General features: G+C 47.2%; 1 protein-coding gene and 1 long non-coding RNA gene across 2 annotated transcripts; one reads left to right on the top strand and one right to left on the bottom strand.

Annotated features, from left to right (window-relative positions):
* Nucleotides 1-29,678: 29,678 nt before the first annotated feature.
* LOC141265935 (cingulin-like) lies at nt 29,679-37,044 on the bottom strand. The gene is made up of 7 exons (XM_073679641.1): nt 36,913-37,044; nt 36,671-36,793; nt 36,477-36,562; nt 36,305-36,397; nt 35,988-36,188; nt 35,747-35,903; nt 29,679-35,369 (listed from the first exon to the last, which is right to left on the bottom strand). Exon 7 carries the CDS (start codon nt 30,426-30,428, stop codon nt 29,703-29,705), a length of 726 nt encoding a protein of 241 aa, XP_073535742.1. The 5' UTR covers nt 30,429-35,369; nt 35,747-35,903; nt 35,988-36,188; nt 36,305-36,397; nt 36,477-36,562; nt 36,671-36,793; nt 36,913-37,044; the 3' UTR covers nt 29,679-29,702.
* Nucleotides 37,045-41,888: 4,844 nt separating this feature from the next.
* On the top strand, nt 41,889-133,512 carry LOC141265934 (uncharacterized). Its single transcript, XR_012320172.1, has 4 exons — nt 41,889-42,321; nt 42,396-42,453; nt 132,069-132,149; nt 132,961-133,512. It is a non-coding gene; the product is annotated as an uncharacterized lncRNA (long non-coding RNA).
* Nucleotides 133,513-144,179: the final 10,667 nt, after the last annotated feature.

Below are 144,179 nucleotides of genomic sequence, written 5' to 3'. Positions count from 1 at the left end.
TTCCATCTTGTGTTTTGCGGTCACGTGACCATCTGCCTATATATTCCAGCTCCGCCCTTTTGGCTGTGCTGGACTTCAGTGTTGTTTGACTGTTTTTCTAGCCAGGTGCTTCTGTGCCTATCTCTGTCAGTTTGCTTGGTCCTTCTGGGACCTCTAGTACCTTTTTGTCAGTTTATCTTTTTGTGTTCTGCAACAACCTTTTCTGTTCAGGAGGTGTCCAATTTTTCTTCCAGTCCTTAGTTCTTTTAGGGACCCCTTCCTTTATGCTATAGGTCTTCGTTCAGACTAGCCGAGGACTAAGGCAGGTCTGTTCGCAAGGAACAGGCAGCCCACTACATCATAGGGATTCAGCTTAGTCTAGCTGTAGGGATAGCTTTCCCCTTTCTTTCCTTAGTGCTTGTTGCAGATCATAACATGCAGATTCCAAAATGTTTTTTATTAATACCAACGCATTTCTGCGCCAGACTGGCGCCTTACTCAAGGTATAAAAGCCAAGAAAAGGCGCTTTGAGAAATGTGTCAACCTCCATATTTGTCACCATGCAACCTAGTTGAGCATAAAGATATGCAGGACTCTGGTCCAGCAGTCACGTCAGTAGTCCGTAGCTGTCAGACCAGAGCCCTGTGAACCTCCTACTACCTGATGGCATCCCCAACACTTCTTCTGATTCATAGATCCTGTGACATCTTTATGTTGTGGTATGACAAACGCTTGACATCACACAGGGCCAAGTAATCAGAAGAGCCAGCAATGCCCTCAAGTAGCCAGAGGTTCACAGGTCTGACGTCCAGTGGCTATAGACTACCAATGTGGCTCCTTGACCAGCGTACTTTGAATCTTTTTGCTCAACACTTCTAAAAAATAATGATCTTACAGCTGCCCACCTGCTTTGGCACCTACCCATTTGTTCTGTATGATTATAAAACATTCAGTCTTCACCTATGATATCTGGGTCTATTGGTATAACCAGAGGTGGACACTGACAGCTTGGGGCCCTTGTGCTAGAAATGTTCTAGGCCCCCCCTTTTGTGATGACCAAGCTACAGATATAAATATATTGTATAGTGCCCTCTCTTGTTATATCCAATACTGTCTCTTACACATCGAATTCTCTCGCTATTTTTGTTATTTATAGCACCCTATCTTGACTTCATAGTGTCTTCACTTGATATAAAATTAAATGACTACTGATGAGACAAGAAAGGACTATGTAATCAAGAGAGGGTGCTGTGAATAACAAAAATAACTAGAACACGCTATGTAAGGGACGGTGCTGTACATAACAAGAGATAATATCATGTAATAATGGGACAGGGCTGTACATAACAACATAGGACACTATATAATAAGGGTAGATGTCATTCATAACTAGAGAGGATGCTACATAATAAGGAATACACAATAAAAGAGGAAACTATGTAATTAAGGATGGCGCTATATATAACAAGAAAGTACACTATATACTAAGGGACAGCGCTATACATAATAAGGTTACACTACTGTATCCTTGTGAAATGTCGGTGTTCTGCCCGATTTTATTTCTTAGATAGCACACAGACCCATTAAGTATATCCTTAAAATCGGATCACAATAGGACTTGCTCTGAGTCTTGAAGATCTCAATCTCAGATCCGTGATTTTCACAGATATGTGAATGGATCTATAAAACGCGTGACATCTGATAAAACAGTCAGGCAACACATAGACATTTCACATGAATGTGAGAATGTAGCCTAATGGATTTTACAAGTAAATCCAAGTCATACAGTACAGATACTGAATATTTATATCCAGTGACCGTTGACGTCTCGTCTGATCAGTGTCATTTTCTTGTCACACTGATCACTGCAGCCCTGAAAATAACAAAGTCAAATATATTGTATAGATACATTTGTCTCCTGAATAAAAAAATCCCCCACACTGCACCCCTGAATACAATTATGTACCATATCATTAATATATGTTAGCCACGCACCATTCAAAATATAAATTTATAAGCCAGAGCTGTGCCCCCAATTGGCTATAATTTTCGCTGCCCTATAAATATAAATTAATCAGTCTTTATGACTCACCCTCAATTAACTGTAAGGCTATGTGCACACGTTGCGTTTTTGTTGCAGATAATATGCAGCATTTTACAGTACCAGCAAAGTGAATGACATTTCTGAATTCTCACTCACACGTCGCTTATTTTTCTTTGCAGATTCAATTCTTGCCGCTTTTTTTTAACTCACCCATACTAATAAGTGGGGAAAAATAAGCAACAAAACTACATGTCAAAAATATAGCAAAAACGCGTATTTTACTCAATGTTCTTCCTGCAAACATATCAGGATTTGCAGCAGCATTTTGATTGTGTGCAAATAGCCTTAGTCCCTGTCCTTGGTCCTTCCCCCACAATTCATTATAAGTTTCTGATAGTGTCATAATGAATTTGGGAGTGGAAGAAAATGCTATCAGGGTCTTGTAATGAATTAGGGGATGGGAGAAAATGCTATCAGGGCCTTATAATGGATTGGGGGTGGGAGAGGATACTATCAGGCACTTGCATCCTCCTTCATCTCCCAATTCATTAAAAGTGTCCTCCCCCTTTCCCACTCCTCTCCCACTCCCTGATAGCATCATTATGAATTGTGGGGGGGCTTATAATAAATTGTGGAGTGGAGGGGGACGCTATCAGGGTCTTATAATGAATTGGGGGGTGGGTGAAAATGCTATCAGAGCCTTATAATGAATTGTGATGTAGGGGAGCATGCTATCAGGGATTTACATCCTTCCCCTCCACCCAATTAATTTTAAATCCATATCTAACATTTTCCTCCCCACCCCCTGTTCATTATAAGTCCCCAAAGTCTCTCTTCCACCTCTTACTTCCATCCCAATTCCCCACCCCCAATCCCCATCATTGTCTCTCCCCAAACACTCACCTCTCCATGCGTTCCCCACGACATCGCCTCTTTCTTCTTCGCTGGGAACTTTATAAATGACACAAGTGCGCGGTGTGCCAATGTCATCAAGCTGCATGCGTCTGTGTCACAGAGAAAGCACCGGCCAGAAAGCTAAGGATGGATTCCTGCGGCTCCCCCGCCATTTTCTACTATAGGCAGAGGAGCTGCAGGATCGCCCACTGCCCGGCACGCCGCTTATGAAGAGGACAATCTAGCCATGGGCCCCGTTGAGCCTCAGGTTCCAAGCAACAGGCCAGATTGCCTTCATTATTAACCGCCCTGCAGGGGGCAACCCTCCACCTCTGGGCGCCAGTGCAGATGCACCCGCTGCACCAGCGATATGTCCACCTTTAGGTATAATAACAGTACCATAGATCTGGGTATAATTTGGGTACATCAAGCTCTACCTGAATACCTAATGTCTCTCTGTAGTTATCTATAGTTTTTATTCATACTGTACATAGCAAAAAGTTATATGTTATAAATATTTAGGACTTGATCTCAATATTTTTACTGATTTCTGTAAATTCCAACAGACCTCACAGAAGAAACAAGTGATTAATGCATGTACATCTCTTCTGCTGTATGTAACTTGTCCAATGCCTATGAAAGCCAGCCAAATCTCTGTGTACCCTGATGTGTAGCATAAGTACGATAACATGAATAGTTCTAATGTTGTTGGTTCTTATTTTCTGTTCTCCAGATGTAGCCCGTGATTCACACGGCTTCGGATCGCAACTACAAGTGTTGTTACTGGAGGTGTTAATAATTCCAGAAATAGTACATTGGAAGACATCTGATTAGAGACACTGTGAACCCTATGGCAAAACACAGAGATACTGGTGATGTTGAGTTGTTCCAGATTCATGGAAGAAAACATAATGATGAGACATGTTTCTCATCTTCCATGACAAGTGATCATGCCTAGAACACTCCCAGAAATCTCAAACACTGGCTGCAGGCATGGACTCCAACAATGCCACATACTATATGTTCTAGATGCTCAGCTGCAGAACATTTTCATTTTCAAGAAAAAGGAGGAAATTCCATCATTAATTACTTGATATGAAACTTTTTTTGTAAAGAAGTTCTGCAGTAGACGGGGCTCAGCATTATAGAATATTCAATGAAGCTGCTGAAGAACCTCTTTTGAAAGAGATAGCAAGAAATCAGTTCCAACAAAGTTGAAGGGACTTCCTATAAAAGCGATTTGTGGCAGAGCCTTCCTGCAGGAAGAGATGAGCAGTGCTAGGTAGCACCACTCATTTCTGCATGATCATCAGTTTAATAATACGTGCAGTCCGACATGTGGACTGCTCAGTATAGAGAAGCTGAGCAGAATGATATATTGGTTTGTTGGTAAAGATTCAGTATTACTTGTATTTTATTCATTGAAATCCTTGGTGTTTGAATGCCATTGCGTCTAGTGGGCGGTCCTACTAGTGATTGACAGCTATTCCTCTGCATGCACAGTCATGTAGGGAAGACTGTCAGTCACAGAATAGTATCAATCACTGGACTCATTATGCTTTGAAACATCAGGGATTTAAATGAATAAAATGCAAGTTTTACTGAACACTTTCCAACGTCAATCTGGTCAGCTCCTCCCGCTCTGTAACATCCTGCATGCAGACCAGGTACCATGATCAACATGACAGAAGATTTCTCTAAAATAAGACACAGTGGGTAAAATAAGTATTGGATAGGTTGTTACCCACATCTGGTGAGAATGTTATGTGAATATCACCTTTAGAAATATATTTACTTTGAAAGTTTGTGACGTGTTCAATATTTATTTCACACGCTGTATATCACAAAGTTGCTTATTTTCACGTGAACTATTGATTTATAAAATGAAAAAGTAAAATGGCAGTTACGCTTTTATTATTAAAATGAATTATGAGATAGCCTCTGATATTAAGGCTATGTTCATGCATGTTGAGTTTTTTCAGCGTCACAAATCTGCAGCAAAACCCAACTCTGGCAGGAAATCAGCTGCGTCAAAAATGCAAGTTTTGCTGCATTTTTGTTTATACGTTAATGTAGCACCCTGAGGATTCGGCTGCTACAGGGGTATTGCACCTCAACCCAGAGGTGTGATATTCCACTCCCGGGTAAGGATGGAGTGTGGACCTGAGCTCGGTAGGCTGCATGCACTACACACATCCCATTTCCGAGGGGCAGGCCGACGGTACTCCCACTTAGAAATGTGCAGGTACGACCGAGTCTGTTCCTGGCTGGAGTGGGAGGGGGGTGGTACATCCCAAGTAGTGTAGGGGCAGATAGGGGGAGCAGCCTGGGTAAAGATAGGAGCTCATTGGGTGCTGGTCACCTGAGCTCACACATAGAGGGAGTATTTAAGGTGGGCACCATCTAAGATCAGGGTCAGTCTGTCAGAGTCAGTAAGAAGCAGAGGTCCAGATGAGCCTGCAGAGAGAGAGTGGAGCAGAGAAGGAAAGACCCAGAGGGGGAAAAAGGAAAGGACTCTGAGAACCCAAATTCAATCCCCGGGTGAAGAGTCGGCAATAGGGTACCGGATCCCAAACTGGTGGGGGCAAAAGCACACCCTAGCCAGAGACCGGAGGCCGTGGGCAGGATCTGCCACGGCCACCCACCATATCCACCCTGAAGGCAAACCACGTGTAGGGTCAGGGAACCCAAGGCCAAGGGTTTCCCAACAGAAGGCCCGAGGGAGCTGGACCTAGGTGGATCCCTGGTGGGGACGGCCAGAAGACAGGACAGGAAAGAGGGCTCAGGGTCACGCTCCGGACTTGCTTGGGGGTTGGCTGAATCCAGGACCTGGTGGACGCAGCACGGCTCGGGTGGTCACTTGAAGCTGGAGTGACCGGAACATCAGCAGTAAGTAAATACCCTAAACTGCACAACCCGACTCTGTCTTTAATTACCATCTATGCTGCACCACCACAACCCCCATCCTCTGCACCTGACCCCCTGAGGCTATACCCCACCCGTTGGGGGTTATACTATCAAAAGCTGCACCAACACCATCAGCCTCAGCGGACCCTGCTGCAGCGGCGGCCGTAGTGACCGCAATACAACGGGTGGCGTAGTCGACATAAAGAACTTTATAACATCTGTAGGACTGCCACATACTCTGAGCTTGACACCCTGGGCACGGACCGGGTCACAGCCACTCGGAAGACTACAACCCCCATCTGATCCGGCTCCAGGTATTCCCCTAAAGAATATGGCCCAGGGGGCGCGTCAACTTTGGCGTAGTCGGCAGGATTACGTGCCCGCAACACCCGGGTACTGCGTGCCTGAAGAAAAGAACAAGTTTACCTCAAAAAGAAGTCTCCTGCCGGTTCCGGAGGGTCCCCGCCATCGGACTCCATCACAGGTCGATTCCCGCCGGTTGTCCGCCATTAACAGCTTTTTCCCGCCATCTGCAGAGTTTCCCGCCACTGGGAGACGATTCCCGCCATTTCCGAAGATTTCCCGCCTTGGGGGAGCGGACGCCATTATGGGCGTGCCAGAGGGTGGCAAGAGGCCACCTCCCATCGTGGGCCAGGACCAAAAATGGCGCCAAAAGTGGAAACCGCCCCCACCAACAGAGACTGTGATGCTAGAGGTGTCTGTCAGCGTGAAAGAACTGCCCCTGGAGCTGACAATCACCAAGTGGCCCCGGGACCGCCCTCGAAGTGGGAGGACTGAGAGGAAGAGAACAAAGATGGGTGCCGCCTGGAGCAGTCTGGAGAGAGCGCACCCGGAGGCAAGAAGCCTGGAGAAGAGTATCGGAGGAGCTTACCCGGAGATGGCGAGAAAGCAGAGCAGCACCGGCCCGTTGGCCAGGAGCCTGCTAGAAACAGAGGAGGGAGAGCAGAGCAGCACCGGCCCGCTGGCCAGGAGCCTGCTGGAGACAACAGAAGGAGAGCAGAGCAGCACCGACCCGTTGGTCAGGAGCCTGCTAGAAGCAACGACCCCACTAGGCCTAGTGGAGGTCCTAGCACAGCTCCCCCGAGACCGGGAGTGTGCACAGACCGCTCTGGAGGGCCTCGCAAGGAGGATGGCCCGGGTGCAGCGAGAGACGTTGGCGGCGTGGAGCCGTGAGATGGCCCAGCAGACCGAGACCTGTCAGCGGAGCACGCCACCCGAGACGAGGAGACAGACCGCCTCTGAGGATGGCGCAGGAGGACTGAAGGCCGGAGACGGCGCCGAGAAGGGAGCCGAACGAAAGGAGGCAGGTAAAGGGGACATCTCTACCCCAAACCGGGAAACCGCGTACCTGCCCCAGCTCCCCGTCGCAGAGCCCGAAGTACCCCCTGCCGTGCCCGTAGCCGCAACGTCACCGCCGCAGACTAGGCCTCAAACGGGAGCCGCGACCCCTGTGACGTCACACGCCTCGACCCCGAGCGTGACCAAGCAGGAAGTACCACCAGCCTGGTCGCAAGGCCTAGTACCCCCGGGCGCCGCAATACCAACAGCGCCCCCTACCTCCGCGGAGCCCCCGGCCTGGTCGCAGGGCCAAGTAGCCCAGGGCGCCGCTGTCCTTACGGTGCCCTTCACCTTCCAGATACCCCAGGCCTGGCCGCAAGGCCCGGGCAACCCGGGCGCTAACACCACCGCGCCCATAAGACCAAGAGTGCCGCACCTGGGAGAGGACCTGTTTACCCAACACACGTGCCCGGATGGGCAGCCTTTCATCTGGCCCCAGGAATATCATGAACTGGAACGGCAGAGGAAGGCTGGGGCCATGTGTGCACCCCTGATCCCGGCTCCACAGCCCGTAAAGAGGATCTCGCCCCCGCTAGAAGAGGCCCAATTTGAGTGGGACCCCACCGGAGAAGATCTCATGGGGTTCACTCAGGAGACTCGGGCAGCCGCAGCGGAGCGTGCTGAGTGCTGCCGCCAACAACTCGAGGTCTTTGAGAGGGAGCGGAGAGAGAGGCGGGTCCGGGAACAGCAAGCTCAAATAAGGAGCGCGGAGCAGAAGAGCCGGGCCAGGAGAGACCCCCGTGCAGCGCATAGTCCCCGCACCACCGGGACTGTGATCAAGTTTAACATGCAGCATGGGTGGGGCTTCATCCGAGACCACCGCACCCCAGGCGACGTCTTCGTAACCAGGAGAGACATTGAATCCCACCTACCGGAGGGACACAGAGGTCGTGACCTTTACATCGGGGACGAGGTCACCTTCACCCGGCACAAGTGTGCCAAAGGACCCTACGCCCTCCATGTGCATCGCCTGATGGAGGAAGAGCTGCGGTGTGAGGAGGAAGAACAAGAGGACCCGGACGGGTCTGAAGCTAAAGGTAACCACAAAGAAAGAGCAGGAGGACGTCGTCGTTGAGTACGGCAGAGTAGAAGCTGTATATAGTTACCCGTAGGGGTACCAAAGAAACTGTTGCTGCTATTATAGTCCCCGTTGGGACCAGCAAGTGTGAACTGTTTACCCGTTTATCCCTTAAATCCCACTGACCGAGGACTGAGAGCGGTCATTCCTCCCTTATACCTGGCCGAGGACTGAGAGCGGCCATATCCCTTGTATATAGTTGCGCTTCCTAAAGCGCCCCCTACCGGTTTTATAGGAAAACCATTTTTTCTAAAGACTGTTGCACTTTTCCCGGGCACACGTTGCACAGTGTCCGGAGGAGGAACCAGAGACAAGAGAAGTCTACGAGAATGTTAATATGAAAAGTTTATTGCTGCTAATATATGTTGTTTTATATGTTTTATATGTTTATATGAAAAAAAAAAAATTGTATGTTTGTGGATGTTTTATATCTTACAGCCCGAGGACGTGCTGTGATTTACCAGGGGGGAATGTAGCACCCTGAGGATTCGGCTGCTACAGGGGTATTGCACCTCAACCCAGAGGTGTGATATTCCACTCCCGGGTAAGGATGGAGTGTGGACCTGAGCTCGGTAGGCTGCATGCACTACACACATCCCATTTCCGAGGGGCAGGCCGACGGTACTCCCACTTAGAAATGTGCAGGTACGACCGAGTCTGTTCCTGGCTGGAGTGGGAGGGGGGTGGTACATCCCAAGTAGTGTAGGGGCAGATAGGGGGAGCAGCCTGGGTAAAGATAGGAGCTCATTGGGTGCTGGTCACCTGAGCTCACACATAGAGGGAGTATTTAAGGTGGGCACCATCTAAGATCAGGGTCAGTCTGTCAGAGTCAGTAAGAAGCAGAGGTCCAGATGAGCCTGCAGAGAGAGAGTGGAGCAGAGAAGGAAAGACCCAGAGGGGGAAAAAGGAAAGGACTCTGAGAACCCAAATTCAATCCCCGGGTGAAGAGTCGGCAATAGGGTACCGGATCCCAAACTGGTGGGGGCAAAAGCACACCCTAGCCAGAGACCGGAGGCCGTGGGCAGGATCTGCCACGGCCACCCACCATATCCACCCTGAAGGCAAACCACGTGTAGGGTCAGGGAACCCAAGGCCAAGGGTTTCCCAACAGAAGGCCCGAGGGAGCTGGACCTAGGTGGATCCCTGGTGGGGACGGCCAGAAGACAGGACAGGAAAGAGGGCTCAGGGTCACGCTCCGGACTTGCTTGGGGGTTGGCTGAATCCAGGACCTGGTGGACGCAGCACGGCTCGGGTGGTCACTTGAAGCTGGAGTGACCGGAACATCAGCAGTAAGTAAATACCCTAAACTGCACAACCCGACTCTGTCTTTAATTACCATCTATGCTGCACCACCACAACCCCCATCCTCTGCACCTGACCCCCTGAGGCTATACCCCACCCGTTGGGGGTTATACTATCAAAAGCTGCACCAACACCATCAGCCTCAGCGGACCCTGCTGCAGCGGCGGCCGTAGTGACCGCAATACAACGGGTGGCGTAGTCGACATAAAGAACTTTATAACATCTGTAGGACTGCCACATACTCTGAGCTTGACACCCTGGGCACGGACCGGGTCACAGCCACTCGGAAGACTACAACCCCCATCTGATCCGGCTCCGGGTATTCCCCTAAAGAATATGGCCCAGGGGGCGCGTCATTATTTGTGCTTTTTTTCAGCATTTTTTTTACTGTCCTTCTGTCTCTATTTATGTATGTACATAAAGTTCTGTGAAAAAAAAAATGTTGGTTTTGGCATAGTGGGGAGGTGAATTGCTCAGTAATAGTTTAGACACTGGCAGTGTATAGAGTTTGTATGACACTATTTATGTATGAAACTATGGGGTCTGCCATTGAGTTGCTCAGGGCATTGTTCAATTTCAAACCTGCCTGTGCCACAGGTATTGTTCAATCTCCCACTTAGCTCAGCCAATGTTTATACTATACACATAATTAATTTAATTATACTGTACTAATACAAACAACTATCTCAGTGACCAAAACAAGATGATAAAATAGCAAAAATAAAGGACTTTCACATACTGCTGTACTTGCTTATTTTCACTAAAAACGCAGCAAAACCTGATAGCCATGTTTACACATCATGGTTTTTTTTTAACATTTTTTCACTACCTATTACTTCCAATGGGTGAAAAACGCTGAAAAAAACGCTGAAAGAAGTGACATGCTCTATTTTCCAAAAACCCAACCAAGGCACAAAATACGTAACAACAAAAAAAACAAGATGTGTGAACAGAGAATTCTGGTTTCTCATAGACTTTGCTAGTATTGCAAAACACAGCTGAAAATTTGCATAAAAATCTGCAGCAAAAAACGCTGAAAAACCCAACATGTGTGAACATAGCCTAAAAAGGAGCAACTGATCCTAAAATGGATATTGGATTCTTGGGGAAAAAAGACGAGTTGCAATAGTTGTACAATTAAAAAAATAAAAATAAATAACACTACACAATGCTTCAATCCTAATTGATTGCCATTGTTGTTTACAAGCTGCCAGCGACCCAGCAAGTAACTGTTGCAACCAATAGCTAATCTAAGTGGTTGCGTAACATCACCGTCAGCGGTCAGGTGATGGTCGCGTGACCATCAGCTGACTAAATGACGTCACCGTAGGTCCTGCAAGTACACCGTGGGACGCCGAGAAGAGAGGATCGAGGCCGGGAGGAGACTGGAGAGGTGAGTATACAGGTTTTATTTATTTTTAACTTTTTAATTCTTTCTTTTTTTTTACTATTGATGCTGCATTTAAAGCATCTAAGTTGGTCACACAATATAAATCCATGCCGGTTGCATGGATTCATATTGTGTGACCAACTTGTCAAAGCACTTTTCCAAGTGATGCTAAAAATCGCTTGGAAAAGTGCTTGAAAAAACGCATGCGAAAACGCATGTAAAAATGCTGAAAAAACGCTTCTCTCTGGCAGAAAAAATGCATGTAAATCTGCATCCGTTTTTTTCTGCTAGAGAGAGGCGAAAACGCTCTGCATCAAATCTGCTACGTGGGCACATAGCCTTAATCATTCTTCTAGCAGCATTTTTTTATTCCCCTTTGCATGTTTTTTTTTCTTTTTGCCTTGCTTTTCAGGCATAAGTATGAATTGTTTGCACCAGAACTTAACTTTTCCCCTCCTGATCCATCTTTTTTTTCTTGCGTGAAAAAGATGCATTTTTTAAAAAAAATTTTAAAAAAGTATCAATTTTCAATCCTGTAGGTGTAGTAGGGGGTGTAGAAGCTGGAAAAACATCTGGTGTGTTATATCTAAAGATGTGTCAAATACGTCAAAAATCATTTGACACGTTGATAAATTTAGTGAAAATAAAGGCAACAAGCAATCCAATAAAGCCAACTTAAATTCCTTGGATGATAAATCACCTCTAAAGTGTAAGAAGATACAAACACAATAGGATCCTGACAAGGGCTATTGTTTTAAAGGGATGCCTGGAATTTTCAAAAAGTTGCACTACAAGAAATATTATAAAATAATAATGTCGAATTGAATGCCCTTCAATCGGTCTGGCAATTCCTGCAGATCCAACAGAAACATAAACATTGCAGTCACAGCCTTACATGCAAGATGAGGCCAGTGATTGGCTGCAAAAGTCACATGAACAATGGATGAGATATCATTGCTGGAGTGGAAGAATACTGAACAGATAAGTAGAGATTGTTTGATAATTACTGCAGTTGGCCAATTTTTTTTAAAAAATCCCCTTTTAACAAGGATGGATTTACTGCATTCATACTTAGACCCCCGATAATTGAATGGTTATGATTCAGTTTGATAAATATAGTGAAATCTTTCCAAAAGAACAGCTATGATCTAGACCAAATTATTCTATTGTATGCGTTCAATAGCTATACATCTAATTTTTGAAAGCCACTGCTCTAAGAAGATCAGTTTCCGCTGTAATTTTAGGTGAAGATCATCTCAAAGTGATTCATCTATTTTTATATTGTGACAAAGTCATTGGAAAAGTACTGGAGGGGAGATACAGTGCATTGTGAAAGTATTTGGCCCCCTTGAACTTTTCTACCTTTTGCCACATTTCTGGCTTCAAACATAAAGATATAAAATTCTAATTTTTTGGGGAAGAATCAACAACAAGTGGGACACAATCGTGAAGTGGAACAAAATTTAATGGATATTTTAAACTTTTTTAACAAATTAAAAACTGAAAAGTGGGGCGTGCAATATTATTCGGCCCCTTTACTTTCAGTGCAGCAAACTCACTCCAGAAGTTCAGTGAGGATCTCTGAATGATCCAATGTTGTCCTAAATGACTGGTAATGATAAATAGGATCCACCTGTGTGTAATCAAGTCTCCGTATAAATGCACCTGCTGTGTGATAGTCTCAGGGTTCTGTTTCAAGTGCAGAGAGCATCATGAAGACCAAGGAACACACCAGGCAGGTCCGAGATACTGTTGTGGCGAAGTTTAAAACTGGATTTGGATACAAAAAGATTTCCCAAGTTTTAAACATCTCAAGGAGCACTGTGCAAGCGATCATATTGAAATGGAAGGAGTATCAGACCACTGAAAATCTACCAAGACTCGACCATCCCTCTAAACTTTCATCTCGAACAAGGAGAAGATTGATCAGAGATCCAGCCAAAAGGCCCATGATCACTCTGGATGAACTGCAGAGATCTACAGCTGAGGTGGGAGAGTCTGTCCATAGGACATCAATCAGTCGTACACTGCACAAATCTGGCCTTTATGGAAGAGTGGCAAGAAGAAAGCCATTTCTCAATGATATCCATAAAAAGTTCGTTTTAAGTTTGCCACAAGCCACCTGGGAGACCCACCAAACATGTGGAATAAGGTGCTCTGGTCAGATGAAACCAAAATCGAACTTTTTGGCCACAATGCAAAGCGATATGTTTGGCGTAAAAGCAACACAGCTCATCACCCTCAAAACACCATCCCCACTGTCAAACATGGTGGTGGCAGCATCATGGTCAGTGCCTGCTTTTCGTCAGCAGGGACAGGGAAGATGGTTAAAATTGATGGGAAGATGGATGGAGCCAAATACAGGACCATTCTGGAAGAAATCCTGTTGGAATCTGCAAAAGACCTGAGACTGGGACGGAGATTTATCTTCCAACAAGACAATGATCCCAAACATAAAGCCAAGTCAAAGCCCAGACCTGAATCCAATCGAGAATCTGTGGAAAGAGCTGAAAACTGCTGTTCACACGCCCTCCATCCAACCTCAATGAGCTCAAGCTGTTTTGCAAGGAAGAATGGGCAAGAATTTCAGCCTCTCGATGAGCAAAACTGATAGAGACATACCCCAAGTGACTTGCAGCTGTAATCGCAGCAAAAGGTGGCACTACAAAGTATTAACTCAAGGGGGCCGAATAATATTGCACGCCCCACTTTTCAGTTTTTAATTTGTTAAAAAAGTTTAAAATATCCAATAAATTTCGTTCCACTTCATGATTGTATCCCACTTGTTGTTGATTCTTCTCAAAATAATTAGAATTTTATATCTTTATGTTTGAAGCCAGAAATGTGGCAAAAGGAAGAAAAGTTCAAGGGGGCCAAATACTTTCACAATGCACTATATGTTTCCCTGGGGCTATTAGCTTCAGTGAGTTGAAACCTAGAAGTTTGCTCCAGCACACTATGTGTCTAGGGGTTAATTGGCCATTTTTAATGGGTTAGGATTTTATGTGAACAGCTTTAGAGCGGGTGGGAGGCTGTTCACCATATTCCAACCCCAGGGTGTGCCTAGGTTATAACTAGCCAGCGTTTTGAATCATTCAGTGTTCAGTAGAGCTGGAGAGAAGAACTCTAGAGCTTTTATGTCCTGACAAGGAAAAGCTGAACCGTTGTTTGCTAACCTCTGTGGGGGCGGATCCCCGCTACCACAAGAACTGTGCTTTGTGCTACCACTTTCCTTTGTTTTTCTGGTTTTGCCCAAAGGGCTGTGCTTATATGTACTTCATCATGGTTTATGCTGCCTGTATAATAAATCTGGGAAGAATTTAAAGAGACAGTTTTCCTGTGTCTACCTCTGTGTGCTGTCGAGTGAGCCGGTCTACCACAGGTGGTGGAGAAGTGCAGGCAATTTCCCCAGGGAGCACGTCTGATGGCTACGGATAACCTGAATGTCATGGGTGAAGTCAGCAGTGAGCCAGAAAGCGAAGTCAGACAGCATGGAGGACCTGATTAAGCACCTGGTGAAAGCTCAACAGCAGCAACAGCTGGCCCAACTGCAGAAACAGCTGGCACAATAAGAGACAAGTAAGCTGCTAATGCAACAGATCCAACAACAGCAGTGACAGCAGCAGCAGCAACAAGACCAGTAATTACAACAGCAGCAGCAACAAGACCAGTACCGACAACAGCAGCAGCAGCAACAAGACCAGTACCGACAACAGCAGCAGCAGATTGAGTTGCTCACAGAGGCAGTTCGTGGGAGGCCGGCGGCCACTACCCCAAGTCCAGGTGATGACTCATACGTCCGGAAAGCGGTAAGACGAGACATGCAAAAGATGACCCCAGGGGATGATGTGGAGGCATTTTGACTGTTTTTGAACAGATAGCAGAATGAGAAAAGTGGGTGGAGGTGTTGGCCCCCTATCTAACTGGCAAGCCCCAAAAGGCTTATTATAACCTGATATTACAGGATGCACAGGAATATGCCAAATTGAAAACTGAAATTTTGGCACTAGCTGGAGTGACTATGTCGGTCAGAGCCCAAAGAGTTCACCACTGGGCGTATTGCGGTGACAAACCCCCTCGTTCCCAGATGTTTGACTTACTGCATCTGGTACAAAAGTGGTTGCAGCCGGTGTCCTCCACTCTACACCAGATGGTCGAGTGAGTTGTTGTAGACAGATCCATCCATTCCCTTACAAGGCCGATGCAGACCTAGGCTGCCCAGGGGGACCCTCGAAATGCAGACAACCTAGTTGGCCTAGTAGAAAGGTACCGGGTGGTCGAGAGGTCCCTAAGGAAGCACGCCGTTGTTGCATCCCCATACTGGGGTACCAAGAAGTAGCCCAAATCTCAAAAAAGGGATAGTAGAGCCACAACTGGGGAGAGTTTGAGGTCCCAAGGGGTCACTGCGGGGTTGCCAAAAGCCGCTTGTAAAGATTTACATAGTAACATAGTTTTTAAGGTTGAAGGAAGACTAAGTCCATCTAGTTCAACCCATAGCCTAACATGTTGATCCATAGCAAGGCAAAAAAAAAAACATGTGGCAAACACCAAGCTCCACATTGGGGAAAAAAATTCCTTCCTGACTCCATACGACAATCAGACTAGTTCCTTGGATCAATGCCCTATCAATGAATCTAGTATACATAACCTGTAATATTATACTTTTCAAGAAAGGCATCCATGCCCTTCTTACATTTTATTAGTGAATCAATCACTACAACATCATGCAGCAGATAGTTCCATAGTCTCACTGCTCTTACAGTAAAGAATCCGCATCTGTGATTATGATTAAACCTTCTTTCCTCCGGATGTAGAAGATGCCCCCTTGTCCCTGTCTCAGGCCTCAGAGTAAAAAGATCAGTAGAAAGGTCTTTGTACTGTCCCCTCATATACTTGTACATAGTAATAAGATCACCCCTAAGCCTTTGTTTTTCCAAAGTAAATAACCCCAAGTGTAATAACCTGTCTTGGTATTGCAGACCCCCCAGTCCTCTAATAACCTTGGTCGCTCTTCTCTGCACCCGCTCTAGTTCAGCTATGTCTTTCTTATACACCGGAGACCAGAACTGTACACAGTATTCTAAGTGTGGTCGCACTAGTGACTTGTATAGAGGTAAAATTATGTTCTCCTCATGAGCATCTATGCCTCTTTTTTTAATGCATCCCATTATTTTATTTGCCTTTGCAGCAGCTGCCTGACACTGACCACCAAACGTGAGCTTGTCGTCCACCAATACGCCCAGGTCTTTTTCAGTGACCGTTTTGCCCAGTGTTTTACAATTAAGCATATAATTATACATTTTATTTCCTCTGCCCAAGTGCATTACCTTACATTTATCCCCATTAAAGCTCATTTGCCATTTATCAGCCCAAGCTTCTAGTTTACATAGATCCTCCTGTAATATAAAATTGTCCTCCTCTGTATTGATTACCCTGCAGAGTTTAGTGTCATCTGCAAATATTGAAATACTACTCTGTATGCCCCCTACAAGGTCATTAATAAATATGATAAAAAGAAGCGGGCCCAATACTGACCCCTGTGGTACCCCACTGTTAACTGACACCCAGTCTGAGTGTTTTCCATTAATAACCACCCTTTGTTTCCTATCACTGAGCCAGTTCTTAACCCACATACATACATTTTCCCCTATCCCCATTGTTCTCATTTTATGTATCAACCTTTTGTGTGGAACCGTATCAAAAGCTTTTGAAAAAGTCCATGTACACAACATTCACTGCATTTCCTTGGTCCAGTCCGGAACTTGCCTCCTCATAAAAGCTGATCAGATTAGTTTGACAAGAACAGTGACTCGTAAACCCATGTTGATATTGGGTCATGAGGTTATTCTTCTTCAGATACTCTAGTATAGCATCTCTTAGGAACCCCTCCAGGATTTTACCCACAGTAGAGGTTAAGCTTACTAGCCTGTAGTTTTCAAGATCGGTTTTTGTCCCCTTTTTGAATATTGGCACCACATTTGCTATACGCCAGTCCTGTGGTACAGATCCTGTTATTATGGAATCTTTAAAGATTAAAAATAATGGTCTATCTATGACGTTACTTAATTCCTGCAGTACTCGCGGGTGTATCCCATCCGGGCCAGGGGATTTGTCAACCTTAGTGATTTTTAGACGCCGCCGTACTTCCTGCTGGGTTAAGCAAGTGACATTTAATGGAGAATTTTTGTCATCACTAATCATGTTTTCTGTCATGCGATTTTCTTGTGTAAATAATGTTGAAAAAAATCATTTAGCATATTGGCTTTTTCCTCATCCTCATCCACCATTTCACCCAGACTATTTTTAAGGGGGCGAACACTATCATTTTTTGGTTTTTTACTATTTATGTAGTTAAAGAATATTTTGGGATTATTTTTACTTTCTCTGGCAATGATTCTCTCTGCCTCAATCTTTGCTGCCTTGATTTGGTTTTTACAGAATTTATTTAATTTTCTGTATTTATTTAATGCCTCATCACTACCTACTGGCTTTAGTTCTCTAAATGCTTTCTTTTGTCACTTATTGCACCCCTTACAGCTCTATTTAGCCATAGTGGTTTCCTCCTATTTCTAGCATGTTTATTCCCATAGGTTATATATTGTGCACAAGTCCTATTCAGGATGCTAATAAATGTCTCCCATTTGCTTTGTGTAGTTTTATGTCTCAGGATATCGTCCCAGTTTATTGCACTAAGTTCATCTCTCAACCGTTGGAAATTTGCCTTCCTGAAGTTTAGTGTCCTTGTAACCCCTCTACTACACATCTTATTAAAGGATAAATGAAAACTTATTATTTTGTGATCACTATTACCCAAGTGACCCCCAACTCGTAAATTTGATATGCGGTCTGGCCTGTTGGTTAATATTAGCTCTAGCAGTGCTCCCCTTCTTGTTGGGTCCTGAACCAGTTGTGAAAGGTAATTGTCTCTCAAAGTTGTCAAAAACCTATTACCTTTGCTTGAACTACATGTTTCTGTCCCCCAATGTATTTCAGGGTAGTTGAAGTCTCCCATAATAATGACTTCTCCTTGAGTCGCTGCTTCATCTATTTGCTTTATGAGGATATTCTCCGCTGCTTCCATTATTTTTGGAGACTTATAACAAACGCCTTTCAGTAATTTATTATTTTTTCCCTCTTCCCTTATCTCCACCCACAGGGACTCTACATTTTCATTTGATTCACATATATTCTCACGCAAGATGGGTTTTAAGGATGATTTTACATTTAAACACACCCCCCCCCCCCTTCGCTTGTTTGTATGGTCATTTCTGAACAAACCATAGCCCTGTAAATTAACCGCCCAGTCATGGCTGTCGTCCTGCCATGTCTCAGATATCCCCTCCATGTCATAATTATTTTACAACAAAATTAATTCTAATTCCTCCATTTTGTTGGTGAGGCTTCTGGCATTAGTGTACATGCATTTTATGTATCTCTCTGTACCTCTATTCCTTCTTACTATATTGACTCTTCTAACCCCACGCCCAATTTCTTTATTTGTGCCCAGGTCACTATCTGCACTATCTTCCCCACCTATAAAATGAATACCCTCCCCCCCAATCCCTAGTTTAAACACTTCTCCAACCTTCTAGCCATTTTCTCCCCCAGCACAGCTGCACCCTCCCCATTGAGGTGCAGCCCGTCCCTAGTGTAGAATCTGTAGCCAACTGAGAAGTTGGCCCAGTTCTCCAGAAACCCAAACCCCTCCTTCCTACACCAGTTCCTGAGCCACTTATTTATCTCCCTAATCTCCCGTTGCCTTTCTGGCGTGGCACGTGGTACAGGTAGTATTTCAGAGAATACCACATTGGAGGTCCTTGCTTTAAGCTTGCAGCCTAATTCCCTGAAATCATCTTTAAGGAGCTTCCACCTACCTCTAACTTTGTCATTTGTGCCAATGTGCACCATGACCACTGGGTCCTCACCAGCCCCTCCCAGTAATCTGTCAACCCGATCAGCGATGTGCCAAACTCGAGCACCAGGTAGGCAGCACACTGTTCGACGATCCCTGTCTTTGTGACAGATTGCACTATCTGTTCCCCTAATAATTGAGTCCCCCACTACCAGCACCTGCCTGGCCTGCCCTGCTCTCCTATTTCCCCCCTTACTGGAGCTGACACTCCTCCGGCTTTCAGAGGACATGCCTTGCTGCAGCAGTGCTACCCCTGTACCGATACCCCCCTCATCTGCCAACTTTGCAAACTTATTGGGGTGTGCCAGATCAGGACTAGCTTCCCTGGCACTCTTCCCTCTACCCCCCCCCCTTCTAACTGTCACCCAGCTAGCTGCCTCACTGTCCTGCAGCTCCTTACTACCACCCTCCCCCACATCTACCCCAGTGAGCAGCAGACTCCTTTCCATATTGTCAATGGATCTCAGTGTTGCCAGCTGCTCATTTAGATCCAGTACCTGGGCTTCCAAATGCACAACGTGCACACATCTCGCACAGCAGTATGCATCTATGACTGGCTGTTCAAGGATTGCATACATGTGGCAAGATGTACACTGGATAGCATTATCAATAATGGAGCTCATTTCCTAATGGGGATTGCCCGAGACAGAAATGTTAAGTAAAAAGAAATGTAAAGAATTAATAAAATACAGACAGCAATTCAGTCCAAACTCCTCCCTTCCAAACTCCCTGAATCCAAAGTCACTGAAAAACAAGTCACACACTTACTTCCGTTTGCACTTACACTCCGGTCACACTCAGCTCGTTCACACTCGCTAAGGAAGAAGATTTAAAGAGGTTTTTTGTTTTTGTTTTATTTTTCCCTTTTAACAGCAATCCACCCTACAGCTCAATGCACTACCAAAGGACTTGACCAGTTGGAGATGTCATTGTCCTGAATACATAGCCGCCCGTTGTCATATGTCCTGCGAACAGATGGATTGTAGAATGGGGGGGCGCTGTTCGTATTATGCCTATCCAGCCTGCAGTGTGGACTGTCAGCCCAGTGAGGGACCACAGTCATGTCCTGTAACAATAAATGGGATACTGGTGATGGGACTCTTGGACTCAGGAAGTTTGGTGACTCTGATAAGGGCCACACTTCCCCACCAGTTGATCCCCGGGAAAAACGTGGGTGTACGCTGTATTGACGGGGACGCCAAAGACAATCTTGTTGCCAGAGTGACTGTAAAAACTAACTGCTACACCCAGTGATAATAGGGTGGGACTTTAGCTTGTTCTGGGACTTGTGGCGGAAGGGAGGGTGCCAAGTAACTCAGACAGGAGCCGGGTCAACCATGATCAATCCCCATCAAAGTCAGAGGCAGATGAGTTCACCCTGTGTGTCCTTGCTGGTGACGAGGATAAGACGGTGACCGATCAGGTCAAGATTCCTGAATTGGGTGTTTCTGGGGGGAATTTTTGGGACTGCTCAAATGTGGGATCTTACTTTAAAAGGGACATTTGACCATGTGTCTGTGATAAATGGGGTCACTCAAGAGCTGGGGGCTGACACCAGGTTTCCACATTTTGCTTTAAATGAGGAGTTGTTATATCAGGTCACTAAACTAAGAGAAAAAGTGACAGGGCAATTATTGCTGCTGGGTTCCTATAGGCGTAGGGTATTAGATTTGGCCCATTCTCATGTCTTGGGTGGGCATCTGGGAGTATAAAAAAAAACAAGAGCAGGTCCTGTAGAGATTCTACTGGCTTGAATGTCACCGAGACATTGTTAATTTCTTCTGATCCTGCCCTACCTGTCAGTTAACTGCTCCAGTATCCCACTTCAGCAGTCCGCTAGTGCCGTTGCCCATTATAGAGGTCCCATTCGACCGGATTGCCATGGACCTTGTCGGACCCCTGGTTAAGCCTGCCAGAGGGCACCAGTACATTCTAGTGGTGATGGACTATGCAACACAGTACCCGGAGGTGGTACCTCTGAGAAAGTCCTCTGCCAGGAATATAGCCCGAGAGCTAGTGCATATTTTCTCCCGGATGGGCCTGCCAAACGAAATGCTGACAGACCAAGGAACTCCTTTCATGTCCAAAGTGATGAGGGAGTTGTTTAAGGCTCTCCAAATTACACAATTCAGGACATCCATGTACCATCTGCAGACAGACGGCCTGGTGGAGAGGTTCAACAAGACCCAAAAATACATGCTGAAGAAGGTCATGGAGAAGGATGGCCGAGACTGGGATTGCCTACTCCCCTACCTGCTATTCTTGATTAGGGAAGTTTCAAAGGCCTCTATGGGATTCTCCCCCTTCAAGCTGTTTTACAGACGGCACCCTCGGGGACTTCTGGACATTGTGAAGAAGACCTGGGAAGCTGAGGTAACACCCTACCAGAGCGTCATTGAACATGTGGTCCAGTTGCAGGACAGGATCGCGAAGGTGATGCAGATTGTGAGGGAGAGCCTCCTCCGATCCCAAGAGGCCCAAGCAAGGGTCTACAACCGGTCGGTGAGACTGAGACAGTTCAGCCCTGGAGATGAGGTGTTGGTCCCCACGGTGGAGAGTGATGGTGGCCAAGTGGCAAGAGCCATACGAGGTGGTCAAAAAGTTGAGTGATGTCAACTACAAGGTATACCATATCAACCTGCTTAAACTGTGACGAGACAGGGAATCGGTGGAAGCTACGTGTCTGGGGGCCAATCCTGAAGCCAGGATCGCGGATGTCACAGTGGCTGAGATACTGTCACCAGACCAGTAGCAACAGTGCCGAGAACTGTTTCAGCGGAACCGGGACCTGTTTTCGGAGTTTCCAGGATGTGAGCAGGTTGTGGAGCATGAAATACTGACTTAACCGTATGTACGGGTGAACCTCAAGCCATATCGGATTACTAAGCCCCGTCGTGAGGTAATCTCAAAGGAGGTGAGGAGAATATTGAGCCTGGGCGTCATCGAGGAATCCAAGAGTGGCTGGTCCAGCCCCACTGTCCTAGTGCCGAAGCCAGTGTCGCTCTTGCACTGATTACAGGAAGCTAAATGAGTTTTTCAAGTTCGACATGTATCCGATGCCCCGCGTGGATGAGCTCATTGAGAGGCTAGATCCAGCCACATTCATCACCACCCTAGCCCTAACAAAAGGATACTGGCAAATTCTCCTATCTCCAAGTGCCAAGGAGAAGAGGGCCTTCTATACACCTGACGGGTGCTTTCAATACACCAGGATGCCGTTCGGTCTGCAGGGAGCCCCAGCTACCTTACAGAGGGCCATAGAACGGATCCTAGTCTCTCAAAAAAAGTACACCGCAGCTTAGGCTACTTTCACATTAGCGCTTCGGTATGCTGCGTACCATGCGCATGACATGCCATAACGCATGCAATCGCATGCTTGCGCAGCGTTGTTTATCCGCATCAGCGTATGCATGACGGCAAATGCAAAAGCTACTATTGTAACCTGGATTTATTGTTGAAAATGGCATTTTCCTTCACTGTGGCGTGTGAAGAAGAAAGGAGAAGAGCAAGAGGGAGAAGACTTCGTCATTTCTGGCAACACCCCATCATTGAAGTGCAAGAGAGCCGCGGAGCGTACCATTAGTTGTACAGCGAACTTCGAGAGAACCCGCAGAAGTTCTTCGACTAGACGAGGATGTCCAAAGAAAGCTTAGATGAGTTGCTGCGAAGTGTCCGAGGATCAATCAACAGGCAGGACACACAACTACAACGAGCAATTCCTGCGGAGAAACGTCTTTTGGTGACCCTGCGGTATGTTAATTTTTACAAACAAACTCATGTCAACACATGTCATTATGATTTTATTGTTGCAAAACAAATGAATTTACTTTATTTTCCTTTTCTGTTTGGCAGATTCCTGGCGACCGGAGAGACATTATCATCGCTACATTTCCAGTTCCGTATTGGAGTGTCGACACTGTTTGGGATTGTTGAAGAGATCTGCCGTGCAATCTGTGAAAATCTGCAACAAGAATTCCTCCCCCATCCCACAACTCAACTCTGGCTGGACAATGCAGCAATATTCCAGGAGATTTGTCAATTTCCGAACTGTTTGGGGGCCGTGGACGGCAAACATATTCGGATCCTAAAACCTGCTTGGAAGCGGATCCGAGTATTTCAACTATAAAAAATACTTTTTGATCCTTTTGATGGCGATTGCGGATGCTGACTGTCGATTTGTCGCTGTGGACGTTGGCTTATTTGAATGAGGAAATGACTCGCAGACTTTCAAAGACCCTGACATGGGCCAACGTTTGTATGGGAACAATTTCAACTTTCCACCGCCATGACCCCTGCCAAACACTGAAGGACCGACAATGCCGTTTGTTGTGGTTGGGGACGAGGCGTTTCAAATGTGTGGCAACCTCATCAAACCGTACTCTATTCGTGACTTGAATCACACGAAAAGGATTTACAATTACCAACTGACAAGGGCACGAAGGACTGAGGAGTGTGCCTTTGGTTTTCGGGCATCAAAATGACACATTTTAGGAACTGCCATCAATCTAAAAACTGAGACAATTGATGAGGTTGTCAAAGCGTGTGTTGTTCTGCACAATTTCATCCTGGTGAGAGAGCGACACTGCTTTGAGCTCGAGGAACCTGTTGCTACCACATTGCAGGACTACCGAGATCACACTCAGGGGACTACAGTTGAAGTTGCCCAAATGAGGGATAACTTTGCACTTATTTCGTTTTGGACATTGGACGTGTTGCATGGCAGGACCAAATGGTTTAAGCCGCTTTTGCCACCTACATCATTCAAGACTTGAGTAAATGTACTGTAAGGCAGTGCTAGTCAACATGCTGGGGGACACTCACTGCACCGGGTCAATTAAAGCACACCAGCCATGTTTTCCAGTATTTCACAATCCAGCAGTTTATTATACTTCACTACTGCTTATCACCAAGTCCAACTCAGTGGCTTGCTGACATACCCATATAATGTCCAAGAGCCTTTCAAGTGGCAGACAGGTCCACTTGGCTCCAGTTACAGCCTCCAGCAAAGTCACTTATAGCAACATCCATATAATACAGTGTTTTACCTTTGCTGGGTTTTTAGCTGCTTCAGTCAGTTTTGTTCTGCCACCACTGTGGCTTTACAGCTTCCAAGATGGGGGTCTCCAGCCCTCGTTCCTTCAAAGGCTACTGGTATGTTGTGTTAGGCATCGGCCTGGTTCTGGATTTGAAATGGGTCCAGGACCTTCTGTGGTCTCCCATTTCAGTCCAGCTGGGGCAGATGCTGCTCAGCATCATCGTCAGCCCCAACACCTAGCTGGTCCACGAGACATACAGAATGTGTCCCATGTATTGGCACCTAGCAAAGTTAAGCATAGGTTGCAGAGGGAGACAGGGTGCTTGGAGTTTAAGTTCAGGATTTGCCGTACTGAGCATGTCCGTGACCTGGCGGATCGTGATTGGTGGTTTGGCACCCACCTGACCCAGTGACCTGGCACCGCCTGATTGGTCCACGGGTAACGTCACCAATGGCGCGTCAGTGGGCAGGGCTTAGTCTTTAAAAGGCCCGCCCACAAACATGGCGGCGCGCTTGGATCATTTGAGCAAGTGATGCTGTTGTGTGGACAACTCTGTTCCACGTGCTCCCTAGCTGTTCACTCCGTGACCTGCCGATGCCAGAGTTCGCTCGGCTAATTAGCACAGGTCGCTTAGGCAGGTTAGCTCCATAGAGCCAGGTTAGCTCCATAGAGGCAGGTAGCTTCGTCTAACAGCCTGGCTCAGCCAAAGGGGTCGCCTATCACCCAGAGCAGCCTGCAGACGTCCTGTGCACGGCTAACGCCTGTCCGCCACGTGGAGTTGAACCCTTCAGTCTGGTAGCACGCCGGCTGGGGGCACGTGTACCCGTTGGCGTAGTCACACACGCATCCTAGCGCCGCCGCTGTAGTCCCTGTGCTGTAACAGGACTACAGATAGTTTTTCTCTGCCTATCTCTCGTGCAGCTAACGGAGATAGTGCGAATTGCTATACCCGTTCTAGTGTGCAGAAACACGGAAGGGTTTTACATTTAAGTTGCTTGCTTCCCTTTCCACCCGGAAAGTGTTCGGCAGCAGTCCACCAGGCTGCATTGCGGACCCCGGGGTCAGTTGCGTTCCATTATATTAAAGTTGTCTGCAACCGCCCTCCTAACAGTATCCGAGCGCCAGGGTCTTGCCGAACATGGCCGACAATCAACAACTGCAGCGTTATATACAGCAACTGGAGACCAGACTTAGAACTCTGGAACAAACAGCTCCAGTCGCTGATATCACTGCAGTAGCTTCCCAGGCGGCTACTCTAGCAGCCAATATTATTAACTCGGCTGCGGTGAATACTGCAACCACTGCAAGTACCCCATTACCCCGATTTGCTCTCCCGGAGAAATTTTCTGGGGATAGTAAACTCTGCAGGGGTTTTATTAATGTATGCTCCATTCATTTGGAGATGATGGAGGCATGGTTCCCCTCCGAAAGAGCCAAAGTGGGATATATCATCTCATTGCTTTCTCACAGGGCTCTGGAGTGGTCTACTCCTCTATGGGAGCGGAACGACCCGGTTGTAGTAAATGCGGGTCTTTTCCTTAAGACCCTAAAAAGTGTTTTCCTGGGTCCTCAGGTCACGCATGATACAGCTCTTAAGCTCCTTGCGTTGGTCCAGGGTTCGGCCACCGCCAGTCACTATGCCGTCCAGTTCAGAACCTTAGCGGCTGAACTGGATTGGTCTGAGCGGTCGCTTATCCCGGTGTTCTGGAAGGGTCTGGCTGGGCATATTAAAGATGCTTTATCTACCAGAGAGATTCCAACCTCTCTGGAGGAGTTAATTTCTCTCGCTGACCGTATAGACTTGCGTCATGCAGAACACAAGTTAGAGCTAGAGGTTGGCAGTCCTCAGTATCTGTTGGCACCAGGCGTCTTTAGATCCAAATCCAAGACTCTCGACCCGGAGCCTGAGGCTATGGATATATCTCGGACTGAGTCTAGTCCCTCTCGTTTCCGACCTGCACATCTCTTGGAGCATCCCGTAAATAAGGGTTCCAAGCAGTCGGTAAAACGGGTAGGTCTTACCACCGTTGGTGGAGGTATATTAAATTCCGGGACTTCTTCCTCCAAGTTATCATATAATGTGACATTGTCCTTTGGTAAATCTGCAGTTTCTGCCAAGGCATGGGTGGACTCTGGTGCTGAGGGCAATATTTTATCATCTACGTTTGCCCAGAGGCATGCCATCCCTATTGAGCTACTCTCTAGTCCAATGAACATTAGTGTTGCCAATGGTTCACTCCTGGATGTGCAGATCACCCATCAGTCGATCCCTCTCACCATGTCATTTCCTCAGGGCCACCGGGAGGTTATCTCTTTTCTTATTATTCCTGGTGGATTAGACGAGGTGTTATTGGGTCTCCCCTGGATACGTTGTCATACTCCACACATTGACTGGAATACAGGGAGAATTTCTTCCTGGAGTGAGAATTGTGCATCTCCGTGTTGGGTCAAAGTCACCCAGAGTGTAGTCTCTGATCCTCTTATCATTGCGACATCCGGTACAGATTCCTTGTCTGTTTCCAGGACCCGGGTCTTGTCAGATTATGTCGCAAAGAACTCTCAGGAAGAGAGGGTGGCTGCAGTGTCCTCCAACCCGGTTCCGTCGGGGAGGACATTTGTTTCCCCTAATCTACGGAGTATGGTGCTCTCCTGGACTCATGCCCCTAAAGCCAGAGCTCACCTGGGGGTCAAACGTACCACTAAGTCCCTTCAACGGTCCTACTGGTGGCCCCGGTGGTGCCAGGACATCAAGGACTTTGCTCTCGCGTGTTCCGTCTGTGCAAGAGATAAATATTTCTGCCAGAGACCGGCGGGTCCTTTCCCTCTGTCACCCGTGAAGGATCCCACACATAGAGAACCAGTTGTCACCTCTTGCCATCCTGCTTCTCGCCCTAAAAAAGGGTATCCTGTACACCGGAGGGGTCACAGTTTCGTGAATCCTCTCTGTAACCCGATGGACCACATCCTTGCCCCCCGGCTCATGGAGGAAAATGAGCGTCAAGTGGAGGGAGATGTTAGAGGGGGGGATAATGTTAGGCGTCGGCCTGGTTCTGGATTCAAAATGGGTCCAGGACCTTTTGTGGTCTCCCATTTCAGTCCAGCCAGGGGAGATGCTGCTCAGCATCATCATCAGCCCCAACACCTAGCTGGTCCACGAGACATACAGATTGTCTCCCATGTATTGGCACCTAGCAAAGTTAAGCATAGGTTGCAGAGGGAGACAGGGTGCTTGGAGTTTAAGTTCAGGATTTGCCGTACTGAGCATGTCCGTGACCTGGCGGATCGTGATTGGTGGTTTGGCACCCACCTGACCCGGTGACCTGGCACCGCCTGATTGGTCCACGGGTAACATCACCAATGGCGCCTCGGTGGGCAGGGCTTAGTCTTTAAAAGGCCCGCCCACAAACATGGCGGCGCGCTCGGATCATTTGAGCAAGTGATGCTGTTGTGTGGACAGCTTTGTTCCACGTGCTCCCTAGCTGTTCACTCCATGACCTGCCGATGCCAGAGTTCACTCGGCTAATCAGCACAGGTCGCTTAGGCAGGTTAGCTCCATAGACGCAGGTTAGCTCCATAGAGGCAGGTAGCTTCGTCTAGCAGCCTGACTCAGCCAAAGGGGTCGCCTATCACCCCGAGCAGTCTGCAGACGTCCTGTGCACGGCTAACGCCTGTCCGCCACATGGAGTTGAACCCTTCAGTCCGGTAGCACGCCGGCTGGGGCACGTGTACCTGTTGGCATAGTCACACACGCATCCTAGTGCCGCCACTGTAGTCCCTGTGCTGTAACAGGACTACAGATAGTTTTTCTCTGCCTATCTGTCGTGCAGCTAACGGAGATAGTGCGAATTGCTATACCCGTTCTAGTGAGCAGAAACACGGAAGGGTTTTACATTTAAGTTGGTTGCTTCCCTTTCCACCCGGAAAGTGTTCGGCAGCAGTCCACCAGGCTGCATTGCGGACCCCGGGGTCGGTTGCGTTCCATTATATTAAAGTTGTCTGCAACCGCCCTCCTAACATGTTGTCTCACCTAACATCCAGCCTCTGCCTCCCAGGACTCTTGCCTTCCAAGCCTCTGGCCCTCCAAGGTTACTGGTATCGCTTACACCTAAGGATCCAGCCTCTGTCTTTCAGGCTTCACCAGGCTTCACTAGGCCTTACTAAGCCTCTCCAGGCTAACGGTGTCCCACACGGGAACAGGCCTCACGCCTTACACTCTGTCTCAAATCTACCAGGGTTTATATATCCTCAGTGCACAGACAGGACCTGTGCTGATGTCACAGTCATGTGACCAGTCACCTGGGGGAGGTACATAGTCAGCCAAAACACATCCTGGACCATTACAGTAATGTCGCAAGCCGCTGCATTACATATCCCCCCCCTCTGTTCAAACTTGTGGGGTTGAACACATAATATACACAATCACCTTATAACCCACAGTTCACACAGAGACCATGTACTTGACAATTGCGCTGCTCAGCCCCTGGAACATTAGTCATCGACATTAACCTATTCCTTAGGGACCTACCATCTGTCATTGTCACTGACTTCGTTAAGTCACCTTTCCAGGTCGTAACCTTGTAAGACCTCCCCCTCTCCCAGCGGTCAGTCATAACCTTGTCAGACCTCCCCCGCTCCCAGCGGTTCATACAGCAGTGTGACTCACACGCCCTGGTATCTAACGTCCGGTTAGACTCCGTACTGTCCCGTACTCTATTGGGTCGTTTGTATGGGCCTCTCAAACCTGAGTTACTGGAGGTCTCACTGCCTCTAAACCCAAGCCCACTACTCTCAGGACATCTTGAAAGGACCCTAACTTCAGCTGTAGCTGTTCTGTTATTTAGGGGGCCCTTTCTCTGTCTGGTCTCACAATTTCTAGACGGCTGCCATCTTCTGCTGCTCAGGCGATTCTGTCTTTCCACTCGCAGTCTAGCGAGATTCAACTGTTCTAACTCTCGCAGGTAGGTCACTCGGTACTCCATCAGCATGCGTATATATGCAAGACTTTCTTCCGTTCCTACAGCGGAGAATGACACCATGCCGTCTTCATCTGGTATCCAGTCCTGTCGATCACGTGGACTGCTTACTCTCACACGAGACTTCTTTACCATCATCTGCATGGCTTGGCCATTTCTCCCAATGAGCTTTCTCACCAGAGCATGAGGCACCCGGATGACCTCTTCACGCAGACTTTGAGCTTTTCTCATACGCTCCAGTGTTCTAATGGCTTGTTCCGTCTTCAACCGAACAAACCGCTTTGTGCGAATACATCGCCAGCGCATGTCACTTAGGATAGCCACCCTCTTCACTGTGACTTCGGTTGTGGACAGGACCATCAGCTGTTTAGCTTCTGAGGTCGAGTACTCCTTACAGGCTCCCACGGCCTTCTTAAACTCTTCATGCACGGACTCACTGGTGCATTCTTCTCTCAAATCCTCGGGTACATCTATGAGGCACTTGTACCGAGAGGTTTCTGTCTCACCAGTGGACTCCAAATGATCATCTGGCTCAAGTTTCAGGGGCAACTGACTTTCAGCTTCTTCACCCTGTATACTTCCCCTGAGCTCACTCACAGCTACAAATTCACGAATTTTCGTCTTGACCACTTCCATTTCATATTTATTTTCTGTTAACACACTCTTAGCTCTCCTCAGGTCCCCCTTCTCATGGTATAAAGGAGTAAGTGCAACTTTCTTTCCCTTTTCCTTCTCCAAGGAGGCCTCGTTCACTGAGTGATACTTTGCCAGGCGACCTTTGAGCTCAAAAACTTCTTCCTCTATCTCAGCTACTCGCCTCTCAGCAGCCTATCTCTGAAGCTCTTCCTGCTTCAACTGCTCCTTTAACAGTAGAGTTCTCTCAGACCTCTCTGTCTCCAGTGCGCCCACTCGGCTCTCAACAGCCAGTCTCTCAAGCTTCTCTTGCTTCAAATGGGCTTGTAGCAACTCCTTGAGCTCCTTGATCTCAGCTCCTACATCCACCGAATCATCCGAGCTCTCAATATTCAAGTAGGTATTTGTTTCATACCTCCCATCTCCAGTGACCAACTCCTGGCCCTGGTCTGTGGCTTCTCCGATAGACTCCTGCATCTTTTTCCGCTCAGCTTCCATCTTGCTGATTCTTTCCTTAAGGCACGTCTCTGCCCTCTGGAGATTGTCACAGAACGTCTGCAGCTCCTTCACCTGAGCTTCCAGACCTAGGGTCTTTCTGCGGAGATCACCGTTTTCATCACGGGTGTCCTGCAGAGTGGTCTCAACCACTTGGCGCATGTGCTCTGCATCCGCCTTATCATCCTCTAGTTTTTCTTTAACCCTGAGGAGATCCTCATAGACTTTCTTAATTTGTTGCAGTTCCCAACTGCGTTCACCATATTCCTTCTTGGATTCACACAGCTCCCGGTTGAACTGTTCGCGCAGTCGTTCTAGGTTTTGTTCACGCCCAGAAACTTCATCCTGCAGCGCCTCCTTCTCAAGCTTCAACTGCAAAACCTCCTCCTTGATTTTGCGGCGGTCCTCCTTAATTTCCTGGAACATTTCCTTCCATTGGTTAATTTCCTCGTTGCTTCCCTCCAGGTCTCGCTGTAAGTTCCTCACAACCTGGTATATTTTCTGCCGTTCAGACTCCAGGCTCCGCTGGTCTGAGGACACGTTCTCCAGGTTTTCCCATAGTTGCTGCACATCACTCTGACACTGCTGCCTGATAGGCTCCAGCTCTTGGTCATGACTGGCCACCTCCTCTTTCAGGGCTGTCAGATCCTGATCCTTCTGTCTCAGTACTGTACCGGAGGTTGCTACTGGCAACGTCACCTCCTCTTCTGCCTCTAAAGGAGGATCCACACTTGAAACAAAGGCACACAGTACTACATTTTCTTTATTTTTACTTGCAGCAAAGACTACAGGAGCAACCTTTTTGTGGCCCTTGCGCCGTCGACGACGACAGGGGGACTTTCTCTCCTCATCTGCTCCTCCTGACTGAACTCTCCTTCTACTTTCGTAGTGTCACTGTCAGCTACGGGGTCTGTGTCACTCCCCATGGTTTTGTGGACTAACAGGTCACCTCCCACTTTGACATCAACCTCTTCTACTGGAGCTACCCCGTTATCAACGGTCAAATTGTCATTTTTAGGCGGTACCAACCCACAACCAGTAACAAATTTTGGTATTCTAGACTCCACGCTCTTGTGAAAATCTGCCCCTTTTTTAGACTCCGCCCCCTTTTGAACAACCACACCAGTAAGGGAATTTTTACAAAAAAAATCAGCAATAGTCTTAGGACCCAGTTCACAACATCTTTTACCACCTCCCCGGGCACTCTGGGACAATACTGGCGCCCCCGGAGAGTTCACAGAATGGTTCACTGCTGCCATTCTATACGGTGCCCACAGCTCCTGCCATTCCTGCACCATGTCCTGTAGACATTTCTCAAATACCTGCTGTGGTTTTAACCGGCACTTTAATCGCTCAATAGCTTCATTTTCTTTTGCTGCTCCGTTCACAGCCATCGCGGTACACTATTCACACTAGACACTTCACACCGCTCTCGCCGGAAAATTTTCGTGGCCCCGCCGAGCCACAGCAAACCAGGTTTGAGTGCGAAGAAATTTTTCATGACCCCACCGAGCCACAGCAAGATGCTTGTATCCACACTCGTCGTCCTGTGCCGTTGCCCCTAGCAACCGGGCTGCAGTTGCCCCTATTGCCCCTAGCAACCGGGCTGCAGTTGCCCCTAGCAACCGGGCTGCCGTTGCCCGCATTCTCCAACCACATGTCTAGTCATCATGCTGGGGGACACTCGCTGCACCGGGTCAATTAAAGCACACCAGCCATGTTTTCCAGTATTTCACAATCCAGCAGTTTATTATACTTCACTACTGCTTATCACCGAGTCCAACTCAGTGGCTCGCCGACATACACATATAATGTCCAGGAGCCTTTCAAGTGGCAGACAGGCCCACTTGGCTCCAGTTACAGCCTCCAGCAAAGTCACTCATAGCAATGTCCATATAATGCAGTGTTTTACCTTTGCCGGGTTTTTAGCTGCTTCAGTCAGTTTTGTTCTGCCACCACTGTGGCTTTACGGCTTCCCAGATGGGGGTCTCCAGCCCTCGTTCCTTCAAAAGCTACTGGTATGTTGTCTCACCTAACATCCAGCCTCTGCCTCCCAGGACTCTTGCCTTCCAAGCCTCTGGCCCTCCAAGGTTACTGGTATCGCTTACAGCTAAGGATCCAGCCTCTGCATTTCAGGCTTCACCAGGCTTCACTAGGCCTCACTAAGCCTCTCCAGGCTAACGGTGTCCCACACAGGAACAGGCCTCACGCCTTACACTCTGTCTCAAATCTACCAGGGTTTATATATCCTCTAGTGCACAGACAGGACCTGTGCTGATGTCACAGTCATGTGACCAGTCACCTGGGGAAGGTACATGATCGGCCAAAACACACCCTGGACCATTACAGTAATGCCACAAGCCGCTGCACTACAGTACCTTAAATATTGCTGACAATGTTTGCTGATTGTTAACCCACTCTCCACCTCCCCTTCCCTTTGATTATTCTGATTGTGAATAAGTAAAGCTTATTGACAGATAATCCACTTACCCAACTATCCCCAATGTTATATTACTGTTTTTGAAAATAGTTAATTTGTTGAAGGTGTCAAACCATATTCTCTATTGTGTTTGTGGAATAATTAAGCTTCGGGCATGTGATTCCACTTCCTCATCCCCAATTTTGTTACATTAATGTTTTTGTAGAATAGCACAATATTATATAATAATATAATATTATAATAAGGGGGAAAGAAAATGAGAATAAAATTATAGATGGGTATAGGTGGTGGGTGTGCCAGATGGGGTAACATTTTGGACCTGGGGGGTGTGGATATTGGAGGATTGGGTATGAGTAGGGGAGGAAGCGGTTACAGATGAAAGTCCAATATAATTTAAAATAGAGTCCTGGATGGTAGGGTCCATTTCAGGGAGGGGACTAAAAACATTGGCTGACACATTGGAAGTAGACGAAAACGCAGTAGACATAACATTGGGGGAAGAAGAGATGCTACGACTAGAAAAAAAAGATGGAAGGGAGAGACACATTGGAAGGAAGAGACACATTAGGAGGTGAGGGTGTAGGTGGTTGGGGCACTTTCTTTGGGCGACCTATTATTTTAGCGGGCTGTCCTATGGGCTACAGAGCTAGTGTCTCTGTCCTGGGCACTTCATTTTTCTTGCTGAAAGAATATTTATCGGGCAACTTGGAGTGCTGGCCTCTGGTCCCTCAGTGTGCCTGTGTAGCGCCCCGAGGGTTCGGTTCGTACAGGGGTATTGCACCTCAACCAGAGGTGTGATATTCCACTCCCAGGTAAGGATGAAGTATGGACCAGGACTCAGTAGCTGCATACACACACTCCTCATTTCCGGGGGACAGCTCGACGGTGCTCCCATTTATATATATATATATGCAGGCACAACTGACCATGTCCCTGGCTGGAGTGGGGAGGGGGGAGAGAACCCTGTGATGTAGGAGCAGAAGGGGACGGTTTCTGGAGCATAGGAAGGAGCTCATTGGGTGCAGGTCACCTGAGCTCAGACACAGAGAAGCAGATAAAAAAGTGGGGGCCATCTTAGGAGTGAGTTGAGAGAGAGAAGGAGTTCAGCCAGAGAGGGCTGACAGGGAGCTGTGGCTCAGCCTGAGCTCAGCTCCACGAGGCTGGCCTAGGGTGAAGGCCGGAGCCAGAAGGGAGAAGAGGAGAAGGAGAAGGAAGAAAGGTGGAGAGAAACAGGAGTAGAAAGGCTCCAGAAACAAGAAGGCAGAAGGGACCCTAAGAACCCACGAGATAACGGGTGAAGGGTCGGGCAGAATAAGGGTACCGGATTCCCAAGTTGGTGGAGGTAAATTATCCCTCAGCCAAAGACCGGAGGTCGTGATCATCTATTGGTGCGACCCCCTGCTACACTCACTAGGAAGGCACCACATAGGGTCAGGGAAACCGGTGACAGGTTTCACCAAGAGAAGGCCCGAGGCAGCTGGACAGAAGTGTGGTCACTGGTGGGGCACGAGAGGCCAGAGAAAGGACAGAAGGGGGTCCTGTGCCATACTCCTGAATTGCCTGGGGGTTGACCGAGCTCCTCACCTGGTGGACGCAGCTCGGCTCGGGCAGTCATTCCCTGCAGAAGTGACTCGGATAACAACTGTGAGTAAAAGACCCTGGACTGCATCACTGACTCTGTGTGATTTATGCTGCGCCTGCACCATCACCCCCAGCATCCTATTACACTGCCCTGAGGCTACACTCTTCCCGTGGGGAGTCATCCTATCCCTGTGCTGCATATCTACATCAGCCTCAGAGGTCTGCCTTGCAGCGGCAGTCCTCCCTGACCGCAATCCACGGGTGGCGTAGTCGGACATTCAAAACACTGATAAATAGACTGCCACAGCATTTGGTCTGACCACCTGAGCCACGGGATCGGGTTGCCACTACTACCCCCAACATTGCACCGAAGCCCGGTTCCGGGTGCCCCACGGCCCAGGGGGCGAGTCACTTGCGGGCTGCTGGACTCGGCAGTGCTGAAGTACTTGACAGTGTGGTCATAGCTCCATGCTGGTGGGGTGCATTACTTGACAGCGTGGTAGTACCTCCATGCTGGTGGTGTGCAGACATTGGTTGCGTGGTAGTACTTCCATGTTGTTGGTGTGCTGACATTGTGAGTGTTGTGGTACCTTGATGCTGCAGTGCTCCCGCACTCTGTAGCGTGGTGTAGCTTGGCACTTGAACTGGCGTGATGTCCATCGGTGGTGGTGGAGACAAGTTGGTTTGTGCTGGCATGTATCCGACTCCTTGTGTTCTATGGAGTGTTGATGACGCAGTCTGCAGTCATACTGGCGTGTTATGTCACTGCTGCTGTGCTGGCCCTTGTTGACGTGTTGACAAACTCACGTGAGGCTGTTGGTAATACCCTGACTGCTGTGGATGGTAGCTTTGTGACTGCTGCAGGGCCTCGCTGTAAGCAGCCCGACAGGCCTTCATCACATGCAGTTGGAGTTCAGGCGTAAGGTTATCCGACACGCCGCGCTCTATCGACGAAAAAAAATGTCTTGCCGGTCTCTCAAGGTTGGCTTCCAGGCAGTCAAAGAGTCTGTTGACTTCCGTGAAAAGTGTGTTCACATGAGCGAACCCACTATCCACTCGTTCACCAAGAAACCTCATCCCTTCCTGGAAGACCAAGCTTAAGTGAATAAACTCGGGCATGACTGACTTCTCCCAGGCCCTCTGCCGCTTGCGAGGAGAACCAACAAAACCAGTGGCAGAGGGCTGGGATAGGGGATAACCTGATGTGCCGGCTACCTGATCCCCAGCCTGCGATGCCTGACAGGTTGCTCCTTCACTGATGGATGATTGGGACGTTCCTGACTGTTCATTAGCTGGTCGATGAGGGCCGCTCCAACTGAGGATGATGCATGTTCGGCGGTGCTACTCTAAGTTATGTGTGGAAACAAAAAAAAAAATTACAAATAAAATCAATGAACTTCCCAACATAATCTGCAAAGAAAAAATTCACAAGTTAGGTAACACAAACCAACAGAACTGTATATGTTATAGAATCAAAAACAAATAGATCTTTAAATACAATAATGGCAACCCCAAAAAAAATGTAAAAAAAATTTGGGTGCTTTAAAAAGTCAATGTATGTTGATCCAGAACAGTGGCGGGTATTTTTTCCCATAGTGAGAATTGTACAAAATTTTTTTTTCCTTTTTGGATTTTTTCAAACTTAATTTGACACCTGCAGGACTAAAAACATGAAACACGGCCATGCATACAGTGTATAGTAATACAACCCAAAGATACTCACAGTTGATGACCGACCGCGGGCCTTAGGAAACCCAGCAGGCAATGGTATTTGTATTTAGTCACTTGTGGAGCAGCACCACTGCAAACGTGAATCTCCTCTCTCATATCCCTATTGAAGCGATCCTTAATCTAACGCCAACAAACTTTTATTCTATTCACTGTTAATGGGGAAAAAAAAAATCAAACAATGGAACAACATTGACAGGTTCACTGCCGCGTCACAATACATTGCAATACTTAACAAAATCTTTTTTGTCTTGTGGGGTGGCACGGTCCCAATCATCCAACAGCGATTTGGCCACTTCTTCCCAGAGTCGTTGAGTCAATCCTGAGTCGGAATGCTGACGATCACGGGGGTCCCACAACGGTACTCGTTCTTGAATCAGAGGAATGAGTAGATCGTTATCGATGAAGGGTTTGCCTACTTCTTTATGTTGTGGAACCTATAAAGGAAAGAAACACAAAAATAGTTAGCCAAAATGAAATTTGTAACACACAGACTTTGAAACATGCTAAAGTTAACGCTAATGAATTCCAACTGTGATAATAAAATACTTACACCCCATCTTTCCTCCTCAGGAACTTGAGCACGACAACCCAGGGAAGATTAATTTCCACTCAACTGCTCCTGCTCTTCCACACTGGAACTGTCCTGCAAACAAAATTCATCATTACAACATGGGTAGTTTTCACAGTCAAAACATACCAATAATTACAGCAAATTTGATTACTTCATCAGTCTCATGTCCAATCTGGAAAGGATGCAGCTCTTCACTGGGGGACATCTTTGAATTGCAGGCAGCAGTCAAGTGGAACACTTTTGGAAAAAATAATGCTTTTTAACAATAGTATAATAAACTGTGGACAAAGAAAAAAATAAATAACAACCCAAAAAAAAAAAAAAAAAAAGCACAACAATTCTTACATTCCGGGCAGCAGTCCAAAAGTTGAGCACTCAGGAAGCACTGAACCAGGGCAGCAGCACAGCACCGGGAGGAGCACACCAGCGGGAGAGTAGCACACCAGCAGGAGAGGAACACACAACAGTCTACATGGAACAGAAATAAAAACAAAAGAAACAGTGTCAGACTGGGCAGAGTGTCAGACTGGGCAGAGTGTCAATGACAAAGCAAGCTAGTGAGTGCAAAGTACATCACTCATACTTACAATTAGTTGCAGCCGAGAGGGGCCGGAGTACAGCACACCAGCGGAACCAGAGACCAGCGGGACCAGAGACCAGCGAGACCAGAGACCAGCGAGACCAGAGACCAGTGGGACCGTAGAGCAGCAGACCGGAGCTACACACAGTCTACAAGGAAAATAAATAAAAACATAAAACAGTGACAAAGACTGACAGTTGACAGAGTGTTATAGTGGAGAGAGTGTGAGACTTGACACAAAGTCAGTCACAGACTCAAAAAAAAAAATTACAGTACTCATGCAGACCCAGAGTACACACTGCAGCGCATGAGACATAGTAGAGACTGCATTGAGATACACAAAGCAAACACAGCATTGCACTGACAGACCCAGAGTACACACTGCAGTGCATGAGACAGAGTATAGAGTTCATAATGCAAAACAGAGACACAGACTACAGGCTGCATTGAGACATAACAACACACAGAAAAACAGAAAAAAACACAGATTAAAAAAATTAAAAAAAACAAGAGCGAAAAAAAAATAAAAAAAGACAGAAAAAAATAAGAAAGAAAAGACAGAAAAAGGAAAAAAAAAGACAGAAAAAACAGACAAAAAAGTAAAGACAGAAGAAAAAGACAGAAGAAAAATACACCAAAAAGAAAAAAATAAAAAGAAATTATAGACATAAAAATATTTCAAAACCTTGTATACTTTACATCCAGCGTGTAGAGATCCAGCGTCTTGAGATCCAGCGTCTTGAGATCCTGAGCCTTGAGATCCTGAGTCTTGGACTTCCTTTTCTCCACACCCCCTTTTTATACAGCTGGGATTTGGGAGGGCCTGAAAATCATTTCCTGGGCATGCTCAGTGTGACATCCGCATGCGCATCGAACAAAGCCATTCGCAAGCCATTGCGCACCAATGCGTACCCATAGACAATCATGCGTTGTTTCTACGCACGCGTACGCATGCGCATGGCTGCGCATTTTCCAAGCATCAAAAAATGCAACATGTTGCGTTCACCGTGCGTCACGAAACCACGCACAGGGCGGTATACGAAGACATACAGACGCCAACGCAAGTCCCTGAGTACATCTGCGCACATCATGTTAAAGATAGGTGCGCAATACGCTTGCGGATTTTAGAAAATAAGTACGCAGCCCACACTGCGCTCAAAAACGCTAATGTGAAACCGGCTTTATGTGGACGACATTGTGATCTTCAGCTCGGATTGGGGAAGGCACCTGCAGAAGGTCCAGGTGGTACTGGAGGCATTGGGGAAGGCAGGGTTTACTATAAACCCAAACAAGTGCGCCATAGGAAAAGAAGAGGCAAAATACTTGGGCTACATCATCAGAAGAGGCGAAATAAAGCCGCAAGTGAAAAAAGTGGAGGCAATCCAAAATTGTCCGCAACCGGTCTCGAAGAAACAGGTTCGTGCATTTCTGGGAATTGTGGGATACTATCGGCGAATTATCCCAAATTTTGCCATGATAGCTGCACCCCTAACCAACCTTCTTAAAGACACGAAGACATTGATGGCCAAATGGTCTTCTGAAGCAGAGATGGCATTCCAAGAGTTTAAACTCGCCTTGTGTAAGCAGCCGATCTTGGTCGCACTGGAGTTCGTAGCCCAGACGGATGCCTCAGAGGTTCGGTTAGGAGCCATGTGGTCCCAAGAAGTAAACAGGGAGGAACATCGCATCCTGAACAGAAAACTCTCTGTGAGAAAAACTACGCCATCGTGGAAAAGGAGTGCTTGGCCATCAAGTGGGAAATTGACACCCTGAGGTACTACCTGTTAGGCCGAAAGTTCAGGCTAGTGTCAGATCATGCGCCCCTGAAATGGATGAGGGAAAGAAACAGGATGAATGCCCTGGTGACAAGGTGGTTTCTAGCCCTTCAGGACTTTAGTTTTCATGTGGAGCACAGGCCCGGGAAGCTACACGGTAATGCAGATGCCCTGTTTAGACTTCCCTGTTTAATTACTGAAGGTGCCAAAACCCCCGGCTTTGGACAGACGAAGGGGATATGTGACAAAGTCATTGGAAAATTACCGTAGGGGAGATATGTTTCACTGAGGCTATTAGCTTCAGTGAGTTGAAACCTAGAAGTTTGCTCCAGCACACTGTGTCAAGGGGTGAATTGGCCATTTTTAATGGGCTAGGATTTTATGTGAACAGCTGTAGAGCGGGTGGGAGGCTATTCACCATATATCCATCAAAGGTTGTGGCCTGGGCTATAAATAGCCAGCCTTTTGAGTCATTCAGTGTTCAGCAGGGCTGGAGAGAGGAACTCCAGCATTTTGTGTTCTGACAAGGAAAAGCTGAACCGTTTTTTTGCTAAAATCTGTGTGAGCGGATCCCCGCTACCACAAGGACTGTGCTTTGTGCTACAACTTTGCTTTGTTTTCCTCTTTTTGCCCAAAGGGCTGTGTTTATTTTTACTTTACCATAGTTTATGCTGCCTGTATAATAAACCTGGGAAGAATTTAAAGAGACAGTGTTCCCATGTCTACCTCTGTGTGCTGTCGAGTGAGCCGGTCTACCACAATATCTATGTAACTAAAAGGGGTTTCTCAACATAATAAATGGTTAAAATTGCAAATTTATTTAATTTATTCTGTTTTGTTTTGTTTTTGTTCTATCCAGGCCCTCGTACTGGAAGTACCAATCACATGCGCTGACGTCATGCAGGTGCTCAAGCTGCTGACACGTGCCAACGTTGGTCTTTTCTGACCGCGCGCCAAGCGCTGACACGCGGACGCATTGACGCTGGGAGAGCCGCCTAGGAATAGGTTAGTCACCGGCCGGGACCCTGTTCCTCCCTCTCCTTCCCAGAGTACCCACTCACCCTCTACGCCGCAAGAAGCTTCATCAGCCGGACCGCGCTCCCCGTGGGTCCTCTGCAATCAGGACACCACGCTCCACAAGGACTCATCAATAGAGATGTTATCCACTGGTCTACGCAAGCACCCTTACTGTGTCATTTATCAGCAACCGGTATTTTATGTCTTACCCAAAATCCACAAAAGTCTTACCCAACCCCCCGGGCGTCCTATTGTGGCCTCTACAGATTCCGTTTTATCACCTCTGGCAATCTTTTTAGAGAAGATCCTCACACCACTCACCCAAAAAAGTCCATCTTATCTATTAGATACAGGTGCCTTTCTTGAGATCATCAAAACACTCAAACAAGTTCCTCCAGAAGCCATCTTAGTGTCCTTAGACGTCACCAGCCTCTATACCTCAATTCCCCATGATCGGGGTATCCAAGCTGTCACACAAATGTTGAGGGACTCAGATACCAACCCATCTATAATTGACTTAACCGTAGAACTCCTAACAATAGTCCTTACACATAACTACTTCCTCTTTCAGGATACATTTTACATACAGACCAAGGGGACCGCAATGGGCTCTAATGTAGCCCCCCCTTACGCAAACTCCTACATGTCCACTTTTGAGACACAGTATGTATACAGCAATCCATTGTTTCAAGAACATTCCATTCTATGGAAACGATACATAGACGACGTCTTTTGTATCTGGACAGGTTCCCAGGACACTTTAGATGAATTCTTTATGGCTCTTAATACCTCCTGTCCAGGTTTACATTTTACTCTCAACCACCACCCGCATCAGATCAACTTTCTAGATACTCTAGTTATCAAAGATGCCTCAGGACTATTGACCACTGACATCTATAGGAAATCCACAGATCGCAATACACTTCTACATTTTGCAAGCAACCACCCAACCCCCATGAAACATGCCATTCCCAAATCACAATTCCGGAGGGTTGAACGTATTGTGACAGATATGACATTACGAGAAGTCAGAGTAAAAGAAATGACACAGAAATTCGTAGAAAGAGGATATCCTCAGGACCTCCTTCATGAATCACAGGACCACCATACACAACCACGACGAGAGACATCCGATCGTATTCCATTTGTACATACATATCATCCTCTAGCTTACACCATACACCGCACGATACGGAAACATTGGAATATTCTTCAAACAGGCTACCCTACCATCAAATCTTTTCATCAACCTTTTCTACCTTGCTTTAAAAGAGCACCTAACATCAGAGATTCATTAGTCCGAGCTGACATAGGGACATCGTCCCTTGGTCCCCAGCAAAGATTTCTACAAACCCCTAAGAAAGGAACCTTTCCATGTCTACATTGTCATCAGTGTCACAATATCCTTAGAGGGGATACTATCCATCACCCACAAACAGGCAAGAAATACAACATTAAGGGTTACTATACCTGCGACACGAATTTTGTTGTATACCTAGTGAAATGCCCCTGTGGCCTGGTCTATGTAGGGGAAACAACTCAACCTATCAAAGACAGAATCTCCAAACACAAATCCACCATCAGATGCAAAAATTTACTTTTACCTATTCCCCAACACTTCATAGCAGCAGGACACAATGTGTCCCAATTGCGATTCCAAGTCATAGAACAAATCAGACCACTCCGCCGTGGGGGCAATCGAATCCAAACCCTCAAACAGAGAGAGGCATTTTGGATTCATCAACTGCAGTCCCTTTATCCCAAAGGGCTCAATAAGGATTATGATCTTCACTCATTTATTTAAATTCACCTGATCCGGTATTACTCCAGTAGGGACCCCAGCCTATATGAGTATATCCCTCCTACTCCACAATGGGTCAATATCTAATCTTTATTTTGCTTTTTTATCAGTAGGATCATGATTGACGTACATTCACCTATTATATGGTATCTTGACCACACTACGATTATGATCTTCACTTATTTTATTTAAATTCACCTGGTCACATATTGCTCAAGCAGGGACCTTAGTTTATGTATGGATATCCCTCTCACTCTTTAATGGATTAACATTTAATCCTTATTTGTTGTTTATCATGAGATCCATGATTGATGCATACCTACCTATTACAGGATATCATAACAATATTGTGATGTGCTTTTGACTGTGTTGTGCCATGTAACTTCAACTGACAATTTATTTCATGTTACAGATTATGGATCCATACCCACCCTCGTCCTTCCATACCTCTCCAACCCTCCCTCCCGATGGTGAAACGCTTCCTGCTTCTTTTTTCCGGCAGTATATCACATACTCCAAATACAGAAACCACTTCCTGGTCCCTGGAACGCACCTGCACGCCGGCTGACACGCACGCATGTGCGCATGCGCGGCACCGGACCAATCAGAAGCCGGCACCTCCCCGCCTCGCGTCACTTCCTGTGACGTCACCGCATCCAGCGCTATTCACCGGCACTTTCACTGCTCTCATTGGCTGACTGCCAAATCCTCCTCCCCTACACCCATACTTATAGCCAGTCCCTCTATACACACACCCTGCTAATATCCAGCGGTGTATACCGCGATCCAGGCAGCACTTTACTTCAGGCTCTTCACCTACACGGTATGTTTTCCTCTCTTATAGCCCTCACCCTATTCCAGTTCCACATATCTTCATGGTATGCACTCTCTCCATAGGATCCCCAGTATTGGGTCCCATCTCCTTCCTCTTTCCTGCTCCCATCCCAGTAATTTGGTAGGTTGCTCCGTTCTTCTTATTTTATTTGCTGGATAAAGGTTACATAGACACATAGACCTCTTGTCTCTTTATATATGTCTCATAATATATATTGTAATTTTACAATCACTATAATGTCTCTATTTCTGTATATTTCTGTTTATATGCAGTACACTGATGAAGGTCGTGTTGACCGAAACGTCTTTACTGTGGACTGCTAATAAAAGTACCTTTTATATCAATTGGTGTGCTGAGGTTATCACTATATCTCAAGGCTTTGGACCCTACTCAAGCACCCAGGTCCAGTAGTGCTGCGTTTTTTCTTATCATTTATCAGCAACTGGGCTTTCTCTTGCAGCAGCCCCAAAGCCGGAGAAGGGGACTTACTCATTTCACTGAATACCCCCAGCGGGCATTAAGTAGCCCCCAAAAAATGATCTACCTTACAAATACTCCTGATCCATAAGGATTTGGGGCTATTTTACTACTACACACTCTGCAATCCTGCAGCACATTAGCAATCTGCAATAAGACACCAAAAACCAGCAATACAGGTACAACCTGCTCTCTTTCTCTCTTACCATCTTAAAACATTTCTACGCTTTATTCATGCATTTTAGATAGTGCCTATTTATTTTAGTATTTAGACTCCAACATCCTTAAACCTGCTCTACGTAGCATCCGTCAGGAGACACTAATACCATCTACAGGTAAACACTGTTATATAGGCAAACTAACTTATTCTCCTACTAAGATATATCCATAATCATATGCAGGGTCAGACTGGGGTGTCTGGGGCCCACAGGGAGAACTGACTCTACGGGCCCACCTACAGCCATATGCAAATATCTGTTATCCGCTATCCCTGTTATAGTGGAGCATTGACTGGTGGCTCCTGCACATCTACTGTGCACATGCTAGAACTGGGATGTAGAATTACTGTAGTTTGCATTAAAGGGCTTCTTTGGTTAAAACAAGTTATCACCGATCCATGGGCTCTACAGGATCGGTGGTCACTGATTGATCGTTTCGGTCCGAACATTGGAAAACGCACCTATCGGAAGAATGGGGAAGTTTTATCCCTGACAGGACACTTATCCCCATTTTAAAATGCAGCGACAGCTGGGACGTCTGACCGCAGCTCCATTCATTCTCTTGGGGGCTTCCAAAAAAGAGCAGCGCTCACAGCCACTGAAGGAATGAATGGATCAGTGGTCGCATCTCACATGCCGCTCCAGTCTAATGGGGAGAAAAGCTCCACATTCTGTCAATTGTGTCCCAGCAGTCAGACCCCACCAATCAATATTATCACTGATCCTGTGGAGAGGTGATTGCTTGTTTTCATCGTAGAACCCCTGTAAGTGCATCTCTGCTGCTCTGGTCCAAATATTTAATCTCTAAAGCCACGGCCCCACTATCAGTATTTGGTCAGTATCCGGTCAGTATTTTTTTTCAGGAGTGGGAGCCAAAACCAGGTGAGGAACAATCAGAGAAAAGGTATAATAGAAACAAGTCACCAATTCTGCATTTATCACCCACTACTTGATTTGGCAGCGACTCCTGAGAAAAAATTCTAACCAAATACTAATGGTGGGGCTGTGGCCTAATGGAAAAAAATATTTTCCTAGTTAATATCAGCAAGAACAAAATGACCGCCATACACAACACAGTTCACTATATCAACACCAATAATACCACATATAAAAGGGACAAATATTGCCACACCATGACCAGACCACATATTACCACCACATAGTGACCGAATAATACCACATACAAGGAACAAATATGGCCACACCATGACCAGACCACATATTACCACCCCAAAGTGACCAAATACTACAATACTGATCATAAATACAAACCACAATACTAACAACCCTGTTATTACCACCAGCGACATTATACACAGGAGCTCTGTATATAGTGTCAGTGTACAGGTAACACAGTGATCACCAGTGACATTATACACAGGAGCTCTGTATATAGTGTCAGTGTACAGGTAATACAGTGATCACCAGTGACATTATACACAGGAGCTCTGTATATTGTGTCAGTGTACAGGTAACACAGTGATCACCAGTGACATTATAAACAGCAGCTCTGTATATAGTGTACAGGTAATACAGTGGTCACCAGTGACATTATACACAGAAGCTCTGTATATAGTGTATACGTAATACAGTGATCACCAGTGACATACACAGGAGCTCTGTATATACTATATACACACGTGGTCAGAATTGTTGGTACCCCTCGTTTAATGAAAGAAAAACCCACAATGGTCACAGAAATAACTTGAATCTGACAAAAGTAATAATAAATTAAAAATCTATGAAAATTAAGAAATGAAAGTCAGACATTGCTTTTCTACTTCCACAGAATTTTAAAAAAAATTAAACTCATGAAATAGGCCTGGAAAGAAATTATGGTACCCCTGAAAATAATGTGACAAAAGGGACATGTTAAATCAAGTTGTGTCCACTAATTAGCATCACAGGTGTCTACAATCTTGTAATCAGTCAGTGGGCCTGTATATAGGGCTACAGATACTCACTGTGAGGTTTGGTGACATGGTGTGTACCACACTCAACATGGACAAGAGGAAGCAAAGGAAAGAGTTGTCTCAGGAGATTAGAAAGAAAATTATAGAAAAGCATGCTAAAGGTAAAGGTTATAAGACCATCTCCAAGCAGCTTTATGTTCCTTTGACTACAGTGTCACATATTATTCAGAAACTTAAGATCCATGGGACTGTAGCCAACCTCCCTGGACGTGGCCACAGGAGGAAAATTGATGACAAATCAAAGAGACGGATAATATGAATGGTAACAGAAGAGTCAAGGAAAACTTCTAAAGAGATTAAAGGTGAACTTCAAGTTCAAGGAACATCAGTGTCAGATCGTACTATCCATCGTTGTTTGATCCAAAGTGGACTTCATGGGAGACGACCAAGGAGAACACCATTGTTGAAAAAAAAAAAATAATAAAAAAGCCAGACTGGAATTTGCCAAACTACATGTTGACAAGCCACAAAGCTTCTGGGAGAATGTACTATGGACAGATGAGACAAAAATGGAAGTTTTTGGCAAGGCACATCAGTTCTTTGTTCACAGATGGAAAAATGAAGCATATCAAGAAAAGAACACTGTCCCTACTGTGAAACATGGGGGAGGCTGTTATGTTCTGGGACTGCTCTGCTGCATCTGGCACAAGCTGTCTTGAATCTGTGCAGGGTACAATGAAATCTCAAGACTATCAAGGGATTCTAGTGAGAAATGTGCTGCCCAGTGTCAGAAAGCTTGGTCTCAGTCGCAGGTCATGGGTCTTGCAACAGGATAATGACCCAAGAATGGCTGCGAGGAAAACATTGGACTATTCTGAAGTGGCCTTCTATGAGCCCTGACCTAAATCCTATTGAGCATCTTTGGAAAGAGCTGAAACATGGCGTCTGGAAAAGGCAACCTTCAAACACGAGACAACTGGAGCAGTTTGCTCATGAGGAGTCGGCCAAAATACCTGTTGAGAGGTGCAGAAGTCTCATTGACAGTTACAGGAATCGTTTGATTGCAGTGATTGCCTCAAAAGGTTGTTCAACAAAATATTAAGTGAAGAAGAACCATCATTTCTGTCCAGGCCTATTTCATGAGGTTAATTTTTTTTTAAATTCTGTGGAAGCAGAAAAGCAATGTCTGACTTTCATTTGTTCATTTTCAAAAATTTTTAATTTATCAGATTCAAGTTATTTGTGTGACCATTGTGGGTTTTTCCTTCATGAAACGAGGGGTACCAACAATTTTGACCACGTGTGTAGTGTAAGTGTACATGTAATACACTGACTCACCAGTGACGTCTCTAGGTGAAGTCCTTCATCTTCACTTTTCTTCTTCATCAGGCACAGACGGCCATCACTTCTTCCAGCCAGGAATCGTCTCTGCAGAAAATAACACACAGTTACCAATAACTGATCTCTTCTAGAGAATATTCCCACTTTTCCCCCCTGACTTCTACACTATACCAGTTGAATAAAAAAAGCAACATAGTGCCATCCTGCACAGTAACAGGACTCCTCTTTTGTCCCATCCCATGGAAAACAGTTTCCTAAAAAGTAAATTATATTACAGAAGTAATAATGTAATAATAATAATTGGAATCTAAAGTAATAATGTTCCCCACTGGCCACCATAAACTAATAAAGTATGTTCCTCAATCTGGCCCCCAAAAGTAATTAAGTCCCTTGTCCAGCCAGGCACCCCCATATGTCCCTTCTGGCCCCCATATGTCCAGGGTGGCCTCCCATATATTTATCCTAGCCCACATGTATCGAGCCTGCCCTCCCCCCCATATATCCATCCTAGCCCCCCATGTGGCCAGCGTGCCCCCCCCACATATCCATCCTTGCCTCAATGTTTCCAGCCTGCCCCCCCATATATCCATCCTGGACTCCATGTATCCATCCTGACACCCCCCTGCATATATCCCTTCTGGCCCCCATTTGTCAAGTGTGACCCCTCCATATATTTATTCTAGCACATGTGTATCGAGCCTGCCCCCTCCCATATACCCATCCTAGCCCCCCATGTGGCCAGCCTGCCCCCCATATCCATTCTTGCCTCCATGTTTCCAGCCTGCCCCCCCATATATCCATCCTGGACTCCATGTGTCCAGACTCCCCCCCTCATATATCCATCCTGCCCTCCCCCCCTGCATATATCCATCCTGACACCCCCCATATGTCCATCCTGCCCCCCCATATATCCATCCTGGACTCCATGTGTCCTGCCTGCCCCACCCATATATCCATCCTGGCCTCCATGTGTCCAGCCTGCCCCCCCTACATATCCATCCTGGCCTCCATGTGTCCAGCCTGCCTCCTCATATATCCATCCTGCCCTTACCCACTGCATATATCCATCCTGACACCCCCCATATATCCAGCGTGCCCCTCCATATATTTGTTAGCCCACGTGTATTGAGCCTGCCCCTCCACATATCCATCCTAGCCCCCCATGTGTTCAACCTGCCCCCCCCATATATCCATCCTGGCCTCCATGTGTTCAGCCTGCCCCCCCATAGATCCATCCTGGCCTCCATGTGTCCAGCCTGCCCCCTCCCATATATCCATCCTGGCCTCCATGAGTCCAGCCTGCCCCCCCATATATCCATCCTGGACTTCATGAGTCCAGCCTGCCCCCCCCATATATCCATCCTGGCCTCCATGTGTCCAGTCTGACCTCCCATATATCCATCCTGGCCTCCATGTGTCCAGCATGCTCCCCCATATATCCATCCTGACCTCCATGTGTCCAGCCTGCCCCCAATATATCCATCCTGGCCTCCATGTGTCCATCCTGCCCCCCCATATATCCATCCTGGCCTCCATGTGTCCAGCCTGCCCCCCATATACCCATCCTGCCCACCCCCCTTTGCCTGGGTCCAGCCAGGGTCCCCCCTTGTGTGTCCAGCCAGGGCACCCCCTTGTGTGTCCAGCCAGGGCCCCCCCTTGTGTGTCCAGCCAAGGCCCCCCCTTGTGTGTCCATCCGGGCCCCCCGTTGTGTGTCCAGCCAGGGTTCCTCCTTGTGTGTCCAGCCAGGGCCCCCCCTTGTGTGTCCAGTCGGCTTCCCCCTTGTGTGTCCATTCGGCTCCCCCCTTGTGTGTCCAGCCAGGGTTCCCCCCTTGTGTGTCCAGCCAGGGTTCCCCCCTTGTGTGTGCAGCCAGGGTTCCCCCCTTATGTGTCCAGCTGGGCCCCCCTTGTGTGTCCAGCTGGGCCCCCCTTGTGTGTCCAGCCAGGGTTCCCCCCCGTGTGTCCAGCCAGGACCCCCCCTTTTGTGTCCAGTCGGCTAACCCCTTGTGTGTCCAGCTGGGCCCCCCTTGTGTGTCCTGCCAGGGTTCCCTCCCTGTGTGTCCAGCCAGGACTCCCCCTTTTGTGTCCAGTCGGCTAACTCCTTGTGTGTCCAGCCAGGCTACCCCCTTGTGTGTCTGTCCAGCTGGGCTTCCCCTTGTGTGTCCAGCTGGGCTTCCCCTTGTGTGTCCAGCTGGGCCCCCCCTTGTGTGTCCAGCCAGGTGCCCAGACCATTACACACACACACCTCTTACCTTCCTGCGCTCCCGTGCGGTGTCCTCCTTCTCCTGAGTTGCGCGCCTCCTTCACAGCAGGCGCATGACGATGACGTCATATGCCGGCCAGCGAAGGGAGACGCGCAGCTTCAGCTGCTTCACAGGGACGTGCGCCGCGGTGGTTCAGGTAATGAACGCCGCGTGCACTCGTCCCTGCATACACTGTGCCTGCGCTTTTAAAGGGCCCGTGCCCCTTAAAACCGGAGGATTTTTTTTTGCTCTCTTCTCCCCCCTCTCCTCTGCAGCAGGGGGCGGGGCCCACCGGGAAAATTCCCGGTATCCCGCCAGCCCAGACCGACCCTGATCATATGTGCAAATGTACTTTTTCCTTACAGTTCTTGGACACCTACACTTCTAGTCAATTGAATCTTTCTCATTCTATTGGACCTTCCCATAAAAACCTGAAGTCACAGGTAAACCACTATCTACCCACCGAAATCAGTGAGTATCTCACCCTCCTAATTTCTGCATCTCCCATCTAAATATATGAGCCCACCAGGAAGGAAGTCGATACCCCTCACCTATGAAAGAATCCTGACTGCAGCTTCTACCGAGCTCCCTCCATTAATCAACCTGTGTGCATCCCTCACAGCTCCATTATCCACATCATTTTTAAACTTTTTGGCTATTTAGATCTTTTCAATGGATTTAAAAATGTGCAATATGTATGATCCAGCATGATCCATTGTGATAACTTGGTGCACCTATTCTAATTATACACTAAATGTTAAGACAATTTTAGAAAGTCTGCCCCATTATTTCTATAAATAGTGAGTATGACACTTTGCTTATGTATTCTTCACATTATGTATTTTGGAGCAAGTGCCTGAGCTGTAAAGGTAATGTGTCATCAGAAATTATCCATTGTTTAAAGGCAATCTGTCATGTAAAATAACGCTATTAACCTGCAGATATGGGGTTAATCTGTTGGTTAATAGCGTTCTGACACAGTGCGGCCACCAGTGCCGAGAGCCCCGCTACCAGGAGGAAATTAATTTACCGTAATTCCACCAGGCAGCAAAATGGATTTTACAACTTTTTCTGTATTTAAAAATAATACAGAAATCTTGAAATTTTCAGACTGAACACTAGGCCTAATAACAGATTCACGCTTCCTGTTTTTGTACAGAAGACTTTTCATCAGTCTTATAATCATTAGCGACAGGAATATAATGACAGATAACACCTCTAAATACAGTAGATAACACAGGATTCATAATTTACAATAGGATCTGCTATTCACAGCTCACCTCCTCCCACACCCTACACAAGATTAGAGCATGCTCAGTTTAGACTTCTATACAAACAGGGTCTGAGTCAGTCTTTTTCAGTGAAGAATAGGGTCTACGGGGTAACGTTTCTCCTTATGGAAAGTGACATGCCTGACATGCCAATGTAAGCAGACTTATAGGCCATGCAATGCTTCTTTTGAAAATTAAATATACAAATTTTCTCTTCAGAGAGGAAGAGGACCTGAACTCTAGCGCCACCTATTGGAAGTAGCAATCCTAAAAGTCAAAATTGATCCTTTTACAAGCCTTGTCACATGATTTAGGATAAAAGCCAAACCAGAATCTCAATTTGCAGTCACATGTTTCGAGGTGTTTGCCCCTCCTCAATGCAAAGCAAGAGATTTGATTTGGTTGTATAAGAGGCATCTGACTGGGGTTTAAGGGGTAATGTCTCTTCCTGAGGAGAGTGACATGCTGTAAAGAGACTTATAGGTCATACAATGCTCTTCTGGGAAATTCAATTTGAAAATTGCCTTTTAGGGAGGAAGAGGACTTTAACTCTAGTTCCATTTATTGGAAGTAGCAATCCTAAAAATCAATATAGACCCTTTAACCAGCCTTGTCACACAACCTAGGATAAAAGCCAAACCAGAATCTCAATTTGCAGACACGTGTTTTGGGGCGATGCCAGGAGTCTAAAATCAGGAAAAGGGGTTAGTGTGAAAATGCAAGATTTTAGATTTTTTTTAAAAAATTGTAATATGAAACAAAAATAGCAAATATAAACAAATATAAAAAAAAATGTAATATAAAAACCTGATTTAAACAAGGGATCATTGAAATCTGATGACATGTTCCCTTTAAAGATAATTTACTTTGAATGAAATCCAGGTAAAATTGTTCAAAGTGAAGTTTAAAGGAATGAAACTGTAAACTTGGGGAACAAAAATTTCAATTTAATTTCTATTTTCGTGGACTTTTAAAAGATCGGGCTGCAAACAGATCGTATGAGTTATTTACTCGCTAGTTACAAACAGCATGGAGCTCTATTATAGAGCTACTGTGCAGATATTCCCTCTCCCTGTGCAGCAGAATAATTCAGAATGATATCCATAAAGACACTGAAAATCTTTACATGATACCAGCAGTTTTCTCTTTTCTACTCCTATATCCAAAAAAGATAAAAAATTGCTGATAGCAAAGATAGCTGCACTTTTTTTTCTGAGATATACTCTGCACTATATTTTCAACACAGCAAATTTTTCATTTAAAAGTATTAATTTCCAATATATTATTCGAAAACATCTTTTTCTATGGTATTTTTATTATTTGTTTGGTTATATGTTTTCAATATTTATATGAAAAAATTTAAACCGAATTTCATATTATAAACTTCCGGTTTTGTAGAGTTTTTTCCCCAACAATCATCTCAGGAGTACAATGAAAGGTATACAAATATTATAAAGCTGGAGGTATTGGACACAGCTCACCTCCTCCCTCCTCCTGCACCTGTCACAGTGTGCCCACATAGAAATCAATGCGTCACATTCATTTTTAGCTTTCTTATGCTGTAAAGGAAATGTTTACAGCTTCTGTCCATAGCTAACGAAAAATAACAAATATGAAAAGAAAGAAACTGATTTGTTTATACTATTAATATGGAACCAATAATAATAAAGTGTAGGACAGAAAAAAATTATAAGAAATTAAATGGATAACTTTTATTATAAAATTACTTGAAAAGACACAAAATGATGAATATTCCAACACAATAGACATATTCCCAGAACTACCACTTCTCTCCTACAAACAGCCCCCTAACCTAAGGAATCTCCTTGTCAGAAGTGTCCTCTCATCACCATCAGTGACAGGCACACTCCCATGTAAAAACTAAGAAAGGCAAAACTTGTACCCACATATTACCATCAAATACAGTCTGCATACCAAACACAAATCAGGACTACAAAATCATGGATGTCTTTTCATGTACATCCTCCAATGTGGTGTGCATGATACAATGTACAAGGTGCCCGGAAGGAGTTTATATTGGAGAAATTATGCAAAAACTGCAAACGAGAACGAATTTACACAGACGCACAATTAAGAATGAACTGGACACGCCTGTGGGAAAACATTTCTCTGGCCCGGGACACTGTATGACAGATCTAAAAGTTTTAATACTAAAAGGTCATTTCAAGGATGACAGAGAGAGAAATATTTGGGAATTCAAATTGATAAGAATGTTCAATTCCTTCACAACAGGACTCAATCTAACACCTGGATTTATGACTCACTACATGGATTCACACCTCCACCAGACTATCTCCAGATAATTAAACATTCCCACAGACTTGCTGTTTGCAACTAAAAACCGTAAATTTGATCTCTTTGACTTATCATTAGGAGGCATCACCCCTTACACCTCATGAACAAATGTCTTGCTGTAACATCTCTTAAATGTTGTGCCTTTTGTCTTATCAATTCATTTGTAATATGCCTGAAGAAGGAGCCTCTGTGCTCTGAAAGCTTGCATACATACTGTATATATATTTTTCAGGTTAGCCAAGGTATCACTGCAAGAATACTTTTGTCATTTTTGGGCATAAAAGTATTTACATCGATTTTTCTGGCTAACACGGTACCATAATATAACTTTATATTGTACATCAACACAATAGACACAAATGACAAGCATTTGTGAAACGCGCGTCAGGTGTGCTTGGTTTGTGAGCCTTCTTTCCTGGGGTGCCATTATGTATACTATCATACTTTAATTTTGATTTTCATAATATTATTTATATGTTATAATTTTTGTTTGGTACACCATCTTGCCTGGGTATATTTAATTATTTATTGCTTATATATTTTTTCTATATTGTGACTCATTACCATCTCTTTACATTTTGAGGGGTGCTTTTCTTCTTAACTCATTCAATAACACTTGTAATTTGTGTCTATTGTGTTGGAATATTCATCATTTTGTGTCCTTTAAACTAATTTTTTAATAAAAGTTATAAATTTTATTGTTTATTATTTTCTCTGCCCTGCACTTTATTATTATTGTTTTCTTTGTGCTAGTGCTTTTGGGACTCACTACCCCATTCTGGGTTATGATTCTTGGTTTATATGTTATTAATTTGCAACAAATAATAAAATAGGAAATTATTTTAGGCTTCTTCTACACTTTATGGCAACAAGGACCTGGAGAAACTCCATATGCCGTCATACGGTGCTTCTACATAACACAGCGTGCATTATTTGTTACTTTTAGTGTAACAGTAGTCACTCAAGCACCCAAAAAAACTCATATCACATAAGACTTAGATTATAGTGTCAGATTGCCATATGTTTCATAAAATGTTTAGGTTATGTTTATGCTCCATGCTGGGGATAATGCTTAGAAATGCAAGCAGAGACAGATGGAGTGAGCACACTGGAATAATAGTAGTTTTGCAGCAGAGGCTCTGTGCTGAATAACATCAAGCAACACACCATGGATATCATGTTTTCTGTGTCTTTTGATGAACATACACACACAGCAGATTTAGCAGCAAATCAGTGTTATGAATCTGTTATGAATCTGTTCACACTTTCACTAAAGAAACCCCACACCTAGACCCAACTAGTCCCTGTACAGACTAGAAAGGCCGCAGCCGCACAACTAAAAAACACCACCTCAGACCTGGCTCCCTAAAAAGCCATCGAGGGGTTTCTCGTACCTCCTGAGGAATCAGAGGGGAGACCACAACACACTACCAACAAGGGGAATGGAAAATGTGAGGAGAAATACAAGAACTCAAAGTGAGAAACTAAGACACATTCAAAATAAGGTGGAGGGGTTACAGTTAAATAGTACCAAAAATAAAAGGAATTAGAAGGACCTCCTAAGTACGTAACAGTTGTAAAAGTAAAGGTGCTGGGAAGGAAAGCAGACCAACTTGCAGCAAGAATACAACTGGAGTTTACCCAGCAAGGTAAACCCTTAAGATAATGAGCTGGAACTCCTAAGTATAAATCCAACAAGAATTATAGCCAGCAAGGAAGTGCAGTGAAGGGATACTACTGTATATAAAGCATCACCCAGAATGTGATAGGGAAAACCAAAATGGGAAAATGAAAAAAACCTTGAAAGGAACAAACCAAGAACAGAAAATAAAGACAAAGGAAGAATCAGCATTTGGACAGTAAAAGAGCCATAGCTCAACAGGCAGAAGAACCGAACACAAAACAACAGGTCACCAAATCGAATTCCCAAAGTGAGCTATGATAATCAATAATGCATCTATGTTTTACATGTAGATATTATAATGGTTTTTTACATGGATTTGGCCCATATCTCACTTGATGCATCAGATTTGGTGAAATCTGACATGAAATCCTGCAAAATAAAATCTGACATTCTGTGCCCCGCTAAGATTTTTTTCCCATGGCGCGTGGATGAAATTTGTTGAAATCATATAGACTTTGCTGCTACTGTTAAACAGGATGGATTTTACTCAAGCAAGTCTGGATAGATAATCTGCAGTGTATCCATCCTATGAAAACATACACTTAATGGGCCATTCTAAAAAAAATAAAAAATAAAACAAGTTATCCCCATCCAAAGTCAATGGGACAGCAGGAAATAGTCAACTACAGTGCTCCTGTAAGGAGATGGACATACTGCTAATGTTCCCCCTTGAAGAACAAGAGTGATGTTGTGCTGTGTAATGTGAATAGTGTTATACATTAATGATGTTTGCATGTGTAGTGATTTGCATTGTCAGTGATGAACTGTATTCTGCCCAGCAACAGGTTGACAGGGACAGTGAGAGTTAAGAGTTGGGCCTAGCCCAGAGAGGAAGGGGTTATATAGCAAGATCAGAGAGGACTTCCTGGTAGTGAGGCAAATAGAGCTCAGTGTGCATAGAGAGAGGACCTAAGGTTCAATGTGAGCAGAGACATATTCTGGGTTGTAAAAAAGTGAGTGGAGACTAAAGGAAAGGGATAGCGAGATCTGGAGCAAAAGTGACTGAGTGAAAGAGTGATTTGCCAGAGATGGGTCCTGAGAGAGGATGCCTAGCTGCATTGCCCAGAGTTTATAACTCCAACAGGTAACGGGCCTAGACAAGACTGAGTACATGAGACGAGTAAAGTAGCCGGAGTTCAAGAGTGTCAGCATCATAGAAGATAAGTACTGGCCATACTAGGAAGGGGAAAGGAGATGCAGAACCATTGGACGAGTAAATGACTCTTGCTAAGCAGGACTGTAATGTCAAGCTGGGTTGTGGTGCAGTTAGGAACAATAAATAAAGAGGACCAATATAGAGAGTAAAGAGAAATATGAAGATAGAGAACAATAGAGAAAAGAAAAAAGGAAACTGTGCGGAAAATGCTATGAGTTGTAAAGGAAACGTTCATAAGACTGTGTACCTGTTATCGTATATATTCCCTACCAAGTTCCCGTTCAATAAAAAGTTTATTTTTCCCTGATGGTATCCCTCATTGAACTATGGAAACATCTGGTCCTGGCAAACCAGCAACATCGGATACATGCGGTCTCATGGGCGTAGTGGCCTCAAAGCACAAGTCCACACACCCAGCCAGGACCTCCACTTTCATGCAACATGCCAGGGCACAATAGACAAGTACCTTGCCCACAGCTACCACCCCATGCCACGTTACACTACTGTAAACAGGTAAGCGAATGCAACAGAGCAGACAATGAGGAGACAATGGTACTTTAGAAGCGACTATTTATTTATTTGTTTCACTCTTTGTTTCATTGCAGCCATTTGGTAAATTCTAAAAAGTTCATTTATTTTCTCATTAAAGTACACTCTACACCCGATTTTGCTGAAAAAAAACAGAAATGTAGAAATTTTTTCAAATGTATTAAAAAAGAAAAACTGAAATATAACATAGTCATAAGTATTCAGACCCTTTGCTCAGTATTGAGTAGAAGCACCCTTTTGAGCTAGTACAGCCATGAGTCTTCTTGGGAATGATGCAACAAGTTTTCCACACCTGGATTTGGGGATCCTCTGCCATTTTTCCTTGCAGTTTCTCTCCAGTTCCATCAGGTTGGATGGTGAACGTTGGTGGACAGCCATTTTCAGGTCTCTCCAGAGATGCTCAATTGGGTTTAGGTCAGGGTTCTGGCTGGGCCAGTCAAGAATGGTCACAGAGTTGTTCTGAAGCCACTCCTTTGTTATTTTAGTTGTGTGCTTAGGGTCATAGTCTTGTTGGAAGGTGAACATTCGGCCAAGTCTGAGGTCCAGAGCACTCTGGAAGAGGTTTTCATCCAGGATATCTCTGTACTTGGCTGCATTCATGTTTCCTTCAATTGCAACTAGTCGTCCTATCCCTGCAGCTGAAAAACTCCCCATAGCATGATGCTGCCACCACCATGTTTCACTGTTGGGATTGTATTGGGCAGGTGATGAGCAGTGCCTGGTTTTCTCCACACATACCGCTTAGAATTATCACCAAAAAGCTCTTCGTCTCATCAGACCAAATAATCTTATTTATCATAGTCTGGGAGTCCTCCATGTGTTTTTGAGCAAAGTCTATGAGGGCTTTCATATGTCTTGCACTGAGGAGAGGCTTCTGTCGGCCCACTCTGCCATAAAGGCCAGACTGGTGAAGGGCTGCAGTGATAATTGACTTTGTGGAACTTTCTCCAATCTCCCTACTGCATCTCTGAAGCTCAGCCACAGTGATCTTGGGGTTCTTCTTTACCTCTCTCACCAAGGCTCTTCTTCCATAATTGCTCAGTTTGGCTGGATGGCCAGGTCTAGGAAGACTTCTGGTGGTCCCAAACTTCTTCCATTTAAGGATTATGGAGACCACTGTGCTCTTTGGAACCTTGAGTAATGCAGAAATTATTTTGTAACCTTGGCCAGATCTGTGCCTTGCCACAATTCTGTCTCTGAGCTCTTGGGCAATTCCTTTGAGCTCATGATTCTCATTTGGTCTGACATGCACTGTGAGCTGTGAGGTCTTATATAGACAGGTGTGTGTATTTCCAAATCAAGTCTTATAAGTTGAATTAAACACAGATAGACTCCAATGAAGGAGTAGAACCATCTCAAGTAGGATCACAAGCAAATGGACAGCATGTGACTTAAATATGAGTGTCTGAGCAAAGGGTCTGCATACTTATGACCATGTGATATTTCAGCTTTTCTTTTTTAATAAATTTGCAAAAATTTCTACATTTCTGTTTTTTTTCAGTCAAGATGGGGTGCAGAGTGTAGTTTAACGAGAAAAAAAAATGAACTTTTTAGAATTTACCAAATGGCTGCAATGAAACAAAGAGTGAAACATTTAAAGGGGTCTGAATACTTTCCGTACCCACTGTAAATATACGGTATATATATACATATATATATGTATATATATATATATATATATATATATATATACAGTATATATATATAGGCACGTTGCCAAGGGTAACAAGGAACAATTACAATACGCCAATATATGGCACAATTAGAACACAGCAGCACAATTATATAAGATAATCTATACAGTACTCTCTCTCTCTCTCTCTATATATATATATGCACACTCTTCTTTATATTCACAGTTAAGGGACTATTACCGTAGGTATTGGCTAGTTCTGACTCCCCAACCTAACAGCATCTTTCTCACTACTCGGCACGTCACCATTATCTTTCTCTTGGCAGCTTAAAATGTCACACAGGACTTAACAGGGGTCACCGGTATTTCCCGCAAGGCTGCAAGTCTTGGATGGGGGAGTCAGCACTCGACACCCTGCCGTCTTCGTTCTCTGAAGCACAGCCCCGGTTCACACTTTGTACCGTACATCTGCACTGGAAATAACAGTTCACACGCACATCCCCTTCTGCGGCCTGGCAGTCTTCCTTGGCCCTGGTTCAGTTTACTCAATTGGGAACCCTCAGCCTGGACGCTGGTCATCCGGATCTTGTCACTCAATCCCTATCCCCGAGCTGGGTACTGGTAATGGCAGCCATAAGCCAACTCCACTGCACCACACATCAGTCCTGCTACAGGGCCAGGCGCAGACTCCTCCCCTTCACTGCCCTCCTAGGCCTTTTATAATTACTAACTGCACCACAGCTGTCACCTGAACCAGTGTCCTCTCCAATATCCTTCTTCGGGGAAAATGCACTTCACTCTTGGGTTCCTACTAACACAATTCTTTTTACTTTTACTTTCTCTGACCAGCAGATGGTGGTGTTCGCTTACAGACACTCAGCCTAAATACTATTATATGTGTCTCTTCTCTTCTTCATCCCCTTACACTCCCATAGACAATGAATGGAGGGGGAGGTCTAGCATGTGCACCTCTGATCCATACAAGATAGGGCTCTGCAGTCCCATTCTCGAGATTCCAGAGCTTCGTTCTCTGGGTCAATGAAAGGCTCATCAGCAAGTTATCCCCTATGGATGGAATTTGGGGGGGCAATAATAAATGATTGATGGCTTATCGATGGGATTTACCAGGAACCCTGTACTAAAACCTTATTTAGAAAAGGCTATAGTGATCTCAAAGAAAGCCTCTATTTTATGAAAAGAATATGGCAGCATAGCTAAAATTTGCAAAGCTACATCTGAACAAACGACAAGACTTCTGGAAAAATGTCCTTTGGACAGATGAGAACAGAGTGGAGATGTTTGGTCATAATGCCCTGCGTCACGTTTGGCAAAAATCAAACACAGCATATCACAGCGTAAACACCTCATACCAACTGTCATACACGGTGGTGGAAGGGTGATGATTTGGATGGTTTAGTAACCACAAGAACTGAGCACCTTAAAGTCACTGAGTAGACTATGAATTCCTCTGTATACCAAAGTAGTCCAGAGTCAATGTGAGATCATCTAGCCGAAAGCTAAAGCTTGGCTGAGACATGCAAAAGGACAATTATTTGAAGCACATCAGCAAATTAATCTATATCACAATGAATCAAGGTGTTGCAATGGAAAAGTCAAAGTCCAGACCTCAAACCAACAGAAATGGTGAAGCGGGAGCTTAAGAGCGCTGTGCATAAACAAATGGCAATAAACATCAATGAACTTAAGCAAAGTTGTAAAGAAGCCTGGGCACAATTCCTCCAGAGTGATAGGGGAGATGGTTAAAGTCACAAAATAATATGATTACTTTAAAATTATTATTTCTAAAAGTGATTCTACAAGCCACTGTTTCATGGGGTGCACTTAATTATTCATACACTGGTTATGCATTTTGGCCTAAGCTTTGATAAATAACACAGTTCTGCAAGGGTAAAACTGTTTGAAAAGTAACAGGTGATTTTCATATACTTTTGATCACAGAACTATAATATTGAAAAAATTCCATCATGTACAGTTTTTTTTTACAAACACTGACTCCGTGGGCTTTTTCTTGCACCATACTTTAACCCCTTTGCGTGACCTTTGGTGGATGATTTTAGTGTCATTAGAATGGTTAGAAATTAATGGACGCTGTGCTGCGATTGGCTGCTTGAATTAAATGATTTAATTAGGGGCTTGGATCTTCTTCATAAACATTCTGCAGAACTTTTAGGCTCTAGACTAAAGGAAAAGATATAGGCTCTAGACTAAAGATGCTGATTTTTCATGGTACAGAAGCAGAGAAAAGGAATTCCTTCCATATTTTTCTAAAGACGGTGCTCTAGTGTATTGCAGCGATATTCCTGGGTTGAAAGAACAATTTTACATTAAGTACAATGTGAGCAAGTAGAGACTCTTTATTGATTCATCAACAAAAAAAATCTGAAAGCTGTGCTACTGCACAATGGCAGCAAGTATGCTTCAGTGCCTGTAGGGCATTCTGTGCACTTGAAATAAAGCAATGAGAATTTAGACTTTATTCTCAGGAAACATAACTACAAAGATCAAAGATAGTCAATATGTGGTGTCTCACGGGGATACCGCAACAGAGAGGGGCCAGAAGATCGTGGTATCTTGTTACCCGAACTCCTGCACTGTTTAGAACTGCTTCACCACCATACTAAACAGTGCAGATTTTTTTTGCTCTGTCATTGCTAGGGTTAATCAGTTCAGTTGATCTCCTGGAGCTTTCCATCATGGATTGCCTCAGCTGTTCTGTGTTGGAGACTCCCCTCTGGTATACATACTTGCCACTGGCATTTGGGAATTGCCAGCGTTAGTTCATTCTGCCTGGTTTGGAGTTGGAGGAGTTGTTCGGTGTTCGGAGTTGGCGTTTGGACAGTTTTTCTGCAGATTTCTGATTGGAGTTTGTTTGCGTGTTCATGCTCATCCTTTGGTTTCACCTACCTTACCCTCCCCTGTGTTCCACTTTGTTGTTTGGTGATTGTATTTTGTATGATTGCATCTTTGCAATCTGGACTCAAGAACACAGTTGTGGAAAGTTTAGTTGACCTCACTAAAGTTCTCCTGCCACCACTCCACATTAAGCTTGGACTGATGAAGCAGTTTGTGAAAGCTCTACTGAAAGAAGGAGAGATTTTTTAGCACCTGTGTACCAAGTTTCAGGGATTGTCCAAAGCGAAACTGAATTAAGACATTTTTGTGGGTCCGGATATTCAGAAACTCACGAAGAATGACGTTCGAAACAAAGATGAAAGCTGTCGCGAAAAGGGCTTGGGATTCTTTTACAGAAGTCGTGAAGAAATTTCGAAGTAATGACAAAGATCCAAAATTTAATTCCATCATGGAGAACATGCTGAAAAGTTTCAAAGCTTTGAGATGTCTGATGAATTTAAAGTTATAATTTTTACATTCGCATTTGGACTACTTTCCTGAAAACCTTGGTACTGTTAGCAAAGAGCAAGGAGAAAGATTTCATCAGGATATCAAGGAGATGGAATGAAGATATCAAGGTAGATGGAACGTGAACTTGACGGACGACTACTGCTGGATGCTTCACAGAGAAGATCCGCAGGCCTTCTATAAGAGAAAAGGTATCAAGAGAAGCTTTGAAGAGAAAAGGAAAAGGCGCAAGAATTAATTTCCAATAAAGTTGCAAAATTAATGTTCAATAAATTTTTATATATAATATTGTGTACATTTCTGCCTACAATAAAGATATTTCTTGTTCATCTCACTTGTACGTTCGTTTTGTGGAAAATCCATATGTGATGGTTAAAAATAGAAGGGATTTTTTAAATCAGGGCATAAGGATAATAATTAGTCATTGGGTTTGAAAAAATTTTCATAAACCCAAATTCTGCATACCTGTGTAATTAATGACATGGTATAATTTGTCATGTGTTGCTGTTCATCTAAGGTTGTATTTACCTTCATTTTATTAATGACCTTATACATAAAACCGTAGAATTCAAAGTGGGTATACATTAAGCAAATCGATTCGCATAGCCCTGGTCCAGCGACCAGGTCAGTATTCCATGGCTACTGGACAGGAGGCCTGCAAACCCAACATCCACGGCTATTTTGATTAGCCAGCCAGGCATGACTTTATGGTTGTGGTGTGATGCACATGCAATGTCGCTCCAGTCCAACAGCCATGGAATACTGATCTGGTTGTTGAACTTGGGTCCTGCAAATGTATTCACTCATTTCTATTATACGGCATATATTCCCATACATCTATATACAGTATATAGATATATATCTATAGATAGATTCTGTGTTAGTTGTGCACCCCGAGGCACATCTCTGCAAGAAAAGTAACACATAACTGGAAATACACTTCAATCTTTTTCTTCCATTTTCCATTCTGTTTTGGTAATCCATTGTTTCAATGAAAAATATATATAATTTTTTTCATAAAATTTATATTGAGGCTTTTTTCTTTGAGATGCAGTTACCTAACCAATCCTGACTATCCACTGGGAATAAAAAAAAAACAAAACACACATTGAAATTGCTAAAGGCAACAATGAGTAAGCCACTCTTCATTTATTTCATTCGATTCACACTTTATCTAGAAAATAAGAGAGAGCTGGAATACATATATATACACAATATATATATACACTGTATATTCAATTTATGGATTGTCAAGTTTTCTTCCTATAAAAGAAATGTGGTGCAATAAATAACTGAAAAGGGCCGATTCCTGCAAACTACATCATGCAGATATCCCAACACAAACTTGGATACATATTATATTAATATAAATATAATATAAATATTAATAATATTAATATTTGGGGCCCTTGTTGGAGATTTTGCATTGGGGCCCACGACATTTACACCACTGACAACAGGCTAATATGTCTCGATATCGGCAGCTCAGTTTTCAGCTTGGCTCTACACTGTGTGCACAATTATTACACAATTTTTATTTTTTGAAAATTAATTATATTATTGAACAACTATAGGGCTGATGATCAATCAAAAAGGTTAATAAAACTTAACTTGAATATTTTAAAAATAAAAACTGAGGTTTTGTTTTTCTTAGAATAGCTATGTGTGCAGAATTATTGGCCAACTATTAGGATGCAAAATTATTATGCAACTAAATGAAAAATGTAAATTTTCCCACCTCGATTGTTTATTTTCATCTGTTAAGGTGAGAATAATAACCAACAACTCAAAATGTACAAAAGTATATTTCTGACATTTCAGAAAAAAATAAAAAATCAGTAACCAATATAGCTGCCTTTCTCTTCAATAGTGTTGAGCCACCCCCGTAGTGTTCGAGTTCGGTTCGGTTCGTCGAACACCCGTGTGTTCGCCGAACTGTTCGTCGAACTGTTCGTCGAACACCTTCGAACACCGTTAAAACCAATGGCAGGCAAACAAAAACACATAGAAACACATAGAAAACACCTTCAAAGGTGTCCAAAAGCTGACAAACTGCTCAGAAGGCATAACTAACACATGGAAAAGTGACAAGTACATATAGTCATGCGAAAATAAAAGAGGTGGAGGAGTAAAAGGAGGGGGAGACACAGATATAGGCATGTCATGCCCTTCTAAAATCCAAAAAGTGAGAAGCCGACACGGCCAGTCCGCTCCTGCCCGTGCCACCTCCGTGTCGCCGGGTTTGTGCCAGAGCCGCGGTGAACCCTGACGGCCAGCCCCCCTCTCCCAATACTGGTGCCTGTCCGCTGGTGGGTCAAGCGAGCCCCCCTGTGGTGGAGGCAGCTCTAAGCTTTTTAATTTAAATTGTCTCTCTAATTTGAATGAATACACTTTAAATCCATTTACAAGGATCTATTGGAGGGCAAGTCTCATGCCAGCAGCCGCGGTAATTCCAGCTCCAGTAGCGTCCACTAAAGCTGCTGCAGTTAAAAAGCTTTTATAAGGATCGAGCTCGGCTGTCCACCGCAAGGCATCCTACTGCCAGTCCCAGCCCCTATGCCTTGGGGTGCCTCCTGATGCTCTTCACTAAGTATCCCATGGTCCCGAAGCATTTCCTTTGAAAAAATTAAGTGTCTAAACTACAGGTGGTGCAGCTTGCTTAACAGCCGGGATAATCCGCTCACTAGCAGACACTGCTACTAGGCACAAAGTATTTCCTGGGCTAGATGCAGTTAAAAATTTGTAATTAGATACTCTCGTTGGATGCTGAGAAAGCATTCCATAGAGTCTCCTGGCACGCCATATATGATTCTCTTAAAAAGCTTGGGGTAGGGGTCTAGGGGACCCTTTTATAGCCAAAATCACGGCCCTGTATCGCAATACGTCACCTAGGCTGAAGATAAATGGAACTGTAGCACCCTGAGGGCTCGGTTGCTACAGACGTATTGCACCTCACCCAGAGGTGTGATATCTCACTCTCAGGTAAGGATGGAGTGTGGATCAGGACCCGACACCTGCATGCATTACACCACATTGCCGTGGGGCAGGGCGACCAATATGCCCCTGAGATGGGCACGACAGTCCCTGTCCCTGGCTGGAGTGGGGGGAGGGAACACTGAGGAAGGGGAACCCTGTAGTGCAGGAGCAGGGAGGAAGCAGTTCCTGGGTGCATTGAGAAGGGAGTATAAAAGGTGGGCACCATCTTAGTTCAGTGCAGAGAAGTCTGAGCAGAAGTGGCAGGGAGCAGGGGCTCTGCATGAGCTCTGCTCCGGAGGCGGGCCTAGTAACAGAGGCCCAGGCCTGGAAGAGGGAGAAGGAAGGAAGAGGAGCGGAGAAGGCTCCAGGAACGAGGAATGAAGGGATCCCAGGGGTGCGAACGGGCGAGTCGCCACCGCACGCCCGAATCCACCTGCGTGGAGGGGTCAGGCCAAAGGGGGAGACCGGTCCCCGAACTAGTGGAGGCAGGAAACGACCCTCAGCTAGAAACCGGAGGCTCTGACATTTTATGTGGCGCAGCCCCTCGCTACACCCGCTAGGAAGGCACCACATAGGGTCAGGGAAACTGGCGCCAAGTTTACCAAGAGGAGGCCCGAGGCAGCCGGACAGAAGTGTTGGTAAGAAAGGCCAGACAAAGGACACACAAAGGGGGTCCTGTGAAGTGCTCCAAAGTTATCTGGGAGTTGTCTGAGCCCCTCACCTGGTGAGCACAGTACGACGTGGGCAGCCGTTACCTGCAGACGTGGTCTGGATAATAAGAACTGTGAGTAAAGGCCCTGAACTGCATCACTGACTCCGTGTCGTTACTGCTGCTGCCCTGCACCATCACCCCCATCCTCCGCATACACTGCCCTGAGGCTATACTCCTCCCGTGGGGAGTTATGCTACGCTCTGCTGCACCCACAACACCAGCCTCGGTGGTCTGCCCTGTAGCGGCGGTTCACTCTGACCGCAATCCACGGGTGGCGTAGTCGGACATTTAAACATGAAAACCACATAAATAGTTCCGCCACTGGTTTGACCGCCCTGAGCCACGGAACTGGGTCGCCGCCACGAAGACTACAACCACCAGCATCCACCAAAAAGGGTCCGGCTCCGGGTGTCCCAAGGCCCAGGGGGTGCGTCAGAACATTTTCATCACCTTTCACAATCACCAATGGGACAAGGCAGTGATGTCCTCTGTCCCCTCTCTTATACATCCTAGTGACGGAGCACCTGCTCTCATCAATTCGCCATAACCCCAATATTAGGTGGATTGAGGTGGGAGGCACCGAGTACAAGTGCTCTCTATTTGCTGATGATGTCCTAGTATATATCACTCAATCACATATATCCATCCATGCTGTTATGGCTGAAATAGATCACTTTGTTACATGGTAAAATTTTAAAATCAATGCAGCGAAGTCTGAGGCCCTCGATGTCTCCCTCCCCAAATCCATATAGGATTCCATCCAGTCCAACTTTCCCTTTGCCTGGCCCTCACAGGGTATCAAATACTTAGGAATTCCTATTCATAGAGACCTCTCCCATCTATGTTATCTTAATTTTGGGCCCTTTATTGAACAACTCCATACAGACCACGGTTGGCAAGTTAGAACTGTAAGATTCACTACGTGAACCACTGGTGTTTTGTGGAAAAGCACATGTACACTGCGTTCCAAATTATTATACAAAAAGTGTTTAGGAGTGATAAGGGAAGAATTTGTTTGTTTGTCAGTTAAACTCATTGATGGTGATGTGTGTCAGGGCTCTTTATATCACTGTAAGCAATTGCAGACACCTGTGCTAATTAGTTTGGCAGGTGTGTCCAATGAAAGGCAAGACTACTTAATGTTATGCACACGCCCGGGCTGAGCGGCGTGTGCGTGTGATTGTAGTGATTCCACTGGACCATGAACCGGAGAGTGCCTGGAGGGGCGTGACTAAGTATCTGGCCGATCCGACCAAGATGGCACGACGGCATACGACGCCAGTGCACCAGGGAGAAACCGGGCAGAGGGACCAGGTGCTACTCCAGGTCAAACTCCGGACACGGGGGTTGACCCACACAGGGATTACTGGATCAGGCTGGTTAGGCTGGCGCACAGACTGGAGGGTATAGGCAGGCACGACTGGTATGCAGGCAGGCGGGTAAAGGCAAGCGCAGCTAGAGTGCAGACAGGGAGGCACTAGCAGGTAGGAACACAGGCGGGATAGGACCCAGTACACACTGGGACTCAGGAACAATACAGGTAGAGGGGTACAGGCAAGCACAGCTAGAGTGCAGACAGGGAGGCACTAGCAGGTAGGAACACAAGCGGGATAGGACCCAGTACACACTGGGACTCAGGAACAGGCAGGTTAGGCTGGCACAGACTGGTGGATATAAGCAAACACGGCAGGTATGCAGATGGGTGGATACAGGCGAGTATGCAGGCAGGGAGGTACTGGCCGAAAGGACGGGCTGGAGCACAGAAAGGTTAAGACCCAGTACAGACTGGGTCACAGAACCGCAGATGCGGTAGACAACCACAGCAGAGAGGGAACGCCCGAAGCGGTGGGCAAGAACAGAGCAGGACAGGGCTGCAGGAGCAGCGAGCACAAGCAGGGCAGGACAGGACTGCCGGAGCAGCGGGCAGAAGCAGGGCAGGACAGGACTGCCGGAGCAGCGGACAGAAGCAGGGCAGGACAGGACTGCCGGAGCAGCGGGCAGAAGCAGGGCAGGACAGGACTGCCGGAGCAGCGGGCAGAAGCAGGGCAGGACAGGACTGCCGGAGCAGCGGGCAGAAGCAGGGCAGGACAGGACTGCCGGAGCAGCGGGCAGAAGCAGGGCAGGACAGGACTGCCGGAGCAGCGGGCAAAGGAGTCAGAGCAGGCTAGGCTGAGTAGGGGGGACAGGGCTCTGTTCACACGGAACAGACAGGAAGGGAAAGGCAGAGCCAGACACCCACAGGGTACTTGCAGTGAAGTAGCGAGTGGACCACAAACTCACAAACGGGAGTACAGAGACAACAAGCAGGAGTTAGGTACGAGTTCAGACTCTGCAGAAAAAGGAAGGGAACGGACATAGAGGCAAAACAGGTAAAGGATAGGAGAGAGTTCAGACTGGAACTGAGTGTACGGAGAGACCGACACTGCAGCGGGATACAGGAGCGGGTCTGGGAATACGGCCCCCAGAGAGGCAGGACGAACAGGCAAGGAGCGTGTTCAGACAGGACAGACAAGATACAGAAGCGGGTCTAGGAAATCAGCCCCTAGAAGGCGAGAGGAACAGGCTAGGAGCATGTTCAGACAGGTCAGACAAGATACAGGAACAGGTCTAGGTAATCGGCCCCTAGAAGGCAGGAGGAACAGGCTAGGAGCGTGTTCAGACAGGTCAGACAAGATACAGGAACAGGTCTAGGTAATCGGCCCCTAGAAGGCAGGAGGAACAGGCTAGGAGCGTGTTCAGACAGGTCAGACAAGATACAGGAACAGGTCTAGGTAATCGGCCCCTAGAAGGCAGGAGGAACAGGCTAGGAGCGTGTTCAGACAGGCCTGGAAATACAGCCTCCAGGATAGGCAGAAAAGAGAACACAGAACGGGACCTGGCACCTTCAGAGTGCAAGCACACACTGAAAGAAACACTATGCTCAGGCAGGGATAGATGGGCGCAGCTGAGCTATATACCAGGTGACAGACAGCAATAGGCTGAGGACGCACAAGGGGTGTGACCCACAGCAGGTACAAAAAGCAGGAAGTGATCGGGCGCCGCCCTTAAGCAGCAGAAACAGACACAAACAGACAGCATGGAGGGAAGCCAGAGAGACATTCTGGACAGGAGATCAAGTGCGCGCTCTTGCACAGTGGGAGATGGACCACTATGCAAGGACGCCGCCAGGTATGTTACAGTACCCCCCCCTTACGCCCCCTCTTCTTCAGGCCTGCCAGAATCTTCCGCAGGGAATTCGAGGGCCAATTCTTCACTTCGAAGAGATCACTTCCACTGTCCACCGGAAAAACTGGTCTCCTCTGGGTAGCTAGGATGCTACCTCCCATCCAGCCACCCATAGCAACAGACGAAACGGGTGGAGTACCAGGAACAGCACACAAGGAAGTCTCTCTCCACATATTTTCAGGTGGCACCCCAGAGGGTACAGGAGACAACTGGAAGTCCTCCACCGGGTTGGAGGGGGACAGAGACTTGTGGGTAATCTCTGCTTCGAGGTACATCTTGACAAGCTCACAGGAAGAAATAGACGGGTTATCAGGTACATAATGAGGAAAAGTCACTGTCTCTTTGTTTTCTGGTGGTACCCCGGAGGATTCAGGAAACAACTGGAGGTCCTCCGCCGGGTCAGAAGAGTGCAGAGGCTCAGAGAAAACATCTGCTTCAGAGTACACTAGGTCGGACTCACTGGACGAAGCAGGCGAGGTATCGGGTACCGAGTATAGGAAAGTCTCTGTCCATTCTCCACCAGGTGGCACCCCGAAGGGTTCTGGAGACAACTGGCGGTCCTCCGCCTGGTCAGAGGGGTGTAGAGACTCACGGGTAACCTCTGCTTCAGAGTACACTAGGTCGGACTCACTGGACGAAGCAAGCGAGGTATCAGATCCAGGATATAGGAAAGTCTCTGTCCATTTACCACCAGGTGGCACCCCGAAGGGTTCTGGAGACAACTGGAGGTCCTCCGCCTGGTCAGAGGAGTGTAGAGACTCGGGAGTAACCACTGCTTCAGAGTACACTAGGTTGGACTCACTGGACGAAGCGAGCGAGGTATCAGGTACAGAGTATAGGAGAGTCTCTGTCCTTTCGCTACCAGGTAGCACCCCGAAGGGTTCAGGAGACAACTGGAGGTCCTCCGCCTGGTCGGAGGGGTGTAGAGACTCGGGAGTAACCTCTGCTTCGGAGTACACTAGGTTGGACTCACTGGACGAAGCGAGCGAGGTATCAGGTACAGAGTATAGGAGAGTCTCTGTCCTTTCGCTACCAGGTAGCACCCCGAAGGGTTCAGGAGACAACTGGAGGTCCTCCGCCTGGTCGGAGGGGTGTAGAGACTCGGGGGTAACTACCACTTTGGGGTACCCATTGTCAGGCTCACAGGACGAAGCGGACAAAGTATCGAGTACCGGGTGTAGAGAATTCTCTCTCCATTTGTCATCGAGTGGTATCCCGGAGGATTCAGGAGGCAACAGGGGGTCCTCCGCCAGGTAGTAGAGGTGCACAGACTCTGAGGTAACCACAGCTTTGGAGCATCCTTGGACATGCACACCGGTTAAAGTGGGTGAAGCATCTGATGCCGGGTGCAGGAAGTTCTCCTGTGTGGAGTCTGGATGGGCAGAAGTCTCTTCGGGCAGGAGAACTGGTGCACTACCCACGCACATTACCCGTTGGGGCTTCTCCGGGATACAGGGAGATGAAGCTTCAGTAGGGACTTCAAGGTTGGGGTCAGGAGGTCTCAGGGAGGACAGACCCTGGCGTGACGGCTTGCCTCTACGTCTAGCACGTCTGGACTGCCTCTTGAGGTTGGGAGAAGTATTCCAGAAAGCGTAGTCACCCTGTGAGGATTCTGGGTGGGTAGTAGTCTCATTGGGCTGGAGGACTATTGCGCTACCCACACACATTACCCATTGGGGCTGCTCCGGGATATTGGGAAGTGAAGCTTCAGCAGGAGCCTCTGGGTTAGGATCATCGAAGACCATTAGAAAGGCCACCAGGAAGGCCATTAGGTCCAGGAGGATCGGATCCTGTGTTTCATATAGGGGGTTGATCCATTCCAAGGCATCACCCGCCAGGTAAGACATAATGAATCCCACCTTAACCCGATCGGTGGGAAAACATAGAGGGTAGAACTTGAAGTGTAGCATGCATTGCTCCACAAATGCACGACTTTGTCTAGGATCCCCATAATAACGTAGCGGGTCCGCGGGAACGAGAGCAGATAGATCCATCTGGACGGGTGCGTAATTCGCCTGGAACTCAGCTAAAGGAAAAAAAAAATATTTATTTATTTATTTTAATGCATGTATTCGCTGGAAAACTTCTCAGAGAGCGAAGGCCGTGGGGCTCAACGGGAACCATGGCCTGAGCATGCTGTTATGCACACGCCCGGGCTGAGCGGCGTGTGCGTGTGATTGTAGTGATTCCACTGGACCATGAACCGGAGAGTGCCTGGAGGGGCGTGACTAAGTATCTGGCCGATCCGACCAAGATGGCACGACGGCATACGACGCCAGTGCACCAGGGAGAAACCGGGCAGAGGGACCAGGTGCTACTCCAGGTCAAACTCCGGACACGGGGGTTGACCCACACAGGGATTACTGGATCAGGCTGGTTAGGCTGGCGCACAGACTGGAGGGTATAGGCAGGCACGACTGGTATGCAGGCAGGCGGGTAAAGGCAAGCGCAGCTAGAGTGCAGACAGGGAGGCACTAGCAGGTAGGAACACAGGCGGGATAGGACCCAGTACACACTGGGACTCAGGAACAATACAGGTAGAGGGGTACAGGCAAGCACAGCTAGAGTGCAGACAGGGAGGCACTAGCAGGTAGGAACACAAGCGGGATAGGACCCAGTACACACTGGGACTCAGGAACAGGCAGGTTAGGCTGGCACAGACTGGTGGATATAAGCAAACACGGCAGGTATGCAGATGGGTGGATACAGGCGAGTATGCAGGCAGGGAGGTACTGGCCGAAAGGACGGGCTGGAGCACAGAAAGGTTAAGACCCAGTACAGACTGGGTCACAGAACCGCAGATGCGGTAGACAACCACAGCAGAGAGGGAACGCCCGAAGCGGTGGGCAAGAACAGAGCAGGACAGGGCTGCAGGAGCAGCGAGCACAAGCAGGGCAGGACAGGACTGCCGGAGCAGCGGGCAGAAGCAGGGCAGGACAGGACTGCCGGAGCAGCGGACAGAAGCAGGGCAGGACAGGACTGCCGGAGCAGCGGGCAGAAGCAGGGCAGGACAGGACTGCCGGAGCAGCGGGCAGAAGCAGGGCAGGACAGGACTGCCGGAGCAGCGGGCAGAAGCAGGGCAGGACAGGACTGCCGGAGCAGCGGGCAGAAGCAGGGCAGGACAGGACTGCCGGAGCAGCGGGCAAAGGAGTCAGAGCAGGCTAGGCTGAGTAGGGGGGACAGGGCTCTGTTCACACGGAACAGACAGGAAGGGAAAGGCAGAGCCAGACACCCACAGGGTACTTGCAGTGAAGTAGCGAGTGGACCACAAACTCACAAACGGGAGTACAGAGACAACAAGCAGGAGTTAGGTACGAGTTCAGACTCTGCAGAAAAAGGAAGGGAACGGACATAGAGGCAAAACAGGTAAAGGATAGGAGAGAGTTCAGACTGGAACTGAGTGTACGGAGAGACCGACACTGCAGCGGGATACAGGAGCGGGTCTGGGAATACGGCCCCCAGAGAGGCAGGACGAACAGGCAAGGAGCGTGTTCAGACAGGACAGACAAGATACAGAAGCGGGTCTAGGAAATCAGCCCCTAGAAGGCGAGAGGAACAGGCTAGGAGCATGTTCAGACAGGTCAGACAAGATACAGGAACAGGTCTAGGTAATCGGCCCCTAGAAGGCAGGAGGAACAGGCTAGGAGCGTGTTCAGACAGGTCAGACAAGATACAGGAACAGGTCTAGGTAATCGGCCCCTAGAAGGCAGGAGGAACAGGCTAGGAGCGTGTTCAGACAGGTCAGACAAGATACAGGAACAGGTCTAGGTAATCGGCCCCTAGAAGGCAGGAGGAACAGGCTAGGAGCGTGTTCAGACAGGCCTGGAAATACAGCCTCCAGGATAGGCAGAAAAGAGAACACAGAACGGGACCTGGCACCTTCAGAGTGCAAGCACACACTGAAAGAAACACTATGCTCAGGCAGGGATAGATGGGCGCAGCTGAGCTATATACCAGGTGACAGACAGCAATAGGCTGAGGACGCACAAGGGGTGTGACCCACAGCAGGTACAAAAAGCAGGAAGTGATCGGGCGCCGCCCTTAAGCAGCAGAAACAGACACAAACAGACAGCATGGAGGGAAGCCAGAAAGACATTCTGGACAGGAGATCAAGTGCGCGCTCTTGCACAGTGGGAGATGGACCACTATGCAAGGACGCCGCCAGGTATGTTACACTTAAGAAGGCTCTCTCACATTATTAAGCAGCCTACATTTTCTGCCAAAATGGGAAAGAAAAAGGATGTGTCGGCTGCTGAGAAGCAACAAATTGTGGAGTGTTTAGGTCAAGGCATGACTACAATCAACATTGTGCGATGATCAGGATGAAGTGTCTTGGCAATCAAGAAGTATGTAGCTGATTCACAGTACACACGTGTGCGTGCTGATAAGGGCAAATTGAGGACTCTTTCCTACAGGCAATTACGTCAGGTTGAAAGAGCAGCGGCAAAAAAGCCTTGTCATAGCAGCAGACAAGTTTTTGAAGCTGCTTGTGCCTCCAACGTCCCCCGAACAACAAGATGCAGGGTCCTTCAGAGGTTTGCAGCTGTGCATGCGCCATCCTGTCGACCTCCTCTATCCACTTCACACAAGCAGAAACGGCTCCAGTGGGCCAAACATTACATGAAGACTGATTTCAAAACTGTTTTGTTCACGGATGAATGCCGTGCAGCACTCGATGGTCCAGATGGATGGAGTGGAGGATGGCTGGTTGATGGACACCCCACGCAAACACGGCTACAGCGCCAACAAGGAGGAGGTGGAGTAATGTTTTGGGCTGGAATCATGGGGAGAGAGATTGTCGGCCCCTTTAGGATCCCTGAAGGCGCTAAAGATGAACTCCATAATGTATGTGGACTTTCTCAAACAGCACTTCCTGCCATGGTTCAAGAAGAAGAACCGTGTATTTCACAGCAAGATCATTTTTCTGCATGATAATGCACCATCTCATGCTGCACATAAAACATCTGCATCTCTGGCTGATATGGGCATAAAAGGGGACAAACTTATGGTGTGACCCCCATGCTCCCCTGACCTCTACCCCATTCAGAACCTTTGGAGCATCATTAAAAGGAGTGTCTATGATGGCGGGAGGCAGTTCACATCTAAGCAACAGCTCTGGGAGGGTATTCTGTCCTCATGCAAAACAATTGAAGCAGAAACCATCCAAAACCTGACAAATTCAATGGACGAGAGAGTTCAGAAGCTCCTTTCGAACAAGGGGTCCTATGTGAAAATGTAACATCACCTAGAATAAAGTTTTGAGTTGAAAACTGTTTGATTTCAGTTTCTAACAACCTGCTAATGCTTATAATTTCAAAAATGACCATTTTTTGGGTCTTTATTAAAATGAAAAGGTTGATAGAAAAGTTTGGGGGATCTAAGAGTGTGGCAACCCAGTAGTCATGATTACTTCGAATTCTGACAATATGAGGGTCATGCTGCAGGTAGTGCAGCAAGAAGGCACTTATGTGCCTTGCGCATCTCGGAGCCCCAAAATTATTTTCCGGGCTAGATGCAGCTAAAAATTATTTTCAATTTTAAATCTGGTGAAGCTTTAGTATAGATGGCCTAATAGGATCAGTGCTGCACACTGCTACAAAGCCCAAATTATTTTCCAGTCAAGATACAGATAAACATGATTAGTAATTTGAAAGCTTAAAACGGTTGGTAGGGTGATTTTAACCAATCATCAAGCTTTTACTCTCCCCAGGATGACACAGGGGTAGAAAAGTCGTTTCGGATCCATGATTTGTTCATCTTTATGAACGTGAGTCTGTCTACATTATCAGTGGAGAGCCGCGTGCGCTTATCTGTCAGCACACCACCAGCAGCGCTGAACACACGTTCAGACAGAACGCTGGCTGCGGGGCATGACAAGATCTTCAAGGCGTAAGTGGCTAGCTCCGGCCATTTATCCAGATTGGAAGCCCAAAAAGAGCAAGGGTCCAGTGACACAGTCGTGGCTTCAATGTTTACTTGGAGATACTCCTGTACCATCGTCTCTAGGCGTTGACTATGTGTCAGACTTCTTGTCTCCTGTGGCCTTGCAAAGGATGGGCTAAAAAAGTGGTGAAATGATTCCGCAAAATTGATGTTACCAGCAGATACTGTGGTACTGTTACGGTTTGAGTGCTGAACACTTGACGGTCCCACGGTTGGCAAGTTGGAACTGTGAGATTCACTACGTGCACCACTGGTATTTTGTGGAAAAGCACATGTAAGATTCTGCAACAGTCTCTGCTGATACTCCTGCATGCGTGCATCCCTTTCTATGGCAGGAATAATTTCTGCAAATTTACTTTTGTACCGGGGATCTAACAGTGTGGCAACCCAGTAGTCAGGATTATTTCTAATTCTCACAATTCGAGGGTCATGTTGCAGGTAGTGCAGCAAGAAGGCACTCATGTGTGTTGCGCATCCAGGAGCACCAAGTCCCTGTTGTGTTGGTGGCGAGGTAACAATCATGCTTCCTTCCTCTGTCCTCTCCCCCCAACCTCGCACAACAGAAATGTGATCAAGGTCTCCCTCATCTGATGAGTCTTCCATCAGTTCGTCCTCCACTTCTTCCTGGGCTCCTGCACCTTCCTCACTAGTTTGGCTGCTACCATGCGCCCTGGTAAAACCATCTCCCCCACCCTCACATGCCTGCCGCCTTGGTGCTGCCGACCGTCTGGACCTTGCAGATGTTAGCCCTTCCGCATACAACTCCTCCTCCTCTACTTCCTCCACCTCCTCTTGTGCCACCACCTGACTCCGAATTCTGTTTAACATGTGCTCCAGCATGTAAATCACCGGAATAGTCATGCTGATAATGGCATCGTCAGCACTAAACATCTTCGTCGCCATTTCAAAACTGTGCAGAAGGGTGCATAGGTCCCTGATCTGAGACCACTCCTCCAGCGTGATTTGCCCCACCTCTGAATCTCGTTGGCCCTGGCTATACGTCAGAACGTATTGCACCAGGGCTTGTCGGTGCTGCCACAGTCGCTGCAACATGTGCAGAGTTGAATTCCACCGGGTAGGCACATCGCATTTTAGCCGGTGAAGTGGCAGGCCCAACGACTTCTGTAGAGATGTAAGTCGCTGAGCTGCGGGATGCGAACGGCGGAAGTGAGCACACAGCGACCGTGCCCTCTGCAGAAGGCCATCTAGTCTGGGATAGTGGGCTAAAAATTGCTGGACAACCAGGTTCAACACGTGAGCCATACAAGGCACGTGTGTGACATTGCCCCGGCGAAGGGCCGCACCCAGGTTTGCAGCATTGTCGCACACGGCCTTCCCTGGTTTCAGGTCCAGTGGAGACAACCATTCATGAAATTGGTTCTCCAGAGCTGACCACAACTCCTCAGCTGTGTGACTCACATTTCCCAGACATTTCAATGTAAAAACTGCCTGATGACGTTGAGCCCTACTGCCAGCATAGTAAGGAGGTGTGCAGGATCCCTTCTGCGCAGTTAGAAAGCTTGTGGCATGACCAGACAGGCTTTGGGTGCAGGTGGAAGACCGAGAGGAGGTTGAGGAGGCAGAAGCAGTGGAGGAACTTTGACATAAAGAGGATTGACGCACAACTCGTGGGGACGGCAAGACTTGGACAGCAGCCCCTTGTCCTGCTGTCACCATAGTTACCCAGTGCCCAGTCAGCGACATGTAACGCCCCTGTCCATGCCTACTCGTCCAAGTGTCTGTGGTGAAATGCACCCTGTCACACACAGAGTTTCTCAAAGAAGCGGTGATGTTGTGTGCGACATGCTGGTGGAGCGCAGGCACACCTTTCTTTGAGAAGTAGTGCCGACTGGGCATCTGGTACTGGGGCACTGCGACGGACATAAGGTCTCGAAAATCCTCTGTGTCCACCAGGCGGAAAGGCAGCATTTCTGTAGCCAAGAGCTTGCAGATGGTGAAATTCAACCTCTTAGCTTTCTCATGGCTAGGAGGAAATGGTCTTTTACTTGTCCACATCTGAGGGACCGAGGGCTGGCTATTGTGCTTAGACGGGGTTGATAAGGGTGTCCCCGGCAAACTGCCGGTCTGTGAGGAAGATGCAGGCGGACATGTTAGGTTGCCTTGATCCAAAGGTGGTGCTATCGATGTCGGACAGCGCTCAACACCAGCTGGTGTTACCACCTCCAAAGAAAATGATGACCTGCCAATCACGCTGGCTGTTGCGGGTAAAGAGGTGGCAGGTCTGCGCCCCAAAACAGGTGTGACTGCTGTCCCCCCAGTCACAGAGGATGAAGAGGCCGCGGATGCACAAGATATGGCAGACGGTGATTGGCCCGGCCGGCTAGGCCGCATTGTAGCACACTGAGCTTCCCACTGCAACTTATGCTTCATGTCCATGTGCCGGTTCATGCATGAAGTACTCAAACTATGTATTTTTTGGCCTCTACTTAGCTTTTGCTGACAAATGTTACAGATAACACGAGTTGGGTCATCTTTATCGATCTGAAAAAATGCCCAGGCTATGCAAGGCTTAGCACCCATGCGACCTGAAGAGCCACCACGACTTGTGGTGAGAGGCAGAGTTGTGTTTGAGGATGCAGTTGTTGACGTGCTTCCAGTACTACGTCTCTGTCCAGGAAGGCGCAACCTGACCTCGTCGTCACTAGCATCTTCCTCCACCTCCTCTGCTGACCTCATCTCTTGGCTGACTGTGGGTTGACAGTAAGTGGGATCTCCGACCTCATCATCATCACCCTGTGCGTTATCACACCCGTCGTCCTCAGAGCCAACCTGTTCCTGCCCTGACAAAAAACTAAAGTTGTCGCTCCAATCAGGTATTTGAGTCTTATCATCGTCTTCCTCATTGTCTCCACCAACAGGAGTTACAGTTTGGGAATGAGGGTCTACATTATGGTCAGAACCTTCTGCGTCTGGTCCTGGATCCGACTCATAAAGATTCTGGGCATCAGTGCAGATCATTTCCTCGTCTGGATTCACAGAAGCGCTGGAGTCGACCTCTGATTCCCAGGCTATAGTATGAGTAAACAGCTCTGCAGACTCAACCATCTGTTCTACCTCATACTCAGACGGGCAGCTGGAGATTTGGGAGCTGTGAGGAAGCAAGTGCGATTTGGGTGACACCTTTGAGGACTGGAGTATTTGTGATGTTGAAGTTGATGTGGAGGAGAGCCCACTTAAAGGAGCACTTGATATCCGTTGAAGCACCTGCTGTTTTTGTGCCTCATCTGGAATTTGTAGCGATTGGCGTGGCCGTAAGAAAGGGATCTTATCACATTGTCCGCTAAAAGAAGTAGACATTTTAGTTTGGCTGGAAGATGGTCTTTCTTCTGCAGATGTTACTGTTGCTTTAACACCTACCCCACGGACACAACCTTTTTTCCCCTTCCCAACACGCCTATTCCCCTTTCCACCAGCAGCAGGCCTTTTTCCATTCATTTTGGTGGTTAACTAATTCACAACTCTGGAGTTGTTTGCACAAAAAAACAATGGATGGTAACCGAGCAGAGCTGAGTGGCCAAACTGTGGTATTAGGCCAAAACTATTGGCTGGGTTAGATGCAGAAAAAAATTATTTTGAATTTGCAACCTGATGGAGGTCAGTATAGATGGACTAATACAAATAGTCCCACACACTGCTAGAAGCCCAAATATTTTTTCAGAGGTACTGTAGATGCAGATAAAAATTATTTTTAATTTGCAACCTGATGGAGGTCAGTATAGATGGACTAATAGACCAAGTCCCACACACTGCTAGAAGCCCAAATATTTTTTCAGAGCTAGATGCAGAAAAAAATTATTTTTAATTTGCAACCTGATGGAGGTCAGTATAGATGGACTAATAGACCAAGTCCCACACACCGCTAGAAGCCCAAATATTTTTTCAGAGCTAGATGCAGAAAAAAATTATTTTTAATTTGCAACCTGATGGAGGTCAGTATAGATGGACTAATAGACCAAGTCCCACACACTGCTAGAAGCCCAAATATTTTTTCAAAGCTAGATGCAGAAAAAAATTATTTTTAATTTGCAACCTGATGGAGGTCAGTATAGATGGACTAATAGACCAAGTCCCACACACCGCTAGAAGCCCAACTATTTTTTCAGAGCTAGATGCAGAAAAAAATTATATTCAATTTGCAACCTGCTGGAGGTCAGTATAGAAGGACTAATAGAACAAGTCCCACACACTGCTAGAAGCCCAAATATTTTTTCAGAGCTAAATGAAGAAAAAAATTATTTTTAATTTGCAACCTGATGGAGGTCAGTATAGATGGACTAATAGACCAAGTCCCACACACTGTTAGAAGCCCAAATATTTTTTCAGAGCTAGATGCAGAAAAAAATTATTTTTAATTTGCAACCTGATGGAGGTCAGTATAGATGGACTAATAGACCAAGTCCCACACACTGCTAGAAGCCCAAATATTTTTTCAGAGCTAGATGCAGAAAAAAATTATTTTTAATTTGCAACCTGATGGAGGTCAGTATAGATGGACTAATAGACCAAGTCCCACACACTGCTAGAAGCCCAAATATTTTTTCAGAGCTAGATGCAGAAAAAAATTATTTTTAATTTGCAACCTGATGGAGGTCAGTATAGATGGACTAATAGACCAACTCCCACACACCGCTAGAAGCCCAACTATTTTTTCAGAGCTAGATGCAGAAAAAAATTATATTCAATTTGCAACCTGCTGGAGGTCAGTATAGAAGGACTAATAGAACAAGTCCCACACACTGCTAGAAGCCCAAATATTTTTTCAGAGCTAAATGAAGAAAAAAATTATTTTTAATTTGCAACCTGATGGAGGTCAGTATAGATGGACTAATAGACCAAGTCCCACACACTGCTAGAAGCCCAAATATTTTTTCAGAGCTAGATGCAGAAAAAAATTATATTCAGTTTGCAACCTGATGGAGGTCAGTATAGATGGACTAATAGAATGATGCTATGCCCAAAAGATTTTACTTCACTAGGTGCAGTAAAAAAATTGGTATTCTATACACAGGTGTTATATCTTGCAACACAGATAGGCTACTCCACTGACTAACACACTCTGCAATAGGCCAAAAAGGATTAGCTTTGCTAGATTCAGCCAAATGCTGTGAAAAAAACTTGCACAGCACTGGCACAGACCTGCCTGGCAAAAACTGATAGGAACTCATGTAACCTAGTCCTGAAAAGGACTCCAATTACAATTAGTCTTTACTCCCACAACCTATCTATTTAAGAGCACAGACCTCCCTGATAAAAGTCGTAGGAAATGCTGTAACCTAGTCCTTAAAAGGACTGCAATCACAACTATTCCCTACTCCCAAGCTATCTGTATATTTGTGCGAAAATTGGCTTGAAATTAACAAGGTATAGCGCACACAGCAACAGCGGTGCCGTCTAACACGCAGCTGCAGCAGTGAGAAAATGGTGGCGACGGGGAAAATGGCTTGGTCTTATAGGGCAAGGACATGTGACATACACTGCCAATGACACATGCCCTTGCTTGTGTGAAAAAAAGCACTTCGCTCCGTGTGTGCGCTGCTGATAGGCTGACAGATTGCACCTCCCCACTGCAAATGCGGGAAAGAGAAAAAAAATGGAGATCTTCATTGTTCCTGCAGAGATCCATCCCCTGCCCCTCCCCCCACCCCGCTGTACACTCAAACTGCGTATTAACATTAATTTTCATCATTACTGAGAAAAAATCCAGTTATGATTTTGGTGCACGAACAGTTATCGAACATAACCTCGAACAGCCGAATTTTTCTCAAATTGTTCGTGTTCGCCGACCGGCTCGAACACCGCCCAAAACAGCTCGAATTTGAGATTGGCGAACAGTTCGAGTAGAACAACGCTCATCTCTACTCTTCAATAACCGTCATAAGCGCCATCCATGGAGTCTGTCAGCTTCTTAATCTGTTGACGATCAACTTTTTGGGCCGCACCAACCACGGCTTCCCAAATACTGTTCAGAGAGGTGACTGTTTTCCATCACCGTAAATCTCCTGTTTAATAAATGCCCACAAGTTCTTCATAGGGTTTAACTCAGCTGAGGAAGGGGCTATGTCATTATTCTTTCATCTTTAAAGGGGTATTCCCATCTCCAAGATCCTATCCCAATACGTAGCAGGTGTAATAATATTACTAATTAATATTAGCAAATACCTCCAATTAGAAATGTAGTATAGTTTTTCTGATTTACTATGCCTCTTTCCTCATGTGCAGGCATTGCAGGACCTTAAGTATCCATGGTTACGACCACTAGCAACTAGCTAACTGTCACTATATCAGTGATCGTAATCATGGATACCTAAGATCCTGCAATGCCTGCACATGAGGAAAGAGACATAGCGAATCAGAAAAACTTTACTACATTTCTAATTGGAACTATTTGCTAATATTATCATTATTACACCTGCTACGTATTGAGATAGGATCTTGGAGATGGGAATACTCCTTTAAGGTCTTTTTTGGCAGCCAAACAGAGGAGACTTTGATGCTGCGATGGAGCATTGTCCTGCATAATAATCATGGTTTTCTTGAAAGCTGCAGACCATTGTGTAGCATCGGCATCTCTGCCCCCTGACAGGCAGAGACGCCGTCCCCCTTACCGCCGCGCTCCTGGCCCGGCGTCTTCCGGCTCTCCTGCTGCTGCCGGCGCACGCAGTTTCCCGGGCACTGTGCTTAGGGACCGCGCGCTCCCTCCCTCTTAAAGGGGCCGAGTGCGCCATCCTAAGGAGTCCCCGGCCAATGGCCGGAGGACTTCTTATATAAAAGGCACCTCCTCCAAAATGGAGGTCCCCGTGCAAAGTTGTAGCTCTGTGTTCTAAACTCTGCTTCAGCCCTCAGGTCCCGCTACTAGTCTGACTACCAGTCCAGTCCGCCAGCCTGACTACCAGTCCAGTCCGCCAGCCTGACTACCAGTCCAGTAAGCCAGCCTGACTACCAGTCCAGTCCGCCAGCCTGACTACCAGTCCAGTCCGCCAGCCTGACTACTAGTCCAGTCCGCCAGCCTGACTACCAGTCCAGTCCGCCAGCCTGACTACCTGTCTCAGCCAGCCAAGTACACTCTCCAAACCTGCCAGTCTGTCTATGGGCCAGGCTTGCCTGCCTACCCAGAGAACGTACCAGTTACCTGCCATGACTACCAGCCAGCCTACCTGGAGGCTCCTGCCAGTTACCCGTGGTGTCTGCCAGTCCGTCTACCCGGATCACCCATCAGCCTGCCTGCTATGCTCATCTGCTGTACCGGTCAGTCCCTGCCTTCTGACCCGTGGAAGTCACCTGCTTTCATACAAGGACTGGCCTAGAGTAGCACCTGGTCCCTCTGCTCGGTCCTTCCCTGGTTCAAGGAGTCGATTGAGCCGCCGTGCGACCTTGGTCAGTCGGAGTTGATACCTAGTTACGCCCCTCTGGTCCCTCCTTGCACCGTAGCACAGAGGTTCCACCACCCGGATCCGGAACACACTGCTTGAAGAAAGTGTCTTCTAAAAACTGGCAGTAGGTTTGGGAGTTGATTTTCCATCTTCAACCAGAAAAAGTGCAACTTGCACATTTTTAATAATACCATTGCAAAGCAGTACCCCACTGTCACGCTGGTGGGATAGTGGACCCACTGCGCCACAGACGGGGCTTACCTTGGAGGGGCATGGCTAAGCGGCCACCTGGTTTCCGCTAGAGCTCCTGATGGTGGAGTTAAGCTTGTGCTGCAGGTTAGCCACCAGATACCACTGCTAGGACAGTCCCTGGTGCTGCAGCAGCTGACCCCAAGTGTCAGGATCACAGTCATGGCAAAAAGAAAGGATTTCCTAATGACTAGCACACCAGTGATATAAAATGTAAAAATTTTATTAAGGATAAAACACCATATTAAATAAAAAATAAATAAAAACCAAATATCCCCAAAGAACACATAGCTGATAACAATAACACCAGATATAAGAGAACAGTATAATAACTAAATGATCCAAAAAATGATACCCCTTAAAAGTAGCAATCATAGACCAATTAAAGGTAAATATATAACATAAATGACCAAAATATAAGGTCCACAAAGTAGTACAATAGAGGTCAGCAGTAATGATAAATCAAGACATCCATTGGTCCCTGATGTAAAGGTGCTGTAAAGGGTTAATTCATACTAAGCGCAAGCTAGTGCCGATAAATACCCCACCTAGAAAATGCATAAGAGAACACCATAAACATGTAGAGCCCCTGACTGAGGAATCCAGTGTACCAAGCAATGTAGTATCAGTGGGGATAAGCCCCATGCGTATTGCTGCCATATAACAGCTTCATCAGGGGTAGTATGAGTGCCATGGTTAATGCCCATATATACATTGTAAGGCAGCGCTCATCATCATACTGGGGGTAACTCGCTTCGCTGCGTCAATCAATGCACACGTGCAATGTCTTTACGTTTTTCACACAGTGTTGCAGTTTATTATGGCACTTCATAAACCGCTGTTCACACACAGTTCATCTTAGTCCGCCACCGGCAGGTTTACACACATAAACAATTCATGAGCCAAGTGGCACACCGGCCCACTTGCTCCAGGGTACAGCTTACGGCAAGGTAATAAAGTAGCAATGTTCATATCACAATGTCCATATAGCACCGGGTATTACCTTTGCCGGGTATAGCTGTCTCAGTCCGTTACTCTGCCACCACTGTGGCTCTGCGGCTTCCCAGGTAGGGGTCTCCAGCCATCGTTCCCTCAAAGGCCACTGACATCCACACAGGATCCAGGCTCTGCCTTCCAGGACTCTTACTCAAGCCGGCTCTCCCTCAAAGGCCACTGACATCCGCACAGGATCCAGGCTCGACCTTTCAGGTACCAGGCTTCACTTCAAAGCCGCTGCCTTCCAAGGCCACCAGCATCCACACAGGATCTAGTCTTTGCCTTCAGGCTGCCAGGCTTCACGGTATCATGGTATCCCACACACATGGGGAACAGGCCTCACGCCTCTCACACCGAACACACCTGTCTCAAATTAAGCAGGTTTATATATGCTGTGCACAGACAGCCACATACTGACAGGACCTTGCTGATGTCACAGTCATGTGATCAGTCAGCTGTGTGTATAGGTCCTGTGTGCTGTCCCAGTCATGTATACAGAGCTTTACTGTGCATGCAGGACCTGGGTGATGTCACAGTCATGTGACCAGTCAGATAAAGGGGAAGGTACATGGTCCGGTAAGCACATCCTGGACCATTTACAGTAATGCTAGCAACCTGCTGCATTACATATCCCCCCCCTCTGTTCAAACTTGTGGGGTTGAACACATAATATACACAATAACATTATAACCCCCAGCTCACATATAGACCATGAACTTTACAATTGTGCTACTCAGCCCCTGGAACCTTAGTCAATGACATTAGCCCATTCCTTAGGGACCTACCATTTGTCACTGTCACTGACTTCGTCAGGTCACCTTTCCGGGTCGTAACTTTGTCAGGTCTCCCCCGCTCCCAGCGGTCAGTTGTAACCTTGTCAGCTCTCCCCCGCTCCCAGCGGTCAATCAAAACCCTGTCAGGTCTTCCCCGCTCCCAGCGGTCAATACAGCAGTGCGACTCACATGCCCTGGTATCTAAGGTCCGGTTCGACTCCGTACTGTCCTGTCCTCTATTGGGTCGTTTGTACGGACTGCTCAAACCTGAGTTACTGGAGGTCTCACTACCTCTAAACCCACACCCACTACTCTCAGGACATCCTAAAAGGTCCCTAACTTCAGCTGTAGCTGTTCTGTTATTTAGGTGGCCCTTTCTCTGTCGGGTCTCACTATTTCTAGACGGCTTCCATCTTCTGCTGCTCAGATGATGCTGTCTATCTACTCGCAGTCTAGCGAGATTCAATTGTTCTACCTCCTGCAGGTAGGTCACTCGGTACTCAATCAGCATGCGTATATATTCTAGGCTTTCTTCTGTTCCTACAGCGGAGAAGGACACCATGCCGTCTTCGTCTGGTATCCAGTCCTGTTGATCACGTGGACTGCTTACTCTCATCACACCAGACTTTTTGACCATCATCTGCATGGCTCGACCGCTTCTCCCAATGAGCTTTCTCACCAGAACATGAGGCACCCGGATGACCTCTTCACGCATACTGTGAGCTTTCCTCCTAAGCTCCAGTTGTCTAACGGCTTGCTCCGTCTTCAACCGGAGAAACCGCTTCGTGCGAATACATCGCCAGTGCATATCACTTAGGATCGCCACCCTCTTCACTGTGACTTCGGTCGTGGACAGGACCACCAGCTGTTTAGCTTCTGAGGTCAAGTACACCTTACAGGCTCCCACAGCCTTCTTAAACTCTTCATGCACGGACTCACGGGTGCATTCTTCCCTCAAGTCCTCGGGTACATCTACGAGGCACTTGTACCGAGACGTTTCGGTCTCACCAGTGGTTTCCAGACGATCAACCAGCTCAGGTTTCAGGGACAACTGACTTCCAGCTTCTTCACCCTGGACGCTTCCCCTGAGCTGACTCACAGCTACCACTTCACAACTTTTCGTCTTGACCACCTCCACTTCACCTTTATCTTCCAACACCATACTTTTAGCTCTCCTCAGGTCCACCTTCTCAGGGTCTAAGGGAGTAAGTGCAACTTGTTTGCCTTTTCCCTTCTCCAAGGAGACCTCATTCACCACGTGACACTTTGCTAGGCGACCTTTGAGCTCTAAAACTTCTCCTTCCAGCTCAGTTACTCGCCTCTCAGCGGCCCGTCTCTGAAGCTCTTCCTGCTTCAACTGCTCTTCCAGCAGCAGAGCTCTCTCAGACCTCTCCGTCTCCAATGTGCCCACTCGGCTCTCAATAGCCAGTCTCTCACGCTTCTCTTGCGTCCACTGGGTTTGTAGCAACTCCTTGAGCTCCCTGATCTCGGCTCTTACTTCCACCGAATCATCCAAGCTCGCATCACTCGAGGAGGTATCTGTTTCACACCTCCCCTCACCAGCGGCCAACTCCTGGCCCTGGTCTGTGGCTTCTCTGACGGACTCCTCCATCTTTTTCCGCTCAGCTTCCATCTTGCTGACTGTTTCTTTAAGGCACGTCTCCGCCCTCTGGAGAGTATCACAGGACATCTGTAGCTCCTTCACCTGAGCTTCCAGATCTAGGGTCTTTCCCCGGAGACCATCATTCTCCTCACGGGTGTCTTGCAGAGTGGTCTCAACCACTTGGCGCACTTGCTCTGCACCCGCCTTATCCTCCTCTAGTTTTTCCTTCACCTTGAGGAGATCCTCATAATCTCTCTTACTCTGTTGCAGTTCCCTACTGCGTTCACCACACACCTTCTTGGAGTCACACAGCTCCTGGTTGAGCTGTTTGCGCAGTCGTTCTAGGATTTGTTCACGTCCAGAAACACCATCCTGCCGCGCCTCCTTCTCAAGCTTCAACTGCAAAACCTCTTCCTTGATTTTGCGGCGGTCCTCCTTAATTGCGTAGAACATTTCCTTCCAATGGTTAATTTCCGCGTTGCTTCCCTCCACGTCTTGCTGCCAGTTCCTCATAACCTGGTATATTTTCTGCTGTTCAGACTCCAGGTTCAGCTGGTCTGCGGACACGTCACTCTGACACTGTTGCCTGATAGGCTCCAGTTCCTGGTCATGACTGGCCACCTTCTCTTTCGGGGCTGTCAGATCCTGATCCGTCAGTCTCAGTACCGTACCGGAGGTTGCTACTGGAAACGTCACCTCCTCTTCTACCTCTAAAGGAGGATCCACACTTGAAGCATAGGCACACAGTACTACATTCTTTTTATTTTCATTTTCAGCCAAGTCTACAGGAGCAACCTTTTTGTGGCCCTTGCGTCGTCTACGAGATGGGGACTCTCTCACCTCGTCTAGCCCCTCCTGACTGAACTCACTTTTTACTTTAATAGTGTCACAGTCAGCTACGGGGTCTGTGTCACTACCCATGGTGTTGTGGACTAACAGGTCACCTCCCACTTTGACGTCACCCCCTTCTACTGGAGTTACCCCGTTATCAACGGTCACATTGTCATTTTTAGGAGGCACCAACCCACCACCAGTAAAAATTTTCAGTTTTCTACACTCCACACTCTTGTGAAAATCCGCCCCTTTTTTAGACTCCGCCCCCTTTTTAACAACCACACCGGCAGGGTAATTTTTACACAAAAAATCAGCAGTAGTCTTAGGACTCAGTTCACAACATCTCTTACCACCTCCCCGGGCACTCTGGGACAACACTGGCACCCCCGGAGAGTCCATAGAATGGTCCACTGCCGCCATTCCATATGGTGCCCACAGCTCCTGCGGTTCCTGCACCATGTCCAGTAAAAGTTTCCCAAATACCTGCTCCGGTCCCAACCGGCCCTTCAACCGCTCAATAGCTCCAGACAGATCTGCTGCTTTGCTCACAGCCATCGCGGTACACTGTTCACACTAGCACTTCATCGCTCTCCCGGAAAATTTTCGTGGCCCCACCAAGCCACCACAAAACCGGATTTGAGTGCGATGAGAATCTTCGCAACCCCGCCGAGTTGCCGCAAGATGCTTTATACTTCGTGAGCCCCGCCGAGCCACAGCAAACCAGGTTTGAGTGCGACGCCAATCTTCGCAACCCCGCCGAGTTGCCGCAAGATGCTTTATCCACACTCGTCGTCCTGTGCCGTTGCCCCTAGCAACCGGGGTTGTCGTTGCCACTAGCAACCGGGCTGCCGTTGCCCGCATTCTCCACCATATGTAAGGCAGCGCTCGTCATCATACTGGGGGTAACTCGCTTCGCTGCGTCAATCAATGCACACGTGCAATGTCTTTACGTTTTTCACACAGTGTTGCAGTTTATTATGGCACTTCATAAACCGCTGTTCACACACAGTTCAACTTAGTCCGCCACCGGCAGGTTTACACACATAAACAATTCATGAGCCAAGTGGCACACCGGCCCACTTGCTCCAGGGTACAGCTTACGGCAAGGTAATAAAGTAGCAATGTTCATATCACAATGTCCATATAGCACCGGGTATTACCTTTGTGACGCGCCCCCTGGGACATATTCCTTTTTGAGGGGAATACCCGGCACCGGATCAGATGGGGGGGGTTGTAGTCTCCGAGCGGCTGTGACCCGGTCCCGTGCCCAGGGCGTCAAGCTCAGTGTTATGTGGCAGTCCTTACTGATGTTATTAAAGTTCGTTGTGTCGACTACGCCACCCGTTGTGATGCGGTCACTGTGGCCGCCGCTGCTGCAGGGTCCGCTGAGGCTGATGGTGGGTGCGCAGCTTGGTGGGATAACCCCCAACGGGAGGGGTATAGCCTCAGAGGGGACAGGCGCAGAGGATGGGGGTTGTGGTGGTGCGGTGCAGCCGGTAATGATGACAGACTCGGGTTGTGCAGTTAAGGGTCTTTACTTACTGCAGATGTTCCTGGTCACTCTAGCTCCAAGTGACCTCCCGAGCCGTGCTGCGTCCACCAGGTCCTGGATCCAGCCAACCCCCAAACAAGTCCGGAGCGTGGCCCTGAGCTCTCCCTCTGTCCTTTCTTCAGCCGTCCCCACCAGTGATTCACCTAAATCCAGCTCCCTCGGGCCTTCTGTTGGGCAACCTTTGGCCTAAGGTTCCCTGACCCTCCATGTGGTGTGCCTTCAGGGTGAATGTAGTGGGTGACCGTGACAGACACTGCCCACGGTCTCCGGTCTCTGGCTGGGGAATGTCTTTGCCCCCACCAGCTTGGGTTCCGGTACCCTTCTGCTGACTCCTCACCCGGTGTTCTTATTTGGGTTCTTGGGTCCCTTCTTTGTCCCCCTCTGGGTCTTTCTGCACTCCACTCTCTCTCCAGGGCTGTTGTTTCTTTCTCTCTCTTGCTGCAGGCTTGTCCTCTGCATCTGACTTCCTCTCTGCGTCTGACCCTGATCTTTGATGGTGCCCACCTTATATACACCCTCTATGTGTGAGCTCAGGTGACCAGCACCCAATGAGCTCCTATCACTACCCAGACTGCTCCCCCTATCTGCCCCTACACTACATGGGATGTTCCTCCCCCCTCCCACTCCAGCCAGGAACAGGCTCGGTCGCACCTGCACATTTCTAAGTGGGAGTGCCGTCGGCCTGCTCCTCTGGAATGGGATGTATGTAGTGCATGCAGTCTATCTGAGCTCAGTTCCACACTCCTTCCTTACCCGGGAGTGGAATATCACACCTCTGGGTTGAGGTGCAATACCCCTGTAGCAGCCGAATCCTCAGGGTGCTACATTCCCCCCTGGTAAATCACAGCACGTCCTCGGGCTGCAAGACATAAAACACCAAAACATACAAATTTTTATAAACAGGTAAAACACATAAAACATATATATATAAAACTTTCTCGTCGTCTTTTTCTTTCTTCCTCCTCTGGTCACCGTGCAACTCGTGACCAGGTAAAGTGCGACAGTCTTTTGAAAAACAGTTTCTCATATAAAACCGGTAGGGGGCGCTTTAGGAAGCGCAACTATGTACAGGGAAATTTTGGCCGTTCTCAGTCCCCGGCCAGGTAAAGGGAAAGGGATGGCTGCTCACAGTCCTCAGCCTGGTTTGGGTAGGGGACACACGGGTTAAACTGTTCACTGGTCCCAACGGGGACTAAACTTTAAAGCAGCCACGGTTACTTGGGTACCCCGACAGGTAACTATATACAGTCCTTTGTACTATTTCAGTCATAGTACCTTCTAGCCTTGAACCCGTCCGGGTCTTCTGGCTCCTCCTCCCTACACCGCAACTCCTCCTCTGTCAGGCGATGCACGTGGAGGGCGTAAGGTCCCTTGGCACACTTGTGCCGGGTGAACGTTACCTCGTCACCGACGTAGAGGTCACGGCCTTTGTGACCCTCTGGCAGGTGAGACTCGACATCCCGTCGGGTAACGAAGACGTCACCCATGGTGTTCCGGTCCTTTATGAAGCCCCACCCATGCTGCGCATTAAACTTTATTACCGTCCCGATGGTACGGGGACGATCTGCTGCATAGGGGTCCCTTCTGGTCCGACTCTTTTGCTCCGCGCTGCGGGTCTGGGCCTGTTGTTCTCTGACCCGCCTCTCCTCCCGTTCTCTCTTAAACTCTGCCAGCTGTTGACGGCAACACTCGGTACGCTCTGCTGCAGCTGCCCGAGTCTCTCCGGTGAACCCCATCAAATCTTCTCCCGTGGGGTCCCACACGAACTGGGCTTCCTCGAGTGGAGGCGAGACCCGAGTCACGGGCTTCGGAGCCGGGATTAGGGGCTCACACAAGGGCCCCAACTTCTTTTGTCGCTCCAGTTCCAAGAATTCTTTGGGCCAGATGAAAGGCCGCCCGTCCGGCCACGTTAGCTGGCTGAAGGGGTCCTCTCCCAGATATGGCACCCTTGGTGTTGCGGGTGCGGGCGCGATGGTGGGGGCACCCAGGTTGCCCAGGCCTTGCGGCCAGGCCGGGGGCATCTGGAAGGTAAATGGAACTGTTAGGACGGCGGCGCCCTGGGCTACCTGGCCTTGCGACCAGGCCGGAGGCTCCGCGGAGGTAGATGGCTCTGCTGGGGATGCGGCGCCCGGAAACGCTAGGCCCTGCGACCAGGCCGGAGGCTCCTCCTTCTTCGCCACGCTCCGGGTCACGACGCGTGACGTCACCGGGGTCGCGACGGCGGCTTCCGGTCGGGGCCTAGTCGGTGGCGGTGTCATGGCGGTCTCGGGTACGGCCGGGGGACCTTCGGGCTCTGCGACGGGGAGCTGGGGCAGGTAAGCGGTCTTCCGGTATGGGGTATAGGCGTCCCCCTTACCTGCTGCCATACGTCTCGCTCCCTCTTCTGCGCCGTCTCCGGCCTTGGGTCCTCCCGCGTCATCCGCAGAGGCAGTCGATGTCTTCTTCCAAGGGAGCGGGCTCCGTGGACGGGTTCCAGCTTGCTGGGCCATCTCCCGGCCCCACTCCGCCAGGATCTCCCTCTGCACTCGGGCCATCCTTCCCGCGAGGCCCTCCAGGGCACTCCGCGCGCACTCCCGGTCTCGGGGAAGCTGCGCCAGGATCTCCGCTAAGCCTAGCGGGGTTGTTGACTCCAGCAGGCTCCTGACCATCGGGTCGGTGCTGCTCTGCTCTCCTCCTTCTTCCTCCAGCAGGCTCCTGGCCAGCGGGCCGGTGCTGCTCTGCTGCCGCTCCATTCCCGGGTCTACTCTTTCTCTCCTCGACTCCGGGTGCTCTCGCTCTAGACACCTTGCCTCCGGGTGCGCTCGTTCTAGGCTGCTCCAAGCGACACCCATCTTTTCTCTTTTCTTTCGTCTCCTCCCACTTCGAGGGCGGTCCCGGGGCAACTCGGTGACTGTCAGCTCCAGGGGGAGTTCTTTCACGCTGACAGACACCTCCAGCATCACAGTCTCTGTTGGTGGGGGCGGTTTCCACTTTTGGCGCCATTTTCTGTCCTGGCCCACGATGGGAGGCGGCCTCTTGCCCTCCTTTGGCACGCCCATAATGGCGTCCGCTGCTCTTCCAAGGCGGGAAATCTGCGGTTTTGGCGGGAAGCGTCGCCCAGTGGCGGGAAACTCTGCAGATGGCGGGAACAAGCTGGAAATGGCGGACAATCGGCGGGAAACGACTGGTGATGGAGTCCGATGGCGTGGACCCTCCGGAACCGGCAGGAGTCTTCTTTCTGAGGTAAACTTGCACTTTTCTTCAGGCACGCAGTACCCGGGTGTTGCGGGCACGTAATCCTGCCGACTACGCCAAAGTTGACGCGCCCCCTGGGACATATTCCTTTTTGAGGGGAATACCCGGCACCGGATCAGATGGGGGGGGTTGTAGTCTCCGAGCGGCTGTGACCCGGTCCCGTGCCCAGGGCGTCAAGCTCAGTGTTATGTGGCAGTCCTTACTGATGTTATTAAAGTTCGTTGTGTCGACTACGCCACCCGTTGTGATGCGGTCACTGTGGCCGCCGCTGCTGCAGGGTCCGCTGAGGCTGATGGTGGGTGCGCAGCTTGGTGGGATAACCCCCAACGGGAGGGGTATAGCCTCAGAGGGGACAGGCGCAGAGGATGGGGGTTGTGGTGGTGCGGTGCAGCCGGTAATGATGACAGACTCGGGTTGTGCAGTTAAGGGTCTTTACTTACTGCAGATGTTCCTGGTCACTCTAGCTCCAAGTGACCTCCCGAGCCGTGCTGCGTCCACCAGGTCCTGGATCCAGCCAACCCCCAAACAAGTCCGGAGCGTGGCCCTGAGCTCTCCCTCTGTCCTTTCTTCAGCCGTCCCCACCAGTGATTCACCTAAATCCAGCTCCCTCGGGCCTTCTGTTGGGCAACCTTTGGCCTAAGGTTCCCTGACCCTCCATGTGGTGTGCCTTCAGGGTGAATGTAGTGGGTGACCGTGACAGACACTGCCCACGGTCTCCGGTCTCTGGCTGGGGAATGTCTTTGCCCCCACCAGCTTGGGTTCCGGTACCCTTCTGCTGACTCCTCACCCGGTGTTCTTATTTGGGTTCTTGGGTCCCTTCTTTGTCCCCCTCTGGGTCTTTCTGCACTCCACTCTCTCTCCAGGGCTGTTGTTTCTTTCTCTCTCTTGCTGCAGGCTTGTCCTCTGCATCTGACTTCCTCTCTGCGTCTGACCCTGATCTTTGATGGTGCCCACCTTATATACACCCTCTATGTGTGAGCTCAGGTGACCAGCACCCAATGAGCTCCTATCACTACCCAGACTGCTCCCCCTATCTGCCCCTACACTACATGGGATGTTCCTCCCCCCTCCCACTCCAGCCAGGAACAGGCTCGGTCGCACCTGCACATTTCTAAGTGGGAGTGCCGTCGGCCTGCTCCTCTGGAATGGGATGTATGTAGTGCATGCAGTCTATCTGAGCTCAGTTCCACACTCCTTCCTTACCCGGGAGTGGAATATCACACCTCTGGGTTGAGGTGCAATACCCCTGTAGCAGCCGAATCCTCAGGGTGCTACATTTGCCGGGTATAGCTGTCTCAGTCCGTTACTCTGCCACCACTGTGGCTCTGCGGCTTCCCAGGTAGGGGTCTCCAGCCATCGTTCCCTCAAAGGCCACTGACATCCACACAGGATCCAGGCTCTGCCTTCCAGGACTCTTACTCAAGCCGGCTCTCCCTCAAAGGCCACTGACATCCGCACAGGATCCAGGCTCGACCTTTCAGGTACCAGGCTTCACTTCAAAGCCGCTGCCTTCCAAGGCCACCAGCATCCACACAGGATCTAGTCTTTGCCTTCAGGCTGCCAGGCTTCACGGTATCACGGTATCCCACACACATGGGGAACAGGCCTCACGCCTCTCACACCGAACACACCTGTCTCAAATTAAGCAGGTTTATATATGCTGTGCACAGACAGCCACATACTGACAGGACCTTGCTGATGTCACAGTCATGTGATCAGTCAGCTGTGTGTATAGGTCCTGTGTGCTGTCCCAGTCATGTATACAGAGCTTTACTGTGCATGCAGGACCTGGGTGATGTCACAGTCATGTGACCAGTCAGATAAAGGGGAAGGTACATGGTCCGGTAAGCACATCCTGGACCATTTACAGTAATGCTAGCAACCTGCTGCATTACAACATATATATATATATATATATATATATATATATATATATACACACATACAGCCATCAATTGTGCAAGTTCTCCTACTTAAAAAGATCAAAGAGGCTCTAATTGACATCATAGGTAGACCTCAACTATGGGAGACAAAATGAGAAAACAAATCCTGAAAATCACATTTTCTGATTTGGAAAGAAATTTTTTTCAAATTTTGGTGGAAAATAAGTATTTGGTCAATTACAAACAAGCAAGATTTCTGGCTCTCACAGACCTGTAACTTCTTCTTTAAGAGGCTCCTCTGTCCTCCACTCATTACCTGTAGTACTGGCACCTGTTTGAACTTGTTATCAGTATAAAAGACACCTGTCCGCAACCTCAAACAGGGGGAACCTAGTGAATGACCTGCAGAGAGCTGGGACCAACGTTACGCAGGCTACCATCAGTAACGCACTACGTCACCAGGGACTCAGATCCTGCAGTGCTAGACGTGTCTCCCTGCTTAAGCCATTACATGTCCAGGCCCATCTGAAGTTTGCTAGAGAGCATTTGGATGATCCAGAAGAGTATTGGGAGAATGGAATATGGTCAGATGAAACCAAAGTAGAACTGTTTGGTAGAAACACAACTCGGCATGTTTGGAGGAGAAAGAATGCTGAGTTGTATCCAAAGAACACCATACCTACTGTGAGGCATGGGGGTGGAAACATCATGCTTTGGGGCTGTTTCTCTGCCAAGGGACCAGGACAACTGATCCGTGTACATGAAAGAATGAATGGGGCCATGTATCGTGAGATTTTGAGTGCAAACCTCCTTCCATCAGCAAGGGCATTGAAAATGAAACGTGGCTGGGTCTTTCAGCATGACAATGAACCCAAGCACACTGCCAGGGCAACGAAGGAGTGGCTTCGTAAGAAGCATTTCAAGGTCCTGGAGTGGCCTAGCCAGTCTCCAGATCTAAACCCTTTACAAAACCTTTGAAGGGAGTTGAAAGTCCGTGTTGCTGTTATGTTCTGCAACTAGGAACTAAGGAATAGAAGGGAAAAGTTGTCCCTGCACTGAGACTCCGCTTAAACCCTACGCTGGGGTGGGTGCCCTATTCCTTGTGAATAGCCCCACCAACGATCCTGCACTGAACTCAAACGAAGACCTGAAGGAAGGGGGAGGAAGTCCCTAAAAGGTCTAAGGACTGGGAGCAAACACAGGTGACCTCCTAAAAGAGAAGTTAGTTGCAGAAACGAAGATTAAAGGAAACAAAACTGGTGGAACCAGAAGTCCCAGGATATCTATTGTCCTAAGCACAAAGAACTAACAAGGCAACTTAGCCAGAGCACAAGCGTAGCAACACTGATGTCCAGCAAGGAGTGGGAGACAGGTGCTGAGTAATAAAGAGTGAGAAGATCACATGACCAAGACACCCAGCACCAGAGGAAAAGACTAGAAGCCAGCAAACCACAAAAAGATGGCCGAAAAGTAAAACAACATAGATTCTAACAGTTGCCCAGCGACAGCCCCAAAACATCACTGCTCTAGAGGAGATCTGCATGGAGGAATGGGCCAACATACCAGCAACAGTGTGTGCCAACCTTGTGAAGACTTACAGAAAACGTTTGACCTCTGTCATTGCCAACAGAGGATATACAACAAAGTATTGAGATGAACTTTTGTAATTGGCCAAATACTTATTTTCCACCAAAATTTGAAAAAAAAAATTTCAAAATCAGACAATGTGGTTTTCAGGATTTGTTTTCTCATTTTGTCTCTCATAGATGAGGTCTACCTATGATGTCAATTACAGGCCTCTCTCATCTTTTTAAGTGGGAGAACTTGCATAATTGGTGGCTGACTAAATACTTTTTTTCCCCACTGTATATAATATAGTAAATGAATAAATGATTTACCGTTGGTGATAGTCACGACAGAGTCTCATGCAGCGAGACATGACAAATAATGCCAGAAGTGGATACCAGCACATGCGCACAAAACAAACTGATGTAATCAGGGCAAAAGCATTTGCCAGTAATTGAATAGTGCGCATGTGGTCATATCGTATCCAGCACTGATATGCCAAAGTATGAGCAGGTGCAAATGAAAATACAGAGCATCTGTAAGAAGTTAACTATTGCGCATGTGACCCTATCGCATCAAACTCAGATATGACATATGTGACCATGTTATAATATATCCTGATATGCCAGGGTGTACGTAAGTGCAGGTACAAGTATGTGTCAGTGGTTATGACATACAGTATATAATTGAACACCAATAGACAATAGGGAGTAAAACCCTGCGCGCATTGACTGAGCCAACTGTATATATAGATAGAATATGCACACATACATCAACATCACTGTCCATAACCAAGTGCTAAGATATAAGCAGGCGCGAATCCATTCAAAGATGGTAAGTATATATCCTAATGTCATGTACCCAGTCAGGTGCAATTAATGGAGAAAAACAACAATGTGTAAAAACGAAAAAGTGTCACAAGTAAAGTAAACATATATGCCCAAAACCCCATATCATAAGCCAGTGGTAGGTATCTGTATGATAAGCATTGGCCATTCCAAATCCAAAAGGTCCATCTATCAGAATAATTAGCCCATATGATGGACATGGGGTGATAACTATACTCAAAATAAAAATATGTATCAAAACAATGATATGTAATGATACATGGGGAGAGGACACATTTATTCAGCATAGTGGAACTACAATAGACCATTAGTGCACCATAGCAGAACAATCTCTATCAAATATACAGTATGTGTGTGACAGAAGATCTTTCAAAAGGTTAACCCAGGTATTAGTAAATTTTTCCTGCTGTTGCTCTGCCAGCTTAACAAGGTCGACCTGCAAAGATTCAGAGAAGACAGCTGCCTTGTTAGGCTGAGGAATGAGCGGCTCTGGAAGGACGGAGCCAGAAGCAACGGTTTTCTCTCACGCGTTACCACTCTGGACCGTTCCTGATGGAATATCTCTTGGTTCGACTCCAAAAGTGAAGATGTATTGAGATCAGCGGGGTCCATGGCCTGTACAAACTGTCATGCTGGTGGGATCGTGGACCCACTGGAGGGGCATGGCTAAGAGGCTATCTGGTTTTCAACAGCGCTCCTGATGGTGTAGTTAGGCTTTTGCTGCAGTTAGCTGCAAGGTACCACTCCTAGGGCAGCCCCCGTTGCTGCAGCAGCTGACCCCAAGGGTTAGGTTCAAAGTCACAGACACGGACTCACTGACAGGTACAGGTTCAGGTTCAGCCAGGATGGATTCAGGAATAGGTTCAGGTTCAGACAGAACAGGTTCAGCAATCAGGTTCCGGCAAGACTCTCAGGCTTGGGAGGACACTGTGCCTCATAAGGTCGCAATGTCAACACTTCTCTACATGTTGACGTTCCGCCTTATGACGCAGAGAAATCCTGGTCTATAGTGAAGAGGGCAGAGATGCAGTGCAATGGTGGAGAGAAGAGGACCAGATGGCGGATGGCAAGCAGCGGGACGTACAGAGCAATAGGGTGATTGTAAGTTTTTTTTTCCCCGGCCTTGTTACAACTTGCATACATATTCGGGTTACAAACAAACCTACAAAACGTGTATAGTTTGTAACCTGGGGACTGTTCTGTATTTAAAAAGAAAAAAATAAATAAACAAAATGAGTAAATTTGCATGTTTATACTGGCCACTGGGGTCATTTTTAGTGATGTAACTAGAGCCCTACGAGCTCCAGAGCAAAAATTGGACCGCCCCTTCCTTCATCAGCTTATTGCTTAGATCCTTGGCTTCATTAACCTTCATAGAGTATACGCTATATCCCTATAAAAAATACAATAAGAAAAACATGGCAATAAGATAATTTTCTTAGTAATACATACAATAATATGGTCAAATAATTACCAATTAACAAATTTGTCCATATCATTACTGAACAAAGTCCAATATACAAAGACCAATATATTAAATAATACCACATATAAGAGACAAATACTGCCATACCATGACCATAAATTACCACCAAATACTGACTGAATGATACCACCATAATGATTAATAATAAAAATCACTGTACTAACAGTAATATTACCTCCATAAAATCATTGTATAATGAAAGGTATCTGTGTATACAGTACAGGTAACTCCAGATACTCACAAGTGACATCTACAATTGAAGTAATTAATTTTAATTTTTCTTTTTCCTCCGGCAAAGACCGCTATAACGACTTAGAGTTTGGTAAGCACATGAAGGCTGCATGGCTCCTTAATAGGTAGCCATATAGTCTCATACTTACCAACATTTAGAATGCACACTTTAGGACATTTAGGGTTTGCCCCCAGGATCTTCTGATGCGCAGTGAGCTTAGGCCTGGAAGCGGCTGGAAGTCCTGACCTATAGTGCAGAGGTCGGAGAAGAAAAGTGTGACGGCAGAAAGAAGAAGACCAGAAGGCAGCCGCAGAATTCAGTGGTGAGGTAAGTATTAATTAATTTTTTTTTAATATCTGAAGTTTGTAACCAGGGGTCGTTCATAAGTCAGATTTTGATTAGTTGGGGACTGCCTGTACAGATCATAAAAATGACAAAAAAATAAACATTTTTAAAAATAAATTCACGTAACACCGAAAGCTGATTTAATCAGTTAGTTATTTTCTGATTATTCCATTTCATGAAAATCATTTCTTATTTTCAGATCTTGCACAAAATAAAAATAACTTTTAGACAATTCGCCAAGTGTTAAAACAGTCCAATATCTTTGTATTTCTTACACTATGACTAAAGCAGATCTGTACGGTATTATCCTAGTGATTGTCATGCACAGGCTCAACTTCACTTTTTGTTTTTTCTTTTTTTATATGATATTAAATGGAAATAGATATCGCCCCGTACGAGATCTGACATTTAAGTTGCTCAAAGTCATTGTTTGCAGAGGATGAAATGTTTCAGAGGCAGAATACAAACAGCAGTAGGTTACAAATGTGTCTTCAGATAATAATACTTCTGGAGGTACCTAGAAAAAATGGCTTTTTGTACATGAATGTATCTTTCGTAATGAGAAAAGGTGGATTTGTTTTGTTGAAGTACATGGTTTGACTTTTTTTCTTTTCAATTTCACATTCAAAATTAGTCAGCGAGGATGCATCTTGGTACCATGCAGAATAGATAAGAGATTGGAATACTTAAAGAAAAACTATACATTTTATTCTTTAGACGTTCAAATATTCCATATTTGGTCAGTTTTTTACATCAGTATTTGTAAGCCAAAATCAGTAGCGGCTTAAAAAAATGCACAAGTGGTGACGTGGTTCGATTATACTTTTCCTCTGATTGTTCCTCTCCTGGTTTTGACTTACAAATACTGATCAATAATTACATAAACATTAAACAGAAAGGGAAGAAAAAATTCCCACAAGTGGAATAAAATGCAGGGGTGTGTGGGTTTGTAATATACCTATAACTATAATAAACAAGAACTCATCTCTTACTGTTACAAACAAATATGTTATATGAAGAGAGAGGTAGCTATTTTCATGAATAGGTAGAGAATTAAATATAATAAATAGTTCTAAATACAAATAGTTATTTGATGGAATTTAATGGATTCTATTGCATAAAGTAAATTGTACATGATGACTAAATTGTAGATAATCCCCATAGGTGTGCTAAGTATTATTACATATAATGTTGCTAGTAAATTAAAGTGACAGTGCAGCATAAAAAAGACTACATATCATACATAAATATAAATACAAGCGCATAAGAGGTTATTATACAGACAAATGAATTATTGCAATAGAACAGATCAAATTAGATCAGGATAGATTATAAAGTGCAAGTGCATGCAACATATACAAACCCCACACATGCACACCGCAGCTCCCAACTCGCGTTTCGCCTGGGCTTTGATGAGGGAATGGGAATGGCTGTGCGTCATTGTAATCTTATGATGTACAGTGAGCTCCAGCCTGAAGTTATGCCCTGTAGCAAAGACGCTGGATATGTGGAGTGCCCAACAACAGAAAAAAGAGGACAGGATGGAATGGGAATTCCCACGTTAAAGCCCAGGCGAAACGCGCGTTGCATGTGTGAGGTTTGTATATGTTGACCAGCTAACCAATGCTTGCATGAACTTGCAACTTACAAATACTCATGTAAAATACTGACCAAATACTGAACATGTGAACATGAGTCTCACAAAGGCATTTCTGTTTTAAAATAGCAGTAAGTGGGGAGTAGAGAAACCAATCAATAAATTGCAAATTGTGTAATAACGTGGATGTCTCAATCCCACCGAAGCAGCAGTCACACCTTGTGACCAGTTCTTCACTGTGGCTCATAGAGTTCTAAGAGGCTGACTTCACTATATGACACCATCATGTCCTAAAATGATCAATTGACCATGGGATGTTCTTTGAAGCACTTCAATCTTTTCATGCCCAAGGTTTATTTGGCCTTCATGGCCAGAGTAAAATTTCTCTTTTTGTAACATTACATTCAAAAGGTGAAATTTTTTTTCAATTGCTTTGTCTACCCCAAAACCTTTTTTTTTCTTTACCGGACGCATAAGGCATTTTTATTATTTAAAATTACAGATGATATTGGTTTAACTTAGGAAAAAATGGTCATAAATTGAAATATACACAGTATTTATTTGCGTGATTTTCTCAGGTTCTAATTTAGGCTAGTTTACTCCATTAATCATACCTAATCAAAATTGAATCCTCAATCTGTAATAATGCCTAGTGATGCTAAATATGTATATATATATATATATACACAAATCAAATTCCACTTTCATTTTAAATGTATCTTCCTCCGTTAAAATCTTTCTAGGATAAGTCATTAATATCAGATCAGTGGAGGTCTGAAGCTTGGCACCCTACCGAATTACTGATACCTGGTAGTGCAGTTCAGCTGCACGTGAAGTAAAACCCCAATTCTAAAAAAGTTGGGACACTGTGTAAAATGTAAAGAGGACAAAAATGCAATGATTTGAAAATCTCTTGTAACTACTATTTTATTCTCAACATAACATAGAACACAGATCCAAAGGTAAAAGTTGGACATTGTTTCCCATTTAATTGGAATAAAATTAACTCATTTAGAAATGAAATTGTGGAAAAATAAGTGATACTAATGAAAAACATCTGGAAGGTAAATTTTCAACTAAATCTCATGGCTTTGTATAAAAGTCCTGTACTGCACATGTGCTGGCACAGAGTTCACTTCTGAGTTAATAGGTGTCGACGCATTATAGGATTTTGCTGTGGCCTTAGTGGGGCAGAGCTTAGAGTACCTGCGCAGTCCTACACTTCAACTGTGCAGGTACAAGATTCAAGGTGATCTGTGTCTTATGTTGGGGGCGTCATCTACATCAATCAATCCAGGAAGACGGCGATTCTGCGCATAGAGAAGGGGCTGAGAAAATGTTAAAAAACGGCCATCGTACCGTGTTGTATGCCAGAAGTATATAAGATATATTTTGGCGTATGCAGAAGGAGTTCAGGGCTTAGACAGGTCGATAGACTGTAGTAATAGAGCAGATAATGGTAGTGGCTTTAGTTTATAATGGGAAAACCTGGCGACAGGTTCCCTGTAAACACTAATTGTCTCAGGGAGACAAATGAAAGAGTCCTCAATGGCCACCCAATATATGTGGTGGTTGGGTTAGCCAGTTTATAGATACTTTTGTGGATTGCCTTATAATAGAGGTGCAAGTCTAGTTGTCTTACACCTCCCTTATTCTCTGACCTTACATATATTTTTAAGACTATTCATTGGTGAGTGGAGCAGCAAATAAAATAATACACAGCCTCAGTTTGATAAAAGAACCAAATTTCTAATAAATACAGTCATGGCCGAAAGTGTTGGCACCCTTAAAATTGTTCCACAAAATGAAGTATTTCTCGCAGAAAATTATTGCAACTACACATGTTTTTTATGCACATGTTTATTTCCTTTGTGTATATTGGAACAACATAAAAAAACTGAGAAAAAAGGCAAATTGGACATAATTTCATAGAAAACCCAAAAATTGTTGGAACCTTTCCAAAATTGTGGGTAAACAACTTTGTTTCAAGCATGTGATGGTCATTCACACTCACCCGTGGCAACTAACAGGTGTGGGCAATATGAAAATCACACCTGAAACCGGATAAAAAGGGGAGAAGTTGACTCAAACTTTGCATTGTGTGTCTGTGTGCCACCCTAAGCATGGAGAACAGAAAGAGGAGAAGAGAACTGTCTGAGGACCTGAGAACCAAAATTGAACTCTTGAAATTGAATATCTAAAGCCAATAGTTTTTTCTCCTTGTTTGCCAACTATGGTGGTAGCTATATATGCTTCAAACAAATAGAAGGAATCTATTTCATTGCCAACTATTTCCTTTAGGTCTAAAGAATTTAATATCCCATATCTCATTCTAGCAGTACGGCATAAGAGTGGAATTAATACATTAGCAGATATATTTGATGGTTCAGTTTTTATGCTATATGATGTTATTAGAAATAAGTATCGTTTGAGCAAAAGTTGTTTTTATCAATATTTACAAATTAGACATTTCCTATCATGTTTCCTAGATTAAGGAAATACTAGAGTTCCGCTTCAAAAAATTTTAAATAATGTGAACTCCACGACTAAAGGAATGTCTTTAATCTATAAAATCTTAAATAGTCCACTAGAGAAAGGGAAATTACCTTATATGCTTAAGCGGGAAACGAATCTAGATATATCAGTACCAATTCAGAATTGGCATAATGCAATTGCCTGGATTCAAAAACATCAAGATGTATTAATCACCTTGAACAACTACATACGATCCATATGAGATGACATCTCTTTCCGTCTAAATTAGCACATTGTAGTCCAAGTTATTAGGATAAATGTTGGAAGGAATGTCTGCAAGTCGGCACATTACGCCATTTATGGTGGTTTTGTCCTAAGATATGACCCTTTTGGTCTTTGGTTTTGGGTTGATCTCTGGTTTAATAAGGGTTCAACTAGCAAGCACAGAATCTAGCTCTAGCAGAGTTGAATATTGGAATAGATACAATTCCACATAAGTTCAGATGGATGATAATTAGTGTTGAGCCACCCCCGTAGTGTTTGAGTTCGGTTCGGTTCGTCGAACACCCGTGTGTTCGCCGAACTGTTCGTCGAACTGTTCGTCGAACACCTTCGAACACCGTTAAAACCAATGGCAGGCAAACAAAAACACATAGAAACACATAGAAAACACCTTCAAAGGTGTCCAAAAGCTGACAAACTGCTCAGAAGACATAACTAACACATGGAAAAGTGACAAGTACATATAGTCATGCGAAAATAAAAGAGGTGGAGGAGTAAAAGGAGGGGGAGACACAGATATAGGCATGTCATGCCCTTCTAAAATCCAAAAAGTGAGAAGCCGACACGGCCAGTCCGTTCCTGCCCGTGCCACCTCCGTGTCGCCGGGTTTGTGCCAGAGCCGCGGTGGACCCTGACGGCCAGCCCCCCTCTCCTAATACTGGTGCCTGTCCGCTGGTGGGTCGAGCCCCCCGCGGTGGGGGGGGGGAGTAACATCTGCAGAAGAAAGACCATCTTCCAGCCAAACTAACATGTCGACTTCTTTTCGTGGACAATGTGATACGATCCCTTTGTTACGGACACGCCCATCGCTACAAATTCCAGATGAGGCACAAAAACAGCAGGTGCTTCAGCGGATATCAAGTGCTCCTTCAAGTGGGCTCTCCTCCACCTCAACTTCAACATCACAAATACTCCAGTCCTCAGAGGTGTCACCCCAATCGCACTTGCTTCCTCACAGCTCCCAAGTCTCCAGCTGCCCGTCTGAGTATGGGGTAACACAGATGGTTGAGTCTGCACAGCTGTTTACTCATACTATAGCCTGGGAAACGGAGGTCTGCTCCAGAGCTTCTGTTAATCCAGATGAGGAAATGATCTGCACTGATGCCCAGAATCTTTATAAGTCGGATCCAGGACCAGATGAAGAAGGTTCTGAGCATAATGTAGACCCTCGTTCCCAAATTGTAACTCCTGTTGGTGGAGACAATGATGAAGACGATGATGAGACTCAAATACCTGATTGGAGCGACAACTTGACTTTTCGGTCAGGGCAGGAAGAGGTTGGCTTTGAGGACGACGGGTGTGATAACACACAGGGTGATGATGACAAGGTTGGAGATCCCACTTACTGTCAACCCACAGTCAGCCAGTCGATGAGGTCACCCGGGCCTTTGCCTGGCCTTTGGGATGTCGCGGTGGTCGGCTCCCTGGCCCGTACCCTGGGGTCACTCTTTAAAAGGGTGGATAATTGTTAATTTTATAAGAGTTTGTGACACCACCTGTGGTATCTGGTGAGAAGCACCAGCGCTGCAGCAGTCCACTGAGGCCCGTGATAAGGCAGCTCGATGGTATAGCTCCCCACAGGTGGAGCTAGGTCTCAGGGCAGCGTATGCAGGGGGAATGCAGGACAGGCGAGACCCAGCTGGGTCAGAGCAAGAACGGAAACGGACACGGTAGTCACTTCAGTACCTTTTACTGGAGGAAATTCAGGCACATCCTGGAGCACTGTAGGGTGAAGGGTGCATATCAGGATCCTTCCCAATGAGCGGGTGTAGGGCCTCCTGTTTCTTGCCTCTGCGCAGTAAGTTTCTGACCTGCCTGGAGCTAGGCCTAACTTTGTCTCTGTCCTGCGCTGGCTGACCTTGTGGTAGGGCCTTCTCTTGAAGTTCACGCTCCCAGTATGCGGGGCCTAAGCGTCTCCTGGCTCTGTTACGTATCAGCACCTTAGCGATCCTGGGACTTGTAGTTCTCCAGGGATTCCGGTTATGCCTTACTGGGTCATAGAGATCCCGGTAAGCTCGGATCCGGTGTCCGGTAAATGCTTCGGGGTGAGCTGGTTAAGCTCCTCTGCCCCTTATGTACTAACTCGCCACTCGCCTTCGGCCTACTCGGGCCCCCAATAGGCTATACACACTAACGGCAGCTTGCCGCGCTTCACCGATCTTATGACGCCGGCACACCTTAAGCTCTATCTGGGCTCACTGAATCTAGCTAGCAGGAGCCTCGTGCTCCACTGCTGAGCTATTAACTGAGTTCTCTAGACTAGACTGAGCTCCACTGCAGACTGACCTCTCTTAGGCTTCTCTACTGCAGGAACTCTTCAGAGGAACTGAACTGCCTAGCTCCACCTTCCCTATTTATATCCCTAACGGGCTCCGTCTGCTGGTCTGAGGTGGAAGGTGGAGATGTGTGAATGTTTATGGGGGCCTCTTGTGGAGGATTCCATCAATACACTCTTCTAGGATCTGTGATACCAAGCGCAGCGGGGCGTCACAGATGCTATTGACGACGAGGTTAGGTTGCGCCTTCCTGGACAGAGACGGAGTACTGGAAGCACGTCAACAACTGCATCCTCAACCACAACTCCGCCTCTGACCACAAGTCGTAGTGGCTCTTCAGGTCGCATGGGCTCTAAGCCTTGCATAGCCTGGGCATTTATTCAGATCGATAAGGATGACCCAACTCGTGTTATCTGTAATATTTGTCACCAAAAGCTAAGTAGAGGCCAAAAAATCCATAGTTTGAGTACTTCATGCATGTACCGTCACATGGATATGAAGCATAAGTTGCAGTGGGAAGCTCACTGTGCTACAATGCGGCCTAGCAGGCTGGGCCAACCACCGTCTGCCCCATCTTGTGCATCCGCGGCCTCTTCATCCTCTGTGACTGGGGGGACAGCAGTCACACATGTTTTTGGACGCAGACCTGCCACCTCTTTACCTGCAACAGCCAGTGTGATTGGCAGGTCGTCAGTTCATTGGGAAGTGGAAACACCTGCTGGTGTTGAGAGCTCTCTGACATCGAGAGCACCACCTTTGGATCAAGGCAACCTAACATGTCCGCCTGCATCTTCCTCACAGACCGGCAGTTTGCCAGGGACACCCTACTCAACCCCGTCAAAGCACAACAGCCAGCCCTCGGTCCCTCAGATGTGGACAAGTAAAAGACCATTTCCTCCTAGCCATGAGAAAGCTAAGAGGTTGAATTTCACCATCTGCAAGCTGTTGGCTACAGAAATGCTGCCTTTCCGCCTGGAGGACACAGTGGATTTTTGAGACCTTATGTCCGTCGCAGTGCCCCAGTACCAGATGCCCAGTCGGCACTACTTCTCAAAGAAAGGTGTGCCTGCGCTCCACCAGCATGTCGCACACAACATCACCGCTTCTTTGAGAAACTCTGTGTGTGACAGGGTGCATTTCACCACAGACACTTGGACGAGTAGGCATGGACAGGGGCGTTACATGTCGCTGACAGGGCACTGGGTAACTATGGTGACAGCAGGACAAGGGGCTGCTGTCCAAGTCTTGCCGTCCCCGCGAGTTGTACGTCAATCCTCTTTATCTAGAAGTTCCTCCACTGCTTCTGCCTCCTCAACCTCCTCTCGGTCCTCCACCTGCACCCAAAGCCTGTCTGGTAATGCCACCTGCTTTCTAACTGCGCACCTCCTTACTATGCTGGCAGCAGGGCTCAACGGCATCAGTATTTACTTTGAAATGTCTGGGAAATGTGAGTCACACAGCTGAGGACTTGTGGTCAGCTCTGGAGACCCAGTTTCATGAATGGTTGTCTCCACTGGACCTGCAACCAGGGAAGGCCGTGTGCGACAATGCTGCAAACCTGGGTGCGGCCCTTCGCCGGGGCAATGTTACACACGTGCCTTGTATGGCTCACGTGTTGAACCTGGTTGTCCATAAATTTTTAGCCCACTATCCCGGACTAGATGGCCTTCTGCAGAGGGCACGGTCGCTGTGTGCTCACTTCCGCCGTTCGCATCCTGCAGCTCAACGACTTACATCTCTACAGAAGTCATTGGGCCTGCCAGTTCACCGGCTGAAATGCGATGTGCCGACACGGTGGAATTCAACTCTGCACATGTTGCAACGACTGTGGCAGCACCGACAAGCCCTGGTGCAATAGTTTCTGACTTATAGCCTGGGCCAACGAGATCCAGAGGTGGGGCAAATCACACAGCAGGAGTGGTCTCAGATCAGGGACCTATGAAGTTGACGCGCCCCCTGGGCCGTGGGGTACCTGGAGCCGGGCCGGTAGACGCTGGGGGTTGTAGTCACTGTGGCGGTGACCCGGTCCGTGACCCAGGGCCGTCAATCCAATGGTAATTTGTATATATGGATTTTATAATGTCCGACTACGCCACCTGTGGAGTGCGGCCAAAGGGGCCGCCGCTGCGGAACAGTCCTCTGAAGCTGGTGGTTTTGCTGCAATGGTATCATTACTCACCACAGGAAGAGTGTAGCTTCAGGGCAGTGTGGGTGGATGATGGTGGTTGTAGTGCAGGGAGTCAGTAATGAACACAGAGTCCGTGTGATGCAGTCCCAAGATCTTTACTCACAGTTGTTGCAGTCCACATTACAGGTGCCAGAGCTATCTCACCCGTCGTGCTGTGCGTACTCAGTGAGGGGCTCAGTCCACCCCCAGATAGCTCCGGAGTACTTAGCAGGACCCCCTTCTGTGTGTCCTTTCTCTGGCCTTCTCCCTGCACCTCACACCCAGTGACACTTCTATCCGGTATCCTCGGGCCTTGGCGGGCGACTTGTGTTCCGTCCCCTGGGTCCTATGTGGCTACCTTCTTAGTGAGACTGGTGTGGACTTTTGCCTGCAGTACATGAAATGCTGCAGCCTCCGGTTTCTAGTTGAGCCTTGCTGTTTCTCCTCTAGTTGAGGGACCGGTTCCCCTTATCTGGCCTGACCCCTCTACCTCCTGGTAGCAGCGGGAGTACAGGTGGCCTTCTGCACGGCCCGTAGCCCTAGGGTCCCTTCGGTTCCTGGAGCCTTCCTGCTCCCACTCCTCTCTTCTCTCCTTCAGTCCTGGGCCTCCCAGGCTAGGCCCGCCTCCGGAGCAGAGCTCATGCCGAGCCTCTGCTCCTGTCACTTTTCCTCCTCTGACTGGCTTGCTCTTTCTAAGATGGCTTCCTATTTATACTCTCCCTGTCATGTGCTCCCCTAAGCTGCTCCCCTAAGCACCCACTACATAGGATCCTCCCACCAGCTAGGGACCTGGGACTGTGCTCTCCCTTAGGAGCAATCTCGCCCTAACCCCACTGCGGGTATGTGTTGGATGCAGGTGTTAGGGTCCCGAGCCATACGCCTTCCTTACCTGAGGGTGAGATACCACACCTCTGGGTGAGATGCAGTAACTCTGTGGTGACTGCACCCTCAGGGGCGCCACACACCTTTCTGCACAGTTTTGAAATGGCGACGAAGATGTTTAGTGCTGACGACGATGCCATTATCAGCATAACTATTCCGGTGATTTACATGCTGGAGCACACATTAAACAGAATTCAGTCAGGTGGTCGGACAAGAGGAGGTGGAGGAAGTAGAGGAGGAGTCGTATGCGGAAGGGATAACATCTCCAAGGTCCATACGGTTGGCAGCACCAAGGAGGCAGGCATGGGAGGGTGGGGGAGAGGGATTAAACAGGGCGCATGGTAGCAGCCAAACTGTTGAGGAAGGTGCAGGAGCCGAGGAAGAAGTGGAGGATGAACTGGCGATGGGCATGGAAGACTCATCAGATGAGGGAGACCTTGATCACATTTCTGTTGTGCGAGGTTGGGGGGAGAGGGCAGAGGAAAGAAGCATGATTCTTACCTCGCTACCAACACAACAAGGACTTGGTCCTCCTGGATGCGCAAGACATATGAGTGCCTTCTTGCTGCACTACCTGCAACATGACCCTCAGATTGCAGAATTCGAAGTAATCTCGACTACTGGGTTGCCACACTCTTAGATCCCCGGTACAAAAGTAAATTTGCCGAAATAATTCCTGCCATAAAAAGGGATTGACGCATGCAGGAGTATCTACAGACGCTGTTGCAGAATCTTACATGTGCTTTTCCACAAAACACCAGTGGTGCACGAAGTGAATCTCACAGTTCTAACTTGCCAACCGCGGGACTGTCGAGTCTTCATCACTCAAACCGTAACAGTAAAAAAGTATCTGCTGGTAACAGCAATTTTGTGAAATCGTTTCACCACTTTTTTAGACCATCCTTTGCAAGGCCACAGGAGACAAGAAGTCTGACACATAGTCAATGCCTAGAGAGGATGGTGCAGGAGTATCTCCAAGTGAACATCGAAGCCATGACTGTGTCACTGGACCCTTGCTCATTTTGGTATTCCAATCTGGAAAAATGGCCGGAGCTCGCCACTCACGCCTTGGAGATCTTGTCATGCCCTGCAGCCAGTTTTCTCTCTGAACGTGTGTTCAGCGCTGCTGATGGTGTGCTGACAGATAAGCGCACGCGGCTGTCCACTGAGAATGTAGACAGACTCACGTTCATAAAGATGAACAAATCATGGATTCGCAAGGACTTTTCTAATCCTGTGTTATCCTTGGGAGGCTAAAAGCTTGAGGATTTGGTAATATCACCTCACCAACCGTTTTAAGCAACTGTGGGGCAATTGATGCCACTTAACCCTAGAACGCATGACCATAAAAATCTACACTTTCATATACCTGGGGCCTTTTAGGCCCGTGTGCAAATAACATTGAATAACTCAAACTCAAATGACAAACAACTATATACATGAAGAATACCTAGAGTTTCAAAATTCTAACTAAAGTAATCTTGCAGAAAATAGAAAACAATTAACAGGGCGGGACTGCGAGGCCCCAGGTATGCGTTCTAGGGTTAAGTGGTGTCTGTGCCACAATTTTGGGAAAAAATGGAAACTCTTTTTGGAGTCCCCTTGCTGTGTCTTACGTGACTTTGGCATCGTCAATTCCAGGTGGGTTGGGTCGCTCCCCCCCCCCTTTTAACTGTAAGAAGCTACATACACTATGGCTTGGGGTAACACAGATGATTGAGTCTGAAGAGCTGTTTACTCAGAGGTCTGCTCCAAATCTTCAGTGTCTGCTAGGCAGCGTAGAATTTTTAACTGCATCTAGCCTAGGCAATACTTTGGGCGTAGTAGCCCAGCTGCGAAGCAAGCTGCACCGCCTGTGTATCTAATAAGAATTTTTAAATGCATCTAGCCTAGGCAGACTGTGGGGACCCCCAACCAAACCCAGACGCTCAGCCCCCCTACCGCCCCCCTTTCCTTGACAATACAATAATGTAACTCTTACAACTGGATGGGTGAGGATCGGTCACAGCTTTATTAACTCTTTATACTCATTCCATTAGAAAGACATTTTATTTCTAAAATAATTCAGCTTGTTGCAGCATGCCCTGGGTCTCCACTCCGGCAACTTGGCCAACAAGTGTAACTCTCCAACATGTCCTTTCTATTTCCAGGCCACGGAGGATCCTGCGTACTCGTATGCAGGACTCTGACCCCCACCCATCACTCTTAACGCTTGTTCCACTCCGTCCTGGAGTCCTGACAGGAATATGTCCAGTCCAATATCCATTAAGTGAACACCGTCGGGCCGTATGAGGCCTGCTTTATCTCCTTCCAGTTGTCGGTGTCGTACCACTACACCGCCTCTGTCTCTTCTAAATTTTGCCATCCAAATATTTATTACCCGCCTTGTCCGTTCGATGGCCGTGATGTCTCGCGCACCTTGCCATACCGCTATCGGCACAATCTCTGACCATACTATAGCTAGTTTTGTGAAAAATTCTCTGAAGCGCTCAGTGTCTAGTTTCATTATTGCCATTAGTTATGCGCTCTTGTGATGACCTAGGTTGTTTCCCCCGGCCTGTATAACTAAGATGACCGGACATCTTGCCTCTCTCCCTACCTTGATTACCTCCATTAGTACCTGTGGCCATAGCAGGCCTCTAATACCTCTCCAGTTGAAATATGTGTTATGAAACTCTAATTTCCTCCCACCTGGGCGGACTTTCGCCCTTTAATCTGCCCAATATATATACGAGTGGCCTATCACCCACACTGTTGGCTTAGCGTCACCTGTAAAAGAAACAAACCACGTTAGGATAACAAGTCCGGTCTTATGTATCTTGCCAAACACGTGGATCACCATCTCTCTATACTCTGAACTTCTGTTTCTGACAGTCCTACTCTTGCTGCTTCTGTGGCCGCGCCTATGCGGAATGAGTGTGTCCCGTAATCTTTGGGGTGGTTCCCTGCCGATGTTATGCATTTATTAAATATAGCTTGGAACTGGTATCTTGATAATGGCGTCCCATCAATGTGTGATAGGAACAAATTACTTTGTGATCTGATGGTTAGATATGGTTTTACTATTGTTACCCGACTCAGTGTACTGTTTGTGGGTTGTAGAAGTACCCAAGTGCCCCTGCCCGCTGGAACCATTTTCGATTTGTGTATGCGTAGACGTATTGCATTATTGCCTATGACTACGTCCTGGTGTAATAAGCCTCCACTGGTGCTAATTTTGGATTGAGGGACTAATTCGCTTATGCATAGCGCCCCCAAGAAGGCGATCACAAATGCAGTAGACAGTAGTGTTGCTTCAAATTGTGAGTGTCATGTTAATGGTGTTAGGGATATGATGTGAGAAATCAGTTTTAGTGACACGGGACGGGACGTCTACACTCCTGACTTGGCTGACCCCTTTTCCACCCTTTTATGGATTGTCTGATGATGAATCTTTGTCACATCTCCCCAATTCAGTAGTTGGAAGTGAAATGCTACTCCGGTCAGACACCGCTGCGCTGACGCCCCTGATATGCCCCTCATCATTAGCTGGTGGAGAAATTCTATGGTGACTTGTGATCTGGCTTGTTCACATTGGTCAACCCGTCTGCCTGCTACTAGTCGTGTCCACTCTTCCCATGCCTTACCGTATGCTTGCCACGTCGACGGGGCAACTGACGCTCTGATTAATGGCATCAACTATTCGCCACTAGATCCCATAGGGAAGGTGGGCAACTGTTGTCCCGATGGGTGGGCATTGTGGAAGAGCTCTGTGAAAATCTGCCAATTGAATTGTTATAAAGCGTTAGCAGCAGCTTTAGACCCCTCAGCATAGTGGCTAGCGCGGACCCATACATTGTGTTTTAGGCACAGGAATGCTAGCCTGGGTAGTAGGCCTAGCACTGGGAGAGACGATGATGCCATCTTATTAATGCAGTGCGCTAAGCTGGTGTTTTTTGTTATGAAGCGTATATTTTTGTAAGCCAGGAGCGCGCCCCATATTTCTATTGCTACCACTATTGGGAAGAAAAATTATTTTCAGGGCTAGATGCAGCGAAAAATTATTATTAATTGAAAAGCTGGTGGAGCTTGGTATAGATGGCCTAATACAATGAGACCCACACACTGCTAGAAGGCCAAATATTTTTTCAGAGTTAGATGCAGAAAAAAATTATATTCAGTTTGCAACCTGATGGAGGTCTGTATAGATGGATTAATACAACAAGTCCCACACACAGCTAGAAGCCCAATATTTTTTCAGAGGTAGATGCAGAAAAAAATATATTCAGTTTGCAACCTGATGGAGGTCTGTATAGATGGATTAATAGAACAAGTCCCACACACAGCTAGAAGCCCAATATTTTTTCAGAGGTAGATGCAGAAAAAAATATATTCAGTTTGCAACCTGATGGAGGTCTGTATAGATGGATTAATAGAACAAGTCCCACACACAGCTAGAAGCCCAATATTTTTTCAGAGGTAGATGCAGAAAAAAATATATTCAGTTTGCAACCTGATGGAGGTCAGTATAGATGGACTAATAGAACAAGTCCCACACACTGCTAGAAGGCCAAACATTTTTTCAGAGCTAGATGCAGAAAAATATTATATTCAATTTGCAACCTGATGGAGGTCAGTATAGATGGACTAATAGAACAAGTCCCACACACAGCTAGAAGCCCAATATTTTTTCAGAGGTAGATGCAGAAAAAAATATATTCAGTTTGCAACCTGATGGAGGTCTGTATAGATGGATTAATAGAACAAGTCCCACACACAGCTAGAAGCCCAATATTTTTTCAGAGGTAGATGCAGAAAAAAATATATTCAGTTTGCAACCTGATGGAGGTCTGTATAGATGGATTAATAGAACAAGTCCCACACACAGCTAGAAGCCCAATATTTTTTCAGAGGTAGATGCAGAAAAAAATATATTCAGTTTGCAACCTGATGGAGGTCAGTATAGATGGACTAATACAACAAGTCCCACACACAGCTAGAAGCCCAATATTTTTTCAGAGGTAGATGCAGAAAAAAATATATTCAGTTTGCAACCTGATGGAGGTCTGTATAGATGGATTAATAGAACAAGTCCCACACACAGCTAGAAGCCCAATATTTTTTCAGAGGTAGATGCAGAAAAAAATATATTCAGTTTGCAACCTGATGGAGGTCTGTATAGATGGATTAATAGAACAAGTCCCACACACAGCTAGAAGCCCAATATTTTTTCAGAGCTAGATGCAGAAAAAAATTATATTCAATTTGCAACCTGATGGAGGTCAGTATAGATGGACTAATAGAATGATGCTATGCCCAAAAGATTTTACTTCACTAGGTGCAGTAAAAAAATTGGTATTCTATACACAGGTGGTATATCTTGCAACACAGATAGGCTACTCCACTGACTAACACACTCTGCAATAGGCCAAAAAGGATTAGCTTTGCTAGATTCAGCCAAATGCTGTGAAAAAAACTTGCACAGCACTGGCACAGACCTGCCTGGCAAAAACTGATAGGAACTGATGTAACCTAGTCCTGAAAAGGACTCTAATTACAATTAGTCTTTACTCCCACAATCTATCTATTTAAGAGCACAGACCTGCCTGATAAAAGTCGTAGGAAATGCTGTAACCTAGTCCTTAAAAGGACTGCAATCACAACTATTCCCTACTCCCAAGCTATCTGTAGATTTGTGCGAAAATTGGCTTGAAATTAACAAGGTATAGCGCACACAGCAACAGCGGTGCCGTCTAACACGCAGCTGCAGCAGTGAGAAAATGGTGGCGACGGGGAAAATGGCTTGGTCTTATAGGGCAAGGACATGTGACATACACTGCCAATGACACATGCCCTTGCTTGTGTGAAAAAAAGCACTTCGCTCCGTGTGTGCGCTGCTGATAGGCTGACAGATTGCACCTCCCCACTGCAAATGCGGGAAAGAGAAAAAAAAAATGGAGATCTTCATTATTCCTGCAGAGATCCATCCCCTGCCCCTCCCCCCACCCCGCTGTACACTCAAACTGCGTATTAACATTAATTTTCATCATTACTGAGAAAAAAATCCAGTTATGATTTTGGTGCACGAACAGTTATCGAACATAACCTCGAACAGCCGAATTTTTCTCAAATTGTTCGTGTTCGCCGAACGGCTCGAACACCGCCCAAAACAGCTCGAATTTGAGATTGGCGAACAGTTCGAGTAGAACAACGCTCATCTCTAATGATAATACATGTTTTGATTTCAGCTAGACAATGCATAGCACTGAAATGGAAATCTCCTCTCTTACCTAAGGTGGAAGATTTGATTGGGAAAATTAACATCTATTATCATTATGAATATATGCCAGCATTCTCGCAACAAAATAGAAAGAAAATTATGGATAGATGGAAATTGTGGACTCTGTCCCCATGGGCCATAGCTATTAACACATGATGATTTAAGTAAATTTATGCTGTCTCGTAATGTTATATCTTGTGTTAAATGTTGCATTTCTTTTATGATTTTGAAATAATGAACTTTTTCTCTTTGAAAAAGGAAGTGTAATTGTATGTTTATGTTTTATGTGCTATGTATACTTAAGGGTAATGTATTTAATTTTTGGTGTTGTAAAAATTGGAAAAATTTAATAAGGATAAAAAGAGAACCAAAATAGTTGAACAATATCAACAATCTCCAGAGATCTTGATGTTCCTTTGTCCACGGTGCGCGACATAATCAAGAAGTTTACAAACCATGGTACTGTAGCTAATCTCTCTGGACGTGGACGGCAGGGAAAAATTGATTGAAGGTTGCAACACAGGATAGTATGGATGGTGGATAAGAAGCTCCAATCAAGTTCCAAAGAAATTCAAGCTGTCCTGTAGGCTCAGGATGCATCAGTGCCAAACTATTCATCCACATTTGAATGAAACAAAACTCTGTGGCAGGAGACCCAGGAGAACCCCACTGCTGATACAGAGACATGAAAAAGCTAGACTGCAGATAAGACCAAGATAGAGCTTTCTGGTAAAGCACATCATTGTAATGTTTACCGAAAATGGAATGAGGCCTACAAAGAAAAATACACAGTACCTACAGTCAAATATAAAATAAAGGAGAAGCTGAGATTCTACTGGCATAAGAAATATAAGTTTTATTAGACACAAAAATATTCCAGCATAAATACACTGTGTTCTGAATTATTAGGCAAGTTGTATTTTAGAGGATTATTTTTATTATTGATCAACAACTATGTTCTCAATCAACCCAAAAGACTCATAAATATCCAAGCTTAATATTTTTGGAAGTTGGAGTGTTTTTTTTTAGATTTGGCTATCTTAGGAGGATATCTGTTTGTGCAGGTAACTATTACTGTCCTGAATTAGTAGGCAACTTAATAAAAAGCAAATATAATCCCATGTCACTTGTTTATTTTCACCAGGTAAACCAATATCAGTGCACAAAATTTAGACATAAACATTTCTGACATGCAAAAACCAAAACCAAAATAATTAGTGATCAATATAGCCACCTTTCTTTATGATGACACTCAACAGCCTTCCATCCATAGATTCTGTCAGTTGCTTGATCTGTTTTCGATCAACATTGCGTGTAGCAGCCACCACAGCCTCCCAGACACTGTTCCGAGAGGTGTACTGTTTTCCCTCCCTGTAGATCTCACATTTTATGATGGACCATAGGTTCTCTATGGGGTTCAGATCAGGTGAACAAGGGGCCCATGTCATTATTTTTTCTTCTTTTAGACCTTTACTGGCCAGCCATGCTGTGGAGTAGTTGGATGCATGTGATGGCGCATTATCCTGCATGAAAATCATGTTTTTCTTGAACGATACTGACTTCTTCCTGTATCACTGCTTGAAGAAGTTGTCTTCCAGAAACTGGCAGTAGGTCTGGGAGTTGAGCTTCACTCCATCCTCAACCCGAAAAGGTCCCACAAGTTCATCTTTGATGATACCAGCTCATACCAGTACCCCACCTTCACCTTGCTGGCTTCTGAGTCGGAGTGGAGCTCTCTGCCCTTTACTGATCCAGACTCTGGCCCATCACGAGTCACTCTCATTTCATCAGTCCATAAAACCTTTGAGAAATCAGTCTTAAGATATTTCTTGAACCATTCTAGAAGTTTTATCTCATGTTTCTTGTTCAAAGGTGGTCGTTTTTCAGCCTTCCTTACCTTGGCCATGTCCCTGAGTATTGCATACCTTATGCTTTTTGATACTCCAGTAACGTTGCAGCTCTGAAATATGGCAAAACTGGTGGCGAATGGCATCTTGGCAGCTTCACGCTTGATTTTCCTCAATTCATGGGCAGTTATTTTGTGCCTTTTTTGGCCAACACGCTTCTTGCGACCTTGTTGGCTATTTTCCATGAAACGCTTGATTGTTCGGTGATCACGCTTCAAAAGTTTGGAAATTTCAAGACTGCTGCATCCCTCTGCAAGACATCTCACAATTTTGGACTTTTCAGAGCCCGCCAAAACTCTTTTCTGACCCATTTTGCCAAAGGAAAGGAAGTTGCCTAATAATTAAGCACACCTTATATAGGGTGTTGATGTCATTAGTCAACACCCCTCCTCATTACAGAGATGCACATCACCAGATTTACTTAATTGGTAGTTGGCTCTCAAGCCTATGCAGCTTGGAGTAGAACAACATGTATAAAAAGTATCATGTGATCAAAATACTCATTTGCCTAATAATTCTGAACATAGTGTATATATCAGTCTGATTCGCTATGACAAATGTGCATAATGCTAGGAGAAGTGGTGTCACAAGAAGTGAAATCGGATATTGCAGCATGCCCGGTAGGGAGATGAAAGTAAAGGTATTGGGAAATGGGTCAAAGGAATCTTATATGGTCCATATCTAAGGGAAACCACTGGGTTGTATCAGTCAACCCTAGTGGGTAAGGAGACCATAATAGGCCACAAAGTTCATAACAAAGGAACAAATAAGCAGATCCAAACTAAATCTTACCGGGGAATGCAGGTCAAGTCACCGGGTGGACACCACAGCATGTGCCAGATGGTAGGGAAAGGCCTCGACATGCATTTCACTGTTAATTGTATGTTTTTTTCAAGGCTGTACTAGAATGCACTACCGGGACCTTTAAATACGCCCCCAAGAGCGGTCATGTGATGAGTCACATGACCGCCGAGGGAAGGGCGTGCCGTGAGACAGGGACACAAAACAGAGAGCGTGCCAAGAAAGCCACGCCTCCATCGTGCGCCCCCGTGCGCCCCCAGGCCGTCAAGCCCATTGCGCATGCGCGGGAGCGCGGCTGCAGCTCCTGGAGGAGCGCTGGACCAAAAGATAGCTGGGGGCGCACGGGGGGCGGGAACCTCCGCAGCCCGCATGCACTATGTCCCTAAATAGAGGTGACTGAAAGAGAAAAAAAGGGAAAAGGGGGGCACAATAAAACAGCTGAGTCATGAATAAAAACATAAGCGCAAACCATAACTACAAAACAGGAAAGGAGTAGGTAGAAATTTACCGGCGGTAAATACATTGTCAAAGGACATAATTTCTCAAAATATATTTTGACATCCAAGCAGCAGTAGATATAATTATAATTAAAGTGAATATTGCATGGATTAAGAGAGAATCCAAATGGGAGATGCGCACAATGTAGAGCAATCCGGACGCTTGATCCTTCAAGAAATGGATGAGAGTATGGTGGCGGTCCCAAACAGTCTAGTATAAGTAAAAGAAAAGAAAAATCAGGGAGAAAATAAAAACAAAACAATAAAAACATTAAAAACAAGATCAACTACCATCAAAGACAGTAATGGCAAGGGACCAGAGGATGCAGGAGAAGAGACGTAAAGGCTTCAATCTACAGAAAAGAAGCCCTCAGTTTTGCAGATGGCCCAGCATGATTCCATGTGAGCAGCCGCCCTGGCCTATATAAGGCTCACCAAGGCACACACCTGTGTCTGGTATTAAGACTTCAGTGTTGCTAAACTCTGTTTCTCTATACACCTTGATCTGCTCAGCTGCTGTCTGAAGTCTTGTGGATGTCTCACACCTCCCTGCAGTTTCTGGCATCCTGCCTACGATTTCCTGCATTCCGACTACCAGCCTGCAGTCTCCTGGACGTCTTCCACCTGATCGCAGTTTCCTGTATACTGTCTACCTGCCTGCGGTCTCCTGGCTGTCTCTCGCCTGCCTGCGGTTTCCTGCATCCCGCCTACCTGCCTTCGGCCTCCTGGAAGTCTTCTGTCTGCCTATGGTTTCCAGCATTCTGGACATCTCTTGTCTACCTTGGACCTTGGACTTGAAGGATACCCCTCTCCATGTGAGTCTAACAACTTACTTGTAAGAGAATGGCTGTTTAATGTAAAAAATGTAGAAAAATGTAATTGATTTTCTTTTGGTTGAGATAAAATAAAATCATATTCGACTTTCCTTTACCCATGGCAAAGTCTAATACTGTACAGTAATACCCTGGCAAAGATGATGTGGCTCCTTGACACTTCCGCAGGCATCCAGCCCTGGGGACACATGTCCTAATTAGAGATGGCCGAACCTTTCAAGGTTCGGTTCGGGTCTGATCGGCGAACTTCCCGATGTTTGCCAAACAGTTCGTCGAACATATCCAAACCCCATTGAAAACAATGGGAGGCACAACCAAACGCATAGACAACACCTTCGGGGGAACGCCAAAAAAGCTCAAATTAGGGGCAGATACCAGGAAAAGTGGCATCAATTGACCCACAGTCTAAATTTTATAATGGCACAGCAGCAGTCAGTCATGGGCCATCCATGAGGTATCAAGGTCTGGGCCTGCATTTACAGCTTTGAATTTAACTTCAAATTAAGACAAAATGGGTGAGGGACAGGTGTAGGCCTGCTGTGCTGGAAGCCATGATACCACATGCAACAGCTCAAGCTGTTTTTCTGCTCAGCCACACTCAGGTGGCACAAATATCAGCTTTGTAGACTTCTATTGCTAAAAAAAATGTAAAGATAGTAACACAGGTAGTTGACTGAAAGTAAGTGCAGGCCTGCTGGTCTGGAAGCCCTACTGCTACAGGCAACACACATGAAGGAGACCCAAGTTGGAGTGCAAACATTTCTAAAAATTAGGGGCAGACATCACTAAAGTGGCATCAATTTCACCAGAGTAGAAATAGTATAATGGGGCACTGACACCCCTTCCACAACAGGCAACCCACCAGATTGAGACCCAATTTGGAGTCTCCACATTTCAAAAAATTATCATCAGCAGCAGCAGTAGCAACAGCAGGCACAGAAGCCACAACAAAGATATCACAGACTGCAATAATGCGAGATTAATGCAGCACACTAAAAACTACACCATCGCCTAGTCTACATAGTCTGCGATTGGGGTGCAAAAGTACTTGGGGATCCAAGACTTGTTCATCTTGATGAAAGTTAGGTGGTCTACACTTTCAAGGGACAGCCGGATGCGCTAATTCGTCAGGACACCACCAGCAACGCTGAAGACACGTTCTGAGAGAACACTGGCTGCCGGGCATGACAAAATCTCCAAGGTGTGACAGGTGAGCACAGGCCACTCTTCAATTTTTTAAGACCAAAATGCAAAAGGTTTCAAAGCCTTCGTGATGGCATTGATTTTGAGCTTGAGATACTCCTGCACCATCTTCTCCAGTCACTACGTGTCAGACTTGTACTCTGGTCTGCAGGTGCACAGGCTGGTCTAAAAAATTTGTGAAACGACTCACAGAAATGGCTTCTGCCATTTACACTGCTGCTGCTAATGTTTTTGCGTTGACGACTTGACGTTCCCGGGGCTGGAAGTCTACAACTATGATGCATACTGTGTGCCTCACTGCTGTCTTGAGGAAAGCGACTCTTAAGGTTGTCTACAGTCATGTTTCGATACTCCTTTTCCAGGGTGGAAAGCATCTGGCAAAATTTACTCTTGTACCATGGATCTAACAGAGTGGCAACCCAGTGTAACATACCTGGCGGCGTCCTTGCATAGTGGTCCATCTCCCACTGTGCAAGAGCGTGCACTTGATTTCAAGTCCAGACTGCCACTCTGGCTTCTTTCCATACTCTCTGCTTTGCTCTGCTCTGGCTGCTTAGGGCGACGCCTGCTGAACTTCCTGTTTCTTGTAGCTGCTGCAGACACACCCCTAATGCATCCTCAGCCTATTGCTGTCTGTCACCTGGTATTTAAACCAGCTCCTCCTTGGAATCCATGCCTGAGCATCTTGTTCTGTCAGTTGGCTTCTAGTCACTGATGTGCCAGGTCCTTCAAGTTCTACCCTCTTTATTTTTCCACCGATCGGGTTAAGGTGGGATTCATGATGTCTTACCTAGCGGGTGATGCCTTGAAATGGATCACCCCCCTATGGGAAGCACAGGATCCTATCGTACTGGACCTGCAGGCCTTCCTGGTGGCCTTTCTAATGGTCTTCGATGACCCTAACCCGGAAGCCCCTGCTGAAGCTTCACTTCCCAATATCCCGGAGCAGCCCCGATGGGTAATGTGTGTGGGTAGCGCACTAGTCCTCCTGCCCGAAGAGACTACTGCCCACCCAGAATCCACACAGGATGACTACGCTCTCCGGAATACTTCTCCCAACCTCAAGAGGCAGTCCAGACGTGCTAGGCGTAGAGGCAAGCCGTCACACCAGGGTCTGTCCTCCCTAAGACCTCTTGTCGCCAACCTTGAAGTCCCTGCTGAAGCTTCACTTCCTAGTATCCCGGAGCAGCCCCGACGGGTAATGTGCGTGGGTAGCGCACCAGTTCTCCTGCCCGAAGAGACTGCTGCCCACCCAGAATCCACACAGGAGGACTTCCTGCACCCGGTATCTGATACTTCACCTACTTTACCCGGTGAGCCTGTCCAAGGGTACTCCGAAGCAATGATTACCTCAGAGACTGTGCACCTCTACAACCTGGCGGAGGACCCCCTGTTGCCTCCTGAATCCTCCGGGATACCACTTGATGACAAATGGAGAGAGACTTCCCTACACCCGGTACCCGATACTTCGTCCGCTCCGTCCTGTGAGCTTGACAAAGGGTACCTCAAAGCGGTAGTTACCCCCAAGTCTCTACACCCCTCCGACCGGGCGGAGGACCTCCAGTTGTCTCCTGAACCCTTCGGGGTGCTACCTGGTAGCGAATGGACAGAGACTTTCCTATACTTTGCACCTGATACCTCGCCCGCTTCGTCCAGTGAGTCCGACCTAGTGTACTCCGAAGCAGAGGTTACCCCCGAGTCTCTACACCCCGCCGACCAGGCAGAGGACCTCCAGTTGTCTCCTGAACCCTTCGGGGTGCTACCTGGTAGCGAATGGACAGAGACTTTCCTATACTCTGTACCTGATACCTCGCCCGCTTCGTCCAGTGAGTCTGAGCTAGTGTACTCCGAAGCAGAGGTTACCCCCGAGTCTCTACACCCCTCCGACCAGGCGGAGGACCTCCAGTTGTTTCCTGAATCCTCCGGGGTACCACCAGATAACAAAGGGACAGTGACTTTTCTACACCTTGTACCTGATACCTCGCCCATTTCATCCTGTGAGCTTGACAAGATGTACCCAGAAGCAGAGGTTACCCCCGAGTCTCTGCACCCCCTCAACCCGGCGGAGGACTTCCAGTTGTCTCCTGAACCCTCTGGGGTGCTACCTGATAATAAGTGGAGAGAGACTTCCTTGTGTGCTGTTCCTGGTACTCCACCCGTTTCGTCTGTTGCTGAGGATGGCTGGATAGGAGGTAGCATCCTAGCTACCCAGATGAGACCAGTTTTGTCTCTTCCTGTGGACAGTAGAAGTAATATCCTTGAAGAGAAGGATTGGCCCTCAAATTCCCTGCGGAAGATTCTGGCAGGCCTGAAGAAGAGGGGTCGTAAGGGGGGGTACTGTAACATACCTGGCGGCGTCCTTGCATAGTGGCCCATCTCCCACTGTGCAAAAGCGCGCACTTGATTTCCAGTCCAGACTGCCACTCTGGCTTCTTGCCATACTGTCTGCTTTGCTCTGCTCTGGCTGCTTAGGGCGACGCCCGCTGAACTTCCTGTTTCTTGTAGCTGCTGCAGACACACCCCTAATGCGTCCTCAGCCTATTGCTGTCTGTCACCTGGTATTTAAACCGGCTCCTCCTTGGAATCCATGCCTGAGCATCTGTCAGTTGGCTTCTAGTCACTGATGTGCCAGGTCCTGTCTATGTTTCCTGCCTTGCGGTATCAGTTCCCGTGTCTGAACTCTGTCCTGTCTGTGCACTCTAGCCAGCTGTCTTTCTGCCTTTCCTGGAGGCTGTAATTCCAGGCCCATGTGAACTCGCTCTTAGCCTGTTTGTCCCACCCTCTGGGGGCCGCATACCCAGACTTGCTCCTGTATCTCACTTCAGTAACTTCTTGTCTGAACTGTCTTCTAGCTTCTTACCTGTTTTGTCTTTATGTCCGTTTGCTCCCTTTTTCAGCAGTGTCTGAACCAGCACTTTGCTTTACCTAGGCTCGTTCCTGCATTTTGTTGCAGTAACTGTTCTTGTCTGAACTGTCTCCTAGCTTCTTATCTGTTTTGTCTTTATGTCCGTTTGCTCCCTTTTTCTGTACAGTCTGAACCTGCACCTAACTTCTACTCGTTGTCATTGTACTTGCGTTTGTGAGTTGGAGTCCTTTCGCTACTTCTTTGCAAGTACCTTGTGTGTATCTGGTTCTGCCTTTCTTTTCCAGTCTGTTCCGTGTGAACAGAGCCCTATCCCCTTTGCTTTCTCTTTGTTTACCGCTTCGGCGATTTATCTCTGTCCTGTCTTCCTTACCGCTTCGGCTGTTCCTGCCCGCTCAGCCTTGTCTACCGCGTCTGCGATTTCGCTCTGCTCAGCCTTGTCTACCGCGTCTGCGGTTTCGCTCTGCTCAGCCTTGTCTACCACGTCTGCGGTTTCGCTCTGCTCAGCCCTGTCCACCGCGTCTGCAGTTTTTATCTGCTCAGCCCTGTCCACCGCGTCTGCGGTTTTGCTCTGCTCAGCCCTGTCCACCGCGTCTGCGGTTTTGCTCTGCTCAGCCCTGTCCACCGCGTCTGCGGTTTTGCTCTGCTCAGCCCTGTCCACCGCGTCTGCGGTTTTGCTCTGCTCAGCCTTGTCCACCGCGTCTGTGGTTTTGCTCTGCTCAGCCTTGTCCACCGCGTCTGCGGTTTTGCTCTGCTCAGTCTTGTCTACCGCGTCTGCGGTTTCGCTCTGCTCAGCCTTGTCTACCGCGTCTGCGATTTCGCTCTGCTCAGTCTTGTCTACCGCGTCTGCGGTTTCACTCTGCTCAGCCTTGTCTACCGCGTCTGCGGTTTCGCTATGCTCAGCCTTGTCTACCACGTCTGCGGTTTCGCTCTGCTCAGCCCTGTCTACCGCGTCTGCGGTTTCGCTCTGCTCAGCCTTGTCTACCGCGTCTGCGGTTTCGCTTTGCTCTGCTTGATTACCGCATGTGCAGCTCTGAACCCGTCTCCCAGTCTGTACTGGACCCTACCCAGCCTGCGCTCTAGCCTGCCTGTTCCTGTATTCCCCGGTGTGGGTCAACAGCCGTGTCCGGGGTCTGACCTGGAGTGGCACCTGGTCCCTCTACTCGGTTCCTCCCTGGTGCACTGGCGTCGTATGCCGTCGTGCGACCTTGGTCGGATCGGGCATATACTTAGTTACGCCCCTCCAGGCACTCTCCGGTTCATGGCACAGTGGAATCACTAATCACGCACACGCCAGTCAGTCCGGGCTCGTGCATTACACCCAGTAGTAAGCACTATTTTGAATCCTAACAATATAGTCATTATGTTGCAGATAGTACAGCAAGAAGGAGATCATGTGTCAGGCTCTTCCATGAGGTCCAAGTCCATGGTGTGTTGGTGGCGGGGTAACACTGAAGCTGGCTTCATCCGTCCCCTCCCGCCAATCACAGACAACAGAGAGTGGATCATTATCCTCTTCATCTCCTGACTGTTGCGCGCCCATCACCTCTTCCTCCTCGTCCTCCTCCAATTGTTCCTCGGCTCCTGTACCTTCACTAACAGTTTGTCTGGAACAACGAGCCCCCCTCGATCGTTGTAATCCCCCCTCCCTTGTCACCCGCCTGTGTCACGACAGTCTGGAACTTAGAGATATTGTTATCCCTTCCGCATCTTCCGCATCTTCCTCTCCTTCCTCCTATTCCTCTGGGACCACCACCTCCTCCCACAGACTATTCAACGTGTGCTCCACCATGTAGATGAACAGAATAGTGATGTTGATGATGGCAACCATCTTAGTAGCAATTTTGAAACTGTGCAGAAGGGTGCAGAGGTCATTTATCTGTGCCCACTCCGCAAACGTGATTTGCACCACGTCCGTAAACGTGATTTGCACCATGTACGTACTGCATTGGCCCAGGCTATGCAAAATTACATATTGCGCCAGGGATCATCACTGCTGCTTCAGTTGCTGCAACATGTGCAGAGTGGAATTCCACCATGTCGGCAACTTGCATATCAGCCAGTTAACTAGTAGGGCCAAAGATATCTGTAGCAACCGTGCTTTCAGCAGCAGCGCATCCAGGCTGGGATAGTGGCAGGGAAATTGCTGTACCACCAGGTTGAGGGAGTGCTCCATACAAGGTTTTAAATACAAGGTGTGTACATACATGTGTGAGGTTGCCCCGACGTAGTGCCGCCACCAGGTTTGCACCATTATCGTACATGGCCTTCCTTGGTTCCAGGTTCAGTGGAGACAGCTATTGCTCAAACTCAGCCTGGATAGCTGTCCACAACTCTTGAGCTGTGTGACTGCAATCTCCCAGGCATATTCATTTTAACACTACTTGATTGCGGTGAGCCATGGCTGTGCAGTACGGAGGTGGGGGGATTCTCTCTGCACTGTTAGAACATGTGTCTCCTTAAGACAGAGGTTGACGGCGCAGGTGGAGGCCCTAAAGGAGGTGGAGGAGGCAGAAGCAGTGAAGGAAGTGTTTGATACAGAGGCTTGTCCCGCAAGCCTTGGGGACTCCAAGACTTGTGCAGCAGCCCCTTCCCGGCCTGCCCCCATAGCCACCAGAGTCACCCAGTGCCCAGTGGGCGAGATGTAACGTCCCTGGCCATGCTTGCTCGTCCAGGTGTCTGTGATGAAATACACCCTTGCAGACATAGATTTTTTCAAGATACGGGTGATGTTGTCTGCGACATGCTGATGTAGCCCAGACACAGCTTTCTTAGAGAAGTATTGATGACTGGGCAACTGGTACTGGGGGACTGCGACGGCCATCAACTTTCAGAAACTGTCTGTATCCACCAGGCAGAAAGGCAGCATTTCCATGACCAACAGATTGGAGATGGTAGCGTTCAAGCACTTAGCTTTGGCATGTGTAGGAGGAAACAATCTTTTACGTGACCACAACTGGGGGACCGAGGGCTGGCTGCTGTGCTGAGAGAGGGTGGAGTAGGGTGAACAAGACAAACTGCTGGACTGTGAGTGAAGTGCAGGTGGAGATGTTATGGTGGATTGAGAAAGATGTGGCATGCTCGGTAAACCAAAAACAGCAGGCATGTCCACTTCCATAACAGCTGACGGGCTTTCACTCAGCCCAACTGTAGCGGCTAAACAAGTGGAGGTTCTATGGCCAGAGACCTGTGTGAGAACACTTGCCACGGTGATGGAGGAGAAAGAAGCAGCAGATGCAGTTGATGAGGCGGCATTTTAGCGAAGTGAGATTCCCCAACTAACGCATGTTGATCGCGCATGTGCCAGTTCATGCATGTAGTAATCAAATTATTGGAATTTTTGCCTCTAGTGAGTCGTTTTTAACAAAGTTGGCAGATAACATGAGATGGGTCATGCTTTGCAGTCTCAATTATTGCCCAGGCTAGGCAACCCTTGCCGCTCTGCGAACTGTAGACCCCCGACCGCTACTGGCCACAGCCATAGTTGTGGCTAATGATGCAGTGGTTGTCGTGGTTGCATCACTCCATGTCTGTGCGGGAAGCCGCAACGTAAACTCCTCGTCTTTCTCCTCCTCTACTGAGCTACTCAGCTACATGCCTCTGGGTTGACACCAAGTGGGATCTATAACCTCATAATCATCCTCTCTGTTCTCCCACTCCTTGCCCTGAGAGTCACCCTCCTCCTCTTCTTGCCCTGACAGCACAATATTCAAGTATTTGAGTCTCATCAGGTTCACCTCCACCTCCCGGGGTTAACGTCTGGTGGTGAGGGTCTGGATTCTGCTCGGACCCTCCGTCGTCCAGCCCCGGATCAAACAGAAAAAAATTTTGGCATCGGTGCAGATGCTTTCCTCCTCTTGAGTCTGTGAATCTTTGAAGCAGACCTCTGATGCCCATGGAATAGAATTTGTGAACAGCTCTGCAGACTCACCCATCTATGGTTTCCCACAGTCAGTTGGGCGGTTGGAGAGTTGTGATACGGGAGAAATAAGGGTAATTGGGGTGCCAACTCTAAAGACTGTACTATGTATGATGTTGAGGTGGAGGAAGAGGGGAAGAGGCCACTTGATGCACCGCTTGCCATCCACTGGAGCACATGCTCTTTCAGACCCTCATCTACAAGGCGTGCAGCTGCCAAGGAAAGGGAGTGGAGTAGCCCGTCCAGTAACAGAAGTTATCAGTTGTCTTTGGATATGACGAGACTGTGTTTGTTCGGTAGAGCTTTCACTAATATTACCACCTAACCCACGTACACCTTGAACACCAAGCCTATTGCCCCTTCCACCACGACTTAGTTTTTTCCCACCCATGTTGGATGTATCCTTCCCCTCTTTTAACCAGCTGTTTCACAACCCTAGGTCCAGACCTGTCAGTCACCTGTCATTAAATTACGAATCAGTATTTATTTGCTGAGATAGTGATGCAGGAGCACACTATTAGCACCAAAAATTTAGATTCAGAAATGTGGACTCCTGGCTGAAGAAAAATTGTAGCACAAAATATTTACATGCAGGAATGTAGCCTGCTTTCTGTAGCATGCTATTTAGCACCATAAATTTAGATTCAGAAATGTGGACTCCTGGCTGAAGCAAAACTTGTAGAACAAAATATTTATATGCAGAAATGTGTCCTGCTTTCTGTAGCATGCTATTAGCACCAAAAATTTAGATTCAGAAATGTGAACTCCTGGCTGAATCAAAACTAGTAGCACAAAATATTTACATGCAGAAATGTGTCCTGCTTTCTGTAGCATGCTAGTAGCACAAAGAATTTAGATTTTGAAATATGAACTCCTGCCTGGCCAAAAATATTACCAGCACAAAATATTTCTATACACAAATGTGGCCTTGTTTCAGGATCACGCTATTAGCACAAAGAATTTTGAGTACAATGTTAGCAGCACAATATTAGCAGCAGAAAAGAGTTATATGATGAAATGTGACCTGGTGTCTCTGGACCACACTAATAGCAAAAAGGATTGATCTTCTGAAAGGTCGATTTCACAGCCACACGGGATCCTATCTATCCGAACTAGCTGACTGATAATCAACCGCCTGTCACACTGTCACAGAATACTGGAGGTAGGGGGCCTAAGCTGACCCTAAGCTGGGGCCCTGACTAATCCCTCAACCTGGAGGTACTGTTAAAGGTACAGAGGTCCAGGCCGCCAGCGTAACCCCTACCTCCTGAGGATCCCTGCACCTCAGTAATCTAGTCCTGAGAAGGACCCCGATCACAACAATTGGGAACCAGAAATAATATGCCCACACACAGTATTTAGACGAACGAGACAGTACAAGGGAAAAACCAAAACCACCTTGCATACAACTTCTACACAACTACAACAGAGGGAACACCAACGGGAAAGGAGATAAATGATAAAGCGAGGAAAGGGAAAAAACACTTCCAAATACACTTATCTCAGCAACTCCAAACACCACGATCCGCTCTGTAAGTCTGAATGAAAAGCTTTCACCGACACCTCCCAAACAGACCTGCAGGAATATGAAGGAGTCTCACTAAAGAAGCATTGATTGCAGCTGGGCGAGGCTGGACCTCAGCTAGCCCAGAGAGAAAGAGAATTAACTCCTTCACTGCCGAAAAAACACAAAGCACCAACAAGTCAGCTGCGAGAAGTCAGGCTGTGTACTCGTGACGATCTTCGTGGCAACACACCCGTGACAGTACCCCCCCTTCTACGAGGGGCCTCCGGACCCTCAGGGCCAGGTTTATTCGGGTGAGTCGTGTGGAAGGCCCGAACTAATCGGTCTGCGTTAATATCCGACGCAGGAACCCACATCCTCTCCTCAGAACTATACCCCTTCCAATGAACCAAGTACTGAAGGGACCGGCGATTAAAGCGTGAATCAATGACCCTCGATACCCGGAACTCCAAGTTACCATTGACAACCACAGGAGGGGGAGGTAAAGGTGACGGTACCACCGGCGCCACATACCTCTTAAGCAATGATCTGTGAAACACGTTGTGAATTTTAAACGTAGGGGGGAGGTCAAGACGGAATGCCACCGGATTAATAACAGAACTGATTCTGTACGGCCCGATGAACCTGGGACCCAGTTTCCAGGAGGGAACCTTAAGTTTAATATTCCTGGTAGACAACCATACCTGATCGTTCACACTTAGGTCCGCACCAGACACTCTCCTCCTATCAGCCATACGTTTGTACCAGTTCCCCATAGTATTCAGATTCTTCAGCACCCCTCTCCATACTGAAGCGAGAGATGAGGAAAATCGTTCCTCCTCCGGAACCCCCGAAGAGCCCCCCCTACTGAAAGTACAAAACTGGGGGTGAAAACCATATGCCCCAAAAAACGGGGACTTACCAGTGGACTCGCTCCGCCTATTATTGAGAGCAAACTCTGCCAGAGGTAGGAAAGAAGCCCAGTCCTCCTGGTTCTCTGACACAAAACACCGAAGATATGTCTCCAAGCTCTGGTTCATACGTTCCGTCTGACCATTGGTCTGAGGATGAAAAGCCGACGAGAATGACAAATGCATCCCCCGCCGTGCACAAAACGCCTTCCAGAACTTGGACACAAACTGAGACCCCCGATCAGACACCACCTCGGAGGGTACCCCGTGAAGCCTCACAATCTCCCCAATGAACACCTGCGCAAGAGTTTTAGCATTAGGGAGAGCCGGAAGAGCGATAAAATGTGCCATCTTGCTGAACCTGTCCACTACAACGAGTATGACCGTTTTACCCGAAGACGGAGGGAGGTCCGTAATAAAGTCCATAGACAGATGAGTCCAAGGACGCTCCGGGATCTTCAAAGGTAAAAGGGCCCCAGACGGACGGGTATGTGAGGTCTTAGAGCGCGCACAAACCCCACAGGACGCGACAAAAGTTACCACCTCTTTATGTAAGTTAGGCCACCAAAACCGACGCGAGAGGAGATCCACAGTTGCTTTACTCCCCGGGTGTCCTGCAAAAACTGAGTTATGGTGTGCCTCGATCACCTTTTGTCGCAACTGATCTGGAACGAACAGTCTCCCCGGAGGTCCAACAGGGGCGTCCCCCTGAGCCTCCAATATCTCCTCCTCCAGCTCAGAGCATACTGCCGAAACCACCACCCCCTCCTGAAGAATAGGAATCGGGTCGTCCGTATTCCCGGCCCCAGGGAAACTACGAGATAAGGCATCCGCCTTTACATTTTTAGACCCAGGACGATATGTAACGACGAAATTAAACCTGGTAAAAAACAATGACCACCTAGCTTGTCTGGGATTCAGACGTTTAGCGGACTCCAGATATAGCAGGTTCTTGTGATCGGTGATGACGGTGACCGGATGAACTGCCCCCTCCAAAAAATGGCGCCACTCCTCAAAAGCTAACTTAATGGCCAAGAGTTCCCTATTGCCGACATCGTAATTCCTCTCAGCGGACGACAATTTTTTAGAGAAAAAGGCGCACGGATGCCACTTACCAGGGGACGAACCCTGTGACAATACTGCTCCCACCCCCACCTCGGAAGCGTCTACCTCTACAAAGAATGGCTGAGACGCATCAGGTTGAATGAGTATGGGTGCCGAGGCAAAACATTTTTTCAAGGAGGAGAATGCTTGACAAGCCTTGTCAGACCACCTAGAAAAATCCGTCCCCTTTTTAGTCATGTCTGTGAGAGGCTTAACCATGGACGAGAAATTACGAATGAACTTCCGGTAATAGTTAGCAAACCCCAGGAAACGTTGTAGTGCCTTAAGATTCTCCGGCCGATCCCACTCAAGAACTGCCCGCACTTTCCCAGGGTCCATACGAAAACCGGACGCTGAAACCAGGAAGCCTAAAAACTGGAGTTCCTGTACGGCGAACACACACTTTTCCCACTTGGCATACAGTTTATTATCCCGCAAGATCTGTAACACCTGTCTAACGTGCTCCTGATGAGACACCAGATCCGGCGAGTAAATTAAGATATCATCCAGATATATGACAACAAACTGTCCCACCAGGTGGCGAAAAATATCATTAACAAAGTGTTGAAACACCGCCGGGGCATTAGTCAGACCGAATGGCATGACAAGGTTCTCATAATGCCCCTCCGGAGTGTTAAAAGCCGTCTTCCACTCATCCCCCTCCTTCATCCTAATCAGATTGTACGCCCCCCTGAGATCCAACTTAGAGAACCATTTGGCGCCCACGATCTGATTAAAGAGATCGGGAATAAGTGGGAGCGGATACGGATCTCGGACCGTAATCCGATTAAGTTCACGGAAATCCAGGCAAGGGCGTAGGCCTCCATCTTTCTTCTTAACAAAGAAGAACCCCGCGGCCACCGGTGAAGATGAAGGTCTAATATGCCCCTTAGCCAGACTTTCAGAAATATAATCCTTCATGGCCTGCCTCTCAGGACCAGAAAGGTTATACAACCTAGCTTTAGGTAACTTGGCCTCAGGGAGCAGTTTTACAGAACAGTCATACTCGCGATGAGGAGGTAGTTCCTGACACCCATTCTCCGAGAATACATCCTCAAAGTCCACCAGAAATGGAGGTAAGACCCAAGGAGTAACCGCACCGATGACCGTGTTCATGCAGTTTTTATTACAGAATTTACTCCATTGGCTTATCTCTCTGGTTTGCCAATTAATAACCGGGTTATGCTTAGCTAACCAAGGAAGGCCCAACACTATAGGAGTGGGAAGACCCTCCAACACGTAGCAAGACAACAGTTCTTTATGTATTGCCCCCACTTGAAGTTTTACGCCATGCACAGCTTGCAAAAAACTTCCCTGACCGAGAGGCCTGGCATCGATCGAGAATATGGGGATGGGTTTAGCCAACTCACTCAATCGCATACCTTGAACCCGGGCAAACCGAGCATCAACCAGATTAGCCCCGGCCCCACTATCCAGAAGAACAGATATCCTCTCAGTTCTCGCACCCACCACCACCTCCGCCGGTACGAGAAACTGAGACGAACCTAGGGACGAAATACCTACTCCCAGATTGCCGTCCACCACACAACCTGGGATCAACAGTTTTTTCGACGACTCTTTACTCTGCAAGGGACGGGATGGACACCCCCCAATAAAATGTCCCTTTTTCCCGCAGAGGAAACACCTTCCTGTCTTATGGCGCTCCACCGGTCCCCTTCCCCGAAATGATGTCCCTCCTAATTGCATAGGCTCCTCCGGACTGACCAGGGGAACCACCATATGAGGGGACCTTGTAGGAGGTGGAGACATTACAGGGGGTAGAGTTATCCCGCACCTCTCCCGAAGCCGTCTGTCAACGCGAATGGCAAGGGCCATAGCGGCTTCCAGTGACGCGGGAGAGTCATACTGTGCCAACACATCCTGTAATTTGTCGGATAAACCATGACAAAACTGGCTCCTAAGAGCCGGGTCATTCCACTGGGTGTCCGTGGCCCACCTACGGAACTCCGAACAGAATTCCTCCGCCGGACGATCTCCCTGCTGAATCCTACGTAACTTAGACTCAGCAAGGGAGATCCGATCTGGGTCATCATATACGAGTCCCAGAGCAGCGAAAAACCTATCCACTGACTGGAGAACCGGGGAGCTTGGGGGAAGAGAGAACGCCCAAGATTGTGGGTCCCCTTGTAGGAGCGAGATGACAATTCCCACCCTTTGTTCTTCGCTGCCCGATAACCGAGGCCGCAGCCGAAAGTACAATTTGCATGCCTCCCGGAAAACAAAAAACTTGTCCCGCCCCCCAGTGAACCTGTCAGGGAGAGCTACTTTAGGTTCTGGTCCGGCTTGCTCCAGAGGATGCAAAACCTTGGACCTAACGTCCGCCAGCCCCATGGACAAACTCTGCAACTGCCGAGCTAGACCGGCTACTGGATCCATGGTAGCTGGAGAAAAACTAAGTTGGTCGGTGAAAATGTCACACTGTCACAGAATACTGGAGGTAGGGGGCCTAAGCTGACCCTAAGCTGGGGCCCTGACTAATCCCTCAACCTGGAGGTACTGTTAAAGGCACAGAGGTCCAGGCCGCCAGCGTAACCCCTACCTCCTGAGGATCCCTGCACCTCAGTAATCTAGTCCTGAGAAGGACCCCGATCACAACAATTGGGAACCAGAAATAATATGCCCACACACAGTATTTAGACGAACGAGACAGTACAAGGGAAAAACCAAAACCACCTTGCATACAACTTCTACACAACTACAACAGAGGGAACACCAACGGGAAAGGAGATAAATGATAAAGCAAGGAAAGGGAAAAAACACTTCCAAATACACTTATCTCAGCAACTCCAAACACCACGATCCGCTCTGTAAGTCTGAATGAAAAGCTTTCACCGACACCTCCCAAACAGACCTGCAGGAATATGAAGGAGTCTCACTAAAGAAGCATTGATTGCAGCTGGGCGAGGCTGGACCTCAGCTAGCCCAGAGAGAAAGAGAATTAACTCCTTCACTGCCGAAAAAACACAAAGCACCAACAAGTCAGCTGCGAGAAGTCAGGCTGTGTACTCGTGACGATCTTCGTGGCAACACACCCGTGACACCGCCTAGCTAACTATCTCAGTGTCCAGTAGCAGCAGCAGGAACAGCCTCTCTGCGCTGTTACACTAACAAAATGGTGCCAAAACAACATTTCTGCCCTTTATATGGAGAGGGACATGTGACTTCGTCAGCCAATGACACAAGCCCTTGTGGATGGTTTTTGCATCCTGATTGGCTGCTGGAATTTCCACACATTAAGTTAAGAAAAAAAAATTAAGAATAACAGTCCGCCGCTCCTCTGACCTCTGCCTACCCCCTCCCTTCATCAAACACGACCCCCCCGCACTCATCATACTGTTAGAACTCTCCTGTTAGGTTTTTTCTATTTTGCTGGTCACATGACCTTTTTGCCTATTTAATCCTGCTCCGCCCTTCTAGCCATGCTGGACTTCATTGTAATTTCTACTCTTAAGCTAGCCAGGTGCTTTGTAACCTTTCTCAGTCAGTTTAGCTAGGTCTTTTGACCTTTATGTTCTATGTTGTGTGTTTGTCTTTTTACTGCTACAATTTCTGCTAGGAGGTGTCCATCTTTCTCCCAGTCCCTAGTTCTTGTAGGGATCCCTCCCTTGCATCTATAGGTCTTCGTTCAGACTAGCTGAGGACTTTAGCGGGTCTGATCGCAGGATCAGGTTCCCCGTTACATCGTAGGGATCTAGCTTAGTTCTATTGTAGAGACAGATCTCCTGTCTTTCCTTAGTGCTTGTAGCCTATCATAACACATACAGCACCACTATCCTAGCCAAACTCCTAAAAAAAGCATTAATGGAAACTCAATCATTTACCAAACTTTGGCCGAATTTTGCAGATTTTCAGTAAAAACGCTCGGTGGTCCGAACACGAATCTGAATGTGCAATGTTCGTGTCGACTTTGAGATTGGCGAACGTTTTCCGAACAAGTTGGCTCATCTCTAGTCCTAATACCGCATCATAGAATTGAATCCTAAGTAAAAGTAGAAAAATAAACCTTAATATTCAACATTAAATGTTATACTGTAAAGTTATATTTGTACATTCATAACCTTTCCTGTGTCGCATAACGAACTGGATTCTATCTAATAGTTAACTAGTACGGTAGATTTTTTTGTTGCAGATGTTGTTTACCTGCGCTGTCATATCTTCACACAGAATTCCTATTTCACATTATTATTGACATTACTTCACGGTGTAGGTTGATTTGTTTGCGACGCTCAAGAAAGAAGTGGCATCCAGAAGACGACACAGTTTGAAGACACAACTCTGAGAATACAAGGTATTCTGACATTAATCTGAGCTATAAAGAATCGCACTGCTAGATGGTGGCAACATCATCTGAAATGTGTTGATCTTTGCTATTTCTTTTTTTTGTAAGTGATCAAATACTAAAGGATCAGAATAAGCAGTGAATGAGTACAACATCACCATAGAAAGTGAATACAGAATGAATACAGTAACAGAGGAAGGATGTCAGGATTCTCAAAGAGTCACAATTCAAATTTCTGAAATAAAACTTTTTGCTTTACACATTACTTCTTGTTACTAGTCAAATATTGTTTGCCTCTTTTCCTAATAAATAATTAATGTAGATACAGTGTGTTCTCTGGCAGAAAAATACTGAAAACATTGTTATATACACTTACACATACAAAGAAAGCTTAAAGAGGCTTTATATGATGGTTCAAACTTCATTGATTGTCTGTTCTTTAGAAATGGCAAGTAATATGGGATTGTGTCTAGATAATCAAAGAAATCCTGCAGAACATAACACTCAAGGGGTCAGACCCCCACAATCGCACAATACAGAGCGATTTAATAAGAGGCCTATTCTAAATACTGAAACCAAAATAATTGAGCCAGGGCACATGTTGGTATAAGTTCAGTGCATATGTGTGCATTCACATTGTGGCCATAGTGAGGTGAACTACAAGAGTTAGGTACCGTCCCGATTGGGGTACACCTTGTCGTGGTGGGATGGCTTTTCCGTTTTTTGATAATAGCAATATTAAGTGCCCTATGTTATTTTCATGTACTATTACTATTTATTTACTTACTACAGGGTATTTGCTCATTTTATTTTATCTTAGGTTCTATTCTAAGGACTGGCCTTCAACTTAAATCCCCAGAAAACCTTTTGAAGTGTGGCTAACCTCCAATGGCTCCACCTCAGGTAAATGGACCTGCTCTGGGAAGTATATCGGGCATCCTGCTGTTCACCACGTCTCACCACATCTCTCATGGATTCTTATAGTATCCTGAAATAGGGCTTGGGCAGCTCTTTCAGGATACGTAACTTTTATTTCTGTACGTGGCCCCATTGTGTTGCTGTAAGCCCTGGACAATTTATTGACGTATGGCGGCAAATCAAGCATATGTAAATTGCAAATGAATATTCAGCCCTTCTTTCTGTATACACTGTGCATAGGCAGAAAGCAGACAATCAGTGGTGGGGGCGGGGTAATACAGAGCTCATGAATATAAAACTCTACATAGCAGCAGGTTTACTAGTCCTTTAGTAATAATCTCCTGCTGATAAAACAGTGATTTTATCAAAACTTCAGTAAGGCTATGTGCCCACGATGCAGAAATGCTCCGTATTTTTTCCTGAGCGTTTCTGCATCTCCCTGGCAGAAAAAACGCATGCGGATTGTACATGCATTTTCCTGCCAGGGACAAGCGGATGTGAAGCGTTCTTCACATGCATTTCCGCATGCGGGTTATCAAGCACTTTCCAAGCGATTTTAGCATCACTTGGAAAGTGCTTGACAACTTGGTCACACTATATAAATCCATGCAAATGGCATGGATTTATATAGTGTGACCGTAAAGAATGGTAAAAAATAAAAAAATATATATATACTTACCTTCTGATGGCCCCCGGAGTCTTTATTTCATCGGTCCTGGCTTGCCGGCAGCTCGCGGTACACTGAAGGACCTGCCGACGTCAGCGGTCGCGTGACCCGTCACATGACTAAATGACGTCATGGCAGGTCCTTGAGTCCACCGCGAGCTGCCGGCAAGACAAGACAAGGACAACGGGGGCCATCAGAAGGTAAGTATAATATTTATTTTTTATTTTATTCTTTTTTTACAGGTTCTATGGTACCCGGGTCTGGAGGAGAGTCTCCTCTCCTCCAGACCCGGGTACCATCCACACATTGAAACGCATGGAATGCGCATCTATAGATGCAGGGATGCAGATTCCATGCATTCCAATGCAAGTCAATGGCGGCGAAAAAGCAGCACTTCTGCAAAATAATTGGTAGTGCTGCGTTTTTTTCCGGAATGATAATCTGCAGTGGAAATTTCCCCAGCATGTGCACAGCACATGCGGATTATCATTGGGGAACATGGCAGACCTTCTACCAAGCGTTTTTTAAGCGTTTCTGCAGCGGAAGTGCCACATCTCTGGAATCAGTCTCTGTCTCTACATTTTCTGCTCACAAATTAAGAAGCAAAAATACCCAGTGACAGATTCCTTTTAAAGTTACCATTTATTGTCGTAAAACTCCAAATTAGTCCATTTTGCCATCATTGGCTCCACTGACCCTATCTATTAATACTTATCACCCGGCTACCAATGAATCTATGGTTTTTCATATACCCACATTGCTCAGGCTGTAAAATCTGTATTTATTTTATACCACAATCTCATTTCTGCTATATGCTTGTCTTCTAAAAATTTACATATTTCTCTTATTATTGTTTGTTAACGTCTTCGAGATGTTTCTTGGCAGCACTGTTTGCATCTCATGTTTTTGTTTATACACCAAAAACAAAAAATAGTAAAAAAAACACCTTAACATAATAAAAAATAATTAATACGGATAAAGTCATGAGCGGATTAAAACTCCATTTGCATTGCCATTTTTGACAGTATACAGTATTTATAAAATAGATATTTCTTCTTACTTTTTATTTTTTTCTATTTGCACTTTGTCATCTTATTTTAGGTTAATAATCAGATCCTATTTTTACGTTATCATTTCTATAGTTCATTCTTATTAAAAAAAAAAAGTTTTAGTGTTTTATTCTCATTACCTTTAGGGCATTTTAGAAACAGCCTAATAAGCAATATAATTGTGAGCTGGCATTTACACCCACACAGTAATAATCAAGAATACCAAACCAGCAAAGAAATACAAATACCTTGTTGAACCCCCTTGTTGGCATAGATACAGCACACATTCAGCAATATTCTCGTACAAGCTTTACTTACAGCATAGCTCCGAGCCGCTTCTCATAATTATACAAAATGTTTACTTAGTAAACTTCTGCAAAAGTTTTCTTTTACTCCTTTCCTTTCTGGGCAGAATGTTCCAACATACGTTCAACTGTGAATGAATGATTTCCACACACTTTAAAGGGAAAACATATTTTTTTACAGAATGCATTTGAATGTTCTGAACAAGCGAAGCCAATAAAACAACTCAAAAGAACTACGAAAGACGCCAATAAATGGAGAATCGATTGGTAAATGATTGAATTTGTTAGTAACTTTTCCCCCCAAAAAAAATTGGTGGCCAGTCAGCTGCCATATGACTGTCTTGTTTTGAGGGCTGGGAAGGGAGTGCCCGATCCTCTACACCGTTCTTCAGATCTTCTGGTGCTCCCTTTTGTTGCTGAACCCTGTGATGGATCCCATAAGGGTGCCAATCACAGGCCTTAGCGTCAAAAGGAAGGTTTGGAAGATCAGAAGACCAGTGAAGAGTACCAAGAAGCAGTGGCAGTGTGAGAAAAGATGGAGGGGCAGGCCTAGAACAGTTGAGTATTAGCGCTCATTTAGACATCCCTTTTTCTCATACAAGTGCTAATCGTGTTTTTTGCAGATATCATTCATACCATTGAGCAGGAGCGCAACGATTGCAGTCGCAGAGGGTGCGACCGGGCAAACAGGAAGGGGCTCCACTAATATTAGCGGTTATTTCAGCTGGATGTGCATCCGAGGACACACTTTCAGCTGAAGTGTATTGTGCAGAAGAGATCCTCCAAGTCCCTGCACCACAATACACGCAAATGGCCAATCAGAGGCTGGAAGCTGATGTTGGCAGGCAGCGCATGGAAGAGACGTCATACGGTGCTCATATCAGGCACGCCAAAGCCAGCTGCCAACTACAGAAGAAGACGCCGTGCAAAGTGGGAGAGGGGGAAAACATGTAGATTTTTTTATTATGTGTTAGAGAACAGCGGCAGAATGGGGCATATATACCAGGAAGGATCCCAGAATGGGGGGCATATACCAGGATGGGGGATATATAAACCAGGAAGGGGCCCAGGAGGGGGGGTGCTTATATACCAGGATGAGGGGCATATATACCGTGATGAGGGACATATATACCAGGATGGGGGACATATATACCAGGATGGGGGACATATATACTAGGATGGGGGACATATATACCAGGATGAGGGACATACATACCAGGATGGGGGACATATATACCAGGATTGGGGACATATATACCAGGATTGGGGACATATATACCAGGATGGGCGACGTATATACCAAGATGGAGGAAATATATACCAGGATGGGGGACATATATACCAGGATAGGGAACATATATACCAGGATGAGGGACATATATACCAGGATGAGGGACATATATACCAGGATGGGGGAAATATATACCAGGATGAGGGACATATATACCAGGATGAGGGACATATATACCAGGATGAGGGACATATATACCAGGATGGGGAACATATATACCAGGATGAGAGACATATATATGGTCAGCATGGTGGCTCAGTGGTTCGCACTGCAGCCTTTAAGCGCTGGGGTCCTGGGTTCTAATCCCAGCAAGGATAACATCTGCAAGGAGTTTGTATGTTCTCCCCGTGTTTGTGTGGGTTTCCTCCGGGTTCTCCGGTTTCTTCCCACACTTCAAAGACATACTGATAGGGAATTTAGCTTGTGAGGCCCAATGGGGACAGCGATGATGTCTGTAAAGCGCTGTGGAATTAGCACTATATGAGCAAGTAAAATAAATAAAAAGTGGGAGCGGGGGAAAACATGTAGATTTTTTTTATTATGTGTTAGAGAACAGAATGGGGCATATATACCAAGAAAGATTCCAGAATGGGGGGCATATACCAGGATGTGGGATATATATACCAGGAAGGGGCCCAAGATGAGGGACATATATAGCACCCCGAGGACTCGGCTGCTACAGGGGTATTGCACCTCGACCCAGAGGTGTGGTATTCCACTCCCGGGTAAGGATGGAGTATGGGACTGAGCTCAGTAGGCTGCATGCACTACATACATCCCATTTCCGGGGGACAGAACTACGGTACTCCCACCAGATAAATGTGCAGGTACGACAGCGTCTGTCCCTGGCTGGAGTGGGGGGGGGAGGAACATCCCAGTAGTGTAGGGGCAGATAGGGGAGGGGCTCTGGGCATAGAGATAGGAGCCCATTGGGTGCTAGTCACCTGGGCTCACACATAGAGGGAGTATATAAGGTGGGCACCATCTTAGATCAGGGTCAGTCAGTCAGTCGGTCAGTTCAGCCTGAGGAGAAGCCGAGCAGAGGAGCTCAGCCAGGAGGGCTGACAGGGAGCTGTGGCTCCTGCTGGGCCCAGCTCCAGGGCCAGGCTTGTAGTGGAGGAGGAAGAAGAAAGGCCCAGAGACGCAGAGCCAGAGGGAACCCTGAGATCCCAGAATTAAGCCAAAAGGGTGAAGGGTTGGCAGAAGAGGGCACCGGATCCCAAGCTGGTGGAGGCAAAAGTAACCCTTAGCCAGGAACCGGAGGTCGTGGTCAAGCTTTGCCACGACCCTCACCACATCCACCAGGAAGGTACACCAAGAGTAGGGTCAGGAAAGCCAGAGAAGGTTTTGCCACCAGGAGGCCCAAGGGAACCGGACAAAGGTGGATCCCTGGTGGGGACGGCCAGCAGAGAGAGAAAGAGAAGGGAGCTCAGGACCACGCTCCGGAACTGCCTGGGGGTTAGCCGAGTCCCACACCTGGTGAATGCAGCACGGCTCGGGTGGTCACTCAAGGCCAGAGTGACTGAAAGAACTACTGTGAGTAAAAACCCTGAAACTGCATCTCACGCCTCTGACTCTCCTTTCTGCACTACCACTACCTCCATCATCCACACCAGCTGCCCTGAGGCCATACCCCTCCCGTTGGGGGTTATACCACCATCGCTGCACCCATACTACCGGCCTCAGCGGACTGTTCTGCAGCGGCGGCCTTGTGACCGCAAATCAACGGGTGGCGTAGTCGACACTTAACAACATCTGCAAAGACTGCCACACACTTAGTTTGACACCCTGGGCACGGACCGGGTCACCGCCACGAGGACTACTACCCCTGTCAGATCCGGCTCCGGGTATCCCCTGAACATGGCCCAGGGGGCGCGTCAACTTTGGCGTAGTCGGCAGGATCACGTGCCCGCAACTACCGGGTACTGCGTGCCTGAAGAAAAGTCTAAATGTACCGTAAAAAGAAGTCTCCCGCCAGTTCCGGAGGGTCCCCGCCATCGGACGCCTTCTCGGATCATTTCCCGCCGGTTGCCCGCCATCTGCAGCCTTTTCCCGCCATCCACGGAGTTTCCCGCCACTGGGAGACGATTCCCGCCATCTGAGAAGATTTCCCGCCCTGGCAGAGCGGACGCCATTATGGGCGTGCCAGAGGGTGGCAAGAGACCACCTCCCATCGTGGGCCAGGTCCAAGAATGGCGCCAAAAGCGAAGACCGCCCCCACCATCAGAGACTGTAATGATTGAGATGTCCGTCAGCGTGGGGGGTCTGCCCCTGGAACTGACAATCACCAAGTTGCCCCAGGACCGCCCTGAGTGTGGGCGGATCAAGAACAAAAAAGCTGAGAAGATGGGTGCAGCCTGGAGGAGTCTGGAGAGGTCGCACCCGGAGATGGAGGGAGAGGCAGGCAGCACCGACCCAGTGGTCAGGAGCCTGTTGCAAGCCACCACCCCACCAGGCCTGGTGGAGATCCTGGCACAGCTCCCCCGAGACCGGGAGCGTGCACAGACCGCGCTGGAGGGCTTAGCACGGAAGATGGCCGAAGTACAGCAAAAAGCGCTGATTGAGTGGAGCAAGGAGATGGCCCAGAAGGCTGGAACCCGCCAGCAAAAGACACCGCCCGCAGCGAGGAGCACGCCTGCCCCTGAAGGGAGAGCAGAAGGGACGAAGGCCGGAGACGGCGCCGTGGAGGGAGCTGAAGTAACGGAAGCAGGTAATGGGGACGTCAACACCCCGTACCCGGGGGCCAAGAACTTGCCCCAGCTCCCCGTCGCAGAGCCCGAAATCCCGTTCACTGCGCCCGTCGCTGCACCGCCACCGCTCCAAACTAGGCCTCACGCGGCAGGAGCCGCGGCCGCGCTCCCCGTGACGTCACGCGCCTCAAATCAGAGTACGACCAAACAGGAAGCGCCATCGGCCTGGTCACAGGGCAGAGTACCCCCGGGCGCAGCCGTTTCCACAGTGCCCTTCACATTCAAAGTGCCCCCGGGCGCCGCGGCAATCATCGCGCCCTCAACCTCCATCGTGCTACCCCTGGGAGAAGATTTGTTTGCCCAGCATAGGTGGCCACCGGAGTTCGTCAATCCCCGACTCCGGAGGGAACGGCCTCTGGATGAACCTCTAATTCCGGCTCCGGCGCCCGCCAAACTTGACCCGCTGCCGTTGGAGGACGCCCAATTTGAGTGGGACCCCACCGGTGAGGACCTGATGGGATTCACCGAGGAGACCCGGGCGGCCGCAGCCCAGCGTGCAGAGTGCTGCCGGCAGCAGTTAGCGGTCTTTGACAGAGAAAGGAGAGAGAGGCGGGTCCGCGAGGAGCGGCTGCAAATCCAGAGTGCAGAGCAGAAAAGCCGGACCCGACGGAACCCCCGTGCAGCCCACGGTCCCCGTGCCACAGGGACTGTAATCAAATTCCAACTGCAGCACGGTTGGGGCTTCATCAGGGATCACAAAACCCCCGGTGACGTTTTTGTAACCCGCAGAGATGTCGAGTCTCACCTACCGGAGGGACACCGTGGTTGTGACCTGTACCTGGGTGACGAGGTCACCTTCACCCGGCACCAGTGTGCCAAAGGACCCTATGCCCTTCATGTACATCGCCTGACGGAAGAAGAGCTGCGGTGGGAGGAGGAACAAGAGGACCCGGACGGGTCTGAAGCCTACCCTCAGGAAGGAGCAGGAGGGCATCGTCACCATTAAGAGGTGAACTGAAACTGTATATAGTTACCCGTAAGGGTATATGCCATATGAGTTCCCCGATGGGACAAGTGTGAACTGTTCCAGTGTGTCCCATCTCCCCACAGGCTGAGGACTGTGAGCAGCCACTCCCTTACCCCCACTGGCCGAGGACTGAGAGCGGCCATATTCCCTGTAAATAGTTGCGCTTCTTAAGGCGCCCCCTGCTGGTTTTATAGAAGGACTGCATTTCTATTTTAGAACTAGAGACTGGTGCACTTTTACCTGGTCACAAGTTGCACGGTGGCCAGAGATCAAGGACGTATTGGTCAGAAATGTTTTATATGAAAAGTTTTATTATGCTGAAAGAGTTAATGTTATTTTATGTTGTATCCGTAACATTTTATACCTGTAACATTTTAAGAGAGAAGTACCTCCCATAAAGGGATGAGTTTTCAGTTAATGTTTTATATATGAGTGCACTTTCAAAATTTGTATGTTTTATTTTGTTTTGCTCTTTTACAGCCCGAGGACGTGCTGTGATTTACCAGGGGGGAATGTAGCACCCCGAGGACTCGGCTGCTACAGGGGTATTGCACCTCGACCCAGAGGTGTGGTATTCCACTCCCGGGTAAGGATGGAGTATGGGACTGAGCTCAGTAGGCTGCATGCACTACATACATCCCATTTCCGGGGGACAGAAGTACGTTACTCCCACCAGATAAATGTGCAGGTACGACAGCGTCTGTCCCTGGCTGGAGTGGGAGGGGGGGAGGAACATCCCAGTAGTGTAGGGGCAGATAGGGGAGGAGCTCTGGGCATAGAGATAGGAGCCCATTGGGTGCTAGTCACCTGGGCTCACACATAGAGGGAGTATATAAGGTGGGCACCATCTTAGATCAGGGTCAGTCAGTCAGTCGGTCAGTTCAGCCTGAGGAGAAGCCGAGCAGAGGAGCTCAGCCAGGAGGGCTGACAGGGAGCTGTGGCTCCTGCTGGGCCCAGCTCCAGGGCCAGGCTTGTAGTGGAGGAGGAAGAAGAAAGGCCCAGAGACGCAGAGCCAGAGGGAACCCTGAGATCCCAGAATTAAGCCAAAAGGGTGAAGGGTTGGCAGAAGAGGGCACCGGATCCCAAGCTGGCGGAGGCAAAAGTAACCCTTAGCCAGGAACCGGAGGTCGTGGTCAAGCTTTGCCACGACCCTCACCACATCCACCAGGAAGGTACACCAAGAGTAGGGTCAGGAAAGCCAGAGAAGGTTTTGCCACCAGGAGGCCCAAGGGAACCGGACAAAGGTGGATCCCTGGTGGGGACGGCCAGCAGAGAGAGAAAGAGAAGGGAGCTCAGGACCACGCTCCGGAACTGCCTGGGGGTTAGCCGAGTCCCACACCTGGTGAATGCAGCACGGCTCGGGTGGTCACTCAAGGCCAGAGTGACTGAAAGAACTACTGTGAGTAAAAACCCTGAAACTGCATCTCACGCCTCTGACTCTCCTTTCTGCACTACCACTACCTCCATCATCCACACCAGCTGCCCTGAGGCCATACCCCTCCCGTTGGGGGTTATACCACCATCGCTGCACCCATACTACCGGCCTGAGCGGACTGTTCTGCAGCGGCGGCCTTGTGACCGCAAATCAACGGGTGGCGTAGTCGACACTTAACAACATCTGCAAAGACTGCCACACACTTAGTTTGACACCCTGGGCACGGACCGGGTCACCGCCACGAGGACTACTACCCCTGTCAGATCCGGCTCCGGGTATCCCCTGAACATGGCCCAGGGGGCGCGTCACATATATACCAGGATGAGGGACATATATACCAGGATGGGGGACATATAAACTAGGAACAGGCCCAGGATGGGGATACATATACCAGTTTATGTATAGTATCACCAATTCCACTCTGTAGGCTCAATCTCTAATTGCCAATTTTCTCTCATCTAAGCTGCACAGTTGTGGGAGAATAGTTGGTATGATTTCTCCCATAGTTAGGACACAAAAGAGAAAAGAAGATTGTTCTCTCCTAACTGTAGTTATCGCATGCATGGAAACAGCAGCGGTGGAGGGGGCAGCACTAGGCTGAAACAGTAAACCAGTAACTGGAAGGAGCAGCAAAAATGTTTCTGTTTTTCCTACACTCATTCTCCAGTAGCTTCTGACGCGCCCCCTGGGCCTCTGTTGTGTAGCGTTGCGCACGCGGGGACTACCCGGAGCCGGATCTGATAGGGGTAGTAGTCCTCGTGGCGACGATCCGGTCCGTGCCCAGGGTGTCAAACCAAGTGGCAGAATTTAGTAGAAGATGTTATAGTGTTCGACTACGCCACCCGTTGATTGCGGCTATGAAGCCGCCGCTGCAGGGCAGACCGCTGAGGCCGGTGGTACGGGTGTGCAGCGTGGATAGTATAACCCCCAACGGGAGGGGTATGGCCTCAGGGCAGCGAACGTGGATGATGGGGATAGCAGAATTGCACGCAGGCACCAGGAACCACTCAGAGACGGTACAGTGTAGTTCAGGGTCTTTACTGGTGGCAAAGGTAGACCCTCCCGGGAGTACTGGCTAGCGATCGGGGCCTGGTCAGTCTGTGAGCAGATAGGATCTCCCCCGGCCAGGCGGAGTTGTAGGCCTCCCCGACTTATTGTACTCTCCCTGGCTACCTTGCTAGAAGCGGGTAAAAGTAGCCCACGTCCCTGAGTGTACCGTGTGGTGCTCACCCGTATGGCCGGTGACTCGGGGCCTTCTGGTAGCCTCCGCTCCACAACGGCGGTGCTGGTCCCTTGCGTGTGACCGTGCCTTCGGGTTTCTTGGCCAGAGGACCTGAAATCCCCTGCCGGTCGGTTTCTGCTGCTGGGTATGGATCAGTCCCCACTGCCTCGGACTCCGTGTCCGGTGAGATCTCTTCAGTCAGGACGAGCTCTACAGCTTCCAGTCTCTGACCCCTTTTATCACTGCTCCCACATAGCTCCTGATCTTGCTCTCCCTGTATCTGCTCCACTCCAGACCAGACTGTGTCTCTGTCTAGGACTCCTCTTCTTCTCCTCTAACCCCGCCTCAGCCCCAGTTTATATAGGGGAAGTTCTTCCCCTCCCAGGACTGGGCAGGAAGTGTTGCATGCTTAGGGTTCCTGACCAGGAGACCTCCCACCTGCTCTCAGACGTAATATTGCTATTACTGTGGTAACCAGACCCCTGGGGTGCCACATTCCCCCCTAGTAAAATTTAGTACTCCGGGACTAAACATATTTTTGAAAACATAACAGGGTATAAACAGGAACAATACAATAAGGGAAAACACGTTAGGGCGGTCACAGCGTGTCCGCAACCGGGTGCAGTTTTTGAAGCAATAAGGGTGTCCATTTCACCAAAGAACAGGGAGCCGTAACCAGGTGGGGGTCTGTCCTACCCCGAGTCTTTAGCAGTCTTAGTCCATTCCTGGGTTACGCTCCAAACATAAATACAAAGAATTCCGGTTAATCCACAAAAGACACCTATAAAATAACTGGAAAACATAATTATTTACAAGCAACAGTAAACAGGTAAATACCAATAAAACAGTCTGAACACTTTAGATCCTCCAACGTACTGGCAACTGGCCTCTAGTGGCCCTAGTAGACCTACGGAGCTTACTGACCGGTCCTAAGCTACAGGGTGTAGGAGCTGTCAAAGGTAAGCTGGGCAGCTGTCTACGGGTTCTTTGGCTCACTAGGGGCACGGCAGGCTCACTATAAGCAGAGGGTCGATTCTCCTGGTCTGCTTGTGTGGGGTCTTCTGCCTCCTGGACCGGCTGCTCTTCCAGCTCTACCTGTTTTTCCGTAGGCACTTGGGATGCTGGCTGGAGGAAGGTGAGGACGGGTACCACAACAGCGCCATTTACTTGTGTCCAAGACCGAGGGAAGTCTCCAAGTACAGTACTGACCATTTCTTCCCTTTCCTCTGCGGGTCGAGGGTTTTCTTGATCTTCTTCAGGGTTTCGTAGCTGCTCGGGACACTTCTTCAGGTGATCTCGGGAGACAATGGCTGTGGTTTCTCCTCCATCCTTACTGATTGTGCAGATTTTTGGGTTTTCATGGCTTGATGGCAGTACGGTGTACGGGTCCTTCTCCCACTGGTCGTCCAACTTGTGGAGCCGTCTCTTCCTTTTC

Source organism: Phyllobates terribilis, unplaced genomic scaffold (genome assembly GCF_046119375.1).
Source record: "Phyllobates terribilis strain yellow unplaced genomic scaffold, ASM4611937v1 Scaffold_4__5_contigs__length_816908805, whole genome shotgun sequence".
Classification (NCBI taxonomy): domain Eukaryota; kingdom Metazoa; phylum Chordata; class Amphibia; order Anura; family Dendrobatidae; genus Phyllobates; species Phyllobates terribilis.
This window is presented reverse-complemented; position numbering and strand designations above follow the sequence as displayed.

Coding starts and splice junctions, on each gene's coding strand:
- LOC141265935 (XM_073679641.1), bottom strand. CDS start 30,428: ATGTTCCAGGAAATTAAGGAGGACCGCCGCAAAATCAAGGAGGAGGTT.